Below are 121,896 nucleotides of genomic sequence, written 5' to 3' on the forward strand. Positions count from 1 at the left end.
CCTCAGGTTTTTCGCGAATATCTCAAAAACGGCGACGCGACGCGTAGCGTCATTCAAGGTCATGGGTCACCAGGTAACGTCCAGTGAGTCAGTGACCTTCCCTCAGAAAAAAGAATTCGAAAGCTCGCCGTAGCTACACCGACTGGGCGATCACTTAAAAACTTTCAGTAATTGCTTAGGGTAACAGTATGTATAAAATGGATACCTCGGATTTCTATGTCTGTGACCTAAGGTCAGGTCAATTTTGCGACTGCTACATTAGGTATAAGTCAATGGGAGAAAATTGAAATGCACCTTTTTTGGACGAATTTCGTTCTACACCCTCTCAAACATCGGTTCATAGGTAAACATGACACACTGAATCGGAAAATTGCACCTGTGATTCCTGTGTGTGCCCCTGAGGTCATTTTAGGACATAAACGGTCTTCAGCAGTTCTTTGACTTTTGACAGAGACGTGCTAGAGCGGCGAAAACACCGTTGATCTGAGGTCAAATTTGAGGTCAATCATAGCGGTGCCCTCTGGGGGCTAAACCTTTGATCTGAGGTCAAATTTGAGGGCATGCTGGCGAAAGAGCGTTAAAAGAGCTATCGAATGCGCTTTTCCGCGGCGCTGTAGCTCTATTGGTTCCCGAGTTAGCCGTCGGTTGTTCCAAATCGTTGAAATCAACAAAATTTGACCTTTGATGAACCCTGGTGACCTGACCTTTGCCCTGACCTTAAAATGACCGAGTGTTTTCCTCCCTATTTTTGACGCTCTTTCGATTGTTGCTTACCGCGTGTCGCTACGTGGCCCAGGAGCCGAGTTGACGGAGGGGCGTGAAACGCCCCCCCCCCCCCAGCACTCGATGGAAAGTTCATGCCACCAAAACGGCGCGGGTTAATTGTTATGTTAGCTAGCTCCTGTTGTAAGCTGTGGAGTCGTAAACCTCATCTTGAAGGAACTGGGCCTAACATTTTCATAGCAAACGTCAAAAAATGTTAAATAGGTTGCGCAAAAAATAGCATCTCTTTTATGAAACATTTGCGAAACCTTCAACAGCCATCCCCAGACCCCATTAGTGCCGAGCTCCCAACGACGACCATAAAAGCGTCCCCATCCCGTCATAGGCGGCGGAACGGGGAGGGCACCGTGCCTCCTTTGATTTTGGCATTTCAACATTAGCCCTATGGGCGTTGCATGGAAATAATAGGACCAAAAGTCGGCAGTGCCCCCCCCCCTTAATTGTAGGTGTTCCGCCGCTACTGCATCCCGTCAACGTGGGTTTATCATAAGGATGCTAAGATTTAATTTCCCATCCGAAGCTGCAATGATGGAAAGCAAATTTACATTTTACATGTGAAACAAGCTGACACAACTAGATATTTCCTCTCTCGATCCCTCTCACTGATTTACCCATTGCCCTCTTTCTCATTTTACCCTCTCTGGTTTTCCTTTTCAGTTTTTTTTTTTCTCTCTCTCTCGCTCTCTCTCTCGCTCTCGCTCTCGCTCTCTCTCTCTCTCTCTCTCTCTTGCTCTCTCTCTCTCTCTCTCTCTCTCTCTTTCTCTCTCTCTCGCTCTCTCTTGCTCTCTCTCTCGCTCTCTCTCTCTCTCTCTCTCTCTCTCTTGCTCTCTCCCTCTCTCGCTCTATCTCCCTCTCTCTCTCGCTCTTTCTTTCTCTCTCTCTCTCTCTCTCTCTCTCTTTCTCTTTCTCTTTCTCTTTCTCTCTCTCTTTCTCTCTCTCCCTCTCTCTCCTCTCTCTCTTTCTCCCTCTCTCTCTCTCTCTCTCTCTCTCTCTCTCTCTCTCTCTCTCTCTCTCTCTCTCTTTCCTCACAATATTCTCGACTGTCACAGCGTTGTAGAGTTTGTTTCCAGACAGGTCCCGGCGCTCCCCACTCCGCAGGCCTCAGCCCACACGGCCCAACCGCTCAAACACCCTCCGGCGGATGACCTCTGACCTCGGCGACCTGACCCCAGCCGACCGATCGCGTCCCTCTCCACGCCTCCGCCCCGCTTCCCCCACTACAGCTGCGTAGTAATTGTAGCGTGTGCAAAGGTCACGTGACCTTATTTACTTCTGCGGCTTGTTCGGCTGACAAGAGATGGCACTAGTGGTCTGTGGATCAGAGGCGGGGCTAGGTTCTACGACTTCTTGGGGCACACTTTACGGCAGAAAAGAGGTTTTTTGGCTCCCCATCCCAAAATGCTTCGAATATACAAAAACAAGTTAGATATTCGAAAATCGGAGGACCAAACGGTTCGTTTGACGTATCTCGCGCGACTGAGAATTGATCGGTCTTCAAACTTCTGAACAAAAACGAGGTGATTAGTAGCAAGTGCTGGTGACTGTACCTATTTGAAGTGAATACAACTAAACCCATGTTCCCCCCCCCCCCACCGCCTGGAAGGTTAAAATGCTGCTTAAGCGGCTGAAGTAAACGGCGTTAAAAATACTTTTTCCTTCGCACTGTTACATTTTCATATTGAATCGTCATCGCTTTACGAGTCATCAACAGATGTTTATCGCGTTATCACTATCGAAGTCGCAATTCTCCTAGTTATAGGATCCTAGTTTCAATCCAATCCTAGCCTATAGGAGTCATTGTTATCGAATGCCGGTTAAAGATGTCAACTGTCCATCATTGGTTCGAAATCGCCCCAGTAATTACCGAGTTACTGAAATGGGAACAAATTTGGCACCTCTTCTTTTTGTATTTTGCACGTGGATTGGGGGTCACTCACACGGGCGTAGGAACGTCATGAAAAGTGGGTGGGCCACCCTGTCAAGGGGCCTCCTTTTCCAGGGGCCTCCTATTTTCAGGGGCCTCCAACTTTTGCCTCGTCCTGCTGGCTGTTTTCAAGTATGACCTCCAAATCTAGCTTCTGAGATCGGGCAGATGTACCCAGGGGCGTAACCGCTTAAGCGAACAGTGTGGAAAGTCCGCACCATTTTTAAAACTTATTCCCCCTCCGATTTTTTTTTTTTTTAGAATCGTTTTGCCGCAAACGGCGCATGACCCCTGAAAACCCTTACACAAATGTCTTTCTCGTTTCCAAGGTGCCCCCATTAGCTTCGTAGGCGCCCTCTTTGGCATATAAGCGCCCTATGTATAGTCATTAGAGACATCCCTATATGTCCCACAGTCGCCCCGTTGTCGCATACAATGTGCGCTTATCATAGGCGTCTCTCTTTTATGGACACTTGAAGGCCATGCCGGCGCCCCTGTTTCTTATGAATGCACCCCCATGGCATTGTTCAATTGCAATTTGCACTCTATTGCATGTGGACGCCCATATATGCAGGTCTCAGAGGCGCCCCTCTTTCGCATTGAGGCGCCCCTATGGGCTTCATAGGCGCCCCTCTATTGCACGTAGGTGCCCTACTGTCTCAGAACCGCTCCCTTTGGCATGCAGACGCCCATCTTTCGTACGGAGGAGCCGCTGTGGTTCTTAGAGACGGCATGGTGCTCCCAGACGCAGATGGGGCTCTCGGAGTCGACAGTGTGGGACCTTCAGTCACTGATGGGTGCCCGCCAGATGTGGACCCTCGGAGACGCCGGTATGGGGCCCTCAGAGATGCCGGTATGTGGCCCTTAGAGACACCGGTGTGGAACCCTCAGATAGAACCCCCTGTGAAGCCCTTACAATTGCTGGTGTGGAGCTATGAATGCGCTGGCTTAACTCCCTCAGAGGCCGGTACATGGACATTGAGCTCAGTGAGAGCTTGTGTGGTGCCTTCAGTGGCCTTGTGGAGCCGTTAGACATCAACATGGTGCTCTCAGGAGCCGGTGAGTCCTCAGAGTCACCGGTGTGGGGCCTTCAGAGCTCCGAGATACTGGTGTGGGGCCCTCAGAGGTGTCGGTGTGGGTCCTTCAGATGTACCTATAGAGCCTTGAGATGCACAGGTGTGGTGGCCCACAGAGGCGGCGGTGTGGGGCCCCCAGAGCCACCGATATAGGGCCCTAAAAGACACTAGTATGACCCTCAAAGTCGCCGCTGTGTGGCGCTCATAAACACTGATGTGGAGCCATCACAGGCGGGTGGAGCCGTTAGAGGCCGGAAAGGGCCCTTAGATGCCTACAAGGAGCCTTCAGAAGCCGGCGTGGCACCCTTATGGGGATAAGCGTGTCTACTTAGGAGCCTTTGAGGTGCTCTCATGAGCTCTGTGGGGCCCTACCGAGCCGAAATATGGCCACGGCCAGTTGCCGCCGCATGGCTCTTCGGACTATCATTCTCAGGGGCCTCATCTGCCTAGTTTGAATAGAAGGGCCTCTCAGACCATCAGTCTCATGGGCCTCCTCTGGCTAGTATAAATAGAAGGGCCTGTTAGACCATCAATCCTAGGGGCCTCCTCTGGTTAGTATAAATAGAAGAGCCTCTCAGACCATTAATCTCAGGGGGCTTCTGTGGACAGTATAAATAAAAGGGCCTCTCAGACCATCAGTCTCGGGGGCCTCCCTAGAAAAGTGTAAATGTGGATAGAGGCCCCCCCCTAAGATTCATTAGGAGTGGACCTCTCTGACTATCAGTCTCAGGGGCCTCTTGTGGCCAGTATGAATATAAGAGCCTCTCAGACCATCGGTCTCAGGGGCCTCTTCTGACTAGTGTGGATAGAGGGCCCTCCCAGACCACCGGTTTCAGGGGCCTCCAGTGGCCAGTTATATGAACAGAAGAGCCTCACAGCCATCAGCCTCGGGGGCCTCTTCTGACTGGTGTGAATATGAGGGCCTCTCAGACCATCAGTCTCAGGGGCCTCCTCTGCCTGCCTAGTGTGAATATAAGGACTTCCCAGGCCATCAGTCTCAGGGGACTCTTCTGACTGGTGCCGGAATGAGGGACCTCCCAGACCGAAAGTTTTGGGGGTCTCCTGTGGCCAGTATGAATAGAAGGGCCTCTCAGTCCATCAGTCTCATGGGCCTCTTCTGCCTGGTGTGATTATAAGGGCCTCTCAGGTCATCAGTCTCAGGGGCCTCCTCTGACTACAGTGTAGATGGATAGGCCTCCCAGACCATCAGTCTCAGGGGCCTCTTCTGACTATTGAGGATAGATGGGCCTCCTCTGACTAGTGAGGGTAGGGGGCCTCGGCTAGACCGCCAGTGTCAGGGGCCTATTCTGACTAGTGTGGATGGAGGGGGCTCCCAGACCACCAGTCTCAGACCTCTGACTAGTGTGGATAGAGGGGCCTCCCAGACCGCCAGTGTCAGGGGCCTCCCCAGACCAGTGTGGATATTGGGGCCTCCTCAGATCCACTAGGGCCTCTCAGGCCATCAGTCTCAGGGGCTTCGACTGACAAGTATGAACAGAGGGCCTCCTTGGATCCATCACGGCCCCTTGGAGTCCGTGCGTGGGGATTCGTGGAACTTATTTTTACCGAGTCTGTTTATTCTGGAAGGTGACGACGTCCTCTCAAATCGAGACGAGGGGCCTCGAGTAAAAAGTGGGTGGGCCAAAACACATGGTTGGCCCCCCCACCTCGAAAAGTGGGTGGGCACTTGCCCACCTGGCCCCCCCTGTTCCTACGCCTATGGTCACTCACATAGATCAAGGGTATCCGACCTTTGGTAGAAGGGATGCAGCTACCCTATAAAAATTACCGCAAGGCAATCGCTCAAGCCGCTGCTGAGATATGGGCCTCTCAAAATCATTACTTTTGCAAAACTGCTTGAACACCCTTGACTTCTTACGTGGCACGTGCCACGACGGCCACTGAGATGCATCAAAAGTAGTCAATTACGGGGAAGAAGGGATGGGGCTACCAAGCAAAAAAGACCGCAGGCCAATCGGTTCAGCGGTTGCTGAGATATAAGCATAGGCGCGGGAGCCGGGGGGCAGTGGGGGCAGCTTGCCCCCCCCCCCTCCCCCAACTCTGGGGCCGTGGGGGCGGTGCCCCCACAGCTTTGAGACGGAATACCAAACTTTTTTTGCAAATGTTTTTGTTGTTGAAAAAGCCGAGGGGTGAAAAATAAGTGGCCTAAAACCGGTGAGAAAAACTAGATTTGGGGGTACCCTAGGTTGACCACTATTATGGTGTGCCCCCCCCCCCCCCCAGTCGGAAAGTAGTTCCCGTGCCCCTGAATATAAGCCTCTCAAAAGCGTTACAGGCCGGGCCGGGCGGGGCCGCTCATACTGTGATTTTCCCGTTATATTCAAAAGACTTCGCTTCGCTCGCTGCGCTCGCTCGCTCGTAACAACACTATTCTATACGATTATTTACTTTACGAACGTAACGTTACGATCTTTTGTCGAACGATCTTAACAACATACGATCTTTATCTTACGATCATTTTCCTACGATCTTTTTTTTTTGTACGATCCATTGCTTTACGATCTTTTGCTTACGATCCTTGGTCGTACGATCTTTTGCGACATACGATATTTATCTTACGATCATTTTCCTATGATCTTTTTCATACGATCAATTGCTTTACGATCTTTTGCTTACGATCTTTTTGTCGTACGATCTTTTACAGCATACGATCTTTATCTTACGATCATTTTCGTACGATCTTTTGCATACGATCAATTGCTTTACGATCTTTTGCTTACGATCTTTTTACCGTACGATCTTTTACAACATACGATCTTTATCTTACGATCATTTTCGTACGATCTTTTTCCATACGATCTTTTGTCTTACGATCTTCTGTCACGTAATCGGCGGCGCAGACCAGAGACGCTGGGTCGAATAGGCTAGACATTACCTATACATAGAGAATGAAGGCGGCCTGACACCTGCGCCACTTTTGGCCACGATTTTTTCGTGGTAAATCATGCCATTCTCGGACACCAATTGGGAGGCTCCCTCAGTTCATTCAGCTGTAGATAAATAATCTTACAAAGCTTCTAATAGACTGTTCAAGAGGTGAACAACGTGGTGTGAAACCTATTTGACGAATCGATTTATTTGCAAACGGTTTCCGTAGCTTCAGAAACGGGTTCTGAAGTCTTGAAGTCTTTTTAAGGATTTTCCCGAAGACTTCGAATCGTTCATTCTCCATTCAAATTAATAAACAAATAAATACGTGAATCCCTTTATTGAGTTTAGATGTCCAGCTTAGAAAACAAGTGAAAACATTTGAACGTTCAAGCTACATTATACTCTGCACTCCTATATCCGCTGTTGGGTCTGGGAACGGCGATCAGTAATGATAAAATGCTATGGTGTGCGGTGTAAAATAGCTGTGACTTGGAGCGGATAAAAAATGCTGCAACATCCAACGGTGGTGATTACACGATGGCGTAATTTGTACCTACCGTTGCACAGTACTCTGACAGAGAGAGTGACGCATAGTTCAAACACTGCAGGGTGGTGTGTACACGGGGAAATGTCCTCATCCGCAGCAGCTGAACACGGCCTTTCCCGACAGTACCCGGTGTGTCGCGATAGGCCGCTGAAGTGGTCCTGGCACTTGACCCTTCACCGACTGCACCCCCGACATCCCCTGCAGACCCACACCCTGGAATCATCCTCAGGGAGGACGGAATGCGATGATCAAATCCGGGGAAGAATGAAAATGTTTCTGAAGCGACCATGGCCGTCGCAATTCACGGTCATTTTGGTAATTGAGCCCGTATCTTAGGAGGTCCCTTCAACCATTTGACTATTCTCGATGCATTGGCCACCGCCTCACGTGCCACGTGCAAAATGAAAAGGTGTGTAGGTTGTTTCCATTGCAAGAAGTAGACAATTACTGGACCAATCCAATGCCCAATGGCACTAAAACTTGACATGGCAGTAAACTCTTACCAGACAGCCGCCCCGAGGGTATTGACGTATTTAGGTGGACGCTGCCGGGGAATCATTTATTACGCTCTGTGATGAATACCAGCGTTGGGCCTCGATTCGTGACGTTATCGTCAATGTTTCAGCCCCAGTTCTGGAAGAACACCGTGTTCGTCGGCACTCTGACACTCACCAGAGGTGAGGTGTGTGTCACGTGTACACAGTACACTGTACAGCTCAGCATGTGACGATCGTTGTACAGTCTGTCTTAAAAGTACCGCGCAAAGTGACGATGTATCCATCAAGCCTGACCGTGGAAGGGCCTGCTATAATTTGAAAGTCACCCAACCAATTGACCAGGGGAATGGACGAGGATGTCAGTTGCTGCGGTGACTCAAATTTAGGAGGTTCTTCCTCGGTCAGGCTTGATGGATCCACCGTTACTTTGCGCGGTACTTTTAAGACAGACTGTACTTGTGCCAGACAAAGATTGATATAAAAGACCGTACATTGCCAAGGTTCCAGTGAATCAGATAAGATCAGTATACCCGGAATGCCACCGTCTGTCTTGTTCTATTATTGACAGCCTGACGCGGCAAGTGGCTGTAGCTGATCGATGGACAAAACAAGCATAACGTTTGCTTGGACTTACTAGTGCTTATCTATAAAAGATAACTAATCTCAAGATGTTATTGTGCAAAATATAACTATTTCTTCAATAGATGAGTGCTAGTACCTTAAGTTCGTTTTCCAAAAGTCGTTTGGCTCCAAGTATTTTTTTTTTGCTTCGTTTTAGCCAACGAAAAAGGCAAAAGCTAAGTGTGAAAAAAGCAAACGTCGACTAATCTTAACATGTGAATTATGTAAATAGAGTGAATAACCTTATGCTCATGTTATATGTTGCAAATTGATATAATTAAAATTGATTTAATGATATCAATTTAATTATATCAATTTGCAGCATATAACATGAGCATAAGGTTATTCACTCTATTTACATTATTAATCATGCTCAGAAATACCATAGCTTACCTCCAACATGTGAATTATAACCGATTAGTTCCATGCCAGAGTTTTGGAACTATGTTATAGATATAATCAGCATAACGCCTTTTGGGGTGAGTAACGGAGCGAGGGAGAGGGTGAGCCTTGCACGTGCAAAATTTCGGGGGGGGGTATCTCTAACTAGCTTGTGCACGGCACCCTACTAACCGGTCTCTAGCGATGTGCCAACTTTTAGCACAATCGGCCCAGCCGTTCTCGAGACCTGGAAGCGGCACCCTGCACGTGCGCACGTGCAAAATGGGTCCCTACTGACTTGTGCACGGCACCCTATGTACTAACTCGTCCCTAACCGTGTACCAAATTTGAGCGCAATCGGTCCAGCCGTTCTCGAGATCTGGAATCGACCCCTGCACGTGCGCACGTATATACATACACAGCAGCACCCCATCTCTGGCACATGGATATGCATTGCCTAGTGGGGGCCTACCTACTTGCCAACTTTCAGCGCAGCCCAGTAGTTACCGAGATATTGCAACTATTACAATACTGACACCTCTTCGTTTTGCACTTGTCACGTGCATAAGGAGTCACCCACATGCATTGGGAATAGTCCGTCCGTTGTGTTCGTCGGCTTGCCGCCGGAGGCGATGTCGGCCGTGGGGAATAGTCCAATACTTGGAAGAAGAAATGAAGCTACCGTACACAAATTACCGCATGTAAATCGGTCAAGTGGTTGCGGAGATATAAGCTTCGCAAAAACATGAACACGGCCGGCCGGCCGGCCGCTCATACTCAGAAATTTCCGTTAACTTACGAAAGACTACGCTCGCTTCACTCGCTCCGTAATAAATCTGGCGCCAAACCTAAAAAAAAAGAACTGTAGTATCGGTGTTTTTAAACAGCTCGAGATGCCCAGCGCCTACCAGTCAGCCTCCTACCTTCATCTAGAATCCAGCGTCCCACATAATCACTGCATCCGATAAAAACGCCCAAACGATTTGTACATTTATTTATTGACATCCTGCGACGGGACTCGGTATCAGCATGACGTTCTTCTGATGCATGCACAAGGCACGAACAGTTAGCCACATTCACAGTGGTAGGCATGTCATTTCACGATCCCTAAGTCACGAGTCACGTTCTTCATAACTCCATAATCTCTTGTACCTCCCCATAATCCCTCACAGTCCCATTCACAGCTTACACGTTGCAGCAACTGACTCAACTGATACCTGGAGGAGTGGCGTTACCTGTTGCCATGATAGGCATATTCAAGTGCATACTGCTTTGCCAAATAAAAAATACACATTTAAAAGCACTTATTTATCACGATTACAGCCAGGAGAGTGCGTATTGCAAAGTTACAAATAATACCCTGTATTCGATTTCCTAGCACAACCTCGTTACGGTCTCCACCGTTCTCGCCCTGTCCAAGAGGTGTTTCTCGTGTGCTTGTTCTTGGGGCGCTGCTTCTGCCGGTGGCGGCTGGGCGGAGGGTGGGTGCCGCTCGGACCGTTCGCGGCCGTTTGGGGAGCGGCACGGGGAAGTACCCTGTGCGTCACTGAGCCTCTCGCTCCGACCTCCGCCGGCGTGGGAGGTCTCCCGGCGCGACTGCTCACCGCCGGGGACCGCTCCTCGCACCGACCCTCGTCAGCAAACCGCACCCGCCGCCCCTGCCTGGGCCGGTGTCGGGTGATGGCTCGCCACCAGGGCGGGTCGCTGTCCTCCAGATCGGTGATTTTCATCTCAGCGGAGTCCATTTCCACACCGGAGTCGATGCAGACTGTATTGCCCGAGTCGGTTCTCGGCAGCGGCGCGCTCTGACCTGTTCCGCCAGCCTCGTGTCCCGGTCGTGAGCTCGTCTCCCCGTGCCCTTCCGCCAGGTCCACGTCACACAGGTCGAACAGCAGCTCAGGCTGGTCAGTACCGCCGCGGAGCCCAACCAGCCGGCGCAGGCCGTCCAGCGGACCGCGGCGGCGCCGGGCGGCCGGTCTCCTCAGCTGCAGACCGGCCTCTGTGGCGAACAGGACCGGGGTGCGGCTGCTGGTGGAGCGCACCTGCCCGGGCCGGGAGCCGCGCGCGGTGCGCTCGGCCGGGGCCGACTGCAGCAGGGAGCGACCGCGGCCGGCCCGCCAGCGCAGCAGCAGCAGCTCGACCCGCAGTCGGAGCGGGCCCGGGCTGAGCAGCGCCACCGCCGGACACAGCAGCAGGAACGAGTACCGCAGCCACATCAGCACGGGCTCGCGCAGACTGGCGACGGGCACCACCGGCAGGCCGTCAGCCGGCTGGTCGGCGGCGCTGGCCGCGGTGGGCGCCACGGTCAGCAGCTCGCTGTTGTCCAGCACGGCCAGCTCGTAGTCAGACTCGCCCTCCCACTGCAGTTTGACCGTGGTGTCGGCGGCGGCTGTGGTGTTGCTGCGCCCCATCGCCGCCTCCAGGTGCACCATCACCGTGTACGGCATGCAGAGCAGCAGGTAGAGCGCAGTCAGCACCAGCACGGTGACCGTGGGCTGCTGTTCGGCCTGCAGCCGCGGCGCCGCGAACAGCTGCCAGGTGTCGGCCGGGCCGCCGCGGCGCCGCAGTCGCAGCAGGTGACGCCTCTCGCGGCGCAGCACCGCCGCCACCAGCAGGACACAGACCAGCGCTCCGACACAGGGCACCAGGTGACCCACGACCAGGCTGACCACTGCGTACGCCGCGGTGGGCTGGTCAATGCCGGCGGCGCCGCAGCCGCAGCGGCCCTCTCTAGGCAGTGTCAGCGGACTGCCGGCCAGCAGGCAGACGCTCAGCGCGCAGGGAGCCGCCCAGCTGACGGTCAGCGCGGCCAGCAGCCAGCGGCGCGCCGTGCTGCGCTGGGCGGCCGGCCGGCGGGCGCGCAGCAGCAGCGCACGCTCCGCGCACAGCAGCAGCACAGAGCAGCTCCCCACCGCCATCACCGAGTCACTCACAAACGCGTCTACCCGACAGGCTGCTGTCCCCATCAGCCAGCTCTCTTGTGCCATGAAAACCGCGCCCAGCGGGACTCGAACCGCTGCCTCTAAGGTGTGTGCGGCGGCGAACGGCAGCAGCAGCACGGGCAGTGGCCGGCGTCGCAGCTGGCGACTCCCGAGCACCGTGAGCAGCAGCAGCAGGTTCAGGGCCGTGCCGAGCACGCTCAGCACGCCCAGGAACGCGCTGGTGACGTACTGGGTGCTGGGACAGCGCACCAGCTCGGAGCGCAGGGTGACGGTGCCGTTAACCTGGTGCAGGTACACCACCGTACCGCCACAGCTGTGCATGGCCGGTCAGCAAAGTTCACGGAGGGAAGTTCGAGGAATGCTGCTGCTGATACGACGCGGCGGATGTCCGGTTCTCTCGAGAAATGTTACAGTATTCTAATATGACATGCTGGATAATATAGGTGATATCGTTGAGCATTTGTGTCATATAAACACATGATATGCTAAAACAGCACGCCTTTCTTTATTTTATCATTCTTTAACACTGCAAAACTGTAGTGCTCGTGATACCATAATTTCTGTCTCACTTATATGCCGTGTTCATGAGACGAAGCCTGAATGAGACAGATTTCGACGACTGTTGGCACACATTCCGCATTCGGTATCGCACCGTTCGAAGACGAGGCTCAAAGACAGAGAATGTCCCGGTGACTGTGACCCGGTCAGACTCGTGTGTCGTTTCTCAGAGATAGTGATCCGGCCGCAGGCTGTGACAGCTCTCACGGAGGCGGGCGCCGCCGGGAATCCCCCGTTTTGTGCAACAACACCGTCCGCCCGATACGGAGAGGTTGGGTCCGCGCCCGGCGCAGCTGTCGAGACTCGAGAGGTCTACAGAGGCACGTTCTGATTCACCACACCAAAACTACGCACCGACTTCACTAGCCTGTCTTGCCAACAAAGCTGCTGAGCCGTTATTGAATTTCAGTTTCACGGCGTCAGAGTGCCAATCTTCCTCCTCTTAGGCTTCATTGATCACACCGTAACCTTGTTACTTCTTGCTGCTCACGCTGCCGGCGCCCGTCGTTAGACACACCAGCTCACAACGAGCTGCGGTGATTCCCTCGCGGACGGTGACGGGGTTGCAACTGTGGGACCGGGGTGGACCCTACCGGCGCCGCAGGTGGTCGGCGGACCGGCGCAGACCGAACGGGTCCCGGGGGAGCCACCCCAGCCGGCGACGGGCATCGATCGGCCGCGTGCGTCCGAGGTCATAACACCGTCATAAAATGTCACACGACCCCGGCGCAATGGGTGGATCACCGATGGCGCTGGTTGGGAGCTCGGTCTATAGGTCTGCCGTTTGTTGTGTCGTAAGGAGACGGGGACCGGGACGACAGCCCTGTGGAACCTATAGCACCTGCTGGTCGTCCATGGGTCCAGGTGCCGTTTAGAGCTAACAATGCAGCTGCATAGGAAGTGGCTTCATTTGAAGTCTGAAAATGTGACGTCAAACACAAACTGTAGTGTAAACCGTGTGTTTTGTCTAACACGTGCCAAATTAACTTTCCCGCTGAAGTGCAACCAAAAAGACAGCAACAATGAATGTTCAATAGATAAATGGATACCATTTGCCAATGTGTGAATGGGTGGTCGATGGAAGTCAATGGATGCCGCATAGCGAATTGAACAAACTGCGGTAGGTGCATGGAAGTGTCTGGAGTATCAGCCATCGATCGCCGGAATGGAGCTCGGAGTTCGGACGACCAACGAGGTCCGATGCTATACCATTATACCAATGTTTCATGTTTCGGACGACTGCATTTGTACCGCAAACAGCGTCATCCTTAACCCGGCGGCCGCTGGGCCTCCGCGCCACCCGCCGGCCGCTGGGGGGGGGGGGGCATAAAGTTGCCCCCCCTTACTTCTGCGACGATATCGTCGCAACGCGAAGAGATAGAGAAGCGAAACTTTGCACACATCTTCCTGAATACCTAGCCGAGGTTGTGTCCAAATTTGGTGTCGATCCCATTTGAAATGACGTCACAGTGACGTCATAAGTGAAATTATAGATTTGCGACTCTCATATTCCTCACGATACATCACATATATGGGACCGAATATAAAGGGCCGATTATTGGTCAGAAACTAGATGGAAGTGTAGTAAGATGTTTTAGGATGACAGCAGGTGCTGTCTAGTTCATTTACAGTCGAGTTTCATGCTCAGCGTCATCAGAAACGGTCCATATCGTAAAACGACAAAACTTTATGACGTCACTGTGACGTCATCTTAGGTGCTACAACCACCAAACTTTCCTCAAACATTGCCTAGGTATTCATTTGAAGCTATGCCAAGTTTCACGTTCGTAGCTCATCAGTTTTCGGAGATATTTCAAAAAACGTAAAGGGGGGGGCAACTTTACGCCCCCCCCCCAGCGGCTCGTGGGTTAAATCTCTGCATTCGTCCTTACAAAAAAAGAAATTAATTATTGACGAAACTCTCGTCTGCAGGGGCTAAGGTGGCATCGCACATTTCTAGGGTCAAAATTTATATACAAATAAATATCTACGAAAAGATTTTACTACTGGAATGGGATGCTATAAAGTGATGGCCGTCATGCAGAAATAGGTGCCTACCACTATGTAGATTACCCTCTTCGTTAAAGGGAGATAATGAGCTTTCTTTTTTCTTAAATAAAAATTACTCGACATCTATACTATTTCTACTGTAGTTTCTATAAAATATGAAAATTTCCTAGCACATTTTCGTATGTGAAAAGGTATTTATTTTTGCAAAAAAGAAAACACCCACCGAAATGCGTTGTCCTTCTCTATAAAAAAGTCGCAGTATATGGCGCTTTTGTTTCAAACAGCGACGCTTGGGTTTTTGTTTATGTTATACGTGCATATAGTTTATGTTATCGCCTTGTCGTTGCTTGGTTGTAAGGATTCTAATTTGAATTAGAGTTAATTCGGTTTAGAATTAATTAGATTCTAATTCGGGGGTACATAGTGCCTAGAGAAATGACACTGTTTACATTATTTTGCGCCACAAATGAACGGCATGCGCCAGAAACGCAGCCAAATCTTGCGATTGCGACTACGAAATTCATTATTTTGGCGTCAGAGCCTGAAGCGAAAAATACAAGCATATTTATTTCAAAAAGACTTCAGGTTTGTCGAACGGTGTTATGATAATTTTGATAACAGTACTGCATAAGTTTTTCAGTGATGCCGCAAAAGTGTTGTATCTATCTTCTTTTACTGTGCAGTCGGCGGGACCGATTCAAAATTGAGTCGTTGCTACTAAAATAGCAGCATATGGCGTCAGATGATGAACAGGAAAAATAGTTGCGTAAATTTAGACATAAACCACCCCCAAACCATGAATGTCTTTTGAAGGCACTATAGACGACCATTAACTAACTAGATGTGATGAAGATCAAATGTAAGGAATACGCTCATTTTACAAAATTACATGCAAGTACCAAAAAGTGATGTAAGTACTTATTCAACGGTCATTTTCAGCGCTCCCCGCTACACTGACAACCAAAACGATTCTCTATTCCCTTTGATCATGGTGTGTCATGCTCCTATAACTCTGCCGTTATCCTGGCGGAATGCCCTTAAGATACTCAAATGATTCCTCAAATGATTCCTTTTAAGCATATCAGGGGTTTTGGTCTAAAACAACACCCTGATCATTTTCTTCGAACATACCCAAACTATACCCTCATTCTTTAAATACCTCCCTTGAATTCTTCTAATATACCCTAGTGTACAGTCTCTGCCGCTACTGTCAGATACCGTACCTGTGCCGCTCGGCGCCTCCGGCGGTGACCGGTCGGCGGGCCGGGACTGGCCGGCCGGGCGGGCGAGGAGGACGGGCAGTCGCTCCCTGGACGTGTTGCTGACCACTAACCCGCGCCCCGCTGGGCTATTCAGCCATACGCGCCCTGCTGGGGATAGAACCTTAACCCTCGTTTTGGATGTGTTACGATATATCAAGGGAAATCGGACGAGGGAGCTGAGAGTAATGAGACAGTTTCTGAGCAAGTTCTACGACGAATATACCTAGGGCATTATTATTTTCCCTTCTGGGTTTATGTGGGGTCTAATGCAAGAATACATTGAGATCAGTGATGGAGATCACAGAATAATACGGGAGTGTTACGTGGGATAATGCGAGTATAGTTTGCAAAATATTCCCCTTATACGCTTAGAAGGAATACTAGAGGTTTCGATGTAAGGGTATTTTGGTAGGTTAAAAGGAGTGTACTGTGGGTATCGCAGGGAATAGAACAGGAATCATATTCCTTTCCTCTTCGGTACTTACTAGGGTATATTAGAAGAATTCAAGGGAGCTATTTAACCCTCGCATGTGTAGGGGGGGGGGGTCGGATGGACCCCCCCCCCATGGTTTTTCGCGAATAACTCGCGTAAAAAGCGGCCGATCGCGACGAAACTTTCAGTACCCTCGCATTGATCAATTTTACACCTACCCTGAAAATTTCATGACCCTGACCCAAATGACCTTTGACCTGTGACCTCTTTTCAGAGACCATGTTTGGCCGGAATCGCGATTCGGCGTACGTCGGCTCGCATTAGCCGTGCGTTTGCAAGCTTTTCGTGGTTTCAACCGTTCAAACATGTGATTTGCTGTTGCTCCCATGCATTAGGGTGGGTGTCAAGGTCACCTGAAGGTCAGGTCAGGTCATTGACCTTTGGTGACCTCGGGTGACCTCGGTTCACTTTTTCGAGTTTTACATGTTTCTAGGCTAGTTTTTGGAGCTGAATTCGAATTTAGCAACCATTTGAACATTTACGAAGTAGTTTTGGTGCCTTCGTAACATGTTACGAAGCTGTCAGAGGCGGTTGACACGTACTACGAATACCCGTCACGACGCCTAATGGTTGACCTGACCTGACCTGACCCGACCTGGTCTAAATGCTTAAATACATCATCTCTGATCAAAACTAACACGATATTCGTGATCAGCACCCCGAAAAACCCCTTAGCAGCCACACTTTACGACTTTCTAATAGGTCCCGATTTTCCCGACTTTGGGTCATTGACCTGACCTGGAAGGTCAACCAATGACCTAGGACCTTAAAATTGGGTATCATCGGCTTCCTCTCGTCACGGGCAACACGCTCGTTTTTTCCGCGAAGCTCTAGCTCGATCAGGGGCCAAACGGCAAGGGGGGGGTCCAACCGACCCCCCCCCCTACACATTAGAAGCTGGAAAACGCCGCACACATGCGAGGGTTAAAGAACAAGGGTATAGTTTGGGTATATTCGAAGAAATGATCAGGGTGTTGTCTTAGACCAAAACCCCTAATATGCTCAAAAGGAATCAAAAAGGTTCTCAGTGTAGGGTATATTTGAAGAATTTCAGAGTGATATTCAAAGAAAGTGTATTTGGGGTATATTCGGAGAAATGATCAGGGTGTTGTTTTAGACCAATTCCCCTAATATGCTTAAAAGGAATCAAAACAGCTCTCAGTGTAACGTGACTTCAAGTTGAGATATTTGCGGCAAGGTACCGAATTGAGCAAAATGGTTTTAATTTACATTATAACTTGTTGTGTTTTGTCAGAAAATGGTCCTAACTCAGATTTTGTGGAAAAAGGTCATTATCTCCCTTTAACCCGCGCACCGACGGGGGGGGCGGATATCCGCCCCCCCTGAGGTTTTTCGCGAATAGCGGGAAAACCGCGGCGCGTAGCGCCGCGAAATTTGGTATGACTATTCCCTTATCAATTTTACACATGGTGTGCAAGTTTGAACCTCCTACCTTTCAAGGTCAGGTCACCAGGTCACTTTGAATGACCCAACCTCAAGTCACTTTTTTGCAACTTTGTCACCGTGCCAGAGCTACAGTAGATGTCGGAGGCCTTTGAAAGTCGCAGGATGTTATTAGGTCATTAGTAGCTACAATTTGTATATCTCGGAATTTTGATATCGGTGACCTAAGGTCAGGTCAATTTCGCGACCTCCCCATTATAAGTCAATGGGGGAAAAATCAACTCCCTGTTTTTACCACTAAAACGGGTCGGAATGGCCCCATATACCATACATGACTTCATATACGATCAACCTTCACTACCTTGAGGTCTGTTTTGCTGTTGGGCAGCTGTGAGGTCATGTGACGTCATCAAAGGTCACCAAAGGTTTTTGGCCAATAACTCCGTACAGGAACAAGATACAGACGCGTGGATGGTCTCATTGTGTTCAGCTCGTCAAGACGCATCGAATGATATACATGATGACCTCGAGGTCACGTGACCTGAGGTCAACCTTTGACCTTGACCTTTCGAGGTCAACATATATATCATTCGATGCGGATTGACGAGAGGATCACGATGATGCCCTTAGTTTGTTCCTATCTTGACTAATTCGAAAGTTATTCGAGAAAAACTCTCCATATTTAGCGCCGCCATTTTGACTTTTTCGACCCCTGTGACGTCATCTTTGACCTGACCTGAAAATGACCTTTGTAAAAATTGTAGATCTTGACCGTGCGTATCCGATGCCGTTTACCGCTTGTCGCTATCTTGCTTCGTTCTCGAGATCTCAGGGGGGGCGGTCATCCGCCCCCCCCCCCCGTCGGTACTAAGTTGGCGCAGACCCCCGTCGGTGCGCGGGCGTTGCGGATAGAAATAGTTAGGACCATTTTTATCCTAACGTAAACTTATAGCAGAAGCGTATCCTAAAATTTGTGCAAAAGAATACACATTCATATCATATTTATTTTATGACAAAAAAAAAGACAACAACTGTTATCTGAGTCTCCGAGACCTAAGCGATTTGTCATAGCAAAGGGTATGAAGAATGCAAAAGCGAGACACTTCCTTAGCTTCAATTAACAGAGAACATCATTCAAAGCACAGTAATACCTATAAAAATAACACTCAAACCAAGTAGGTATGTAGGTGAGTAGTGTTCATTATTCAATGGCCTGAAGTGCAGTACGTTTTGGGTGTCATTAAGCCGGTCATAGTACACTGAGAAAAAAAATTATTCCCCAGGGGTGTTTTACGGGTGTCAGACACCATTGGAGGTGTCATCGAACACCCAGATTGGTGTTGAAAAATGCTGTTTAGTAGAGCACTTCACGGATAGGCTTTTTAGGATCCGGCCCGGCCCATATCCGGCAAGTCATATCCAGATCCGCCTATTATCCGCCTTTCTTTGAATATCAGAATCCGGCCCACCCATGGCCCGTATTGCAGCCAAACTTCCAAAAAATATCCGTAATAATCCGTTTCACCAATAACTGGTTTCACCCAAAACTGGACTAACAAATTCAATCTAAGGGACCAGACAGCCATACAAGTCTTATGACAAGTGAGTGTCATAAAATGATGCCTATTACTTTAATCAAACCTCTGCTGCCGCTTAACACATTAGGTTAATTTTTAACTTCAATGTTGAATGTTAAAATTTTGATCCGTTTTGATCCGGGTTCAACCTTCAATTCCCAAATCCGGCCCGCCCATATCCGTTCTTTTTTAACAAATTTAGAATCCAATCCTATCCGGTCCGCGGATTTATCCGTGGATAACGGATTTATCCGGCCCATGAAGTGCTCTACTGTTTAGGGAATCATTAAGGTGTACAACACCACGACGACACCCTTTCAAGTGTTCGTTCGCATGCGAGTGTTTAGATATACCTTAATGGGATTCAGCATGACACCTTAATAGGTGTCCGACACCCACACCCATCCGGGTATCAAACACTCTAAGGCAGTGGTCGGCAGGTCATTCGGGGACGTGCCCCCTTTTTGGGCGCCAGGCAGGGCCATTACCCCCACCTACCAGACCCCATGGCTGACACAACCAGGTTTACTGAAATTCCATACCGTCCTGGAACTCTTTGGGTGTTTGTGCATTTCCAATGCATCAAATTTAAAACATGACACTTCCTCCACAAAACATTTAATACCTATATCCCAGTAGCGGCGGAACACCTTCAATTAAGGGGGGGGGGGGGCACTGCCGACTTTTGGTCCCATTCTTTCCATGCAACGCCCATAGGGCTAATGTTAAAATGCAAAAATCAAAGGGTGCAGATCATTGCAGGGAGCCCATCATTTTTTTTTTACCAGCCTGGAAAACATCATGACCTGAGACCAGTTATACCAACAGAAAAATAACCGCCTGCCGGAATTTTTGCCTCAAGACCGCTTCACATACGGAGCGTAAACGCGATGGGCTCGTAAGCGGATAGGGCTTTACCGTTTACGCTCCATATGTGAAACGATCTTTAGGCAAAAATTCCGGCAGGCGACTATTTTTCTGTTGGTAAAACTGGCCTCTGGACCCATAGTGACCGTTGGCTTATGAGCTTTTTCTGGAGATCATCTTGAGCCATACCATCTCACTTCAGGAAGTTATAGCGGGTCCCGATTTTCTCGACACTTGTCATTGCCCTCTTGAATGAGACGGAATGACCAAGGACCTTAAAAATGGGCAGCAGCGGCTTCCTATTGTCACGGGTAGCACTCTCGTCTTTTTTATGCACAGCTCCATATCAGAGTCCGAGAGGCCGCGGGGGTCCGATCGACTCCTTCCCCTTACGTTAGCGGCTGTTGAAACGCCAACAGACGGGCGACGGTTAAAAGTTGCAGCTGCTTTTGTACGACTGTACGGAGGGGTGAGATGGTGAGGCGAGCAGGTACGTGAAAATTGGTATCTAATCAATGTGTGCTGTGCCTTTGGCCTGGGCTAATCTTTGAACCCTGGGATGCAATAGTCACGATGGCTCCATCACTGGAGCTACAAACTCTAAAAAGATAGGCTTTCTCAGAATCCCTCATTACCCCCACCGAAAGGGCTCCATTACCCCCAAAGGGGGCATGCCCCACCATTTGCCGACCCCTGCTCTAAGGTATCAAACACCCTAAAAGGTGTCAAAAATGTTCTTTTAAAAGCATCTGACACCCTTATGATGCCTTCACAGGTGTTGCCATTTATTGAATTTAAGCGGAATGTTAAAAGTGTCCGACACTGCTAGAGGTGTCACATTGACACTTGCAAAAGGATCTGACACCAAAAACAACGTGAAAAAAATGAGGAACAATATTCCCATGGGGTGTCTCACGGGTGTCGGACATCATTGCAGTGTCATATATAACGCCCAGATTGGTGTCAAAAATGTTGTTTTGGGAATCATGGAGGTGTACAACACCACGATGACAACCTTCAAGTGCAACGCGCTTTTAAACACACCATAATGGGATTCAGAAAGACACATTAATGGGTATCCTACACCAACATCCATTCGGGTGTCAAACACCCTAAACCATCAACACTTCAAAAGGTGTAAAAAATGTTCTCTAAAAGGGATCTGATACCCTTGTGATACCTTCACGTGTGTTGTCATTTGTTGAGGAACATTCCAGCATGAGTCATGAAATGTTTGAAAGCTGTCGTATATTCGAACCTAAATCATTACATAAATTGTTCTGACGTCACTTGTGTTAGGAACCAAGGGATGCGGTGTCTAACGGATTTTCAGTGACTCGGACTCCCGCTCTGTCTTCCAAAATGGACTCCTATTCCGGCCAGAACTGCCAACTCCATCAGACTCCGACTCTGACTCCGTAGCACTGCTAGAAACCACAGCAGGTCCAGTGGTTTGAATCATTACCCAATCAGCAAGCTGCATTGTGTGACGTCATTTGTGTACAGGGCCTCGTTTCATAAAACTCTGCCGTAACTTACACCTTTCCGTAATTCACACCCTTTCAAACTACGGAGCGCAAATAAATCCGTTTCACAAAGCCACAACTGGAATTGTTTACACCTCCGTAACTAAGCACATTTGCGTAGTTACCGTAATTTATCAAGCGTCCTACAAATTACAATTTCATGTCAACACTTATTTTTTTACGAGAATTTATAAAACAATTATGTTGAATTTAAATCTTAAAAATTATGTATAAAAAAAACAAAATTGATATTGATGACCATCCTTTATTAAAACAATATATTAAAAACAGCAGAAGGCCAGCTAAGCAGAAGTGCCTAACTACGAAAGTGGCGCGGCGCGGCGAATAAACAAAATTCCGATAGTGGCCACAAAAAGCTACTGGTACAGAAGATTTGCAGTTTCTTTTTCTCATTTTGGCTGTTCTTTCTTCCTCACTGGGCTCAACATTATAAAATATATTAAAAATTAGCTTCGAATCTTCACATTAATTCAAAATCACGCAACATTTTTGTGCGTAGTTTACACCACTGATATCAAGAGCTTGATAAAATAGTTGGCGGTAATTACGTCGTTTTATGAAACCCAAATGGCATCAATTGGTCCGGAATCGAGCATTTGCCGTAAATGAAGCTCCGTACTTGCGATGGCGTGAATTACTCCGGTCTCCGGCTTTATGAAACCGAATTGGCATCAAATACGCCAAATCTGGCATAATTGTCGGAACGCCGTAAATAATTCCTTTTATGAAACGAGGCCCTGGTCACGGCGTCAACCATGCGAAGATCAAAAAGCGCCACCTTGCAGGAAAGCCGTTAGATTTCAGTTGGCGGCGGCGTGACCACGTGTTGCGTGTGGGGTGTGAGTGATGGAGGGCTTTTTTGAATTTATGTGGATATAGTGGCGCCGAACGTTGTTCGCAGTGTACTTCTTCAAGTGATTGTGCGTTAATGATAATGTTTAGCTTTTATTTGTAGCTTGCTCCTTGTTTATTCAAATGACGAGGCTGAGGCGGGCGGTACTCGGTGAAATTTGAAGTCTGGAGACGTGAGGATGACAACACAGCATTGCACCATGGAAACGAAAGCAAGTGAACTGCGGAATAACATCTGGTTGGAGATAATCGACGGTTAATTATCATTGCTGAAATGCGAGCAACTTCTCACTGTGAATGGACCCGATGTGTTTCGGTGAGTTTTCATTTGATTTCTCCGTAAATATAGAGCCCATATTTTTTGTACTTTATATAGTTTGTTGCTGTATACAAGATAGGAATGCCATCTTGCGATATGTATGCGATATGCCTGTTTGAACCAATAAATGTAAGGATGTGTCGACACCTTTTTTGGCATCCAATGGACACTCTCGTAACACCTTTAAGGGTGTGTACCAAACTGCACCTCGCTGGGGTGTCAGACGGGTGTCACTTTTGACACCAATACAGGTGTCATTGGGAATCAAACACCGGGTGTCTGACACCCTTTTGGGTGTGCACCCAAAAGGGTGTCAGACACCTAAAAGGGTGTCAGACACCCGGTGTTTCATTCCCAATGACACCTGTATTGGTGTCAAAAGTGACACCCGTCTGACACCCCAGCGAGGTGCAGTTTGGTACACACCCTTAAAGGTGTTCCAGGGGAATAATTTTTTTTCTCAGTGTAGCCTTTTTCACGACGGGCTTTCCGGCGAGTGCACCTGATTTGACCAAATCTGCACCTAATCTCTTTTACAGCAAATATCTTTGTTTTATAAATTTATTTCAGTGTTTTAATCGATGACGCTCTCTGATAAAATGACAAAGCATGCATATAAGCAGTAAGTGCAATTCCAGCTGATAGCTTAAGAGACGCACTGAACCTGATTTGACCAAGTCTGCACCTGATCTGCACCAGATGTGCACCAAATGTGTACCAGATGGCCGTCGTGAAAACGGCTAATAGGTAGCCCGTATGCAATGACGGGCTGGGCCAGGCTAGTATATACCTTCCCTGCCAACCCTTATCTCAGACCATGGAATGACACACTTCGATTGCGAACAGCCAGCCGCGTATTCGCCTGCGGTCGCGAGCATGAGATGCAGAAACACACTGAAAGAAATCGGGGAACCCCATTTCTTACAATCTGACACCCCATACTCCAAAATACTCCTAAATTAGGCTCCATTTTCATGATTTTAGGATGTCATGGGTGTTGTGACACCCGAAACGGGAGCCCCATTACCTTTTGACGCCCCAAAAATGTAGGTACATGACGCCCTTGGGAGAGGTTCGGCTAGCGAACTCCCCAAAAATTGCAGGCCAAAAAATTGGAGTGTCGCTGAGACACCCCCGTTGAAACCCCTCTGGGGTGTCATTATCCTGGAGTGACACCCCGTGTTGCATTCCACCAACACAGGTGCTGCCATCTGCCCCGGGCGCCGTCTCCGCGCTGTGATCGGCTATATTTCTTTCGGGACGCGTAAACTGCGAATGTTTTTTAGCCTCACCGAAGGTGTTGAAGACGCCCTTTCTCGCAGCATCATTCGTGTTCATTAACGTGCTTTGTGTGCGCCGTATCGAAGGATAATATCGGTAGGCCGAAGGTAGAGCTTCAAATCCTGCCGATAGATGGCGCAAACTAAAGTTGGTAAAATCGGGACCTGTTTTTCACGAATGGCTGGTGCATGTTTGGAGCTAAGGCAAAAGCGTGCATAGCGTAGAGTGGCCTACTATATCACGATGATATCTAGACTGATAACCGTGTCATACGTTGGTTGTGCACACTACAGGGCGCCGCAAGGCCGCGAACGGAAAGAGTAACTCCTCACCCGGTTATAAATATACTCTGAGATTCTCATTCCGAGACACCTCACAGGCTAAGGTGATCGTTAGTTCGCACAGCGACTGGCATTTCACGGGTTTGTTTTCAGCTTCTCCTACGCGCACCCCTACCCCTCACTCCCAAGTTTCTTCCAACAGTCTCAATCCCCGCCCATCTTCTGCCTACCACCACACCCAGTTAGCCCCACTATGGGGAAGCGGCGCCGTCAGTGCCCGCTATCCGACTCCTTATCCGATTCCGACTCTGACTCCCCTCTGAATCCGACTCCTCCTGCCATGGACACCGACTCCCGCCCGACCGTCAACCCTCCCTCCTCTACCCACCCTTCGACTGATCCACCCGGTACCGACCCTCGCTCGTCCACTGACCACGCCCTGACCGCTGACCTGACCTCTGACCCCGCCCGGCACTCTGACCCTCGCTCGTCTACCGACCTCGCCCGGAGCCATGACCCTCGCCCGTCCACCGACCACTCCCGGAGCTCTGACCCGCGCACGAACTTGGCCAACGCACCTGCCTGTGCTTCTGTCGATCGCTCTCCACTCGAACCGTACTTGTCTCTCGATGGCTCTTATCTGGTAGTGAAGGCTAGCGATAGTGATTTCTCTTTCCGGAAGATCAACGTTTTCTGGCCTCAGAAGCAGATCGCTGCTATCTGTGGACAGTACGGTCCCGATATCGAAGCCCCAGCTAATGGTACACTGATCATCAAAACACACAACCGAAGAGATACCAAGGCGCTCCTGAAGACGACGGTTTTCTGTGGAAAGCAGGTGACGGTATCTCTCCACCAGGCTCGAAACTCCTCCAAAGGCACGATCTTCGCCCCAGAGCTCCGCCACATGTCCGAGGATGAAATCCTCTCCGAACTTCGATGCGAAGGAGTGACGCACATCCGTCGACTGACCACTTTCCGAGATGGTCAGAGGAAAGACACCAGCCTGCTCGTCCTCACATTCGAGACCACCACTCTGCCGGAAAAAATCTCGATCGGATGGCTCAAAAAAGACGTACGAGTTTTCATCCCTAACCCACTCCGCTGCTTCAAGTGTCAGAGATTTGGTCACGGTAGCTCCACATGTCGACAGGCTGCCCGCTGTCAGAAGTGTGGCGAAGCCCCCCACGAGGACACGGCATGCTCCAAACCCGTCACATGCCTCAGCTGTGGTAGCCCCGATCACTCGGTCTCGTCCTCCCAGTGCCCCACGTGGAAGAAGGAAAAGCGCATCTGTGAGATGAAAGCGAAGTCTGGATGCTCCTACCCAGACGCTCGCCGTCGCGTGGAGGCCGAGACGGCCACCCCGACCCCTGGTAGGACTTATGCTAAGGCCGCCAGTACCGAGACAGCTTCATGCAGTACCCAGACTGACCCGATCGCAGCACTACCCCCTCTCCAGCTGCTCAAACCTCTGAGCACATCCACCTCCGCATCCACAAACACGAACGACGTGACTGAGACTGTATTTGGAGACCCGATGCCTTCCTCCCCTCCCGACTCACAGCTTGAGGTCTCGCCGGTAATCGCCCCGCAGGCCAAGCCCTCTGCCGGAGCTGGTCGCTCCACTGCAAGCTGGACGCGAGTTCAGCGGTCAAAAGGACCCCGCCCTCAGCCTCCATCAGAGGATGGACGAGCACCAAACCCTCGCATGTCACGACCTCCGACTAGAGTATCTATGGGACACAACCGTGCGGCAAGTTGGGCCTCGCCCCGTCGTAGCACGCTACCAAACAACACCCTCTCAAAAAAACAACTATAAGTTCCATACTCCAGTGGAACTGCCGAGGCCTAGTTTCTAACTGGGCCGAAAGCAAGATGTTTTTCCTACTAGTAGCCCCGATTGTTATAGCTCTGCAAGAAACCTGGCTTCTTCCAACAGACCCCTACAACTTTTCTTTGTTCAATTACTCTCTGTACCGCTATGACGAGACAGATGGCGAGAGACGCCATGGCGGTACTGCACTCTACATCAATAATGATTTTGTTCATCAGCAAATAACTCTCAACACACAGCTACAAGCAGTCGCCTGTACTGTTCGTTTGAACGGTCGCAATATAGATATTTGTTCTATTTATATTCCTCCGAACACAGACAACCATACATTAGAAAGGCATCTTAATAATATTATAGCAGTTTCAACATCCATTTCTCTTGCTCGGGGACTTCAATGCCCACAATCCTATGTGGGGTCGAAACATTCGAGTTTCCGATGAGCGCGGCGAAATAGTCGAACGTTTTCTCGATACCAATCAGCTCGTTCTCCTTAACAAAGGAGACAATACTCATTTTTCATTAGCACACAATAGTGAATCAGCCATTGATCTTTCCATATGTTCTCCTCAAGTTGCTACGTTTTTCGACTGGTCAGTAGATGGTGATATTTATCATAGCGATCATTATCCGATCAAACTTCACACAACATTCCAGTCGGATAATGATGCTATTTCTGCTTTCATTCCACGATGGAACCTTAAAAAGGCAGACTGGACGAAGTTCGCGGAATTTTGTCACATCGACCACCAAGAATTCCATTCTCCAGATCAAGCAATTGCTTTTCTTACAGACACGATCATTTCCGCGGCAAATAATTCAATTCCATCCACGACGCAATCGCCAAGATGTAAAAGGGTTCCATGGTGGTCTGTAGAAGTGGCTAGAGCAATAGCCAAAAGGAAAAGAGCCTTCCGAAGATACTTACGTCACCGTGATAGAGCTAGCTTAATCTTACGGAACCAAGAAAGAGCAAGTTGTCGAAGGATTATCAGAGAAGCAAAGAAAACATCATGGAGATGCTTTCTTTCACAACTGAACCATCAAACACCTCTCAGTAAAGTTTGGTCACTCGTTCGTTCGTTATCTGGCAAGCGGTCTTTTTCCAGTCTTCCAGCACTTCAAGTTAATAACATCGCAGTAACACAGCCAAAAGAGATCGTAAATACCATTGCAAAGACATTTGCTCACTGTAGTTCTACCGAAAACTACAGAGATGGTTTTGTTGAGTTTGGTGAACGAACATATCATTTATTGCCGGATAACTTTACTTCAAACAACACAGAAATATACAACGATTTATTTTCTTTATTCGAACTACGAGAAGCAATCTCTTCCACTGGCAATACATCTGTAGGACCCGATAGACTACATTATGAATTTTTCCGACACTTACCAGACAGCACTTTACATCTTATATTGCTAGCCTTCAACGATCTGTGGACTAGGCATATTTTTCCAAATGCCTGGCGAGAAGCTACAATTATTCCGTTACAAAAACCTGGTAAAGATAAAAAAGACCCTAAAAGTTACCGTCCGATAGCATTAACTAGTTGTTTCGGAAAGATATTTGAGCGAATGGTCGGTAAGAGGCTCACATGGTATTTAGAAGAACACAATCTTCTATCTACTTTCCAAAGTGGTTTCCGTAAAAATCATTCCACAAACGACCACATCATTAGACTTGAAACTGACATCAGAAAAGGATTCAAACACAAACGTCACACCACTGCAGTCTTCTTAGATATTTCTCGAGCATATGATATGGTATTTAGACCGGCCTTGGTTTTTAAGTTACATAGCATGGGTCTTCGAGGACATCTGGCGCATTATTTATATGGTTTTCTATCAGGCGTCCGTCATTTCCAAGTCCGTTTTCGATCTTTATACTCAAATACATTCAGACTAGAAAACGGTTTGCCACAGGGTAGTTGTTTATCTCCAATTTTATTCAACGTCATGATTAATGATATCTTTGATATAGTTCCTCAGGGCATTAGTTATTCTTTGTTAGCTGACGATTGCGCAATTTGGTGCTCGGACTCCGATTCGGAGCACTCCATTCCACGGTTGCAGACGGCTCTTGATTCCATCGATGATTGGTCCAAGAAGAATGGTTTCATTTTTTCACCAGTAAAATCCGCCGTTATAACTTTCACAAAAAACACTCGCATGCGTAATGCCGGAGACCTCAAACTCGCTGGTAATGTCATTCCTCGCCTTAAAGGGACCCTCCCACCTTAACATTAGATTTGAGTTGAGATAGCCAAAATGGGGTCCCTGGCTCACAATTACCGGTTTTTGCACTCACAACATCGAGAAATGCCTTAAATCGGAAATATTGAATTTCAAAATTGCAGCATTTTGATTCAGAGGGGCTAATGCTTAGGAATACCCCTCTGAATGTGTGACGTCAGCGCAAATATCTAACGATTTTTAAATGTTTGACTAAAACGTTTTGTAGCACGCGGTGGTATATGCTATTTGCGCGCAACATCTGCCGCAAACGCCGCACTTCTAAAATAAAGTCGCTAGAAACAGCGGAGATCCCAAAAAAGTAAACAAAAGTAAAAGTCTAATATCTTGAAAACCGGTGAATATTTTTCGGTGAAATTTGGTAGATATTCGTTTTCGCTCTTTCTGAACCGAGCGACATCACTTTCATACCAATTCATAAACTTTTTTGAAGGTGGGAGGGTCCCTTTAACTCGTTTAAATTTCTTGGCGTAGTTCTTGACGCCAGACTTAGCATGAAAAGGCACGTACAACACATCAAAATAAAATGTATGAGACGCATGAACCTATTTAGATGCATCGCTGGCACCGAATTCGGGGCAGATAGGAAAACCCTGCTTCGCTTATATAAATCGCTGGTTTTGCCCATCATCGAATATGGAAGCATTATCTATGCAGGGGCAAGTGATAACATTCTGAAAAGTCTAGATACAATTCAAAACGCATTCATCCGCATCGCCATAGGAGCCATGAAGACTTCGCCCATTCCATCCCTTCAGGTCGAAGCGGTCATACCTCCTCTTCGACTCCGCAGAATGGAGCAATCTTTGCGATACATAGCAAAAGTCTCTTATCACCCCAACCACAACACTTATGCATCTCTTCGCATCTTACCTTCAATACATCATAACTACTTGGGTCCAGCCGAAAAACGATCTGGTCTAACAATAGCTTCAAGAGCAAAAAAATTCTCTGGAGAATTAAACTTAAATCAGCCAGAGATCCATCCATTGCCGAAGCTCAATGTATCACCATGGCGCAGAAGTCATTGGGATGTTCTCTTTCTTTTCGAGACTTCAAAAAAAGACATGTTGGTAACGGCCATACAACAACGATTCCATGAAATACGCGATCAATACCATGACTTCCATTTTCTTTACACCGACGGCTCGAAAGAAGGTAATCACACATCGAATGCTGTTTTTTACAACAGCGACAATCAAATAATCTCGCAAACTCGATTACCAAATGGAACCAGTATATTTATTGCCGAGCAACATGCAGTGTTGATGGCACTGAAAATTGCACAGCAGAAAGAATGGCAGAAAGTAATGATATGTACTGACTGCCGCTCGGTTATCCAATCTCTTCGTTGCACATATCCATCATCGCCGTTGCATATACACATATATAATATTCATCACACATTATCAACACAAGGTGTGCAAATCAAATACATTTGGATTCCTGGTCACAGCGGTATATACGGTAACACGCAAGCTGACAAATATGCGAAAAATGCCCTCGCTCTTGCTCACATAACAAACATTCCCATTGAATACCAATGCATTAAATCATCTTTAAGACAAAAAACTCTCGCATTATGGAACAAACAATGGTCTGAAACAACACGAGCAACACAACTTCGTCGCATTAAATTAGATGTAAATGAGTGGCAGTCTTCAAACAGGCAAAGTAGGCAGGAGGAAAAGGTCCTGGCACGTATGCGCCTAGGACATACACTTTTAACCCGCGCCGTGCTGGTGGCCTGAACTTTCCGCCGAGTGCTGGGGGGGGGGGGGGGCGTTTTCACGCCCCCCCCGTCTAACTGAGCTCCTGGGCCACGTAGCGACACGCGGTAAGCGGCAATCGAAAGAGCGTCAAAAATAAGGACGAAAACACTCCGGTCATTTTTTGGGTCAGGTCAAAGGTCAGGTCACCAGAGGTCACCAAAGGTAAAATGTTGACTATTTCAACATTTTGGAAACTGCCAACGGCTATCTCGGGAACCGATAGAGCTACAGCGCCGCGGAAAAGCGCATTCGATAGCCCTTTTACAGACCTTTCTGAGTAATGTTCTCAGATTTGACCTCAGGTCAACGGTTTAGCCTCCAGAGGGCAAAAACTCCAAAAATAGCCGTTTTTACGAAAAACGTTTTTTCGTCAATAACTTTTGACTCATAAGCGCCATGACATTACTTTTGCCAGCATCGTGTTCCTCTCGTCGAGACGCGTCGAATGAACTATTTGTTGACCTTGAAAGGTCATTTTGAAAATTTGACCTCAGGTCAAGGTCATGACCTGACCGAAAAGGGTCATGTTGCATATCAGTCGATCCGTATCGTCGAGCTGAACACATCTGACGTGTTTTCACCGCTCTAGCACGTCTCTATCAAAAGTTATAGCCAAAAAACTGCTGGCGACCGTTCATGACCTGAGATGACCTCAGGGGCACACAGAGGGGTCACAGGTGCATTTTTCCTATTCAGTGTGTCATGTTTACCTATGAACCGATGTTTGAGAGCGTTTTGAACGATATTCGTCCAAAAGAGGCGCATTTCAATTTTCTCCCATTGACTTATAATGGAGAGGTCGCAAAATTGACCTGACCTTAGGTCACAGATATCAAAAATCCGAGATATACATTTTATACATACTGTTACTCATATCAATCGCTGAAAGTTTCAAAGTGATCGTTCAGTCGGTGTTGCTATAGCGAGCCTTTGAACTTTTTCTGAGGTAAGGTCACTTGACGTGACCTGGTGACCTGACCTTGAACGGCCTAGGTCTGAAATTTTCACAACATGTGCGGAAATGATGTAGGAACACGTGTACCAAAAACGGCGGCGCTGCGCGCCGCCGTTTTTGAGATATTCGCGAAAAACCTGAGGGGGGGCGTAAAAACGCCCCCCCCAGCACGGCGCGGGTTAACACACAAGTATATATACACGCGGGATGATCGACCAGTATGCAACACATGTCACACTTCTATCACGGTCCAACATATCATCATCGAATGTCCAAATTACCAAAGAGAACGACAACGACTAATCGATAGCTGTAACACCGATGGCCTTCCATTCACTTTGGCAACAATACTCGGAGACGCAGATCGCACTGTTCATGATCTTCTTTTCTCTTTCCTTCGAGATGTAGGCTTATTCGAGAAGTTGTAATTAACAAGTTATACATTGCTTATGTAAAACAGACTAGAAATTAGGGCATGCAATGGTCTCTTCGGCCGAAATGCCCCAAATCCAAACAAATGAAAAAATGAAAATCCGAGACACCTATCCGTGCTTCTATCCTCAGGATACTGAAATCCTTCTCCTCCACGCCGCAACCCCCTCCGGGCTGGACAGGCAACTTTATCTCATGCGGGCTGCTCCCTTGGAGCGGCACCGCTGCTCCTAAGGGAGCGCACCCCGTAGCCGGGTGCAGTGAGTGCCTTGGGGCTGGGTGGCCTGTCCTCTGGACGGGTTCAGCCCCGGCGACTCACTAGGGTGCCTGCCCAGACCAATGTCTCCCCCTAATTCCTATCATCCTTCCGGCTCTGCAATGGTCTTGTCGACCGAAAGGGCCTAACCCAACAAAACAAACAAACAATTCCGAGACACCGTTCCGTGTTTCTATCCTCAAGATACTGAAATCCTTCTCCCCAACACCGCAACCCCCCTCCGGGCTGGACAGGCAACTTTATCTCATGCGGGCTGCTCCCTTGGAGCGGCACCGCTGCTCCCGAGGGAGCTGCACCCCGTAGCCGGGTGCAGAGAGTGCTTGGGGGGCTGGTCGGCCTGTCCATTTGGACGGGCTCAGCCCCGGCGACTCTTTAGGGTGCCTGCCCAGACCAATGTCTCCCCCTAATTCCTATCATCCTTCCGGCTCTGCAATGGTCTTGTCGACCGAAAGGGCCTAACCCAACAAAACAAACAAACAAAACATTCCGAGAGACAACAATTTCTCATCTAGAATTTTGGATAAGTAAGGGGGAGTAGAGCTGCTCTGCTACATGAAGACTGGTAATTACCCGCGTGGAGGTCAGGAAAAACGTGGTTATATCAGGAAAACAGGGGAGTTGAACCGTTGTCTTTTACATCCTGAAATGTGTGTTTGATACCCCGTCGGGTGCTTAGGGACCAAAAAGGGGTTCTCGGCTGATATTTGAGGGGTGTCACCTGGAGTCTAACGGAACCCCATGTGGGCCGGCGCTGACCCCCCTTTAGCGGCTGCGACTCCCCACTATGCGTCGAAACCCTCCTGGGGTGTACGCCAAACACCCCATTTATAATAGCTCAGCGACTCCCCTCAAAACACCCTACTCGGGTGTTATTTTTGACATGACCGTCAATACCCCGTACAGGGTGTCATTTTTTTCTTTCAGTGCAAGAGGCGAAGCTAAAGAGGCATACCTACCACAATTGGCGAAAAATGTTGTGTCGTATGCTGCATGAAATTATGGAAAGTTTGAAAGGAGTGAAATTCTAAAAATGCTAGGTATGTAAATTTGTATGCACACAGGCAACACATGATTCATGAAATAAGCCCGCGCCCTGGTGGGGGGGGGGGGTATTTTTTGCCCCCGCCCTCAAGACTTTTCGATATATCTCCAGAACCGCTGCATCGATCGTCACCAAACTTTCAGTACCCTCCCGGGCATCAAATTTACACATTGTGACCAAACATTATTCCAAAGGCTATGATAGGTTGGCCGCAAATGACGTCAGAGTAACGTCATGTTCTGTCGTTTTCGACCCAAAAAAGTTTTCGCGGGAAGAGCTGTCAGGCCTACAGCTTTGAAGATACAGAAAAAAACATTTAAGACATAAAAGGTCTAGAATTACCAGGGCTACAAAACTGCTACCTCGGAATTGTGAACTTTTTGAATTGTGACCCCCAAAAATAAAACAAGAAATTGAATGTAATTGCCAAAAATCCGAAATGTTTTTGGATTTTTTAAAAAAGGAATATATGTGATAGCCCTTACCGACGTCTATTCACATACCGGATTTCAGAAAGATAACTCTTTTTTTGGCAAAGTTATTGCGAAAAAAAATGTTCGAAATTGATGACGTCAAATTTTCAAGCTCATTTTTTAGAAATTCTAGATTATGTAACGCAAAACAAAGATCACCACTAGACTCGCCCTGACGAGCTGCATCGAATCAATGCCCATTTTATGCAAATATATCAACTTTGAAATTTGATCTTTTTTACCTGACATTGACCTGACCTCCACCAGGAAGTAACCTAAACCGTTCCTGATGGTCTTATAACCAACACCATTGAGTTTGAAATGAAAAAATGGCTTGAAAACATGTATCACACAGCCCTAGTAAAATTGGGTTCATGTGCTGACCCTTGGTGACCTGACCTGTGACCTGACCTGGTACTGTCAGTGACCTCTAATAGCAACATATGTACCTACTAGGCAACTGACGCCCTATCGCTGATTTTCGATAAAATACGTTTTACTCGCGATGTTATAGCGCATTCCCTAGAAGACCCGTGACCGGCAAAACATTTTATCTTTGACCTGACCTGTGACGTCATCGGTGATCCCGAGGTCAATAAAATCGGATTTACTGCGACAAATTTGACAGGGCTTTCGAACGCCGTTTGAATTTTGTGGATCCGTCCAGTAGTTTCGGAGGATACGAGGGGGAATAGCCCCCCCCCCCCACACACACACACCAGGGCCTCGTTTCATAAAAGGAATTACTTACGGCGTTCCGTCAATTATGCCAGATTTGGCGTATTTGATGCCAATTCGGTTTCATAAAGCCGGAGACCGGAGTAATTCACGCCATCGAAATTACGGAGCTTCATTTACGGCAAATGCTCGAATCCGGACCAATTGATGCCATTTGGGTTTCATAAAACGACGTAACTAACGCCAAATATTTTATCAAGTTCTTGATATCAGTGGTGTAAACTACGCACAAAAATGTTGCGTGAATTTGAATCAATGTGAAGATTCGAAGCTAATTTTTAATATATTTTATAATGTTGAGCCCGGTGAGGAAGAAAGAACAGCCAAAATGAGAAAAAGAAGCTGCAAATCTTCTGTACCAGTCGCTTTTTGTGGCAGCTATCAGAATTTTGTTTATACGCCGCGCCGCGCCACTTTCGTAGTAAGGCACTTCTGCTTAGCTGGCTTTCTGCTGTTTTCAATATATTGATTTAATAAAGGATGGTCATCAATATCATTTTTGTTTTTTTCATAAATAATTTTTAAGATTAAAATTCAACATAATTGTTTTATAATTTCTCGTAAAAAATAAGTGTTGACACGAAATTGTAATTTGTAGGACGCATGATAAATTACGGGAACTACGCAAAATGTGCTTAGTTACGGAGGTGTAAACAATTCCAGTTGTGGCTTTGTGAAACCGCTTCATTTGCGCTCCGTAGTTTAAAAGGGTGTGAATTACGGAAAGGTGTAAGTTACGGCAGAGTTTTATGAAACGAGGCCCAGGTTGCGTTATAAACAGACCCCACCAGGGCCGGCGCGGGTTACAAGGCATGATTCATTTGATATAGGTACGTGATCTTTCGTATTCCATTCGTGTGCATATTAACGATTCATATTCATGAAAACAATTGAGAAAATGTGTATAAGCACTATAATATGAGTCCTTTGTAGTGTTTATGAATGTTTTGATGGCGCCAATCACACAGGCATTTACGATATCGTATGCGGTGTTTGATGATGCGTGGAAAACCGCATAATGCGACACTCGTAGTGGGCAGTATGTCCCGTAATATGTACAATGTACACCACTCTCTGGCCACAACAGGTGACCTCTGGGGAGACCCGAACATCACATGACCCATAGGGGAGTGAGGAATCCACCACCTGGCCATACATGTAGCCTCGATTCAACAGAAACTGACACACCTTCCTGCAGACTTGTGCCGGGACCAAAAATCAAGATCCAGGATCCTCAAGGTCCAACGGCAAATTCAATTTTTAGAATCCAAGGTTTCCAAGGTCCAACGGCAAGTTCAATTTCTAGAATCCAAGGTTTCCAAGGTCCCACGGCAAATTCAATTTCTAGAATCAAGGTTTCCAAGGTCCCACGGCAAATTCAATTTCTAGAATCCAAGGTTTCCAAGGTCCCACGGCAAATTCAATTTCTAGAATCCAAGGTTTCCAAGGTCCCATAGCAAGTATACTTTGCAGGGTCCACAGTCCCCAAGGTCCCACGACAAGAATGCATTGCAGGATCAACACTCCCCAAGGTCCCACGACAAGAATGCATTGCAGGATCCACAGTCCCTAGGGTCCCACGACAAGTGTGAATTTCAGGATCCACAGTCCCCAAGGTCCCATGACAAGTACACACTTCAGAGTTCAGGGTCCACAGTCCTCAAGGTCCCACGGCAAGAATACATCTCAGGATCCAAAGTATTCAGGGTCCCACAACAAGAACTTAAACAAACTAACATTCTGATGAGCAGACTTACTTCTAAATATTCTGCCAATGGATGCCCAGCAACATTTAAAGGGGCAGAACCTATGCAAACCTGTGGACTGTGGTGGTTTTATCGTTAACCAACATAGGTAGGGGGAGCTTCAACACAAGTTAACAATGAATCATAATATCAATCTCTCCTTCTTTAACCTGACAAATTCGTAAAAAATATAGGTAGGTAATAGGTACCTTGCAATTTGTATTGTCATGTCCCTTTCAATTCATTCTTACCTTATCAGTAGGAATGTAGGATAGCACCTTACAGTTATTGAAGAGAGACATTCAAGTATTCTTTCAGGCAATATAAAAAAGCCAGAAATAAAACCTACAGGCTTCATAGAAATGGAAAAGTTGAATTGGATGGGTATATGCTTTCGATTTTCTGCACGTTCAGTTACATAATACCTAGGATAAAAAGTAAAATATGTTCTAAGTCTTGTTTGCGCGTGCGCTCACAGAAAAACTGATCGACTAAGCCAATAGAATTAGAGTATCAGCGAGCGCAAACCTTACTTACTGTTCATTCACATTAGATTGAAGGCTCTGAACAAAATTCCATCTGACAATTTTTTCGTCAGCCGGTTATTCGTCGGCAGATTTTCGTCTGACTTTTTCGTCTTGCATTTTTTCGTCTGTTCGAATTAATTTGGTGAATTTTTCGTCTGAGTATTTTTCTGTCCGGCATTTTTTCGTCTGGACGAGGCGGAAAATGTCCTTATGAAAATAATGCGCGGCGATAATGCACAGATGAACAAATGCATAGACGAAAGTCTGCGGACGAATATCTGCAGACGAAAAATTGTCAGACGAAAACCTGCTAAACGAAAAAGTTGAACTGTCGTGGAATGATTGCTTATATTTTGCTCATTGCTTGCTCAATGGTGATTTGATGAATTGCAAAACAAATAAGTTTGACACTTACTTGGTCAGTGGGTAGCTTCCAAATAGCTTCAAGCCCGGCATATCACAACCCAGAAAATATGTGAGGTGAGATTAGAAAAGAACTTTCCAAACCACCACTGCACCGTGGGGACTTATGCCATCCTAGCACGACATAAGTGGCAAATACGAGCATTTTGATATCCACTTTTTGGTCATCCATTTCACGTAGAATTGCCCAGCGCATCCATACCCGACAAAAAATCCTTTCAAAAACGATTGCTTACACCTCAAAACACCTCTCAAAGTGTAGCATTGCGCTGACCAGCATCCTGCTTCCCGGATATAGCGAAAAAGCACATGACAATGAAACGCCCGCTCACTCGTTTCCCTGAACAGCAGCTTAAAGTTGCGATATGTTTTCATTATCTCTTTTTAATGAGAAAGATGATGGAATACACGAAAATTTCCAAAAATCAACCAAAGGTATCATTTTCGAGGGAAATGCTAAAATTTAAAAATGTTATAATGCATTTGATTCCGGGAGTTGAATCAGCAAACTGTTACCCTACAAAGTTTGATACGCGGTGGTACGCGTGGAAACACATATCAAAATGTTCTCCAATAATTTCTGCACCGGGAGCAACTCTCATTTTTTGCCGAAATTTGCCTAAATCAGTCACTATGAGGCGTCAAAGCAGACGGTGACGCGTGGTTTCTTACGCCCCGCCGGGCCACGCCGCGGCGGGTTACCCGACCGCGGCACACCGCCTGGGGGGTTTCCGGTCATTAGGGGTTGGGAGGAGGGAGGGAGGGGGTGATACCATTACCATGTTGACCTTGCTATTTTCCATCGACAAATATTGTTTTTGGATAAAACAACAACGCTGTTGCAACGCTGCGTCTACATTACTGGCTCCCAGTCAATGTTCACCTTATGAAGCTTCAGTTATAGAGCTTTGATATAGGCAAATCGAAAACTGATATAACTTCGTCAAGTGGGGGTGTAGGTTTTGGGGGTGGTGATCACGAATTTCATGTTAGTTTTGATCAATGATGATCTTTTTCATGCAAGGTCGGGTCAGGCTAGGCCCGACGATTAGGTGCCCTGCCGCCTATCCATAGTAGGCAGGTGTCAATCACTACTAATGGCTTCGTAACAGGTTACGAAAGCACCAAAACTTCTTATTAAAGGTTTTAACGGGTGTTAAATTCGAAATTATCTCCAAGCACTCATCTCGAAAAATGCTTACTCGGAAAGGTTAACTAAGGTCATCTAAGCTAAATGACCTCGACCTAACCTTCACATGACCTTAAAAATGCCAGGAACAAACAGCATTTAATATTTGGAGCGTTAGCAACCACAACAAGCGCCGATAATGTGCGCTCACATGCGCCAAATCGATAGCAGCCTAGCCTGGTCGGGAGAAACAGGTCATATATCAAAACTTATGAAAGTCAAGGTCATGAACTTTTCAAGTTCATGTATGAAATTGACCGACATCTATACATCTCAAGAACGGCTGGGCCGATTTCGCTCAAATTTTGTACACTGTTGGGGACAATTTAGAAAAGTGGCTGGCATAAGTCATCTGGAGTCTCAGTTAGCGCGTGCGCACGTGCAGCGGGCCGCTTTTATATCTCAAGAACGGCTGGGCCGATTGCGCTCAAATTTGGTACGTTACTTTAATCAAGTATGAGAAGGGTAACTATGTGTAGGTTATTAGTAAGGTAGGGGGTAGGTAAAGGTAGGGTAGGGTGGGTTTGAGTTCGATAAAGGCAAACCACGAGAAAGGCTCCAACAACCCGCAACCAGCACCAGCATACCATGCCGTTCAAACAAATATCCAACTCCGACAAAATCAGACAAATAAAAATCATAAGATCCCACACCCAAACAATTGCCCCGTCAAATGCATCTATCAAAACGCACAGTTATAGCGCAAAATATGCCATCTAGTCTATATTATGAATTATAAGTTGTCTGTGCGTGCGTAATCCGTCATGACTTATGTGTCTTATTGCGCCTGAAAGGCGCCGCGTATCGGCGTGAAATTTGGCATGCCGAATCTGTGGGCGTGGGCGGCCTTTGTATCAAAATTTGGGCGTGATCGGGCCAGGGGTGCGCCGTCGGCACGTGCAAAAGGGCGCTCTCATAGGGATAGCATGGTGTCGGCGAGAGCGGCGGTCGGCCGAAAATCGGGCCGGCATGGCTCGCTTTCCGGCTTGATATCTCGGCAATGGGTGGACGCAGTGAAAAGCGGTTGCCACCAATGGATAGCGGAGAGATGGGCCTAGCGTATTGATATGGTTTCATAGTGTAGCACGCGCCACGTGCAAGACAGCATCCCCGGTTGTGAAAAAATGACCGATTTCGTGCATTGTGACGGGAAAATCGATGCCGCTGGAAAACGGCTTGACGGAATGAAATCGGTGTGGTGCCATTTTGCAGGCAAATGTACGTGTAATCAGAGGATAGCAGATAAAAAGCGATGATCCGTACCATTTCCTTAATAATGAAACATTAATTGGAAAATTTATTTCGCGCGGAGCGCGATGTCCTTTACAACATCAAAGCGTATTGAAAACGCTGACCAATGGCTATGAAACCTACATATTCGGAAAGACCATTCTTTTCTGACCAATATCCACCCAAAATATTATCGAAAAGTCAATAAACTTTTGTGAAAATGACTCAAACATACGACCGTGTTTTGTTAACGTTACGGGTATTTTTCGGCGAAATCGAATCGGTGGCTTCGGCAGGCAGGCCATTCAACTTTTGACAATAGCTAGCAAGGCATGGGCTGCAATGCACCGCCCGCAAAGGGGAATTCCAAACACTGAAAATAAGCGCCTACCAGTAAACAGCACATTATTGTACTAGGAATAACTCAGCTACTACTGGGCCGATTGCGCTGAAACTTGGACTGTGGGTGGAGGGGGCACTCACCTGGCGATGCATGGTCGTTTGTCACAGGTAGAGTGGATCGACTGCACGTGCGCACGTGAGGGGTCCGCTTCTACATCTCAAGAACGGCTGGGCCGATTTCGCTCAAATTTTGTTCACTGTTGGGGACAATTTAGAAAGGTGGCTGGCACAAGTCATCTGGAGTCTCAGCTAGCGCGTGCGCACGTGCAGTGGGCCAGTTGTATATCTCAAGAACGGCTTGGCCGATTGCGCTCAAATTTGGTACGTCACTTTAATCGAGTATGAGAAGGGTAACTATGTGTTATCAGTAAGGTAGGGTATGGGTAGGTTAGGGTAGGGTAGGGTGGGTTTGAGTTCGATAAAGGCAAACCATGAGAAAGGCTCTAACAGCCCGCAACCAGCACCAGCATACCATGCCGTTCAAACAAATATCCGACTCCGACAAAATAAGACAAATAAAAATCATAAGTTCCCACACCCAAACTAATGCCCCCTCAAACGCATCTATCAAAACGTACAGTTATAGCGCAAAACATGCCATCTAGTAAAGCTTGTAAAAGTAGCGTAGGGTGCGATATGAATTAAGTCGTGCTAGGATGGACAAAGTCCCCACAGTGCACTGTCCACTGTTTCAGTTTGACAGTTTCATAATCCATAACATTGATAATGTAAAAAGCTACCAGGTCTCTTGTTCCAGTTCTGCCTCACAACCATGGCAATGATTTTGCTCTATATATGTCTACACAGTCTGGTTCGTTTTCTCTTCGTGTAGCTATCTAGCCCCTTGCAGCTGGTCGCTCAACCATAGATATTTATTGAAGTGCTTACAGACAAAACCTAGTGCAGGGTCCTTAGTGGCCCATGTGCAACATAAACCTCATGGTCCAGCTTCAGGATTCTTGAGGTCCCTCAACAAAATGGTGGTGTAGGTCCAGACCGTTCTCCTAAGATCCCATGACAAATAATAAAACTGGTACTGAAGGTCTGCATTCTGCAGGGTCTTGCAGCATACCAAAATTTTGAGGTCCTAACCCCTGGGTTTCCATGGTTTAACGGCATATGTAATGTTGAGGTCCTGGGTTTCTAAGGTCTCATGTCACATGAAATGTTGATGTCCTGGGATTCCAAGGTCTCACGGCATATGCAAATGTTGAGGTCCTGGGATTCCAAGGTCTCGCGACATATGCAAATGTTGAGGTCCTGGGATTCCAAGGTCTCGCGGCATATGGATGTTTTAAGGTCCTGGGATTCCAAGGTCTCGCGGCATATGGATGTTTTAAGGTCCTGGGTTTCCAAGGTCTCGCGACAAAAATGACAGTGCAAGGTCCAGAATCCATCAAGGTCCCAGACCTTGGACTCTGCGAACCCTGGATCTCGGATCTTTTTGGGACCTTGGCACAAGTCTGCCTTCCTGGTGGCGCAACGCTCACAAATCTCACAATCTCATTGACGCCACAAGGCCGCTACAGCAAAAGTCGTGACGCAATAGCAGTGCAAATGCCTCATATAGCTGGCAGACAGCCGACGGATAACGCCTCGTGTTGTAGCGCACTGTTGTGAGTTGTTACTTCCGCACGTCACTCTAGAATAGATTAGTTACCCCTAAAATTGGGCTGACTGATGTAATTGCTTCCACCATAAAGTGGAGACTGTAAAGCATGTAATAGTCTCAGTGCGCGTTCTGAGTCAGCCCACCATAGTCCCACACAAGACCCTATATACCCACACAAGGTCCCACATCCGCGGGACAGGTCCCCGTTACGACTCAAAATCTAGCCACCCTGGATTCCCCTCAGACAGCACAGTCACACGTCACAGGACCGCTTGTGCTAGTCCGAGCTCGTACGGCCGGAAACACCACCTCAGAGTACCTATCGCAGACATAGCGCCACCTGCGTACAGTGGCGCGAAAAACATGTGGACAGTCGCCAATGCCACATGTAGACTCCACAGCTTTAAACGCCGCCTCTTGACAAAAGCGCAGCATGTGCTGCCAACATTGTATCCCCCTCACAGGGCTCATATGCTCGTTGCGAGCATAGAACAGGCTACTATGCTGCCAGCACAGCCGGCGCCTGCTGCGGAGACTGATCATGTTGACGATCCACTGCAGAACCTAGCTCTCCTGGTTGAACAGCATCCTCTCCGAGCACAGCCTGCTTGTCGACGACCTCCTCCTTCAGATCCTTTGTCATGTTAGCTTCAACTTCACTCCGTCTCTTCGAACCATCCACGTCCGCCGTATTCGATCGATCGCTTTGATGGACGGCGATACCGTCTACTTCATGCTTTTCGCCAGCCTCTCTAAGTTCCTGTCTCTCCGCATTATCTACATTCTCATCTCTGTTTGGCTGGATCGCGGGGCCCACCTCCCGCTTGCTCAGCCGGACAGTATCGCTCAGACCGTTGTCGTTCAGCTGGGCGCCGTCCGGCGAGTCCGCAGTCCCGTCCTTTGTCTGGTCCTCGGTGACATCCAGTCCGAACCTGGCCAGCTCCCGGAGCATGGGCAGCGGCCGCGCCGGCCACTCGGAGCGCTTCTTCACCGCCTCGCCCTCCCGGCGCAGCGCCTCGATGCGCCGCATCCACGGGTAGAGCTTCTGCTCGACCCACTCGGCCACCGTGAACCGGTCCATGACGCCGGACAGCGCGTCGCGCACGTCGATGGCGGCGCGCGACAGGTGGTAGTCGGCGCTGTAGAGCGGCTCCAGTACCTCGTCCACCCGGAACGGGTTGGTGTAGTTGCGCGCCACGCTGTACTCGGTGAGCCAGCCTTTCTTGCGGACGTCCTCGATGGCCGAGCGGGCCTGCATCTCGATGCCGGGCATACGGCCGGTGAACTCATAGAACATGTGTCCAGGGAAGTCGCACTGCGAGAAAGCGTAGAACCCGTACTGGTCGGAGCTCGGCGTGATGAACGTGCCCTGCGAGTGACAGCTGAGCGCGTCATACAGCACCCGGCGCAGCGAGCTGTTGAAGAAGCCGTGTGACGCTGTAGCCAGGTTGAGCGCCAGAGAGGGCACAGAGGCGGGTAGTAGCTCACATAGCACGGCCATGTGGTCGTAGCGTTGCCAGCCGGTCAGCACCAGGCCGCCGAAGCCGTCGCGGAATCGGGGCGTCTCCCGCCGGATGACGCGCAGCCAGTTGAGCGTGTTGTCCAGGTGACGCTGCAGCGGCGGCACCGTCAGCGTCTCGCCGAACGCGCCCTTGTACGCGCTGGCCGCCCAGGCGCGCGGGAACACCTCGGCGAACGTGCTGTAGATCTGCGGGTCGGCGAAACGGTCCACGTCCTCGGCGTACACCCAGACCATCGGATCTACCAGCTCGCCGATACCGGAGCGGCGCAGCGTCTCCACCGGGATGTGACGCATCATGTCGTCCCAGATGAGCGCCTTGGCGCCGTGCCGGTCTCGCACGTAGCGCGCCACGGTGGCTACGTGCTCCAGGTAGAGGTCGTCTCTGAGCCGCCGCTGGCAGAGCTCGCAGAGACCCATGTGGTACACCTCGTCGCAGCCGATGTGCAGCAGCGGTGCGCCAGCGTGCATCTTCATCACCTGGTCGACGATCTGCTCCACGAGGCGGAGGGACTCGTTACGGGAGGGGCAAAGCGCCGCCGGCTGGGCGGGTAGCTCGCGCAGGTGCGCGAACTGGCGCAGCTTCAGGAACGGCTCCAGGTGTCCGAACGTCTGCACCAGCGGGATCACGTCCAGGTCATGGCGACGTGCCTCTGACAGCAGTCGGCGCACATCAGCGCGACTGTAGTGGTTTCGGGCGGCGGCCGCGCGCAGCGGTCCCCAGAACGGAAACATATCCTCCCACTCGATCAGCAGACCGGTGGCGCCGAGACGTCGCATCATCGGGAGCAGGCTGACCAGGTAGTCGACCGTAGGCGGTGCGCCCTTCAGGTCCAGGTGGATGATGCGCTGGGCGGGCACCATGGCCGGGTCGGGCCCGACCGCTGCCGGCGCCGCGCTGGGCCCGGGCGGGTCAGGCAGCGCCGCTCGGCCCGGCTGCCGCAGCGCGGCGGCCCTCGGCGACCTCTCATCGCCCATCGCTGGCGACGGGTCCACCCAGGCGGGGCGGCGGCCGTGCCGCACCGTGTCCGGCGACGTCTGCAGCACCATCAGCTGCAGCAGCAGGCAGAGCAGCGCCACCGTCACCACGGCCGTCCGCCAGCGCCACAGCATGCCGGGCAGGTGCTGCCGGGGAGAGGGACAGACAGTCAGAGCGGCGCTGGGAATATGGCACGGAACAGCACGGGACACTGCAGGACCGGGGACGGAATGCGACATTCACGCTACTGCTGATTTGACTCAATTCGCAGTGCTTTATCCGATTTCTTCTTCTTAGCCCTCGGAAAATAAATTGTTACACATGCCTATCAACCTACAAAACATTGGACCCATTATTCACATTTTAACGCGCAAGCGTTATTTTCAATGCACTTGTTTGACGGTTAACAGTGTATGTTCTGCAAGGCTTTATCGAGCAAAATTCTCTTCCGGTAAATGGTGACTGACTCATGACTGGCGTATACCAGTGTGCTTTGGAGCTGCGCACCCTATGCCCGGTCGCAATGCACCGTCTCCCGATAGTGATAGCGGCCCCAGTGGAGCCACACATTGACGTCACTACCGCTGGTGCTGAACGCCAGGCGGCGGACGGAACTGGAACGGCGAGTGGACACCCGCTGCCAGCCGGTGACAACGCCCACACGGCAACGCGATACAAACCAATTTGCCAGGCTGACCAAAACGTAGCGGACGTGCGCAGCTGATAATTAGCAGACTGCATAGCATCCGTGTCACTAGATTTCACTACGCCATTGTTAAGGAATCAACAATACAAATTAATTTTCTGGCAAACATTGTTGCCGAAAACTCTTGTCCCTAAAAAAAAATCCGATATAAACGGATATGCTTTAACCCTCGCCCTGGCAGGGGGAGGGGGTCGGCTTTAACCCTCGCCTTGGCAGGGGGAGGGGTCGACGCGACCCCCCCCCCTCTCCCCCACCCGAGGTTTTTTTGCGATGGGCGCCGAACCATTAGTCCAATCGTGCTGAAATTTTCAAGAGCCTATGGAGCATCCTTTGCGCAACTTTTGATTAAAAAAATGTTCGGTTCATGCCAGGTCACCGAGCTATGACGTCATAACAGGTAGTCCGACCGTTTTTTGACAAAATCGTATGTACATTCCGCGTAACTGGACGTGATCTCATCGACAAGAACGAACTATTTTGTGTGTTTATATCACATTTTGACAGGACATGAACCTTTCTATTGCATATTGACTTTTCTAAGGTCAACTAAGGTCAGTGATCTCGCATGTTCACATGAAGACTTTTGTGATATGCGGTGTGTTTGGTGGGATTTCTTGAGGTCCTGAATACGAATCTGTGGTTCAATTTTCACCTAAACGCATTCAAAACTGTTCCTTAACCTTTGCAAGGTCAACTCAGGTCAAGGGCCGTCCTCGCCAGTGGCGTGTGTGACCTCCCGTGTTCCCGGGAACTACGTCACGCCAGTAATGACTGAAAGGCGGTCAACTATATATAATTTTGTTCCTAATTCGTTGAGAAACATGGTCGTGAAAGTTTCATCTTGCTATCTTTCATGATTGGCCAGTATTGGTTAAGTAACTTGGAAAATTATAGCTTTTCCCCGAAATTTGACCTTTGACCTACCATAACTGGGTCAAATATAGACCTAGGGTTAAACAATTTAGCATCAATTGCGAGTACTCGCTGCCAGCAATCGACTGGTCTTTGTTGCAAAGCGCTACGACGCTTAGTTTTCAAGGCCATGGGGTCGCATCGACCCCCCCCCCTGCCAGGCCGCGTAATGGAAAATGCCTTGCCACGCCACTTGCCAGGGCGAGGTTTAAATCATAAATGCGAGTAAATGAGTGAAGTCACGACCTTATAATACATGTAACGATCATGAATAATAAAGGGTTTTAAAGTAATGCTGTATTAAAAACCGACATTTTGGTATTTCCAGAACATTTATATTGGACGCAGAGAATTTCTGGGAAGGTCTAATAACTTGCACAATTCCTATGTAAAGATCACTATAGTTCGTTTTTTTTTCAAAAGGACGCTGGCTCCAAGTATGTTTTTCGAGCAAGCACGTGTTTTAGCCGCCAAAACGAGCAAAAACTGAACCTGAGAAAATCGAACGTCGACTAATTTTAACATGTGATTTCTTCCCGATAATTTCCATATGTGCGTTTTGGAACCAGATATCGGAACAGTGGTGACGTCATGCTGTCGAGCATGTATTGCAATGTAACGCATAACTATCATGGACGGAACCGCTTATTCGATTATGCTCGGCAACAGTGAAAAACTAAGCTTCACCCAAATTCGTTGACACTTGTCCCATTGCACGGACATTTGGGTGCCTGCTGCCACAAGTGACGTCATCATAATATGTTCATTTTTAAGAAACAATTTCCAGCTACTTACCGTGCACAATTTGAAATCGATTATTTTTTCGGTAAGAAATTCTTGGCGAGACACTGAAGCTGCCAAAACTCACGTGAGAGCTTCGATATTGCACTTTGAGCCAGCGTCCTTTTGAAAAAAAAAAAACGAACTATAATAACACACTTGCCAGAAACGATTTTATTAGAATGATGCCCCGCGTCATTATTGTACCATCTTAGAATAAATTTTTGGTAGTATGCATTCAGCTTTAAGCATTCAGCATTCAGCTTTATTTACATCCTTCCCAAGCTATGCTGTGCAGTCCTTCTCCGCGGCATTAACTGCAGCGACTTTTGACTTTCGGGAAACTATAATTTGGCATACGCAAATGACATTTTATCCCTTATCAGAAGCAACCACATGGACGTAAAGCCATGCGTCATCATGAGGAACGGGGTCGAAGACATTTAATTACAATTTACACACATAAGGGAGGAAGTGCTGAAAAGGATCTGGGATCATGTCATTTCTCTGCAAACAGCCTTGTCGCCATATTCTCCAACCGCAGTATTTCTGTGCCTATTAAGCGCCTCCAAAGATACAGATTGAGAAGACAGACATGCTGAGGTGAACGTAACAGTCAGATTAGCAAAGGTTCGTCTTGATCTGAGAAATAACCTCCTGATTGATGAAATCAAGTATCGACGGATATTTGTAAAATGCAGAACACAATATGGGTAGGTAGGTAATTTATGATAGTCGTGATAAAGGCGAGGTCAGTTGTGTTGCTACTAGGTTTGCTCAATTGCCATCAAAAGCGATTTATATTCCAATCATCTTACCGGTATCCATTGTTTCTTTTCCAAAGGATGAAGGTAAACAACAAAAGAATATTTCACTTTCACAAAATCGTCAGCCATATTACGGAGCCGAATTCCGAAATGACTTTATGTCACTGAGGTAGGTACACTGAAAATGCTGTGCTAGAACCTTTTGGAAAAAGGTTCAGCTTTAGTCCACTTAGACCAGTTTTTAGTTTCCAATTATGCTCGCTAGCAGTCTTGCTTTTTTAGAAGAATTGCTATGGGTTTGAAAAAATATTTCGAGTTTTATAAAAAAACCTTTAACAACCTACACAATTGATAGTGCACATGCGAGTTTATCGATATTCCTGGAACGATTGATCTCAAACCAATTTTAAACCAATGACGTCATTTTTAAACCGACAAAAAGTCTTTCTTTAAGTCTCTTTTTTGCATCATTGAAAAGAGTTTAAACAAAAGCCAGTAGAACTGCTGAGAGCTGGGTTTGGGGTTTATCATCAACAGGAAAACTTGTAATAGGCCTAGCAATAAACTTTGAGGGGGTTTTATTTTCGCGCGCAAAGTTCGGCGTCATCTCTTCACAGAAGCGTTGTGTCGCCATATTGTGGTGGGATATTCTGCCGAGTGCCGGTACTGCGCTGCGGTGAATGGAAAAAGGTAAGTTGAAGTAGTTTTACTGCATGTGCAGTGTGCTATTTTGGGGTGATGTTCAGTAAGGATATAGGTATTGGACATGTGTGGTTTCAATGTTTAAAAGAAAAACGCTGCTTTTGTGGATATGCTAATAACCCCGCAACCACTGCAAATTTGGTTTACAGCGCGATTTGATGTTACAAATATGAAATGGAATGAACTTGATGAGGAAATTAATTGGGGTATACCTAATGCTTTCTTGTTCCTTTTTCTGTACTTCTGAGGCCAGTTTTACCAGCAGAAAAATAGCAGCCTGCCAGAATATTTTGCCTAAAGACCGTTAAGCTGCCTTTAGGCAAAAAATTCTGGCAGGCGGCTATTTTTCTGTTGGTAAAACTAGCCTCTGTAGCAAAAAACTCAGTTTGTAAATAGCAGTTCAGTTACTGTAGCAATTTCATTAACTCTAGCAAAATACCTCAGTTTGTGGCATTCAAATCTAGGTGAAATCAGTAGGCGGAACTATGGTCATGAGTACCCAAATATAGGAACGTTCCCATTTTTGGGAACGGAGTTCCCAAATATGGGAACGGGCGTTCCCATTTATGAGAACGGAAGGCAATTTTTCGGCCGTTCGCCCACTAAAACTCAAAAGTGCATCACGTCTCAAAAAAGTGCACGCTGATTTAAGTATCTACTAAATCTCCATAAAGTTATCTTTAATCTGACCGTGGAACAAGGAAATTGACCGTGGAATGATATTTTTAATGATTTTTTAAAAATGACAGAATGGTGGAAATATGGGTTATACGACATTTAACATGCAAGTTTAAGGAAAATGAAGCATTTTTTACATTTTGAGGTCAAGTATAATAATTTTCGCCTGGTTATGAAGTTTCATTCTAGCGACACCAGATGATGACATATGCAAGCGAACACGCGGACAGTCCCGAGGTAATATTGTTGACATTTGGTGTCGGGGCGATCGACCGCGTGGAACGTCAGTGATTTTACCGAACTACTGTTGTAAACTCAGTTTCAGTGGTTTAAAATCATTCAGCTGTATTTTATCAGCCCTGAAAGACATATTTTATTTGGATGCTAGCTGTTTAGCGTTGTTTTATAAGCAGTGTCATGAGCGTGGTTTTTGTCTTCGGCGTTTCTAAGCATGATCGGTTGGGGGAATTTCTCTGATATAGGTCGCTCTGTGTGGCTTATTTATAATTTTTATGCTGATTTCGATCATACGTCGTGCCCATCCTACCAGGCCTTTTGCCACTTACACTCATTAAGAAAGGAAAAAACTAGATTTTCATTGGGACTAGGTGTTTTGAGGGTGTAACATATTCAGCGTTCCCATTTTTGGATACTTCTTGTGCTCGTCAACTCTCGGTGATTAGCAGACAGGTGCTTGACATGTCTCCACCCTCGGCGCGGACGGTGGATATAGGTATGGAAGACCTTGTTGAACATCGCTGAGCGTTGTGGATTACGTAATCCTGCAGAGGGGGGCGTGCCCGCTGCGAGATCGACGGGAATAAAAGCGCAGAAGACCGGGCGAAACATGCAACGGTCTTGCCGGAAAGGTCATCTGATGATTGTTGCGTTAACAATAATTTGCGGCGTTGGACGTGATGCTTGTTAATGAAAAGAGCCCCTGAAAGGCGTCGGTGAAATCGTTCCCAATTTTGGGTACGCCGTTCCCATAATAAGGAACGCTTGCAGCGCCAGTGTACGACAGCGTTCCCAAATTTGGGCTCGCGGCCCGGGTGATGGACTGCTTTAGAAATAGGGGAACGATTTGAAACTACGATGGGCCTTACAATATCAAACTCTTTCCCAACAATATTGAGACAACTATCAGGCGGTTCACGATCGTTTTATATTTTTTGGACGTCATTTAACAGTTCTTTTTCTTGTTTTAAATAATGCCTACATGGCGTTCCCATATTTGGGTTTATCGTTCCCAAACATGGGAACGAAAATGCGTTCCCGAAAATGGGTACGCTTGACCATAGTTCCGCCTACTGAAATATTGCCAAATTTCAGAAACTGTTTTTTATAGCATGTGTCCAAATGTTGCAAAATGTATATAAACTCCAGCCTGGAAAACATCCATACATTACGCCAGATGCAATGAGACCCTCATGCACTGAAATTTGGCGCATGTAGGTACGCGATTTTGAGCTGAAATCTTTGCATGATTTGTTTCTAAGCTCTGGTACCTAGGTACTTGTGTCAAAATTAAGCCACTTTAACATCTGGCCTCCATGCACCAAATAATTCAGCAGCCACCATGCGTTGAATTCGGCGCACATGAAGTTACTCGGGACATGCACTGAAATTTCTGGTGCAATCTCACCACCATGCAGTACGCCGGACATATTCAGCATAGCTTGTATTTTCCCAGTGTGGTATTAACTGCGGTAAAACTAAGGCAGCTATCCAGGAAAATCATGAAAATACGACAACCATTGAAGAATCATGCCAACAGCATCAGTGGCTTGGGTGGACAACTTTTTACTTCTTTAGTTGTGGTTTGGAACAATGCTACTAGATGGGGAAACATTATACTTGTCATAGTTGTATCCAAAGGTGTTTTAGCCACAAACTGAGTTTTTTTTGCTTGATTGATTCGATTATCTCAATCCAGAATATGAAATGCAGCGCTATGGTAACAGTGAGTTCTGCTACGAAAATATGGCAAATGCCAAAATTTGAGTAATTTGCTACCAAATCAGCATTTTTTCCTACAGCATAAATGTAAGCCAAATTTATTAGGGGTCTGCACGAAATCCAGTGTGAGGAACAATACCATGGCAGTTATAGGTAAACATCCCAGTCAACAATGCCCGAATGGGCCCCAATTGGGCTGTGGGTGAAAGTGCAATGTGACCTAGCATTTGCAATGTGGTTCACCAGAAAATATCAAAACCCAAATACTACTTACAAAATATAACGGTATAGCCATGTCTCAATAGCATCTTTTCTCAGTAAATAATATAACAAAACAATCTAACCTGACCTTACCTACCCACAACCTACTACCTACCATCAATCAACCTACAACCTAACCTAACCTAAACTAACCTAACCTACATACAATGATGCTGGGTGGTGATAATTGTTATTTATAAAAATATTGGAGATAAATAATGCACAGATTAGCTTTTATCCATTACACACATACTAAGAAAAAGGTCTTCTATCAAATCATGTCTATATTGTATAATTCAACTGATTTTTGTTGTAGTCACATTCCCTACTCTGACCAGTCTGTGCATGGGTAAGCCCGCTTTGCACTGTTTGGGCTAAGCATGTGCAAATTGTCAAAGGCCAATTGTACCCGACACCAGCCCAGAGATCCTTGGCGTCAATGAACATTATTGGTAGGACTCTAATAATAATTTCCACAGCTACAGATTGATTGTTACCATGCAGCCCCCTGTACATGATGCTTATGTTTCTAAATAATTGGTGCCCTATCCAGGCCTACAGAAAATGACACCCTGGACCAGGGTTATCGCATCATTGCAACATATATTACAAATAATGTTGTATTAAGTAGACATGTGCATGGATCCAGGAAAATGGATGAGATCCGATCCCATGGATCTAGAACTGGGATAGGATCCCATGGATCTAGATCTGGGATCCACTTATATCATAGACTAAACACTTCAATTTTGTCGAGAGATATATACTGGGATCACAAGATCTGACCCATCAATGTTGTCGAGAGATCCACTTGGATCATAGGTTTAACTACCCAATGTTGTCGAGAGATCTACTGGAATAATCTTTCCAATTTCCCGCACAAGAAGCCGCCAGACTGGAAAAATACACGTTATGCCGAATATGTCCGGCACAGTCTCGGGATTACGCCGAAAATTTCAGCACGCGTCCGGCGTAACTTTGCATGCGCCGAATTCAAGGCATGGCGGCAGTCGCCGAATTTTTCGGCGCAGGGCGGCTGCATAATTTTTGGCGAATGGCGTTCACCTAATTTAGTCGGCACGCTGGTCAATCCAGCAGCAGGTTCGCCCTGTGTGCGGCCCTGGAGAGGGTTCGGGACGAGACGTCTCCGCCCCGGTCGTCGTCAGTCGTGTGCTCGAACTGGCGAGCCGCCCTGAGTCTATTCAACGGAGGAGCGGCCGCACAGCTGAGGCCTCCACCCTCGGGGCGGAAATTGATATGGAAAACCTTATTTTGAACATCGCCGAGCGTCGTAAAGTAATAGGTACTGCAGTGGGCTCCTGCCCACTGCGGTATCGGGGTGAATGAGAGCGCGGACGAACTGGTGAAACAAGCGGCCGCCCCGCCCTCAAACGCCCGCTCGTTGACTAGGGCGGTTCATTGTGCGGCCTAGCATCCATGGCGCGACAACTGGTCCGAGTCGCTATTCAAGCCACTCGGGAGCACGCCGCCGCTCCCTATCCCGGAGAGGACGAAGAGGACGCCGTTTCGGTACATCAGGTGAGGGCGGGGCCGGGGCCACTGGGGCCGCTCGCTCCAAGTACCTGCACCGGATCGGCCGTCTCTCCTCCGAGACGTGCCAGCAGTGCCCGGACAAGCGATTCCCATTGTCCTGCTGCGCTCTGCGCCGCGTGTTCCGAGAAGAGGCTTATGTGCCGGGGCACGTGCTGCTCCGCTGCCCGGCCCTCGCTGACGCCCGCCAGCCTCGAATACACCGTTCCGCCGATTTTTGTGGCCCCGGAACTTCCTTGTGGCCCCGGAACTTCCGGCCCCGACCTTGTTTCACGGCACGACACTACATTGCGCTAAGCGTATTGTGGTATTGGGTTTCCGTGGAAATAGTAAAAAAAAAAACTTATTCGGACGCTCAAAAATGGGAGAACATCGAGTGCCTCGGAACGCTTTGTCTGGCTAATATAGCCTTGGTCGGTAGATGTGCACATGTGCTTTATATAAAAGTGGCTTAATTTTGACGCAAATAAGGACCCAACACCCAAGCACCCCTTTTGTATGCCACTTTATCTTTACAACGCCTTCTCTCCTTTTCAGGAAAAATTGGAAGTTTCCAATGTGATTTTTGTCCGAAACAGTTTCGAACGTTCCGCCTCTATGCCCTTCACATACGTGACCACAAACATGACGCCAATGAGTGTTTTGTACTGACTTGCAAGACTTGTCCAAAAAAGTATACAAGTTGGCGATATTGGAGACAGCACGTTACACGCTGTGGTCCGGGGTTCAGTCGGATTCCGAAAGATATCGAACGGCCGGCTGCGTCTGCCGCTCAGGCAGAAGTCAGTTCTGTTGAGACCGGCGCATCGGGTGATTTCCTTGCATCAAGTGCATCTCCACTTGAAGTTGAGCATAAATACGTAGCCGATTTGACTAAATGCGAAGAAGATGTGTCGTCTTTTTTGTCCCATCTGAGGTGTAATCGAAACTTGACTGAAGCTGGTTGCATTGAAGTAGCGAATTTTGTAAATAGTTTCTGTTTGGAATCGGTTAGGCAGTCCCAAGAATATCCTGGTAAATTATCTGAAGCCCTTCCTGCTGCAAAAGCATCAAGCTCATGGACCATTCATAAGCTTCATCAAATTTTTCTTTCTACGTCGGTGAAATCAAGAACTATTCATCTGGGAGTGACATCTGAAGGCGTGAAACAAAGTTTTCAATACGTGCCGCTGTTGGAACAGCTATCCGAGCTGCTGAAGCACGATGAGCTGAAAAGTGCCTGCTTAAAAGAGAGATTAAGTGACCTTGCCGACGCCGAACGAGTTTTTGCAGACTTCAAAACAGGCGAGAACCACCGACGTGAAGACGGGCTTTCTCTTATCATTTACTATGATGACTTCAATGTGGTCAATCCCGTAGGGAACAAGGTGAAGCAAAATAAGCTGGGAGCATTCTACTTCGCTGTTGGGAATACGCCATTCCGATCCAGAAAGCGACACATATTTTTATTGGCCCTGTTCAAAACATCCTATTTGAAAGGACAACACGGACCTCGCATCATCAGTACTATCGTAGAAGATTTGAAGCGTTTGGAAGATACAGGCATTTCTGTGCAAGATGGACCAAGGCCGGTGCTGGTGAAGGGATTCCTTTCTCTTTTCGTGGGGGACAATCTTGCCGTACATTCCATAGGCGGCTTCTTCGAGTCATTCAGCAGAGGGAAAAAAGTGTCTCGGTACTGTAACTGTTCATCAGATGACATACAGATCAACCTGAGCGCCACCTCATGCAGGCTGCAAACAGTTGAGGAATACGACGCAAGAGTTGAGGAACTACAACTCAGGAACTTTGATCGAGAACTTTGCAAAGAGTATGGCATCAAAGCTACATGTGGATTTAACGCTCTCAGACACTTCCATATAATTGAGTGCACCCCTCCTGATCTCGCACACGACCTTTACGAAGGAGTGGTTCCTCTGGTCATTGGCAAGGTTTTAGGGGAGCTGATAAAGCTAAAAATAGTTTCGTTGTCTGAGATCAACACCAACATCACCCACTTCCCCTACTCAAGAAACGACGCCCATAACAAACCGCAACCTGTGTCTCTGAACTGCGGCAAAGTCAGGTGCACCCAGACCGCGAAAGAAGCCTTCAATCTCCTGCGACTCCTACCGCTTATCATCGGCTATAAAGTACCCAGAGATCTTCCGGTGTGGAGCATTCTTCTGTCGTTCGTCGCGATCGTCCGATCCTTTGCGGCTCCCAAAGTCAACGAGAGAGATTTGGGAAGCATCCAGGCAGCAGTTGAGTCTTGGCTGGCTTCATTTCTCCATCACTTCCAAGGCATTCGAGTGACTCCAAAACTGCATTATATTCTGCATTACACTAATCAAATAAAAAAGCATGGTGCATTGAGCCGAATTACCACTCTCCGCTTCGAAGGCAAGCATCAGGCTCTAAAAAAAAGTTTGGCTACCTCAAAAAACTACAAGAATGTGTGCAAAACGATAGCCGAAAAACATCAACAGTGGATGGCAGAGAAACTGCGTTCTAAAGACTTCTTCTCATGGAAAGACACGTTCAGTCCCTCACGGATTCATGAGCATGGTGACGGTGTCGCGGGGTCAACAAAGGTAGTCATACGAGGGACCGCATATAGAAGTGGAGACGTTGTAGCAGTGACTGAAAATGAGGATGTCCAATTTGGTGCTATCGTGTATGTACAGCGAGCACATGACGACTACTCATTTGTCTGCAAGCGTCTTCAAGTACTTGACTTTGACAACCATGTAGGGGCTTTCTATGTGACCAAGACCGAGGATGAAGTTGTCATAAAACACGGGGAGCTCGCAGATTACCACCCCCTTCATCTCTACGGGGGTCGATACGTTGTAGAGCATCATACGCTGGCGCCCCGAGCTACCTATGAATCTGCCTGCCGGAATCAAAATCAAGGTATGTTCATGTTGACCAGATCCCGCCCCTTGATAGCTTATCCCTGATAACCCATGATAATCAATCTGAATGTTGGCAACATTAAATCATAATGTTCAAGGCGGTGTTCCAAGGCATCGATGCCATTGCATGTCTGAATCCATTGAGGTACTCCGTGACTCTTGGGAGGCGTTACAATTATTTACCCTGTATTGGGAGTAGAGATGAAAATTTTCCCAAAAGGTCAGAACTTTCTACCGTCACCCCCCCCCCCCCCCGAAATTTTGCTGATCGCAATACTGTCAAATACCGGCATGGCACCGGCATGCTCGTCAACGTTTTTTTTTTCTTTGTACCTGAAAAAAAATCCGGAATTAAGTGAGTCATAGCCAGGGAGCTGCTGCCTGTTAGATAGCTGTTGTTGACCTTGACAGAGAACATGAATTGAGGAGTCAAAAACAGTATCGCCATCGTCTGATCCATGTCACGCATACTCTTACTATTAGTAAAATTACAGCCCGCACGAGCGAGTCCTTGATCACAAAGTATACACTCCAGCAATTTTCGGTATTGCATAATACTAATTCCGAACTCTGAAGATAGCTGCATGACAAAACAAATAATTACAACCAGGGCTGCGGCGTCGATGGATTTTCGGCGACTCCGACTCCGAGTTCCGACTCCGACTCCGGCTTTCAAAAACCAGCTCCGACTCCGACTCCGGGCAGAATTGTCGACTCCGACCGACTCCAACTACCGACTCCGACTCCGCAGACCTAGCAGGGCTGCGGAGTCGAAGATTTTCGGTGACTCCGACTCCGACTCCGGCTCGGGTTTCTAAAATCGACTCTGATTCCGACTCCGACTCCGGTCACAACTGTCGACTCCGACCGACTCCGACTCCGACTCCGACTCCGCAGCCCTGATTACAACCATCACCGTGTCGGAACCACAATGTTTTGAACACTCGCTCCGCTTTTGGGAACAGTGCAAAAAAACCGGAGATGTGCAGCTTCACCTTCCTCAACGCACTAGCGGATGCAGGGCGAATGGGCGACGTCGATGCGCACTGAAACCTAGCAAACAAACACCTCGCAAACACAAACAAAGTATGCGGAGAAACTGATACTTTTCTGAAGTAGTATTTTGCATAAGCGGCTCCTGGGTTGGACGTAATATCCAAAATGTATTGTCACTTTCTGGATAAGAGTCATTGTCTTGTTCATATTGCGATTTTCCCTTCCAAATCATTACTAATTATTATGTCGTTTCAGATGACTGAGACAAGACCAAGCCTGGCGTATGTGGTGCAATGGACAGAGCACGACGCCGTGGTGCACCGCTGCGTCAGAGTGCGGCTCAAGACGGAGATACTCGTAGCAGCCATCAACGCTTTCTCAATCAGGGAGGGAACGTTCGCGTTGGAACTGCACTATCCTGATTTCGACGTTTTCGTCCGCGTCGATGATTTCGAGGATCTACCGGATAGCGGCCGTCTGCGGCTCGTCAAGCTCCCGGGGTCAGACGACACCATAAGTACTGTAAGCACAGCCGACACTGTTCCGATCCTCGGTCTGGATATCTCTGGCTTGGACAAGAAGGATGCGGCCACATCGGAGCTCACTTCAGTGGCACCTCCTTCCGCGTAAGTATCTTCTCACTGGGCCGGTATCAAAGTGATGAATACCAGTAAAACACCTTTTGGGCGAAGAACGAGCGAGCGAAAGAGTGAGACCTGCACTTGCGGAAGGGTGAGAGGGCACTTCCTGGCTTGATTTTATCAAATCAACGTTTATACCAATAGAACAAACATAACAACGCACACTTTTCCAACCTATACACATATATCTTTATAGTTTAAAACCTTCAATTTACCTAATCCAGCCTGTCCCCCCTTCCCAAACAAAATAGATAACAGTGCACCGACTTGCATGCCTAATTTCAAGGTCTCACTTGACAGTCACTGAACAGTCAACAGTCAACTACAATTTTGTAATCATCCTTACAATCATCATCGCAGCCATCAATCATATTAGCTTCAACAACAATGACTGTGTTTTTCTCTAATTTGAGATATGCACTTACCTTCTGTTGTCTGCAAGAAGTTGCCAATGCCACCATACTGATAAAATAAAACTCATCCCTCTCATTGTTCCAGTGCTGTCCTACTCAGTGGTGGAGGAGACGGGCCGGAGGCGGATGACTCAGAGAGAGACAAGAACGACGAAGGCAATTCAACAGAGGTCATCGACTGCCCAAGCACATCGTCGAACGAACGGGACACTGCTGACCGACATTCGTAAGTCATCAATAGGTTTTTATGCGTTGAATTGAAGGGATCTGTCCTCATTGGCAAATATTATTTCGGTTAAAGTATAGTATTTCTGAGTGGGATGCAAATTGTGTGGCAATTCACGTGAGACAGGCTTATGCTCGACTCAATTGATACCTACGTTACTTAACAGTTCCCGCCGCAGGCGGTTGCCGTACAGAAAAAGCCCAGGCAGTGCCGGATTAACGAACTGCTCTGACATCGAGAGCTTAACACGAGACAGCAGCAGTACGCGTGTCTTGCCTTCGACTCAACATACACAACCTCCTGTATCATTTGTATTTCAAATATCAACTCGCTATGAATGGCCACAGCTTGTATGTCATTAGAGGGGCGATGTCAGATATAAGTTTATACCCCGTTATTACTGAGCATAGGCGGCGGAACGGGGAGTGGGGACACCGTGTCCACCGTGTCCCCCTTGAACGTGAAAGTTCAACATTATCCCTATGGCCGTTGCATAGAAAGAGTGAGGCTTAAAGTAGATGATTCCCCCCCCCCCTCCCTTCCTCGTGCATAGCCGTTCCGCCACTGATGTTACTGAGTAAGAGGTTCAACAGCAACTAGACGCAGACGACGAAACCAATATCACCATCGAATTATTTGGTGCATAGCACATGCGTTAGACTGACATGACACAAATGTGACTCTTCTTTTCGTGACATTTTGGGACGGGTTAAGGTAAACATAGACACTCCCTTGAAACACAGTCCGAAACGTGAATAGCCTTTAACATTGTATAACATCAACAACGCTAATAGAATCACGATTTCGTTTATTTCAGCCGTTCTCGCCAGGCTCCCATCTGGACGCGCGTTAAGGCGCGCCTCTCCACTGCCTGTCAAGTGGCCCTTCAACAGGATGACGCCCTGTCCGAGAAACACTGGTCGGACCTGATGCAGGCGCTGTATGACGAAGCCACCAAAACTTCGTTGTAAGTCATGGGGATACCACTTTATTTCCATCTTCCGGCTTTGCACTCTAATGTATCCGGCCGCGGCATGGCTCCCTCTCAATATGCGGTTAGCCGGTGCGATCACTGATTGTCCTCTCGTGACCCGACTCATCCGACTACGCCTGCACTGGTGGGTTTAAAGTTGATGTGAAAAATCGATATCTGCGGTTTTACCTCGGTTTTTACAGACGGCTCGAAAACAGAACATGGTGTCGGCTGCGCTTTTGTGACTGGTCATGATACACGCACATTCTCTTTGCCATCTTCTGCCTCTGTTTTTTCTTCCGAGCTCGTTGCAATTGAGAAGGCTTTGTGTTTTATCGAGGTGTCTGACAGCTCCTGCTATCTGATCTTGTCAGACTTCCTTAGCAGCCTCTTGAAAACATAACATGACATAAGCATATGAAAAGAAAACATAACATGAGCATATGTTTTCTTTCCATTCACTTCATATTTTGCCATCAGGTTTGGTATGTAAGAATTATGGTTTGTGGTAGGACCCGGTTGGACCCGTCAAAAACATCCAGAACCCGGTCTGGGCCCATATGGGTCCAGACCGTGTCTATGGGTCGGGCCCTCGGGTCCACATTTTGCCACCTCTAATGTATTATGCCCATTAGATATCGCCCGTCGCTGCGCAGGTTTATAGATACATGTGCAATGTGCATATTTTACAGTGTACACCCTCCTTCAAGCACCGTGATAGTTACCAGTATAACGCCTTTTGGGGCGACTAACGGAGCGAGCGAGAGGGTGGGCCTCGCACGTGCGAACTTGCGAGGGGCTACCTCCAACTGACTTGTGCACGGCACCCTACTAACCGGTCTCTAGCGAAGTGCCAAATTTGAGCACAATCGGCCCAGCCGTTCTCGAGATCTGAAAGCGGCACCCTGCACGTGCGCACGTGCAAAATGGGTCCCAACTGGCTTGTGCACGGCACCCTACTAACTGCTCCGTAACCGTGTACCAAATTTGAGCGCAATCGGTCCAGCCGTTCTCGAGATCTGGAATCGACCCCTGCACGTGCGCACGTGCAGCAGCACCCCAACTCTGGCACATGAATATGCATTGCCTAGTGGGTGCCTACCTACATGCCAACTTTCAGCGCAATCGGCCCAGTAGTTACCGAGATATTGCAACTATTACAAAAGTGACACCTCTTCGTTTTGCACGTGGCACGTGCACAAGGGGTCACCCACATACATCGGGAATAGTCCAATACTTGGTAGAAGGAATGAAGCTACCCTATAAAAATTACCGCATGTAAATCGGTCAAGTGGTTGCTGAGATATAAGCGTCGTAGAATCGTGACCACGGCCGGCCGGCCGGCCGGCCGCTCATACTCAGAAATTTCCGTTATTCTACGTAAGACTCCGCTCGCTTCGCTCGCTCCGTAAACACCGCCTGAAGGGCTTGAGCCGATCAGGGCCATTGCTGCAACCGCCCCTCTCGCGCGATGGTCCTTGTCGGCTGATAAGGCGGTCTGACTTACCATGACGTCTGAAAGAGGGGGTGTACCGTGTACTGTACATGTGTCACACTATATTTTTATGTCCCATATTTTTGTAGAATCGAGACAAGTTCGTTCATATTCATTATATCATGCTTTTGTGTCCCACCTTCATCCCCCTCTGATACTATCTGGCATCCTATCCTGTCCTATTTCCAGCTATCCGGGCCGGAACCAGTACCTAGGGTGGGCGACCGATCTGGTGGAGACGTCTGGGAAAGCCGTTTGGAAAAAGAAAACAATGAGGGAGACCATCGTAAGTGTTACGAAGGTCAAATATGTTGTTTGACCAAATGTTTGACCACCGTAAGGTCAAATATGTTGTTATATGCTTGCATTATGCATCGAAAACATCATCGTATCATCAGAAATGTTAGTGAGATATACAACTGACATTCCTATCTTAAAACGAAATATCCAGTGAAATTGTAGCTAAGGCAACTGACTCAGCAGTTGCTTTGTGACACGACGTTTGTGCTCGCTTGTTCGTCACCCCTAAAAGACGTTATATTTATTTCCTAGGTTGCAGATGTCAGCTATGATATATACTCTCCTCTCCATCCGCCTCCCCCCCCCCCCCCCCCCCCCGAGTTCATGATCAACCCGCACCGTCGGCGATGCGAGAGTTTATTGTGTGTGTGTGTGTGTGTGTGTGTGTGTGCATGCGCGTGTGTGTGTGTTTTAATGATTCATCTGTTGTTAGGAGTGCATACGGGCAAAAATCCGAGCTAAGTTCAAGAATACTCGGTTTGCCTCCTCCGACGCCCAGTTGACCGAAGAGAGAACATCGAAGCACATCAAACTGTCTACAGCTTCAAAGGATCACCAAGCTGCTGCCGGCCTTCCAGCGTATGATCCGGGGCTGGACAGCCCATCTGAAGCGCAGCTACAGGACATGTATCTCCTGAAAAATCAGTTCGAGACGCTGTCAGAAGACAGAAAGAAAGAACTGAAAGAGTCGACGTTCGCAGTGCGAAGGTGGTATTTACTGAAGACCAGAGAGCCGCTCGAGCGGCTGAAGGACCGCTTCCCCTGGTTGTTCAGCGAAGAGGAGGTAAGGAAACTATGTGTGTTATGCTGACAGAAAGGTTGGGTTGAAACAGAAGGGTTTGATGCCGAACTGCCAACTTCATTGTTTGACCTCGTTTGACCTGACCTGGCTTGACCGTGGCCCAAAGGGTAAAATGACCATCATCAGTGACTTGGAGTTAGAAAATAACCCACAAGACATGTTTCTTGCCCCAGTTCCATTATTTACCTTTGAGACTTTTCGTATCCTGACCCTGACTATGACCTGCTATAGCAAATTCACTATGGAAGAGCTTCAGTAGCAGCGAGAGTGAACACCTGAAATTGTGACCTTTGACCTGACCTGTGACCTTCCAAGACTAATTTTAAGTGCGATTTAGATGCGTCTCGTTGAGACATTTCGATTGCCGTCTCGTTCGGCGCACTACGCCATTCGTTCTCGAGATCGTATGGGGGGGGGGCGGCCCGACTCCAGCAGGGCGTGATGCAGGAAGTACCACAACAGGGCGTGGGCTAATGATTCCCGCATATCAATTTCTTGGAAAGTTGATGCTCGATATTCTCTTATAACCTTGATACTGACCTCGGTTAGATTATATTTGTTGGAGCCTGGAGGTTATGGCAGCCTGGCTAACGTTAACTTTCCGCCTCGCTACGTTGTGCGATTTTCAATATGGGGGAGGCTTACCCATCAATCCCTTCTATCAGTTTATGCTAGCATGCCTCTCCGTTGTAATGTGTTGAAAGCAGGCTGGTTAAAATACATGATAAATGTGTTTCAGGTATGGGAGGAGTTTGACAGAGTTACATGCGAGTCCAAGAGGACTGATGCCCTGCTGGTGGTGGACAAGGTGTTTAGGGGCCTCCAGGAGAGGTTTTTCACACGATCAGGTGAGGGACAGCTGTTACATGAAGCTTCGCGCCTGGTTGGCGGGAGGCGAAGCCCCCACCAGTGGCGGATCCAGGGAGGGGGCCACTGGGGCGGAAGCCTTCTGCTTATGAGAAGGCGCCCTCGGGCGGTATCGTTCCAAGATTTTGTGCAGTAGCGGAGCGCATCCTCTATCCCCGCTCAATAATTTTTGTGGCCAAGAAAGTTGCAACATGCTGCTCTCCTTGTCGCAAAATGCCTTCCCCCCCAAAAAAAGACATAATGTGCCGCCCTCGGACCGCAGTTTGCCGTCCTCCAGCTCGCAGCCCCTGGCATATCAACATCCAGGATCCGCCCCTGCCCCCAACCGACTGAGAAGGGTGGAAAGGAGGGCGGAAGGTATCCCCCCCTCTTGCAGGCCCGGGCCGGGGTTAGGGTAGCATCATTTTTTTTTTTTTATCACATCCGATCAGTTACCTGGAATTGAAAAAAGAAAATCTTGATGCATGTTAGACTATGGTCCTTCATGTACATAAGTTTGAAAATGCAACGAGATCATCTATTATTCTGTGACACTTGACGAGTGAACCCCAAATGTTAATTTTATCTCAATTTAATAATATTCCGCAAGTCTGAGGTTCTGCAAGTCCGTTGAATTGTCAATAAAACTTGTTTTTGGCGTCGAAGTCTCCAAGCCGCCGTAGCTCGGAAACTAGAACGGCTAGAAACCGCGAGTCCTATAGGTATCTAAAAAAAAAAAACGATGAATATTTTCTGTTCAAACATTATAGATATTTATTTTTGATCTTTATAAACCACGATACATCACTTTTATGCCAATTTCAACTTTTTGAAGGTAGGAGGGTCCCTTTAAGTGTCACAAAAGCACAGATGAATCGATTGCACTTTCAAACTTTGTTTACCCTTTCGTGTACACATAACACTTTTTACTACAAACATTTAGAAATCAAATAACAATGTATATGTGTCTTACATGGGTATACGTAAGGCACACACTCACCAGCCGCCATGGGACATTTTGCCCCCTCCACCACTTCGTTTGTTGCGATGTCTCAGCATCGCACTTTAAAATTATCTGCGCCTGACACTTTTTTTTTTATTCAATACTTATCCCAGACCTAGTTCTAACCGTCATATTAAAGGGACCCTCCCACCTTCAAAAAAGTTTATGAATTGGCATGAAAGTGATGTCGCTCGGTTCAGAAAGAGCGAAAACGAATATCTACCAAATTTCACCGAAAAATATTCACCGGTTTTCAAGATATTAGACTTTAACTTTTGTTTACTTTTTGAGATCTCCGCTGTTCCTAGCGGCTTTATTTGGAAGCAATAGTTTGGCAGCTGAAAGTGCGGCACTTGTTGCGCGCAAAGCAGCATATACCACCGCGTGCTAAAAAACGTTTTAGTCAAACATTTAAAAATCGTTAGATATCTGCGCTGACGTCACACATTCAGAGGGGTATTCCTATGCATTAGCCCCTCTGAATCAAAATGCTGCAATTTTGAAATTCAATATTTCCGATTTAAGGCATTTCTCGATGTTGTGAGTGCCGAAACCGGTAATTGTGAGCCAGGGACCCCATTTTGGCTATCTCAACTCAAATTTAATGTTAAGGTGGGAGGGTCCCTTTAACACATCACATCCTTTGTAGCTCGTTCATTCTCGTGCATTCTCAGTCTTGTTTGTATTGTTAGTGTTGTCCCCATTATTCCGTTCACACGTCTTGTCTTTTTTATAAGTAACCCGAAGCTTTGTTTTTCAGATGAAGAGACGAAAGCAGCGTTTTTCGACATCGCCAAGATTCCAGGCTGTGCCGAAGCATTGAAAGTTGGCGAGCCTGCAGTGATCGGGACCGCCATCGTCGTCGCCGGTACAAAGATTGAATGTACCACCATACAGAGGAGCCTAGTCCTGTGGGCGGTGGTGCATACCGTCCTCTGCCAGGCGGAGCTGAGGGGCGATCGCGCGACACTTCTCGGACTGCTGCAGCGCCTCCTGCTGGGGGTGACTGAGCGGGCTAGCCGTTCGGTGCTGAAGAAGGTGGATAGCCTTAGGGCTTATTTGGACCTGTAGTGCCGGTCGGCGCTCCGCTGTGACCGAGGTCGCGCGCATTGGACAGGCGCGCCGCGTGCTGTCAGTTTAAGGCGCGTAGCTGGTTCGAGTTTTTTCCGGTCGGCCTATCCCGGGAGCGCCCGTAAATGCACTGAAAACAAGTTGAAAGAACGTAATGCAAAAGCATCTTAAAATATTCCACACTTAGGTTTTTTGGGTATTAGGGTAAACTGGCTTAGAGGCGAAGCAGAACGTCTGGTTCATGAAGAACACACACAGTGTTTCACATAGACCGAAGACACGTGCTGCTTCTTCGCGTGCAGTCTTAGCGGCCCCAGGGGGCTTCAGCTCGACCAACACCGGTTCTTCTTCGTTCTCCCTAGTCACGTGATATTACGTCACACAAAGCGCGCGAAAGATAAACCCTTTGAAGGTTTTGCACGAACTAGCATCGGGTTTAAGAAGAAGGGGCTGTGGTTTAATCAGTGTAATGGCTTTCATCAAGACCACGCCCGCGGTACCACGTTCTAGCGTCCACCGGAAGCGATCGCCATTTTTCGATCGCGTTTGGATCACGCTGTGCAGTGACGAGCGGCTGGTGCAAGATTGGGTGAATGGCAAGTAATCGAATATTAAAGAACTGAAATAAGGTTAATTTTTGGCTTGTCAAGTGTTGTGTATTATTTATATTACTTGTGATTGACAATGATAAAGCAATATCACAACGCTCTTCAAATGCATGGATGAATGCATAGGATGAAGAAAATTCATGCAAGACCAATCAATGCAGTAAGTATTTATATGTTGTATAAATGTCCCATAGCTTAAATTATGCATGTGGTATTTAGACAAATCTTCCAAATGAAGATAAATCAGGAATAGAATCAGCTTGCCATTTTGGGGTCAACTGATTAAGGTATAAATTTGGCTGATTTTAATAAACACATGTTCTTGCTCATTAGTGCAATATTTTATCTAGCTGCACTTTATATGTTAAGTGCATTATTTTATTTTTGGAGTAGGCTCATGGTCTCTGAAGTCAATCTAAGTTTCTTTACTCTCTGCCTGTTGAATAACGCATCCGCCCGACACTTCATTCTAGGGGACGAGGCCATCTCCGCTCTGATTGAGGCCCTGGAGTCTGAGGAGAGCGTCCTGGCGCGCGGAGACGTCGGCATCGTCGAAAACGCTGGCTTGAAGCTGGTGGTGGAAGGAGAAACTGTATGTGATTTGGGAGAATGCGATATCGCCACCGGCTGCTGACATGGGCGATAGCGCATACTGTGTTTGGGAAAACATCCACTTGCTAAAGCTAAAATGTGTTCATATTTGTACAGAAAGCAACCCTGAGCGTGCAGGAATCAACCTGAATAATTAAACATGCCCGAAACCCTCTGGAGTTCTTTGGCTTAGATGTGTAAGGCAAGTGACACGGCCGAGGCCGAGGGGAAAGCGTTCTTGCAGGCTGATTGCGGGCTGATTGCGGGCTGATCGCAGGCTGAGTGCGGGCTGGTTGCGGGCTGATCGCATGGAGCTGGTTGCGGGCTGATCGCATGGGCTGGTTGCGGGCTGGTTGTTCCTGACTGGAGACTTGCAGGCTGATTGCTCAGAGTAAAGAGGAAGGTAATACATTTTAAGTTGTATCAAATACTGTGTTTGCGCAGCAGATGTGACGGCGCAGGTCGATAGCCATGCATGGGATCGGTTCAAAAGACGAATGAACGGGGATTTTACGGTATTGCAATAGAACTGAAAGGGTTCTACAACCGATATTCAGAACACAGGGTGGTTTCCCTATAAACCTCAGGGACTTCTTCACAGACCCTTTGGGGTTCTTATCTAGGTGCTAGGAACGCTCTTATTATAAACCCTAAACCTCATAAGAGTCTTTGGAAGAATCGTGTGGATTCTTTTCATGAGAATGCAAAGCCGTCTACGTGAAGAACCATGGGGGTTCTGAAAAACGGTGGCATAATATTTTACCCCACAGGGGTCTAAATACCCCTGCACGTTCTTAACGTTCTTCCAAAGTGTTTTCAGTGTGTAAGTCGGTGGGAGCAGGGGCGGACCCAGTCTCAGCGGGCGGGGGGGGTCTGTCCGCCGCGCCGAGTCTTGTTCGCGTTGTTTGTGTTGTGTTGTGTCGGCGCTCCGCTGTGACGGAGGTCGCGCGCATTGGACAGGCGCGCCGCGTGCTGTCAGTTTAAGCCACGTAGCTGGTTCGAGTTTTTTTCCCCGGTCGGCCCATCCCGGAAGCGCCCGTAAATGTAAGTCGGTGGGAGCAGGGGCGGACCCAGTCTCAGCGGGCGGCGGGGTCTGTCCGCCGCGCCGAGTCTTGTTCGCGTTGTTTGTGTTGTGTTGTGTCGGCGCTCCGCTGTGACCGAGGTCGCGCGCATTGGACAGGCGCGCCGCGTGCTGTCAGTTTAAGCCACGTAGCTGGTTCGAGTTTTTTTCCCCGGTCGGCCCATCCCGGAAGCGCCCGTAAATGTAAGTCGGTGGGAGCAGGGGCGGACCCAGTCTCAGCGGGCGGGGGGGTCTGTCCGCCGCGCCGAGTCTTGTTCGCGTTGTTTGTGTTGTGTTGTGTCGGCGCTCCGCTGTGACCGAGGTCGCGCGCATTGGACAGGCGCGCCGCGTGCTGTCAGTTTAAGCCACGTAGCTGGTTCGAGTTTTTTTCCCCGGTCGGCCCATCCCGGAAGCGCCCGTAAATGTAAGTCGGTGGGAGCAGGGGCGGACCCAGTCTCAGCGGGCGGGGGGGTCTGTCCGCCGCGCCGAGCCTTGTTCGCGTTGTTTGTGTTGTGTTGTGTCGGCGCTCCGCTGTGACCGAGGTCGCGCGCATTGGACAGGCGCGCCGCGTGCTGTCAGTTTAAGCCACGTAGCTGGTTCGAGTTTTTTTCCGGTCGGCCCATCCCGGAAGCGCCCGTAAATGTAAGTCGGTGGGAGCAGGGGCGGACCCAGTCTCAGCGGGCTGCGGGGTCTGTCCGCCGCGCCGAGTCTTGTTCGCGTTGTTTGTGTTGTGTTGTGTCGGCGCTCCGCTGTGACGGAGGTCGCGCGCATTGGACAGGAGCGCCGCGTGCTGTCAGTTTAAGCCACGTAGCTGGCTCGTTTTTTTTTCCGGTCGGCCCATCCCGGAAGCGCCCGTAAATGTAAGACGGTGGGAGCAGGGGCGGACCCAGTCTCAGCGGGCTGCGGGGTCTGTCCGCCTCGCCGAGTCTTGTTCGCGTTGTTTGTGTGTTTTGTTTGTTTGGGTTAACCAAATAAATTTTGGAAACCTGTAACGCGTTTATTAATATACCCGGCGGAGGTTTACGGTGTAGACTGAAACGAGGGTTAATCGCGCTGGTAACGGTTTTAAGGAAAACCTTTTTTGGGTTTTTAGAGATTCGTGACTGGGTTACATGGGTTTAGCTGCAAACCTTTTATGTTATGGTGAAGACCTTTTTTTGGTCTTGTTTATGGGGTTTAAATGGTTTAAGATTAGTCTTGCTTATGGTTTACCTAAGGGGTTTTGTCAGAAACTCTTGAAAGGGACTGAAAAAGTGTTGTCATATTTGAATAGGGAAAATCAAACCGGGGCGGGGTTTAATATGGGGTTTTTAGACCAGCAAAGGGATTCAATCATTTTCAGTGATGTTCTTAATGACGTTAGGAGGATGAGTAGGTATATTTTAGACGGCATTGTGGATAAACGAATAGCTGCCTCCGACCCGCATGACCTTATCCTAGAGCCACTTTTTTATTAATGATATTGTTAACACCGAAAACCTTCCCAATCTGCGTATTTATATTACTGAAAACTAGGCTCCTGAAAGGGCTCCCACAAAGCTTTAGGCATGGATGCCATAAAACTCCGGCTGGGCTTGGGCTGGGCTGACCTTGGGCTGACCAAGGCCGGCTGACAGCAGAATTCTCAATTCAAATTCGCATATCATATTTGCCGTTTGAAAACACGTGCATTTCCTATTTTGCCACTCTGTATTGTCTCAAGGTGTGTGGAATGAATATCTCACAAAAATGTTTCACTCAGTTGGCTTGTCCTCACCATCATTTGTCTACATCCATCCCCGACAGAGAAAACCAGCGCATGAGTTTCGAGACTAACGGGGAGGTCAACTGAATAAATATTGTCCTTGCTATCCCTTTGGAACCCAGGGCGTATTTTAAGGGATTTTCACTGGGTCGGCAATCACAATTAGGGGCGGCATTTTGCACTCATAGGGGCGGCACTTGGCATCTGAGGGGGCGGCATACCTACTGATATTTAATGACCAAAAAAGACACGTTCGTCGGTTCTTTTATAACTCTTCCTAAGTAATGATTTCAGATTCAACCTAAGCTCAGCGGTATTACGTTTATTTTTCCGGGATATAGTATTTCTCTCATCATAATGCGATAAATGAACTATAATTTGACCTAACAAAAAGTAATTTTAAAATTTTACCCGAGGTAAACATGTTACATACCAGTCGATTCGTATCGTCAAGCTTAAAATATTCACGGCGTTTTATGGCTCTATCAGCTATCTAGAACAGTGGTCGGCAGGTCGCACGAGTGTGCCCACTTTATGGGCGCTGGACGGGGCCATTACCCCCACTTGTCATACCCCATTGCTTACACAGCAAGGGTCGCTGATATTCGGCCATATCCTTTGACGCCTCTATTTTTCTGCATATAGATAAAATGCAACACAATTAACTCTCTTTTTTATGGAGAGGGAGAGCGTGTGGAGTAAGGATTAACTCATACATTTTTTATTTATTAGTTACTCGCGTAATGAACAGCGTATTGCAACGATACGTTCATCCCTCCCCCCCCCCCCCCAGGTTAATGAATGTTATACCTACCTACTCAAACATTTTCGTGACCCCAGTGACATTGTCATTGAGTTTTTGAACTTTGAATGACCTTCACTCGGTAACTTTCTCTCCGGCTCGGCCGGCGGACAAAACGCAAGCGAAGACAATGCGGGGAGTCCGGTGCTCTACCAACTATCGCGGAGGCGCGGAAGGAGAGACGACTGAGCGGGCCGAGACTTGTATTGCAACTGTGGTTCTGATTCTGATTCGCCAGTGCCTGTGCGTTATATGCAGGGTGGTTGCACAATGAAGGACCGGTCCGCCGACCCGCCGGGTCGGTGGACGGTGCCGACACGTGGGGAAAGTGACGGCTATTTCTATGTAACAAAGCTTGAACGTGTACTCTCTTTATCATGATATGGAAGAAGGGAATCGGTCCCACATTATCTTCCCTCCCCCAGGGAAGCGTAGGGAACCGAAGCGATCATAACAAAGAGAGGAAACGTTTAGCTGACGGAGAAAGAAATTTCCATATGAGCGTATCACAAAATGGTATGAACAGATAAGTAAGTTTCGTGACAATTACACCTACTACCGGGCGATCCCTCCGCACTCTTGGCGGGGACCGTCCCTGGGCATCTCCATGGCCCTCGGCATCTCTGGCCGAATATCAATACAATATAATTTCAGTGAATTGACCACGATTAACGTATTTGAATGTTCATACCGACTTCAGAATATGCTCTTTTTATGCTTATAAGTGTCAAAGTGACACTGCAAAATGCAGGTAAAAATTAAGCGCATTTGCAATTTCTCCGTAAATTTTGGGGTGAGCAACCACAATGAAGCACAACAAACGACAGAACACTGACGAAAACGGATAATGAAACAGTACGGTTTTTAAAACACATCGAAGTTAAAACAAATTTCACAGCACAATTTCACTGTCACTTTTTGACGAAAATACAGCAAAAGTTCATAATGGGTGAATTTTCTTGATTTCGGTGCCAATTTCTCTTGAATTTAGCGTTGAAGTTTTTGTTTTATCTTCTCTCCTCCGAGCTTGAGTCTTTCAGCGAGGTGGTGTCCATCACTCGATGATGCTGAGGAGGACGGCGCGGGCTGATGAGCCGTGCGCTGTCGGCGGGCTCCGTAGTAGTCCAGGGTAGCTGATGACCTTGCCGCAGGGCAGATAGTCTTGCTGGGCAGAGCTACTCACTGGAGACGGTGCTGCTGGACGATGACGAGTCCAGGATGATCAGCTCCCTAGTCGATGACGCGACGTAGGGGCGATACACTGTCACGGAGCACGGACTAACCAGTCTGCGATGTCAGTGCAGATGTAGAGGCTGGGGTCCGTGGTGAGGGGCACAAGTCCCCTCGACCGCCGCTGCCACCATTGTCGCGGAGGCGCGGATGGAGAGACGACTGAGCGGGCCGAGACTTGTATTGCAACTCTGGTTCTGATTCTGATTCTGATTCGCCAGTGCCTGTGCGTTATATGCAGGGTGGTTGCACAATGAAGGACCGGTCCGCCGACCCGCCGGGTCGGTGGACGGTGCCGACACGTGGGGAAAGTGACGGCTATTTCTATGTAACAAAGCTTGAACGTGTACTCTCTTTATCATGATATGGAAGAAGGGAATCGGTCCCACACAACTGAGCCACGGAACAGGCAAATGCTCACCATAGATATACCGACTGAACGATCCCTTTATAACTTCAGCGATTGATAAGACAAACAGTGTGTAACTGTATATATAACCCTCGCCGGCACAGGCCATTTTGAGTCCTTCGACGGCACAAGGTTGGTTGGTACGACCCCCCCCCCCTCGTTTGGCCCCTGATGGAGCTAGAGCTTCGCAGAAAAAAAACGAGCGTGTTGCCCGTCACGAGAGGAAGCCAATGATACCCAATTTCAAGGTCCTAGGTCATCGGTTGACCTTCCAGGTCAGGTCAATGACCCAAAAATCGGGAATATCGGGACCTGTTTGAAAGTCGTAAATTGTGGCTGCTAAGGGGTTTTCCGTGGTGCTGATCACAAATATCGTGTTAGTTTTGATCACAGATGATGTCGTTAAGCGTTTAGACCAGGTCGGGTCAGGTCAGGTCAGGTCAGGTCAGGTCAGGTCAACCGGTAGGGGTCGTACCGGGTATTCGTAGTACCTGTCATCCGCCTCTGACAGCTTCGTAACATGTTACGAAGGCACCAAAACTACTTCGGAAATATTTAAATGGTTGCTAAATTCGAATTCAGCTCCAAAAACTAGCCTAGAAACATGTAAAACTCGAAAAAGTGAACCGAGGTCACCAAAGGTCAATGACCTGACCTGACCTTCAGGTGACCTTGACACCCACCCTAATGCATGGGAGCAACATCAAATCACATGTTTGAACGTTTGAAACCACGAAAAGCTTGCAAACGCGCGGTTAATGCGAGCCGACATACGCCGAATCTTGATTTCGGCCAAACATGGTCACGGAAAAGAGGTCACAGGTGAAAGGTCATTGAAGTCAGGGTCATCAATTTGCAGGGTAGGTGTAAAATTGATCAATTCGAGGGTACTGAAAGTTTCGTTGCGATCGGCCGCTTTTTACGCGAGTTATTCGCGATAAACCTTAGGGGGGTTGCATCAACCGGCGAGGGTTAAATGTAAGTCTCGAAATTGCGATGTCTCTGACCAAATGTAAGGACAATTTTGCGACCCTTCCATTAGGTAAAAGGAAATGGGATGAAATCAGGGCATGTGCCTCTTTTTATAGGTAGACAAATGTCAAAATTAACGAATTTAAACATCAGAAAACAATTAAAAATGACACACTTAATCGGAAAATTGCCACCCACGACCCCTCGTTATGTCCTTGAGGTCATGTCAGGTCATGGTAGGCCTCCAGCAGTTTTTCCAATAACTTCTGATAGAGACATGCGACATGCCTGAGCGATGAAAACACCTTACATAGATGATTTCAGTTTGACGATACAAATCGACTGATATGCAACATGACCTTTACCAGCCAGGTCATGACCTGGACCTGAGCTCAAATTTCCCAAATGACGTTTGAATGTCAAATTATAGTTCATTCGACGCATCTCGACGAGAGGAGCACAGTACTGAAAAAAACAATGTCATAACTTTCGTGAGTCAATAATTATTACAGTAAAGGTTCTTCATTAAAACAGCTCAGTAGAGGGGCGCAGGGGGTCCACTGTCCCCTCCAACCCTCCCCGGCCCGGCACGGGTTAAACAAGTTGTGCTCTGTAGGTTAAGCCGTTGATGTTAGGTCAAGTCTGAAGACTTCATAGGAACGTTGAAGAGCTATCGAATGCGCTTTTTCGCGGTGCTGTAGTTCTATTCTTCCCCGAGTTATGCGCCAGTTTGTCAATAAATGTTGAAACAGACAACATTTCACCCACATTTCACCTTTGATGACCTCTGGTCACCTGATATTTGACATTTGACTTGCCCTAACCAAAGCACGGTTAACCAACTAACCCAAGCAGTTTTTGACACTCTTTCGAATACCGCTTACCGCGTGTCGCTACGTGGCCTAAGTAGCCAAGTTATAGGGGTCGGGAGGGGGGTTTAAACAAACTCAGCCCGGCGCCGGTTAAGGGAAGGCACTATCATTTTGGGGGCGCTGCAGATATGCTAAGGGACGACAGCATCATTTTGTTTTTTGAGGCGCGCCACCAAATTTTTTTTAGGGCCACCGACACTGTGAGGAGCGCAGTTATGTCTTTGAGCGTTGCGGGGTGGCACCATTACATTGAAGGGCGCCATGTGAGCAGTGATGTGGGGCAAAATGACAATGAGGAGCGCCTCCGATGCTTAAAAAGAAGAAAGAGACGCCAACATTACTCGGGGGGGGGGGGGGCAACATCACTTTTATTTTGAGGACGCCACCCACATTGTAAGGGGCGGCACTGTAACTTTAAGGACCGCCATGGATACTTTAAGGGGCGGCTCCATCATATGGAGGGGTGCTACAGATCGTTAATGGGCGGCAATAGGTATGATATTTAGGGACTCCGATACTTCGAAGGGCGCCACCGTTTGTTTGAGGGTGACATCATCACTTTGAGGGCCACCACCGATACTGTTCGGGGCGCCACCGACACTATAAGGGGCGCCACCGACACTGCCAGGAGCACTTTGACCGGCGTTACTATCACATATGGGCGCCGTGAGCACATTGGGGGGGGGGCGGCACCATGACGTGGAGGGGCGTTACGGAAGGTTTGAGGGGCGGCAACATGACATTGAGGAGCGCCTCCGACACTTCGAGGGACACCAGCATTTCTTTGAGAGGCGGCACCTTGACTTTTGAGGAGACACCACCGACACTGTAAGGGGCGGCACCATCACTTTGAGGGGCGCCACGGATGGTTTGAGAAGCGGCACCATTATGTATATGGAGGGGCGCTACAGAAAGTTAGAGGGCGGCAACATTGTATTGATGAGTTCCTCCAAAACTTTGAAGGGCGCCACTGACACTGTAAGGGGCGGCACCAGCACTTTTAGGGGCGGCAGCATCATTTTGAGGGGTGCCACCGACTCGTTGACAGGAGACACCATCACATTTAGGGGCGCCACTGGCACTTTGAGGGAGGCACCATCACATTGAGGGGCGCCACCGATACTGAAAGGGGCGGCGTCATCTTCTTGAGGGGCGGCATTATCTGCTTGAGGGGCAGCTCCATCACAATGAGGGGCTATGTGGATACCTAGAGGGGCGGCACCATTATATTGGTGGGTTCCTCTGACACTTCGAAGGGCGTCACTGACACTATAAGGGGCGGCACTAACACTTTAAGGGGCGGCAGCATCATTTTGAGGGGCGCCACCAACTCGTTGGCGGGCAGCACCATCACATTCAGGGGCGGCATCATCTGCTTGAGGGCGGCTCCATCACAATGAGGGGCTATGTGGATATCTAGAGGGGCGGCACCATTATATTAGTGGGTTCCTCCGACACTTCGAAGGGCGTCACTGACACTATAAGGGGCGGCGCCAACACTTTAAGGGGCGGCAGCATCATTTTGAGGGGCGCCATCGACTCGTTGGCGGGCAGCACCATCACATTCAGGGGCGCCACCGGCCCTTTGAGGGCGGCACCATCACATTGAGGGGCGCCACCGATACTGAAAGGGGCGGCATCATCTTCTTGAGGGGCGGTATCATCACATTGAGGGGCTCCACAGATGCTTAGAAGGGCGGCACCATTACATTGAGTGGGACTACTAACAGATTTAGGGGCGGCACTGTCACATTGAGTTGTGGGATCATCACTTTCTATAGACGGCTGCTTCACTTTAAGAGGCGGCATTATCATTTCGGAGGGCAGCAGCCTCACTATGAATGACGGCACCTAGCCTGCATGTGCGTGCTGCATCCTAGAGGGGGCGGCAACTGGGTCGGCAAACGGCTGTCACTGGGTCGGCATTCTCCGTGACTGGGTCGGCAATTGCCGACCCAGTTAACATGTTAAAATACGCCCTGTTGGAACCGCAAAGCCGGCATTTCTGCTTTGACGCAACAGCTCGCTTCCCCAGCCATGAATATCAACTCAGCAATTCGTGTAAGGTAAACTAGGCTTACAGGTAAAATAACTCACTGATACGTTTTGATCTAACCACCGCCCTTGCATATGCTTGACTTGTATGATGATTGCTAACTTATATGCAATTAGTCTGTTGTCAGCTGGTGAGTGTAAGAAACTCCACAAAACGTTTACGGGTACCCATTGCAGTGAAACAAAAAATGTATACCAACTGATGTGGACACTGCACCAGCGGAGCCATAACAAATTTGTATATTCAATGCCGGGGCAGTAGAACTCTGTATACAAAATTATTTTCCGGGGCAGAGTAAAAGAAATGAGGCTTTCCGATTTTCTGTCAAAAGGATGCACGGCTGCGAAGATATACCTAAGCATCTCAAAAGCGTTACAGGTCAGAACGGGCCGTTCAGATTACAAAGAAAGTACGTGATAGACTACATGCTCAGCGCCTCACATTTGCTCGTAAAAACGTGTTTGCCTAGGATATGAAATGCAAAAAAGAATTGAATCACAGGTAGCGTTAAACAAAAAACGAAGCAAAAAGGCATTAGGTGGTGTCAAACATAAACATTACCAGTGTTCCATTTAATTGTTATTTTCCTCGATTTACCATGCGCTGGACTAAGCGCGCTCCGACATGGAGGTGCTCCATCACCCTATTTGCGTGTCCGCTCACCTGAATGCATGTCGTAATCGACATGGTGGCAGCCAGCGTGTGCTCAGGCGTTGACGGCCGGTGAAAAGAGAACCTGCAACGGAGTAAATATTGACGGGTCAGACTCCATATCGCCGCTGCTCAGGCTGTTGACGGAACGGAGCATAAGCGAAATCGCCTGAATGCTGGTGTATAACTTTTGAATGCTAATGTGATTCCGGCCCGCGAATAATTCTTATAGACGGGAGATTTTTGGTGTGCGCTGGTTGAAAGCGTGTTTTGCTGGAGAAGAAGAAGCAGCAGCTAAATGAATTTAGGGATGATTCAGGGTTCAGAGCTTTATTATTTGTTTTCCTTCTATGGATTTAAATGATATGGGCTGCGCTGGCAAAACTATGGTTATCGAGTATGCTTTCCATTTTCATCGTGTTTTTTTTTTTTTAGCATATGCAAGACCATTGCCATGGCTAATCTGAAAAACAGCTTTTCGCACAACTGCCAGTTGTCACACAGGAGAAAATATCGGGATACAAAATAGACAAGTGTGATTTGTGAGCGATCAACTATCGCTAGAAAAAAAAATGGAACGCTTCTCAACAGCAATCATAAAGATTGTTTGCCTGGTGAATGCCACGAAATGCGAACACCTCTAGCTACATGTTTAAATACAGAAAATGCGAGCATGCCTATGCAATTTTCATTGAGCAGTGCGTCCCACGCCGTGTGTGATTGTTTGCGTAGCAGATGACGTTCGATGCCCGTTCTCCAGGGGCTGCAGTCTATAACAGTGGCGGCGGAATAGGGGGTGCAGGGGGTGCAGCTGCACCCCCATCGAAAACATGGGGGTGCAAACATATCTTTTTGCACCCCCAAAATCCGTACAAGGGGCCCGTCACACCATCCAATACATTTTCTCCTGAAAACCAGTAATCGGGAAACGAACACTGATGTGGAATCATCCGGGATGTCCAATTATGGTCAGGAGCGCCCCATGCTAGTCTTTGGGGCCCCCACACCGGCCAGAAGTGTCCCGAGCCGCGTTTGGTGCTCCATGCGGCATCTGAGGGCCCCCACGACGGCCTCAGAGGGCCCTTTTATGACTATCTCTGAGGGCTCCCACGACGACCTCTGTCCCCTGGGGCCCTACAACGGCCACTAAGGGCCCACATGACGACCGCTGAGGGTGCCACAGAGACTCCAGGGCCCCAAGGAGACTCCAGGAACCACGCTGGCCTCTGAGGGTCCCTATGACGGCCTCTGAGGGCCCTTACGATGATCTCTGAGGGCTCTCACGACCTCTGTCCCCTGGGGCCCTATAACGACCACCAAGGGCCCTCATGATGACCGCTGAGGGTCCCACAGGACTCAAGGGGCCCGCTGGCCTCTGAGGGCCTCTACGACGGTCTCTGAAGGCCCTCGTGACGGCCCTAGACTCAACTCAAGTCTGAGGGCCCATTTGGCTTCAGACAGCCCAGCGATGGCCTCTGAGGGCCCCAACACAACCAGGCTGCAGGGGCTATGCTGGCATCTGAGGGCTCTAACGATGGCCTCTAGCGGTCTTACCAAGGCCTCTGAGAGCCCTACAAAGATATCTAAGGGCCCATGAGGACCCTCACTATGGCCAAGGACCCTCATGACGACCTCTGATGATCCTCTCAAAGGCTTCTAAGGGCCCTCCCAACAACTTCTGAGGACTCCAGGACGGTCCCTGAGGGGCTGAGGGCCCTGACGACGACCTCTCTGGACCCTCACGATGGTCTCTAAGACCCAACGCAAGCTCCAAAGGCCCACGCTGGCGTCTGAGGGCCCCACGACGGCCTCTGAGGGCCTCGACGCAGGCAGGCTCCAGGGGCCATGCTGACCTCTGAGGGCCCTCTTGACGGCTTCTAGGGCCTAACGAAGGCTTCAAGGGCCAACGCTGGCCTCTGAAGAACCCTACGACGGCCTCGGAGGTTCTCAACTTAACTATGCTGACCTCTGAGGGTCTGCTAAGACACATGCTGGCCTTTGAGGGCCCCGCAGAGTTCAGATTCAGAGGACCCAACGACCTTTGTGGACCTTACGAAATACGAAGATTTCGAGAGCTCACGCAGGCTCCTGGAGTTCCATGCACTGATTCTCAGGCCCCATGTCGACTTGTTGAGGCACACGTTATCTGCTCTTGGTGCCCCGTCGCCGGCCTCTGAGAGTCTCAAATGTCGGAACTTATGGGGCCATAGGCCCTACACTGGCTTTTATGGCCCCTACATCGACTCTTGGGACTCATGAACCATGAAATGTGGGTCTAAGCGGCTTCTAAGAATCCCCATGCTGGTTCTAGTAACCGCCAGCCGAATATTTGGGCTCACACGCGAGCTCCTGGGACCCCGTGCATATCCCAGGGGTCTACCTGCCTCTAAGACCCCACACATACCTTTGGGGCTCAAACGCTTGCCCCTGAAGGCCCCACTGAGACCTCTTTCCTCTATTCAGTACTCCATACCGGCTCTTTAGGCTAAACATCGGCTCCTGTATTTATTTATTTATTTATTTATTTATTTATTTATTTATTTATTTATTTATTTATTTATTTATTTATTTGACAGCATCGGCACTCGTCCACAAGGGCCTGTGGCCTCCATCCCGGCTTTGGAGGGCTTCCATACAGGCTTTTTGGGGTCAGATGCCGGTTTCTGAGAGCCCTCAAAAGACTTTCGAGCCTATACTGCCTTCTGAAACCTTTCAGCAACTTTCAAGGGACCGACCCTGATCGGAGGGCTCATTCAGTCTGGGGAGTCATGTAGGTCTCTGGAGGAGTCTCTATGTGGTCGGTTTCCAAGGGGCTTCTAAACACGGTCTTCTTGGAACGGTCTCGTAGGGCCCTCAATGGTCCACTGCCACTGCGGATCTAGAAAAGTGGTTTGAGACGCTGCGGGTGGTGGCTAGACTAAAAGATTAGCCGATAAAACACTAGCTGCATTTGATTCTTTATGCTTTCATTATTTGAGATAGGTAGGTACACTGCAATTTCAAACCTTTTACAGAATCTGTGTGTAAGGGGGTAGTTTTCTGAAATCTTCGTTTTTCATAAATCAATAATAATCACTCAAAAAAAAAATGAAGGGGGCCCAAAACTTCCAGAGGGCCCCTTGAGAAAACTTTGCACCCCCATCCAAAATTACCTTCCGCCGCCACTGGTCTATAATAGCGTCCCTGCAGTCTAAGCTAGCCGGCATTAAAGTAACGTAAAACGAAAGATCTGGCTAATTGCCAGCTAGTAACTTGCCCCTGCCCCGACTAGGGCTGTAGCCCGTCGGGAGCAAATTCAAAAAAAAAATCTAAGCTGTGTCTTAGCTCTCTTATGTCTTGGCTGGACTTATTCATGCTCGTCATAACGGCCTACAGACGGTTTATCGCTCGTTTTTCTCAGCATTAGCTAAGGGAATGTATTCCGGTCACTGTCCCCATAGCTTATCCTCAATACACATGGAGATGTACCCATCAGCAATGACATGTAGATGTAACAATAAACGTGTTTACCAGAGCTTGTCATCGGTCTTAGTTAGTTTGCTGTCGAAGCAATGTGTTTAGATAATGGCCTGTAGGAAATGTGAATCTGCATCTACATGTGAAAAAGTAAAAATGAATACTTCGGAGAAAACCGAATAAATATGATTAAAAGACAACAAACGATGTGCATTTCATGAAAATTGTGCAATTGAAAAAACTACATAGTTGGGATCAGTAAAACGCCTTTTTGGGCGACTAACGAGCGAGCGAGAGAGCCCTGTACGTCCGGAAGGGCGAGAAGGTTCTTCTAACGTGCTTATGCACGGCACCCTAATAACCGGTTGGTAACATTGTGCCAAATTTGGGTGAAATTGGCCCAGCAGTTTCCGAGATCTGGAAGCGACATCCGCTGCACGTGCGCACGTGCAAACTGAGTTATAACTGACTTTTGCACGGCACCCTACTAACCGGTCCCCAACTTCATACCAAATCTGAGCACAATTGGTCCAGCCGCTCTAGAGATCTGGAATTGCCCCTGCACGTGCGCACGTGATGCAGTAGCACCCTAACCCTAACGCATGGGAACGCATTGACTGGTTGGTGCAGGGGCGTCGCCGACGGGGGTCGCGGGGGTCGCGAAGTATGCTTTTTTTAGCTATCATGTCAGTGAAGTTGGCGTCAGCAACATCAACAAATACAACGTCAGATTCAGAATCGCTTCAAGAGCTCCCTAGTCCCTATTGCTTATGTGTCAATAAGCTTTGGGCGTGGAACATCAGCGTGACAATATTAAAAAAAAACTATTCTAGTTCCTTTTTATCTCTCAAATGAGTTAGCGCGCCAAAACTGACCCAAGCGATCGTCTGGTTGTCAAAATAATGGTTGCAGTCGATTTGTCGGATGACGTATCAGTAACTACGAGGTACCTAGCTAGCCTCAGCCCTGACTACCCTCGGACCTGCCTGCATAGGGGAAATGGGGTCAGATGGTGGACCCCTCTCGGGCTTTTCTCGGGTCTATGGCTTGTGTACCACAGAGTCCAAACAGCTAAACGGACGGATTTTGCCGAAACATTTGTTCTGTAACAACCTATGATTCAGTGAATGTGTATGATATTCATTATTCATGTTATCACCATCGTGTTTGTTTCGTCGAAACACGTCGCATGGCTTACAATTTGAACTTAAAAACTTAACTAGAACACTTGACATCAGGTAAAGGTCATGTCCTGAAAAAGGTCATGTCCTGACCGGAAAAGAACCTGCTGCATATGAATCGATCTGTGCTGCTGAGCTGAACAGACCCCAGGTGCTGTCATCGCTCTACAGAGTCTCCATCAAAAGTTGTTGTCGAAAATGTGTTAGAGACCTTTGATGACCTAATGACTGAACATTCGAGTCACCACTGGTCATTAGCTGCACCTTGTCTCTAAAATGAGCAAGGTGCCATGGCTAGAAAAGTATCAAGCGCTTTTAGCATATTCGTTCAAAGCAGAGGGCATTCGTGCTTTTTCCCATATCTTACTATATCATGATTGGTGAGGTCACATATTTGACCTGACTTCACTTCTCAGATTTAAATCCCAGATTCATGAAGTCCATGGGCGCGGGAACTACTTTCAGACTGGGGGGGGCACACCATAATAGAGTTCAACCTAGGGTACCCCCAAATCTAGTTTTCTCACCGGTTTTAGGCCACTTATTTTTCATCCCTTGGCTTTTTCAACAAAAAAAGAAAACATTTGCAAAAAAAGTGCGGTATTCCGTCTCAAAGTTGTGGGGGCACCGCCCCCACGGCCCCCGAGTTGGGGGGGCAAGCTGCCCCCACTGCCCCCCGGTTCCCGCGCCTATGTCATGAACTGTTGGCACTTATAATCCCATTCATTACACCAATTTCAGACTTATAGGAGATTATCTATAGGAATGACAAGATTGCAGTTTTTGGAGGCATTAAAACTGAACTTGACATGACATTGTGACCTGACCTCAGATGACCTGTGCTTGATTTTTATGCACGATGCAAAAGTGATGTACAATAAGATATACCGCTGCTTTTGTGGTGCTGCGCGCCGAGGTTTCTTTTCTCAACACACGAAAAAACCGGGAGTGTGGCTAAAAAACCCCTACCCATCAAGACGAAGACCGGAAACCCGACCCCTCCCCCCACTCAAAAATCCGTGGCGACTCCCCTGGCTGGGTGCCTACTTGCATGTCCAAGTCTCAGCGAAATCGGCCCAGTGATTACTGAGTTATTATAATGAGAACAAACTTGGCACCTTTTTTTGCATTTTGCACGTGCAGTGGAGGTGACCCACATACATATATAGTATCTGATGTTTGGTAGAATGGATATAACCACCCTGCAAAGATTGCCGCATGTCAATTGCCCAAGCGGATGCTGAGATGTAGGCCACTCAAATCGCCACTTCTGCAAAATAGCTTGAACATCCCTGACTTATGACGCGCCACGTGCCACGACGGTATTCTAGATGCACTAAGAAAAGTAAATTACGGGGTAGAATGGATGGGGCTACCCGACAAAAAAGACCTCTTGTCAGTCGGCCTAGCGCGCTGGGCGATTACCGCTGCCACGCGGACACCGCTGCAGCGGTTACAGGCCGGGCCGGGCCGCTCATACCTACTGAGATTTTTCCGTTATATTGAAAAGTCTCGCTACGCGCTTCGCGCTCGCTCGTAATTACCGTCATTCAAAAGTTGCTTCGACTATTTTACTCGAAGCAACGTTCTATGCCAATTTCTCATGCCATAACTATTCCGCACAGCAACAAACGTCGCAATTTACAGAAGGTAACTCGCCGTTTGACGTGCATTCCCCTCAGCGAACAGCTTATGATCATTGACATTGATTCGACCAAAGACATTAGAGAGGTATAGCTGTATTACAAATTGTCGATTGGTCTGACACGCCGGCGATCACGCGTCGATCTGGCACAGGAAGTACAAGCCGTAGAAGTAGTAGTAGAAGCCGTCGGCGCAGTCGGCCGTACACCACTCGCCGTGCGAGTCGCAGTTCATGAAGGCGCAGCGCTCGCCTTCGCCGGCCGGCTGGTCGCTGCGCCAGAACTCCCAGTCGAACGGCGAGCCGTCGCTCCACGTCCAGCCGGCCGTGGTGCTGGCCCGGTGCAGACCCAGCCATGTGCCGTTCCCCTCAGTCAGATCGGCCAGGAAGGCGTGCGCCTGCAGGTCGTGCACAGAGACGGACTTGGAGCCGGGCTGGACCAGGCCGCAGTCGCTGCTCACAGAGCGCCACTCGAGTTGGAAGTCGGAGAGCCAGTAGCACGAGTTGCCGTACTGCGCCCAGTCACTGGTGGGACAGGCAGCGGCGGCGAGAGAGGTGGCGACTGCGAGAAGCACGGCCTCCTTGATGAGCGTCGTACCCATGTCGGAGCTCAGCGGAGCCAGCGATACTGTAGAACCGGACCTTTACGCGGACACCCAGCTCTGCTCGGCGGCCGCTCTGGTCTGCGCCACCCCCGACAGCGCTCGGTCGGATGGCGCGACCGTCGCACCTGTGCTCGCTGTCTCTGGGAGACCGGCAGCTGGCCGTTACTGGCCCCCATGGGAGAGGGACTGATGACACTGCTGGCCTCATGGGAGAGGCGACAGCAGGCCCGCGGGCGGAGGTCAGGGAAGAGTGGCCGTCGGGACCTGTAGACAGCTCCCGGGTGACGGTTGGGAACTTTGGCAGAACAAGTAATGTGACAGAGGTGTGACAGAGGTGACTGTTCAGGTGATGTAATTGAGACACGATGATAATAGCGAATGGTTGATCATGGTAATGCATACGAGCCAGCTCAAAGAGCCAGACTTTCCAGCCCGAAAGCGTAGACTATCCCGGTGAACACAAATTGCTAAAGTTGTTTCTTCCGTCCTCAGTTCGGTGATCAGTACGGGGACAAAAGGTATGCTGTGCTGTGCGTCGGAACATTTTGAAATGCGACGGCATTATATAAGGGAGTACGTACTGTGCATTGCTTCCAGGACGGGGATATTCAATATCCATGAGTGACGGCGATGCACGCCTGGCCGGACGTCGGCCGGAGCTTGGCTTGGCGTAGGGTTCAGTTAGGCGCATGCGGCTCTTCGACAGTGCACGGAGAAAAATATCAATGACGGACAGTAACCTCCGATAGTGCTCCGTTAGTCAGTGGAATCTGTCAGACAGCGTTGTTAGAGCAGTAATCGGTTCGACGACCGGCGTCAGTTGATATCGAGGTGACGCCGATAACCGCCAGTTCCTGTCGCCGACAGCCGTCACCTACCATAACCAGTGGCGATGGCCGTCGTCTGACCTATATGTAGAACTGCCGATTGCCGGCGACTTGGTGTGCCACACGGCCGTGTTTGGTGAACTGCCCCTCCCCGTTACCACCCGACACCCTCCCTCCCACCCCCGCCCGGTGGATCAATAGCGCCACGACCGGGCGACGCCGCGCCGCCGGCCTGGAGGCGGCCGCGGCTGGCTCCTCCTCAGTCTCGGACCGCGGGCCGGCGGTCAGCGGGGGTCCGACAGCAGACCACCGCCCCGGGCCGGTCATCGGAGCCCGCAGAGCGCCAGCAGGTGATGACACTCCACTGCAAATATAGCGGACCATGGCGAAATGACATTCTGAACAACTCCTGACACACCGACCGTCTCTCGACAGTAATTGCATTTCGTGCGGACCCTTGACTTCCATTGCAGACTTCGCTGAAAACCCTGCACTTCGTGTTCTCAGTTGTCAGTGTCTGGAAATTGATCAGCGCCTGTAGTGCAGGAGCTAGAGGACCCGCGCCCGCTAACACCCCTCATCGCGCTATCAGCTGACCTGTCAACATGATGTCAGCTGACCTGTCACCGTGACATCAGCTGACCAGTCACCGCGCTGACGGCTAACCGGTCACCGCGCTGTCAGGTGACCTGACACCGCGCTGTCAGCTGACCTGTGATCTGTCAACATGCTGTCAGCTGACAGATCACCTCTCTGTCAGCTGCACTGTAAAAAAAACTTACAAGCCCCTCGTAGAGGAATTCTCAGCGCAAAAATAACATTGCAGGAGCGTGTAAATTTGGCTAATTTTAGGCTAGTTGCCGAGTAACAAGCTTGTTCGACAAGGCTGTGCCTCGTATGCATACGACCACCGTGCTCCACCTAGTTTGACAACACGCACGTAAATAGCGTGGGTAGTGCGTCTACTAGGTGTCATGATAGCCCCTGCCTGGTAAGGTAACTAGCCACTGCCTACTAATCCATACCCAGTAATTGTACTAGCCCCCAAGGCTGGTAGTGGTACTAGCTCAAGGCCAGTAGTGGCACTAGTTAACTAGTACCACTACTGGCCTTCGGGGTCGAGGCACCATGGTCGACGGAATTCCGTCGACGGAATTCCGTCGACCAGTGCCCCCGACTCTCGACCGCCACCCGCAAGTAAACAGACTGAGTAGCGCTGCAGCACATTTATTCGGGCACGAGAACGAGGACGAGAACAATAACAACGCCAGGACAATAACTATAACTTTAACAACAACAACAACAACAACAACAACAACAACAACAACAACAACTAACTGAATAATTTGCAATCAGGTTTCTTAAATAACCACCATCAAACATTTGTGATTTTTCATTAGCTCTGCACCGGCGGCAGTCGCGGGGTGAAGGTAGGCCAGGACATATGTAGGTACATGGCCCCATTCTTTACCAGAGAAGTCTATAATGGGTGAAAAAAAAACAAATATCAACATTATTATTATCATAAGGCATACCAATCTGGAAAATGATTAAATTAAAGTTGAAGAAAGTGATATATTCCTGCCACAAGCTAGCTGAAGTCAAAAAACATATAGCTATTCTGACTTGGATAGACGATAACGGCGCACTTCTGCCAACGACGGGCAACATTATGCGATACTATACATCTTCTAAGAAGCTCAACAGCATAATAACTTTTGTTTACAAATGGACAACCTTTTTGTTGAGCACACAGCAAATGATACAAGATGCCTCACCTTCAATCAAGCCAAAGAGCAGTTGGGCAGACACACACAGTAATGGCGACGCAACACAAAATGGACGCCGGCTCCCGGATGCGGGGGGGGGACTCCTTCTGAAAGCAGCCACAGACTCCTAGGTTGTAACATGCGACGAGGATAGCTATGAGGCACATCCTCATAGCCATCCGAACCCGCTAACCACGCAAGCTTACCAGCACGTTTACCAGCTGCAGGCGTTCGTGACAACAAGCGGGGTTGCACGCAAGGTTATCCGTTTAGTAGGTGCCAGCCGGGGCCTCGTCAGCTGAGCTAATAGCGAAATGACCTAATTGAGGGACACGCCAAAAACTGGCCGAGAACAAGCCAACGGCGGGTAACACTGTGAGGCTGTGCGTAGTTCATTAACACTGCGCAAAATTAGGTTCCTGAACATGCTCTCGCTCGTAGGCATTTGTTCCACAAAGGGCATTGTTAACGTGCATGGCTCTGACTACTAATGTCCATATATGTTGTAACGAGGTGCAGTGCAAGGGAGGCACTCGTAAAAAATGCCTAATTTCAAAATTAGCTAGTGAATTTTTTTTTTTTTACAGTGTGACCTGTCAACATGACATGCGCGGTGACAGGTCAGCTGACCTGTCAGCTGGCCTGTCACCTACTTACCGCACCGCGTGTGCTCAGGCCAGACCGAACAGCTCTGCCAGCCTGCAGACCAAGGCAGAAGGGTGGTTCGGGTGGTCCGGGTGACCCAGACGATACTCGACTCAGACTCAAGTTCCAGAGAAGGATTAAGTATTTTCGATGACTGCTGGAAGTACTGCAAGTATTGCTTCTTTTTCGCTAGAAAGAATGAACCTACAACGGGGCGGGACCGCGAGCCGGGACGACTGGGACGTTTGTTTATACCGTCCAAACCGGCGAACTCAGTTAACCTTGCTCGGGCTCGGTTGAAACTGCTATGAACCATCCGGGTCTGTTTATCGAAATGTTGGCAATGTTTGGTTGGATCGTTTAGCTTTGATTTTGAAAACGTTAAATTGAACTTAATTCGTCTGACGGCTGACACCTACCATTTTTTAACCTACGATTTTATACAGGTGATCAAATTTGTGATGACTTCCTTGTGTCACAGCTGCCTATTGCCCCTCTCCCTTGACTACCGTTTAGGCTTAGTAACGTCATTTCTAAAAAGCCATTAGTCATGAGTACAACGCTCTTTCTGGGCTTCATTAAAAGCATCTGCCTGCACTACACTGTAAAAAATATTGACGAGCTATGTGTCAAAACAAGGGTCTCGAAACAGTCACCAGGTTGTCAATGCTTCCGGTACCTACCACTTGACTAGTTACCGCTTAGTCAGCTTACAGGCTGAGAACTATCCAGATCGTTATGACCCGGTATTGTAATGATACCCTAGGTGTACCTTTGTTTTGAAGTGCTGAATTAACTATCAAGGTTGTTTGACGTTTGTTTTCGCCTCAATCCGAAACGAGGAAGACCCTCATCAAATTATTAGGTGAAAGCCAGCCTCAGGATGATCAAAATACTAGGGGTAGTTTTGTCATAGTAATCTGTGAAGGTTGAGGAACAAGCCGTAGCAATGCACTCGTCACTAAACCAGCCTGAGATTATTCGCCAGGTAGCGGCTGCGTTTCCCTACTTGCTGAATCATGTTAGCAGCTTTCCATTTCCAGACACTTTTTACGGCAAATAAATTGTTGGGTTATAAGGAAGGTGAATGACAATTTTATTTCTATAAGTCAATACATTTGTATTTCCGATTGCCCGAAAACTTTTTTTTAATCGTTTGCGGTAGGTTTTTATTGTTCGCAATAAAGTTGCGCACCTGTGAATCCTTCACTTAATGCGTTCCCGGCTTCCCGGCGCCAGCTGTTGCGCTGTGCCGTGCCGCGTTCGGTCGGGGGTGCGCGAGTCTGTGCAGTGCGAGTGTTTATCACTGGGCAAACCTGTATCGTTTCCATTTGTGCAGTGTCTAGTTATGAAGAATTGCTTGCCGATATATGACCTGCAGTGATCGACGTTCTGATTCAATAACTTGCCATAAGCCATTATTCTCAACCAAATCGCGCAGAGACGTTTGCAAAGTTGTCGGGGGGGGGGGGGAACAAGAGCGATTTTAAATGAATTGCTCTCCATGCAGTGCAATAGGACTTAGGTTTAATTTTTCGAAAGTTGTGGAGCCGCCCCCGGTGTCCGGCCTGGCCAACTCTCTCAAGAACCGACAGCTAACGGAACACTGAAGTTTCACTACGACGATTTCCGCCAAAGTTATGAAGAAAGGGCAAGTGCAAGAAGTACAAAACTTCTCTTGGTAATCAAAACTTAGGTTTGGCAAATTCCAAACCCTAAGTCACTACAACTGTGGATATAAATAAGCTGGTTATTGACGGCCAAGCTCTGGCCAATCTGAGGTTCAGACCTATCATCAAGTTCATGAGGCAGCTGCGGTTGGGCGGCTCACGGGCTCCACTGCATAGGCTCAGACAGGTACTCTACAAAATGTCTTCTGTGTTCTTAGGTTCAGATCTATCGATAGGTATGTGCATGCTTCTGATTCGATTGATAACTGTAAACGGGCGCTGGAAGTGAAAGATTCGCTTGATATGCGAAAGGTGCATTGCAAGAAAGCACATTATTTCAGAAATACACTTTCATTTTATCTTGAGCGTTTTTGGAATGGGCCGGATGAATTCGTCATCAAACTGGTAAGGGATTTCGTTTGAAGACCACCGATATTTAATAATATGATGGTCTTCAAACGAATTCGCTGGCAAATTCGATGACTGGATTGGGCGGCGTACACTGTAAAAAATATTGACTAGCCCCTCGTCAAATGATTCTCAACGCTAAATGTCGGGGGTACAGACTAGTTTTGCATCCTACTTTTGACACACGCTGCGAGCCCCTGGCTTGTTTTGTGTTCGTCAGATGACAGTTACCAGGTGTCGGTTAGTTTTTACCACGTCCCAAAAATAGCTGGAGCGTTTCTGCCTTGTTTTGGAAGCAGGTCCTCGTTAATGCTGTGTATGATAACAAAGTACCTAGTAACAATAATAACGAAAAACAATGTCAAAACGAGGGCGGCTTGTTTAGTGACGATGCTCAAAAGAAGCATCGTCTTGTTCCTACTTAATGAATGAAGCTCAAACTAGGTCAAAACTAACGTATTGCTCAACCCATAGTCAGATGACCAGCAGATCCTACACTGAAAAAAATATTGACTAACTACGACCTAATAAACGAAGTCATGTCAAGGGAAAACTTTGCGTTCCAAAATATTTGTCATTTAACCAACCCACAACCAGCGAGCACTCAGTAACCAAGCGACAACAAAGCGTATACTAGTGCTAGGCATTACAGGAACCAAAGGGAAACAACTGGAAAACAATAGAATAACCAATGCTTAGCATACACTTCGCAATGCCACCAAAGGTACAACTAACAGTTGCGCATTCTCCAACTAACCCACTATCATGTCTGTGCAAGGTTTATACTTATGATGTACAATATCTGTACCAAGTCAATACAGCGAGCTTACCAACCCAAATACCAGGTATTCACTAGCCTGGTACTAACCCCCTTCCCTCACCCCCCCCCCCCCCCTCCCACCCACTTCACATAGGTACGATATTCCGTTGCGCCTCTCGACCAAAGCTTAAAAAAAGATAGTTTGATTTCCAGATCATTTATTTAAAAAAAAAAACGCTAAATAACATTTCCGGGCGTAATTTTTCCATGAACTCATTACACACGAATGACAGGAAATATTATCACACCAGTTTTCCACATCATGCCTTCCATGTTACGCGGTCTGGCTCTATGCCAGAAGAAAGAAATGCGGTCTCTGGACTAGCTGCAAACAACGCCACTCCGGCGGCTACCCGTACTTTGCCGGGCCGCCGGCACCGGCGCCACCCTTCAGGGCCACGCTCACGGCGAGAAACAGCATGTGCTTCATGACTTCACCATGGAAGCGCTGCCTGACTCTGTCTTTGGGCGCCTCGTCTTCGACGCCCAAGACATGATACGACAGATAGCGCCAGGTGGACCGAGAGCCCGTGGGGTATTTGAGAGAGCAGACGAAGAGGGCCGCGGCCCATACGAGGAGAGTGTCCCTCGCTGTCACTTCCGCCACCTCTAGGCTCTACTCCATCGATGAAGACAGTGCCGCCGGCCACCACAGCACCAGGACCCTCGCCATCGTTGAGGAATATATCCAGGGCGTCGCCCAGTGTCCAGGCGATGGGCTTCGGGACGTTATCTGAAAAGAGGCATGCATTAAACATGTTTAGGGAAAACTGCAAATGGAAAGGGCACGTGGGACGGCCGGGGCGGGCATGGAAGGCACGGGACGGGGAGCGGTGGAGTGCCCCACGTCCAGACACGTAGCCAGGACTTTGCTCAGGATTTTGACAGAAGAAAGATGGCCACGCAGTCTCGTATATGCAGTAGCGGCGGAATACCTTCAATTAAGGGGGGGGGGCATTGCCGATTTTGGCCCATTCTTTCCATGCAACGCCCATAGGGCTATAGCCCTATGGGCGTTGCATGGAAAGAAATGGAAAGTTGCATTTTAACATTATAATGTTAAAATGCCAAAATCAAAGGGGGCACGGTACCCCGGTGCCCTCCCCGTTCCCCCGCCTATGCATATATGCAAATTCATGTATGATGTAGCAAATGTGACATGACATTGGGGAAACATGTAGATTGTAGGGACTACTGTCACAAATTCAAGAACACAGACAGGACAGTTAAATCACAACTAAATAAAAGAAAGAGAAGAGAGAGAAAAAGAGAGAGATAGGGAGAGAGAGAGAGAGAGAGAGAGAGAGAGAGAGAGAGAGAGAGAGAGAGAGAGAGAGAGAGAGAGAGAGAGAGACAGAGAGAGACAGAGAGAGAGACAGAGAGAAAGAGAGAGAGACAGAGAGAGACAGAGAGAGAGACGAGAGAGAGAGAGAGAGAGAGAGAGAGAGAGAGAGAGAGAGAGAGAGAGAGAGAGAGAGAGAGAGAGAGAGAGAGAGAGACGGATACAAGGACGGTGATGAAGACAAAGACGCTGGTGGAGATGGAGATGGAGACGGAGATAGAGAAGGGAGACAAAGAGGAGTAAACGAGAAAGGGGGACGCTGGTTGCTGAAAGGGGGCGGAGGATGAGACGAAGCTAAGGGGAGGCATGGCGATCTTATCACCGAATTTTGCTGCGATGTGATTCGGGCCTCGGCGACAAAGTCGTGGCTGAATCCGGCAGTGTATCGGGGCCTCAAAGACAGGTCACTTCAGATTACGCATGATGGACGGGCAATGAATGCGAACGTACCTTGATAGTTGTTCTCCCACCGGTCTCGCAGCCTCGGATATCCGTGTAAATCTTATAAATTGCCAAACGCCAGCCTGCTCACCAACCCACGTGCACCTCGCACGGCGACCGCGAAGCGAAAGGACAAAAAACGACGATGGCGGATATTGCGCACGCGCACGTCGGCGGGGAATTCAATTCCAGAACTGACGGGAGACGCTAGTCGCGCGGCCGCCGTATGACGAAGGTAGCTGCCAGAACTGCACGTGCAATGAGGTCATAATGAATGCTTGAATAATGCTGCTTTACTAAGTCATTAGCAAGTATCCGAAAACAAACTCGGCACTATTGCACTACAAGATGGACGAAATCTAGAAGCAAAGTAAAAACTAACTACGATCTTCTCATGCACTGGCTGTGACTTAGGCTTGTATACGTTCTGCGCTTGTCTTGATTTTGGCAAAGCCAAAGCAAGGAAAACCTTTGTGAACTTTTTTTTCAGTGTCGTCAAATGATTCTCAACGCTAAATGTCGGGGGTACAGACTAGTTTTGCATCCTACTTTTGACACACGCTGCGAGCCCCTGGCTTGTTTTGTGTTCGTCAGATGACAGTTACCAGGTGTCGGTTAGTTTTTACCACGTCCCAAAAATAGCTGGAGCGTTTCTGCCTTGTTTTGGAAGCAGGTCCTCGTTAATGCTGTGTATGATAACAAAGTACCTAGTAACAATAATAACGAAAAACAATGTCAAAACGAGGGCGGCTTGTTTAGTGACGATGCTCAAAAGAAGCATCGTCTTGTTCCTACTTAACGAATGAAGCTCAAACTAGGTCAAAACTAACGTATTGCTCAACCCATAGTCAGATGACCAGCAGATCCTACGCCGCCCAATCCAGTCATCGAATTTGCCAGCGAATTCGTTTGAAGACCATCATATTATTAAATATCGGTGGTCTTCAAACGAAATCCCTTACCAGTTTGATGACGAATTCATCCGGCCCATTCCAAAAACGCTCAAGATAAAATGAAAGTGTATTTCTGAAATAATATGCTTTCTTGCAATGCACCTTTCGTATATCAAGCGAATCTTTCACTTCCAGCGCCCGTTTACAGTTATCAATCGAATCAGAAGCATGCACATACCTATCGATAGATCTGAACCTAAGAACACAGACGACATTTTGTAGAGTACCTGTCTGAGCCTAATATGCAGTGGAGCCCGTGAGCCGCCCAACCGCAGCTGCCTCATGAACTTGATGATAGGTCTGAACCTCAGATTGGCCAGAGCTTGGCCGTCAATAACCAGCTTATTTATATCCACAGTTGTAGTGACTTAGGGTTTGGAATTTGCCAAACCTAAGTTTTGATTACCAAGAGAAGTTTTGTACTTCTTGCACTTGCCCTTTCTTCATAACTTTGGCGGAAATCGTCGTAGTGAAACTTCAGTGTTCCGTTAGCTGTCGGTTCTTGAGAGAGTTGGCCAGGCCGGACACCGGGGGCGGCTCCACAACTTTCGAAAAATTAAACCTAAGTCCTATTGCACTGCATGGAGAGCAATTCATTTAAAATCGCTCTTGTTTCGCCCCCCCCCCCCCTCGACAACTTTGCAAACGTCTCTGCGCGATTTCGTTGAGAATAATGGCTTATGGCAAGTTATTGAATCAGAACGTCGATCACTGCAGGTCATATATCGGCAAGCAATTCTTCATAACTAGACACTGCACAAATGGAAACGATACAGGTTTGCCCAGTGATAAACACTCGCACTGCACAGACTCGCGCACCCCCGACCGAACGCGGCACGGCACAGCGCAACAGCTGGCGCCGGGAAGCCGGGAACGCATTAAGTGAAGGATTCACAGGTGCGCAACTTTATTGCGAACAATAAAAACCTACCGCAAACGATTTAAAAAAAAGTTTTAGGGCAATCGGAAATACAAATGTATTGACTTATAGAAATAAAATTGTCATTCACCTTCCAAATAACCCAACAATTTATTTGCCGTAAAAAGTGTCTGGAAATGGAAAGTTGCTAACATGATTCAGCAAGTAGGGAAACGCAGCCGCTACCTGGCGAATAATCTCAGGCTGGTTTAGTGACGAGTGCATTGCTACGGCTTGTTCCTCAACCTTCACAGATTACTATGACAAAACTACCCCTAGTATTTTGATCATCCTGAGGCTGGCTTTCACCTAATAATTTGATGAGGGTCTTCCTCGTTTCGGATTGAGGCGAAAACAAACGTCAAACAACCTTGATAGTTAATTCAGCACTTCAAAACAAAGGTACACCTAGGGTATCATTACAATACCGGATCATAACGATCTGGATAGTTCTCAGCCTGTAAGCTAACTAAGCGGTAACTAGTCAAGTGGTAGGTACCGGAAGCATTGACAACCTGGTGACTGTTTCGAGACCCTTGTTTTGACACATAGCTCGTCAATATTTTTTACAGTGTAGTGAGCAGTGCCGCATCCGTCCGGTCTATGACCCCGGACCGGAGAGAGCCGGGCACGCTGTCCGGGTTATGGACTGAAAGGAGGCCCTATGCTGGAGCGCCGTGAAAACGCCCGCTATGGACAGTGCTTTATGGACTGATGTGTAAGGTGCTGTTTACTGGACGGAGGGGAGAGCTGACTGACTGTCGGGGCCAATAGACAGACAGGGACGATGAACTGATGATGGACTGGACGACGGACGGGGATGAGTGTTGGGAGGACAGGATGGGGTGTAATTACTGAACGGAAGGAAGGGTGAGTTGGGAGGACTGTATAAGACGCACAGGGTATAGGTAAGACTGTCATTTGCTGTCATTTGCGACACAATAAACAAGACTAGTTCGATAAACAAGACTAGTTTATTGTTCACCAAAAGCAACGCAAATTTACTTCCATGTTTGACGATTAATTGCAGATATGCCGCTACGTACAGGCATTGTTAAGCTTCCAAGGTATGTACATGTTTCTATAAAGACGCCCATATCAATGTACGTACATGCTAAAATGTATTAGCTTTCATTTAAAAAAGTGATTTTATTGCGATGAGTTGTTGCTGATTGGGGAAAATAATAGATGACAAAACACCGGAAACAGTGATCTTTTGCAATGGGTCACTTTTTAGCTAGGCAGCTTTGCTTGCACTATGCACAAGTATTGTTTGTCTTTGAAACGGCACGGCCCATCCAACCGTATTCTCCGCAGGACACCTTACTGACTTTAATACGTTTCTGCTTACCTAAATAATAGAATAGTATCTACTATCTACCACAGAAAACAGGACGTTACATGCATTATCTACGCAAGCGGAACTCATACTTAAGCGACAACCAAAGTGGAGCGTTTTACCAAACCCGTAATGTTTGCAAGGGTCTTGCAAAAGCTCATTCATGCGGCATGCTGGAATGCAACATTCCAGTGCTTTACATATTATTTTGTTTAATAGCCAAGAGACAAGGCATTTACAAAATACTTCATAGCGCATGATGAAATAATAATACACCTTTTTGCATTTGAAATCAACCATTCGCCATAACTGTTTGAGGAGCCATTTCGACAATCGGCATTGAGCACAACTATTCCGGCGTGGTGTGCTTCATTTCAGCCATTCAGCAAAACAGATTGAACACTGAAATGAGCGATCTGCAAAACAGTTTAACAGTTCGCCAGACTTCGGCATAGAGGGAGCCAGCTCGGCATATGATGAATACTTTCGACCATTGACGATTTGTTTTGCCTAATGTTGAACCATTCGTTCAATGTCGAGTTGTAGAGGAAGATCGCCGAATAGTTTTGCCCAATGGCGATTCTTTGTGACCAACCGCCCATTTGTACCGCCACCTATATGGCGAATGTGTACAAATGTTTTGCCCAATGGTCAAAAGCTAACGCAAAAAGGTGTAGTAACTATAGTCTGACAAAACTATAAATTTGGGTCACCGAAGCAATTGACATCCTCGTCCATTCCCTAGGTCAATTGGTCGCTGACTTTCAAATTAAAGCATGCCCTTTCTCGGTCAGGCTGAATGGATCCACCGTCACTTTGCGCGGTACTTTTAAGACAGACTGTACTACATAGACGAAGGGAGGGGTACCTAGTACCTACTGGAAGGAAGAAGAGTGTGAACCAGACGGACGTTACATTGGACGGGTGGGACATATATCAGATATCTGGGGAGGGCGTAACGGACGGGAAATGTTCACTGTACAATGTACGGCCCTCCAGCAAAAGAGTGGTTGGTTAGCCTATGTGCTTTTGGTGAAATAACTTTAAATGACAGAGACACTCCTGTAAAATGACTCAATAGAATTGAGAGGAGGGTTCGTGCACACATTTCGGCAGTGGTTTTCAACAGCCATTAGACGTATTCATCAATGCAGATCGAGTATTGTGATGTTGGCAACCAACCACTTAATACCTGGAGGGCCGTACACACATACGGTTGTACACTTCATCGGGCGGCCTGCCGTTCATATCAGTGTGTACTGGTGCTGTCCGTCGCAAAAACAAAACGCGATGTTTTATTCCAAACTGTACATTGAATAGCATCTAAACGTTATTACGGTCGAAATTGCTCAGTTAGAAAATGACGCGTAGTTAATTTGATTAAAAATCGTCCAAATTAGTTTCCTTAAACCTACATGCTTTAAATGATTTTTGTATTTTAAAGTTTGCACGATGTGCTTCAAATTTTGTCGTGCTATTTCAGCTACAGCATCCTTTTGCTGGCTCCCTCATGGCTCTACCATTGTGTGCTTTATTGTGTCTATAAATGCCGCACATTGAACCAGTTCACCGGGCTGGAGCCTCGACATTTCAATTTTCACCAGTGCAGGGGGAGGACCGGAAGCTCGCTCATTGCTGACGTGCGATCTCATCGTTTCCACAGAGTGACTGACCGTGCGACACCCGCCCGCGGCCCCGCCCGCCCGGCCGTCCCACATGCCCTCTGAACCGCGCCATACAGCGTGCCGGCGCCCCATTCGACACAGCGCATGAGGGTCTGTTTTCAGTGCAATGCGCCAGTGTGCATCCGACAGGCGCGCCTACCCGTCAGCGACTCAGCGTGCACCAGACAGGCTTTGCTGTTTCTTCGTTTTATTCCACGGGGGTCGGGGATGCATCAGCACTTCATTGTACGATAAACAAACACATAAGCGTAGGAACCATGGGTGCAAGGGTGCAGCTGCACCCACAATATTTCTCCAGTGGGTGCAGACAATGTATTCTGCACCCACAATAATCTGAACCAAAAACCCCTTTTCTCATCAACACTACTTTCCATGCAGCACGGCAAATTCAGGATATGTTGCCCACTATCCATCTTTCGAAGCATTTGCTTTTGTGATAGTCTTCAAAACTTACATTTGTGCTGAAGAAAAAAAAGGAAATGGAGCATGTGATTGAACACATACCGAGCCGATGACCCACTGTCAAAATTTTTAGCCCGATATCTTCGAAAATGGCTAAGTCGGCCGCTTTTACTTTTTGCGGTTATCAATATTGACAATTTTAACCCTCGCATGTGTGCGGCGTTTTCCAGCTTCTAATGTGTAGGGGGAGGGGGGGGGGGCTGATCGAGCTAGAGGTTCGCGGAAAAAACGAGGGTGTTGCCCGCGACGAGAGAAAGCCGATGATACCCAATTTTAAGGTCCTATGTCATTGGTTGACCTTCCAGGTCAGGTCAATGACCCAAAAGTCGGGAAAATCGGGACCTGCTAGAACTGCGTAAAGTGAAGCTGTATCGTTTTTTTCGGGGTGCTGATCACGAATTTCTTGTTAGTTTTGATCACAGATGATTTCTTCATGCATTTAGGCCAGATCGGGTCAAGTCAGGTCAACCATTAGGCGTCTTACCGGCTATCCATAGTAGGTGTCAACTACCACTGCCGGCGTCGTAGCATGTTACGAAGGCACCAGGGCATATTTTAAGGCACTTACTGCGTCCCATTCTGGGACGCAGCCCCCTCGCCTTGGGACGTAGCCCCTGCTGATTTGACCCACTGCGTCCCTGCCCTGTGCCCTGTCCGGTTCCCTAAACTGTGCCCTGCTGTGTGCCCTGACCTGTACCCTTCCCTCTAAAATGTCCTGTGCCATGCCCTGTAACCTGTCGTGCCCTACTTTCTGCCCTCCTCAGTGCCCTACTCTGTTCCTTGCCCTGTGCCCTTAGTCGTAGCACGTGCCCTCTGCTCAACTTTGGGACGCAGTAAAAATTTGTTAAAATATGCCCTGGAAGGCACTAAACTACTTCGTTAACGTTCAAATGGATGCTAAATTCGAAATCAGCCCGAAAAAAACTACCCTAGAAACATGTAATACTCGAAAAAGTGAACCGAGGTCATCAAAGGTCAGTGACCTGACCTGACCTTCAGGTGACCTTCACACCCACCGTGATGCATGGGAGGAACATCATTTCACATGTTTGGACGTCTACAATCACAAAAAGACTGGAAACGCGCGGATAATGTGAGCTGACATAGGCCAAATCGCGATTCCGGCCGAACATGGTCTCGAGAATCAGGTCACAAGTCAAAGGTCTTTTGGGTCAGGGTCATGAAATTTTCAGAGTAGGTGTAAAACTAATCAAATCGAGGTTGCTTAAATTTTCGTCGCGATCGGCCGCTTTTTGCGCGAGTTATTTGCGAAAAACCATGGGGGCTCATCCTAGCCACCCACACATGCGAGGGAATTAATGCTTCCAAATGCACTTATCGGTCGGTACCTTTTCGACATGGTATACACTAGAGGTGGTAAAAGATGAAAATTTTGGGAACTAGACTCGAACCAGACCCGCGGCTGGACATTTCTGGAACCAGTCGGAACCAGTCTTAGTTGGAAACGGAACCAGTTGGACCCGTTTCCCAAAAGTCAATTAATACAAACTACTTGTAGGAATCATAGTTGCATCATGCAGAACAGCCTATTTCCCACTGGGAATACTCATGAGCTACTGTGTGCAAAGAAACATTCACTTCATATTTTGTAATAATGTGTAGTGTGCAAGATGTATAGTTTATGGTAGGACCCGGTTGGGCCCGTCAGAAAATTTCCAGGAACCGGTCTGGACCCGGGCCCAGACTGGTTCTTTGGACCGGGTCCTCGGGTCCACATTTTGCCACCACACCCCTTCAAAGCTCGTAACGAGCCTTCGCTCGGGTGTCGCTCCCTACCCCCCCCCCCCCCGCTTCACCGGCCATGGCTGGATTTCGGCACCCATGCACCCACAATGTTCCAGCCGTTCCTACGCCCATGAACAAACAGAAAAAACAACGCTCGAAATCGAAAACAATATGTATAAAAAAATGCAACACAATTCTTTGCTTTGCTGGGAGCAAACTATTTCGGCCTGAAAAGGCATTGCGGAGCTATGGGATAATTGGATGCATGGATTGGTTGTCGACATTCAGCTCGTTTCCATGGATCCGGAGGCCGGAGCAAGTGGATAAGGTAATCCAGTGTAATCAGACGCTATATGAAAATTAAAGATAATGGATGAAAACCTGCGGCTGATATAGAGGATTTCGGACAAAATTATACGCTTTAAATTTCGCAATCTGGACAACGAGTGCCTGAATGGAAGCGTGGTCATTGGACTGTGCGGATGTCAAACAGTGCACTGCAGCGCAGCGGCACAGAGACCGTCACCGGCGGAACGGAAATATCCCCGGCCTGAAAAGAGCGTAGAGTAACGAAAACCTTTAACCTATAGTAACTGTAACTGCCCTCACCACCCACCGGGCTGCCTGGCTGTCTGGTCCTAAAAGGGAAGTGGGATAGGGGATGCGGATGGGTTTGTCATGAGGATGGTGAAGACGGATGTAGCAACAAACATCAAAGACACCACATGACAATGCACAGAGCGTCACGTACCAGTTCCGGTGTTGACCTGCGGTCAGCACTCAGCGCTGACCAGTCAGCGGTGACCCAGGTCTCGCCTGCTGACGGCGCCGACACCTCCTGGCCGGCCGTCCGCCCCCCGGTGCCGACCACACTCAGTGCAGCCCACCGACTGGCTCCAGGCGCACTGAAAAAAGTTTTTACCATCAATTTACTAAGTTACTAGCTTTGGTAAATTTTACCATCAGCCTACCATCATATTACTACCAGCCTACTATGGTGCTGAATACTATCCTGCCTTGACATGTTGATATTACCATGGTTACGTTTATCAGGGGTGGTTTTGTACCCCAGTTTACAAGGTGGTAACCACCTGAGGCTAGTAGATACCCTCGTAAGCTAATATTCCCTACCATAGTAAAATCAACCTTTCCACGGGCGGATCCAGCAGGTGAATTCGGCGATCAAGTCTCCTCCTTTCCATAGAGGTGTTTGCCAATTTTTGATATGTTGGAAGGAGCGTCATCCAAGGACTAGCTGAGACCCTGAGCAATTAATAGTTTTATGGACGAAAGGCCAGAAATTTCTTGCAACAGTTCCCTGGGTGTGCTTCTGCTGCTATGGTAAGGTATACCATGGCAACACCATGACAACACTACACCCTTACTAACAATCCACGTGCGTCTGACTCTGCTGCAGCGGCGCCGCCATGTCAGTTCCGGCCGCGCGCCGGCGTTGTGAAGGTGCTCCGTGGTTTTAAATATTTGAACGGTGATTGTGTGGGTGGTTAGCGTAGCTGACGGTGGAGGATACTCGGAAATAACAAGTAAGTCGTTGTATCTTCAGCATAATAATACTTATCTCACGAGTGCCATTTCCAGCAAAGATCGCAGCCTTTGTTTCGGTTCATGTTGTTGAATTTCCTTGAGACCCTGTTGGACCGGGTAGGGGGAGGGTGGTGGGGTGGGTATCATTGCGGGCATTTCCCAGCGTCGGAAATCAACGTGTTTTTTTATTTGTTAACCCACGCCTCACTGGGGTATGTGCTCTAACGCGCCCCACAGCACGTTACAGCACGTTACAGTGGGGGGGGGGGGGGGGGGGGGCTCCTAACTCCGAAACTACTGGGCCGATTGTCAAAATTCAAACGGCCCCTGGTAGCCCTGGAAATATTGTTGAGCGAAGCCTAATGTCATTGACCTCGAGGTCATCGATGACGTCACAGGTCAGGTCAAAGTAAAAATATCAGCGTCTTGGCACTCTGGGCGCCGGCCAACAAATCAGATCAGGCTCATTTTTTGTTTGCACACTCGTGAATATATGCGTAACATAACCTGAGGGTACCGAACTTGTACTTCGAATTTTTCAGGTCAAGGCCATCTCATCCCAGGTCACGAAAGCTTTATATCGTGCATCGGTGACGTGAGACATGTTTTATGGTTCATGTAGGCCATATATATCGAAATCAGTGTTGTATGTGTCAGTTTAGGCCATTTTAGCTGAATATAGCTGAGGTCAGGTCAGGTCACTTTAGGTCAAAAATGGTCAAATTTTGAAGTTGACATTTTTCAACAAAAAAGGTGTTTGTCAGATGAAGTTCACATATATTCAACGCATATGTGTTCAAACACATATAGACCCCGTTTCCATGGGCATCACTGATCCGGATCAGCAAACTTAAATCGTATTATATTTCTCGAACTCTTCGTTACATGATATAATTCCAAGTGGATTAGGCTTATATAATCAGTTAATCCCTTATTTTCATTTTCATATATTGTCTAACTATACTGGATTAGCTAATCCATTTTTACTGATCCGGATCAGTGATGCCCATGGAAACGTGGTCATATTCTGCTTTTTTTCATTCAGAAACGTATATGTAAAAAAATAAAAAATACAATTTCTGAGTTTTTATATTTATAATTTTCAAAATATTCAACATTTCGAAAGTCCGAAATCAGTTTGGTAGCCCTGTAGAGTCCACCCATGCAAAAAAAAGGATCTAGCTTAACCCTCAAGGCGGTGGGGGGGGGGGGGGCATTTTTTGCATCCATCTTTAGTTTTTTTTTCGATATATCTCCAGAACCGCTGCGCCGATCTTCACCAAACTTTCAGTACCCTTTTGCACATTGTGACCAAATTTTTTTTTTCCAAAGGCTATGATAAGTTGGCCGCTACGTCGGAGTGACGTCATTTCTGCCATTGTCGACCAAAAAAAAAGCTTCGCGGGAAGAGCTGTCAGGTCTATAAATTTGATTATGCATAAAAATGTTCAAGACATGAAATGTGTAGAATTACCAGGGCTACTATACTGTTCTCTCGATTTTGTTTTTGAAGTTGACCCCAAAAATAAAAAGAAATAGATATAATAGCCAAAAAATCCCAAAAGTTTTTCGATTTTCGAAACAAACGGAATATATGTAATAGCCACTATGGACTTCTATTCACATTCCAAGTATTAGATCGATAACTCCTTTTTGCCAAGTTATAACAAAAAAAAACTGTTCAAAATTAATGACGTCAAATTTTCAAACTCGATTTTGGCAATTCTAGACCACAAAGCGCAAAACAAAGACCACCATTAGACTCGCCGTGACGAGTGGCATCGAATCAATACCAATTTTATGCGAAACTATCAACTTTGACCTGAAATTTGACCTTTTTGACCTGACATTGACCTGACCTCCACCAGAAAGTGACCAAAAAAACCGTCCCTGATGGTCTTATAACCAACACCATTGAGGCGAATATGAAAAATTGGCCATAAAACATGCATCGCACAACCCTACTTAGTAAAGATAGGTTCATGTGCTGACCCTTGGTGATCGGACCTGGTATTATCAGTGACCTCCAATAGCAACATATGCTCGTATAATAGGCAACTCACGCCCTATCGCTGATTTTTGACAAAATGCCCTTTACTCGATGTTGCAGCGCATTCCTTAAAAGACCCGTGAACGGTGAAACATTTTATCTTTGACTTGGCCTGTGATGTCATCGGTGACCCCGAGGTCAATGAAATTGAAGTTCCCTCGACAAATTTAACAAGGCTATCGAACGCCATTTAAATTTTACCGATCCGTCATAGTAGCTTCGGAGATTCGGGGGGGGGGGTCAAAAATCCCCCCCCCCCTCCCACCGCGCGGAAGGTAGCCGGGAGGCCCACCGCTTGCCGGGTTAAAACTCAGATCTTGAGAGCGATTACCGTTGTTCAATGCTTTGCATCAAAATCGGCCGAACATGATGTCACTCTGGCGTCATTTCCGGCCGATCTATAGTAGCTACGAAAATTTTATTAGTGCACAAGGTGTCAAATAAATTGATGCAGCCGAAGGTCCTAAAAGCTTTGTTTTGATACGTCCAGCGGTTTTAAAGATATTGCGTAAACACGAGAGGGGCTATGAATAGCCCTCCCCACAGTAGGGTGGGGGTTAACCCTCGCCCGTATTGGTGTTTTTCAGCCACGAACGTTTAAGGGGGGGTCCGTTGAACCCCCTCCTTGCCGTTTCGCCCCTGATTGAGCTAGAGCTTCGCGGAAAAAACGAGCGTGCTGCCCGTGACGAGAGAAAGCCGATGGTACCCAATTTTATCCTAGGTCGTCGGTCCTAGGTCATCGGTTGACCTTCCAGGTCAGGTCAATGACCCAAAAGTGGGGAAAACTGGGACCTGTTAGAACGTCGTAAAACGTGGCTGCTATTGGGTTTTTTAGGGAACTGATCACGAATATCATGTTAGCTATGATCATAGATGATGTCTTCATGCATTTAGGCCAGGTCGGGTCAGGTCAGGTCAGGTCAACCAGTAAGGGTTTTGCCGGGTATTCGTAGTAGGTGCACTAGGTGGCAACCGCCTCTGACAGCTTCGTAACATGTTACGAAGGCACCAAAACTACTTCGTAAATGTTCATATATGGTTGTTAAATTCGAAATCAGCTAAAAAAACTAGCCTAGAAAGATGCTGATAAAACTCGAAAAAGTAAACCGAGGTCATCAAAGGTCAATGAACTGACCTGACCTTCTGGTGACCTTGACATCCACCCTAATGCATGGGAGCAGCATCATATCCCATGTTTGAACGCTTGAAACCACGAAAGGACTGCAAACGCGCGGCAAATGCGAGCCGACATACGCCGAATCGCGATTCCGGCCAAACATGGTCTCGAAAAGTAGGTCACAGGTCAAAGGTCATTAGTCAGGGCCATTACATTTTTTAGGGTAGGTGTAAAATTGATTATAACTCGAGGGTACTGAAAGCTTCGTTGCGGTCGGCCGCTTTTTACGCGAGGTATTCGCGAAAAACCGAGGGGGAGTCCGTTCGACCCCCCCCCCCTATACGGGGGAGGGTTAACAAGCCAAAACGTTGCTAATTTTTATTTTGATCTGACCTGTGACGTCAACGGTGATCTCGAGGTCAATAAAATTAGGTTTTGCTCGACAGTTTTTCCAGGGCTATCAGACGCCGTTTCAGTTTTGACAATCGGCCCAGTAGTTTCGGAGTTGGAGCGGGGGGGGGGGGGGGGTTCTATAAATAGCCCCCGCCTCCCCCAGTGGAGTGCGTTACAGAACATACCCCAGTGGGGCGCTGGTTAAGAGTAGAATTTTTGAATTATTGCCAACACTCAACACTGCACCTCATGGCAATTAATTCATTATAGGGCATTTTACCTGAACCAGCCTCTGGCCTAATGTCCCAAATTTGCTAAATTCCTCACCCTACAAATCCCCTGTTCTATTAGATGCTGCCATTTTTTTAAAATAACTTATCTTAAATCCTTGTTTCATCAAACTGGGAGCTAGGTCACGGGACACTGCGAGTCAAGGTGGGAGGGGTAGGAGATAGAGTGTCACTGCAGCACACACAATCAATCTTTCCATTGGTTTATCTTATATCAATGCCTGCTCTTTTCCAGAGCTGGCTTTCGAAGTTCGAACCTTCGGTATATGGCTACCAATGCCCTTGGAGAAGGTGTTGCGTGATAAATCGCTGGAAGGGCGACATTCAACGATTGTGTGAAAAGAGACCGATTGCATTGTGATGATAAAGTGAACTGTAATAATTGTTGTTCATGCGCGTTGTTTGGTTATGTGCAGACGTAACTTTGTTTGTGGCCAAATGCTTTTTATGTGTGAAATATTTCATGTAGGTTACTAGGTAGATGCTTTGGAAAAGTGAAGAGCTGCTTTGTCGACTGCTAGGTAGATACTGTCATGCATGCTGTTGTGCATCAGTAAGTGGCTGTCGTAATGATAAACAAATTTGGCATGGATAGGCTAAAGCACAGCATATGAAGCATGCTGGTTGATGACTAGTAAGATCCTGTTAACCGACTGGTAATATCACAATAAATGTCACATAGTAAACTATTGTTTTACGATGGTTGGCCAGCAAAGCAAAGCTGGTATCCAGATGACAAAAGGATGGTTTTACCATGATAAGTCATTAGTAAGCATTACCAGGGAGTAGCTAACGATAGTAAAGTCCTAGTTTCGTGCTAGTATCACGTGGGTTTTTGGGCATGGTATGACGACATATAGTTACCGTGTTAATACCATGGTAATTTTTACTGGCATTGGTATTCACATGGTTTTACATTCATATTAGGCCTAGTATTTGGGTCGTAAGTTAGTTTACCATAGGTAAGAGGCTGTTCAAAATATGACCACCACTCGAAAACTAACTAGGGTGGTATTTTTCTTAGTAGGCGGTACCAGGATAATACTAGCGTTAGTAGAGCTTTGGTTTCTTATTAGTTATGCTTTAGTTTCAAGGTAGTATGATGAAAAAATATTACCGTACTAAGACCATGGTATTTTGATGAGCATTGGTAGTTGCATAGTATTCCTTTGATATTGGGCCTAGTATTTGGATCGTAAACTGGTTTACCATAAGTAAAAGGCTGTTCAAAATATGACCACCACCCAAAAACTAACTAGGGTGGTATTTTTTTCTTTCAGTGCGGTGGCACAGCTCCCCCCTCCCCTCCCCGTGTCGACAGCCCCACCCCGCCCCGCGCCGCGCCGTCCAGCCAGCCCCGCTCCCTATCGCCCCGCGCCGACTGACGCTGCTAGCGACACCTGCTCTGATGTGACCAGGGAACAGGGTATGTAGATGTCAGTGCTATAGCTGCCATAGTAAGGTGAGCAACTGAGCAGCAATCAATAAGGGGTACAGCATTGATCGAACGCCACACTTGCAGATATCCCATAACTCAGGAAACACCGGATTGATCGAGACATACATACATATCGACACAATATCACGCCATGCCATTCGAATCACAGCAGGCAATGTCATAATCCCTTTTAAATATGGTAACTGCACACAGAGGGGTCACGAGTGCAATTTTCGATTCGATGTGGCACGTTTACCTATATAACCTGCTGTTTGCAGGGGTGCGGGAACTACTTTCAGACTGGAGGGCACACCATAATAGAGATCAGCCTGGGGTACCCGGACCCCAAATCTAGTTTTCTCACCGGGCCTAGGCCACTTAGTTTTCATGTCATGACTTTTTCAACAAAAAAGAAAACATTTCCATAAAAAGTGCGGTATTCCGTCTCAAAGTTGTGGGGGCACCGCCCCCACGGCCCCAGAGTTGGGGCACTGCCCCCCGGTTCCCGCACCTATATAAGCTTCAGAAGCAGTACATACCCATGGAATCAGACACTTCCTAGAGTATTATGACTCTGATTTGGGGTGTATTTTATACCACAAGTCGTCAAATGATTCCCGGAATCATACACCGTGTGGGATCAAAATACACCCTCAAGATCCGATTACTCCCTGAAGTGACACCTAAAAGGGGTGTTTTTTGAAGCGTACCAAAAACGCGCAGTTTCCAGGAGTCAGATTACACCAGGAATCAGACACTTCAGACACTTCCTAGAGTATTATGACTCTGATTTGGGGTGTATTTTATACCACATGTCGTCAAATGATTCCCGGAATCATACACCGTGTGGGATCAAAATACACCCTCAAGATCCGATTACTCCCTGAAGTGACACCTAAAAGGGGTGTTTTTTGAAGCGTACCAAAAACGCGCAGTTTCCAGGAGTCAGATTACACCCGGAATCAGACACTTCAGACACTTCCTAGAGTATTATGACTCTGATTTGGGGTGTATTTTTATTCCATAAGGCGTATGATTCCGGGAATCATTTGACGACGTACGGTGTAAAAATACACCCTCAACCAGTGTCATAATACCCTAGAAAGTGTCTGATTCCGGGTGTAATCGGACTCCAGAAAACTGCGCGTTTTTGGTACGCTTCAAAAAACACCCCTTTTAGGTGTCATTATTTTTTTCAGTGTATGGCTGTTTGAGAGTGTTCCGTGTTTAGAACGACATTCATCCAAAAGAGGCGCATTTCAATTTCCTCCCATTAACTTATAATGAAGAGGTCACAAAATTGACCTGATCTTAGGCCACAGGTATTAAAATTGCGAGATATACGCTTTATACATATTGTTACTCTTATCAATCGCTGAAAGCATCAAAGCGATCCTTCAGTCGGTGTAGCTACAGCGAACATTGGAACGTTTTTTAGGTAAGGTCACTTGACATGACCTAATGACCTGACCTTGAACGACCCGGGTCTGAAAATTTTACAATATGTGCGGTTAATATGTATGAACAGGTGTGCCGTTTCTTCGTTTTTTTAAAGATATTCGCGAAGAACCTGAGGGGGCTGAACTCCCCCCTGCTTCGTAAGGGGGTTCGTGAAGCATAGAATGACTAAAAGGGTGACGGTCGGATAGCGTTGTCGCAGCGAGCCGTCTGATTCTCCGGAACACTTTCACTATATAATATTTATCAAGCAATGCTGGAATGTGGCCGTGTCAGAGCTCGTATTTTGCTGTCGCTTTAGTTCGAATATGAGACCCTCTATCTCAGTTAGTGCGATGGGTCGTGTAAGGAAGGAGACTGGACACGGTCGGGTCACATGCAGGTCGGCTGATTTATTTATTTAGTCGTGTCAGCGCTCAACTAAAACTGTGGGTCGGGTCAGAGCTCACCTGATAAGCTCGCGTCACAGTTCAGCTGACACTCTGTGTCACCGAGCTTGGCTTATGCAGTCGGTGGGCCAGCTGACACTCCGTGTCAACTGACCTGACACCGCGTGTCACAGCTCCGTTGACACCGCCGTCACGGTCAGGTGACAGGGTCGGTGAGTCATTTCGCGGTCGGCCGCGGCGGCCAGCCAATGATCACCTGCGGGTGTGCACTGTACACTGTGCACTGTGCAGTACTTTATCATTATTTCATATCGGCATGGGCGGGTGCATTGGGTATTATCAGTTACCAGGCTCCCCACACTTCTGGGCTATAAGGGGTTTTGTGTGCCGTGTGGTACGATAGGCGGCCCCCATTAGTAGCGTTATAAATACCATGGCTGTCACAGCCTCAACCACTGTTCCCTGCAAAAATAATTAGCTAAAGCCAAATAATTTTATTCTGTGCACCTGTTGTAGTGCACAGTTTTTTTACGCACCTCGCCGCAGGCCATGAGTCATGATAGTGCACAGTTTTCTGTGCACCTAAAGTGCACAGACATAGAACCATTTGGCTTTTGCCATTTTTGTTTGCAGGGAACAGTTGAAGCTGTGACAGCCATGGCAAAGTGCTAACTGATGGGGGGCCGTCCATCGTACCACACACAGCCCCTAGCCCAGTAGAGTGCGGGGAGCCTGCTGACGGACTTATTTTTTTGAACGATTCTTCTAAAAATTGGAGTGTAAAAAGGTGGAGTGAGGAGGTATTCAAATTTTAATGACGTCACGGGGCACCAAACAAAATTCTACACCTCACAAGGGATCTAAAATAGGACTATTCGATTTCTGGTGAAAACTGCATCAGATCAACACCTTTTTGGGTCTTCACAATTACCTTCAAATTTTGTCCTCACTTGAATTGACCTTGACCTGACCTCGGCCTAAAAGTCATCAAAATATGATCCATCTCCATATCACTAATTGAGTATGCCCTATGAATAATATTACCCATAAGACGTCGCACATATCCTTTTTATAGTTCGTCTTTGTTGACCTGACCTTGACGTTTGCATGACATGAGGTCAAGTCGGTCACGTGACCTCACCATAAATTATAAGTCAATGGGGAATTATAGAAACTGTTATTTTGGCGTCGGGAATGAGCTAAAGCTATCTCAAGCGACGGAATCGTGAATTCATGCACTCCTTGCAAGGTACACGACGATTCAATTTTACATTATTGACCTTGCATTTCGTCGTTTATGACTTCACTGAGATCATATAAGCTTTTCGTCAATACCTTCCGATCTAATTGAGCTGGCGAGTCGAGAAAGCCACCAATGAACTCGGCAAGACCTGCCAAATCGGATGCTATGCGATATGACTTCCTTCGACCAGCTACGTAACCTAAGGTGCTCTGACTTGACCTTGACCTGAGTTCAATACCTTAGGTTGACCTCACCCGAACAAATAGTATACCATTCGACGCGTCCGGGCTAGAAAGCACGATGATGCCAAAATTGCTGCTCTGCAACCTTTTTCGGTTAGCTACCAAAAATAAACTCGTGCCCTGGGCCACTTGACCTGAACCCAGAGGTCACCGGTTGACCTGAGAACATAAAATCGGGTAGCAACCGCTGCGTCTCATAACGGTGAGTACATTCATTTTTCCGCGATGCTCTAGCTCCATTAGTGGCGAAACGGCGAGGCGGTCGTATGTACATACCTCCCCCCTCCCCTTCCCCTCGGCTGGGCCGGTGTATGTAGAAAACCAATAGGACCGGCGAGGATTAACACTAAGCCGACATTACGTTTATTTTACCGACATCGTGTTCGGTGTTTCTCTCGTCGAGACGCGTCGAATGTGCTGTAATTCGACTGTAATATGAATCAACATTCAACAGTACCTAAATAAAAAATACATTTAAATATATGACATAACTAGGCCCTGGCAGGAAGTTCCTCGGTTGGTCCAGCAAATAGATCCGTATTTCAGAACGTTTTTTCAGACACGTTTTACGCGGCATTAAAAAAAAAAACGAATAAATAAGCGCAAAACTGATAAGTTATTTCCAGCAATCGGCGGCTGCAGTAGGTAAGTTTATTATTTCACACCTGACCTCAGCGCATTTTAGCTTCCTCACGACTCCATGGCATGCACGTTTCTGTTCTCACCGTTGCAGCACGAGCGCATTCCGGCTGCCGTCCTCCCTGGGTGCGGTGCCTCCCCAGTCCACTAACCTAACGGGAGACCGGCGCGGCGGGACGGCGACCCCGCGGCCGAGTGCGCCGCGCACGCCCTCGACGGCCGCCGCGCGGCTCAGTTTGGGCCGCGAGAGTACGGGGAGTGGTCGGGACGCGTCCGGTGGGAATCCTCGGGTCGCGGATGGTGTGCTGAGAGCTGCAGAGAGGCGTTAACCTAGTGCCAGTGATGTTTGCGCTGAGGGTGACCGTCTGAAGGCAGCGGAGTTCCGTGCTGTGCCATCTCCACACTGTCCCCATATCGTGTGAGTAGCGGCTGTTTGCCAGTCATCTGTCCACCGCGCCGGCCGGACGCCGCGCCGGTCCGTTGGGGTAGGTCGGCTCCCGACGCCACTGTGTTTGCTGTCATTATTTTCGGCGTTCCTAAGTCATCGCACCTGCACGTGGCGTCATTGAGAAGTGCTGACTCGCCACTCGGGCGGCACCGTCTCCGTTGCGGCGCTACACGGGCCAGACGGGCGCTTGCAGCAGCGTGGCTGCACGCGCGGCGAAATTATGAGAAACTTGCGCAGACGTAGTAGACGATGTGAAATGTGCACAACCCGATGAAAGTGCATGGGAATTTGTACAATGTTTGGCGAAGTGAAAGTTGCCATCAGACACGAACGTTAAATGTCAGCTAAACGTGTGACCATTGCCAAAGTCATTTCCCGTCTCGGTGCATTTACGTGTTCGTGAGGCCCTTCAAACCGAGTTCTCGCAGGCTTTACGCCCGACATGACTGCGGGCTGAGTGATATGATATTCAATTTCATATCTTAGATGGTGTTGCCAATGTGTGTGAAGCATTACCGACCGGTTGTACGACCAGACCAGACCGATTTCTATGTTACCTAGTGTCATGAAAATTTTCGAGCGATTGGTGCAGTGCCAGGTTACTGAGTACTTCGAGGAGCATGAGCTATTTATTCACAGACGCACAGCATGGCTATCGGCGCGGTCGTTCGACGGAAAGGGCGTTAGCGGTAATCACCGACAGTGTAATACAAGGCAATGGACAGTGGAGAGATATCCATTCTCGTGCTACTCGACCTGTCAAAATGTTTCAATATGTAAGAAAAACTTCACCTGTACAACATAGACACTGCATGGCCCAGGCACTATCTCCAAGGTCATTCTCAGCAGGTTAGAGCTCGCTGCGCTGACGGGTCTGTCATTCTCTCAAAGTCTCTGCCAATAGAATCGGGAGTGTTCCAGGGGGGATCTCTCAGCTGTCTGCTGTTCTCCATTTCGCAAACGATATGTGTCTCCACGTCCCTGATGTCACGATCGTACAGTTTGCCGATGACACTCAGATCTTAGTATGTGGTAGAAAAGCTGACTTAGCTGGCTTAACCCGCGCCCCGTTGGGCTCTGCCGAGCAACGCGCCCCGTTGGGGGGGGGGGCATTTTGGCCCCCCCCCCCTAAGATCTCGAGAACCACGCAACCTAGCGACAAGCGGCAAACGGTGTTGGATAGCCCTATCAGGGAACTACCTTGTGACCCAATTTTATTGACCTAGGTCAAACCGATGACGTCACAGGTCAGGTCAAAGGTCCAATTTTCACCGTTTACAGGCATTTCAAGAAATGCGTTGTACAATCGAGTAAAATGCATTTCATTGAAAATCATCGATGGGGAAATGTTCTTCAAACACATATTTTGCTATTTGAGGTCACTGATACCAGGTCAGGTCACAGAGGTCAGGTCACGGGGGGGTCACAATATGAAAGTGTCGTGTGATACATGTTTTATGGTCCATTTTACATGACGAATGCGATTATGTGGGTCAGGCAGCCTTTGGGGCCAGCTTAGGTCACGTTTTGGTCAAGGTCAGGTCAAGGTCAGGTCAAGGTCAGGTCAAGGTCAGGTCAAGGTCAGGTCAAATTAGGTCAAATTGCAAAGTTAATATTTTTGCATAAAATGGGTATCGAATCGATGCAGCTCGTCACGGGGAGTTCAATGGTGGTCTTTGTTTTGCCGTAAGTGGTCTAGAATCGCTAAAAATTGAGTTCAAAAATTTGACGTCATCATTTTTGAAGTTTTTTTCGCTATAACTTGGCCAAAAAACAAGATATCGATCTGAAATTTGGTATGTATATAGAAGAGCGCAGGGACTATCACATATATTCCAGTTTTTCGAAATTCGGAAAAATTTTGGATTTTTTTAGTTTTTCTAAAAAAAATCAATTTTTTGATTTTTTTGGGGTCAAAAACCCAAAATTTTGAAAATCCAAGATAGCAGTTTTGTAGCGCCGCTTTTTGTCTACTAGACCATATAAAGAACTTTGAAATTGCTTGATAACTGTAGATTTGGTGAGCGTTTCAAGATAGCATGTTTTTTTGCTCATTTTTGCTCGAACATGACCTCAGTTTGACCTCAATAACTCCTGACCTAAGGTGACCTAAGACTTGAAATTTGGTGTGAAGGTGTCAAATTGATGCCCGGGAAGGTACTGAAAATTTGGCGGCGCTGCGCGCCGCCGTTTTCTTGCTATTCGGGAAAAACCACAGGGGGGGCCAAAATGGCCCCCCCACGGGGCGAGGGTTAATAATCCTGAGAATGGAGCGGCTCTGACGAGAATGTTTGCTTGGTTTTGTTCAAACAACATGAAAGTGAACGCGTCAAAGACTCAAATGATTGTACTCGTAACACGTCAGATGCTGAAAGGACTGCCTTCTGTTAGCATTCGCTTCGCCGGTGCAACTGTTCACGAGCTCGAATCTGTCAAAAATATCGGCCTCGTTATGGACAGACATCTGACGTATCATGGCCATGTCAATTGTCAGCCATGTCGTGTCAAAGTGCACGGGATCGATATTGGCGCTCAACCACACGAAGCACGTGTTACCGCCGTCCACGCTGATACCGATCGTGTCCTCTCTCGTATTGGCTGCACTGCGCTACTGCATATCTATTGAATGCTTTGAAAACGCGAAAGACCACGGACGTGACACCCGCGCAACGCACAGAGACTGCGACTACCGCGGATACATATACTAAGCCAGGCGGGGCGAAGGCAGCTGCACCTGTATAGTGGCGTTCGAACACCAGCGGCAAATTGCGCTGACGTCACGCAGTCTAAGGGGGCATATGCATTAGCCCCTTAGAATCCAAAAACTGCAGACTTCAAAATTAAATATTTCCGAATTAAAGCATTTGGCACAACGTGCCAGTTCCAAACTGGTACCTAAGTGCAAACCAGGGACTCAAATTTGGCTATGTCAACTAAAAACTAATGTTCAGGTGGGAATGGGATGGTCACTTTAACTAGATTCAAGTGTAGACCTTCAAATAAAAATAGATTGTGATTGTACATATATCGTACCGGAACCGACCCGTTTTTCTGCCGTTCATCTGTTTGCACTTAACCCGCGCACCGACGGGGGTCTGCGCCAACTTCGCACCGACGGGGGGGGGCTGAGATCTCGAGAACGAAGCAAGATAGCGACAAGCGGTAAACGGCATCGGATACGCACGGCCAAGATCTACAATTTTTACCAAGGTCATTTTCAGGTCAGGTCAAAGATGACGTCACAGGGGTCGAAAAAGTCAAAATGGCGGCGCTAGATATGGAGAGAGTTTTTCTCGAATAGCTTTCGAATTAGTCAAGATAGGAACAAACTAAGGGCATCATCGTGATCCTCTCGTCAATCCGCATCGATTGATATATATGTTGACCTCGAAAGGTCAAGGTCAAAGGTTGACTTCAGGTCACGTGACCTCGAGGTCATCATGTATATCATTCGATGCGTCTTGACGAGCTGAACACAATGAGACCATCCACGCGTCTCTATCTTGTTCCTGTACGGAGTTATTGGCCAAAAACCTTTGGTGACCTTTGATGACGTCACATGACCTCACAGCTGCCCAACAGCAAAACAGACCTCAAGGTAGTGAAGGTTGATCGTATATGAAGTCATGTATGGTATGGGCCATTCCGACCCGTTTTAGTGGTAAAAACAGGGAGTTCATTTTTCCCCCATTGACTTATAATGGGGAGGTCGCGAAATTGACCTGACCTTAGGTCACCGATATCAAAATTCCGAGATATACAAATTGTAGCTACTAATGACCTAATAATATCCTGCGACTTTCAAAGGCCTCCGACATCTACTGTAGCTCTGGCACGGTGACAAAGTTGCAAAAAAGTGACTTGAGATTGGGTCATTCAAAGTGACCTGGTGACCTGACCTTAAAAGGTAGGAGGTTCAAACTTGCACACCATGTGTAAAATTGATGAGGTTATAGTCATACCAAATTTCGCGGCGCTACGCGCCGCGGTTTTCCCGCTATTCGCGAAAAACCTCAGGGGGGGGCCGATATCCGCCCCCCCCCGTCGGTGCGAGGGTTAACCATCTCTCTTTACGGACTTTTTTTGGACGAGCCTCTTAGGAAATTGGTGAGATAGTCACTGCGTTTCCATGACACGTCTAAATCGATTTAGCGAAATTTCACGTGCGTTTTTCTCGGAAACTATTTACCTTATGCAAAAAATGAGCGTAGGTATATGGTTTTAGCTAGCACCTAATCCTATATTTACATTTTTACATTATGCCTAAATGCTATGATGGAGCAAATCCATTTTTCAAAATCGGCTTAACTTGTGCCATGGAAACGTAGCCAATATCTCATGGGTCAGTGGAGAATAGGCCGGCCACTCACTGTGATGCTGCAGACGGCACAGGCAGAGTTTCCCGGGGCCGGACTGATTGTTGGTGGTCATTGGGCGCCATGGCCGCAGGCAGACCTGGTGTGTTCACTGTGTAGTCGCTCTCCTAGCCCGCGCCCTGGTGGGGGGGGCTATTTTTTGCCCCCCTCCAGACTTTTCGATATATCTCCAGAACCACTGCGCCGATCGTCACCAAACTTTCAGTACCCTCCCGGACATCAATTTTCCACATTGTGACAAAAAAATTTTTTCCAAAGGCTATGATAGGTTGGCCGGAAATGACGTCAGAGTGACGTCATGTTCTGCCGTTTTCGACCCAAAAAAGGGTTTCGCGGGAAGAGCTGTCAGGCCTATAGCTTTGCAAATACAGAAAAATGATGCAGACATAAAAGCTGTAGAATGGACAGGGCTACAAAACTGTCATCTCGGATTTTTGAAATTTTTGGATTTTGACCCCCAAAAATCAAAAAATAGCTTTTTTGAATATAATAGCCAAAAAATCCAAAAAGTTTTTTGAATTTCGAAAAACCGGAATATATGTGATAGTCCTTACCGCCTTCTATCTACATACCAAATTTGAGATCGATACCTCTTTTTTTGGCGAAGTTATAGTGAAAAAACTGTTCAAAATTGATGATGTCAAATTTTCAAACTCGATTTTCAGCAATTCTAGACCTCGTAGCGCAAAACAAAGACCACCATTAGACTCCCCGTGACGAGCTGCATCGAATCAATACCCATTTTATGCAAAAATATCAACTTTGAAATTTGACCTTTTTTGACCTGACCTTGACCTGACCTCCACCAGAAAGTGACCTAAACCGTACCTGATGGTCTTATAACCAACACCATTGAGTTGGAAATGAAAAACTGGCCATAAAACATGCATCGCATAACCTTAGTAAAGTTGGGTTCATGTGGTGACCCTTGGTGACCTTTGGTGACCTGACCTGTGACCTGACCTGGTATGACCAGTGACCTCTAACAGCAACATATCTACTAGGCAACTGACGCCCTATCGCTGATTCCCGACAAAATGCGTTTTCCTCGGTGTTATAGCGCATTCCCTAGAAGACCCGTGAACGGTGAAACATTTCATCTTTGACCTGACCTGTGACGTCATCGGTGACCCCGAGGTCAATAAAATTTGGTTTCCCTTGACAAATTTGACAGGCCTTTCGAACGCCGTTTGAATTTTTCGGATCCGTCCAGTAGTTTCGGAGATACGAGGGGGGGGCAAAAAATAGCCCCCCCCCCCCACCAGGTCGCGTTATAAACAGACCCCACCAGGGCGCGGGCTAGCCTCGCCTCGTACCGGCCGCGAGTCGCGACCACGCTATCCTGAATGGAACTTTGATCGATCTGTGAGCTCTTAGCTAATGAAGCAGTCGTATGATCTGAGTCTCTTTTTCTCACGGAACACAGATTTAGCCCACTTCAGTTCCAATGCGATTGAATTTAGAAACACCATAGTTTCATGATGAGTAAAACAATGGTAAAATGACCTGAAATAAAATAAAATGCTTTTAAGCTTATAAAATACATAATTGAAGAAAAGTCCAAACATAAAATACAATGAATTTTAACCCATTTACGCCCTTCGTTGCGTTTTCGCAACGCAAGCAAGCGTCGACGTGATCGAAGCTTGAAAGGTGTGTAAAAGAGACTAACCGATGAGACAAGTTTCAGCGTGTGTAGCATGGTTGTGCGCATGATACTACGCAGTTACAAGTCTGTGCGGCCGGTAAGTTACTGCCTAGAGCTCCCAGAGGGAAGTCGAAGGTTTTGTGAGTGATGACGTCACGAAAACCAAGATAAGTAGGCTAAGTGCTTAATAATATCGTAATGAAAATTGTGTAAACATATTCTGCAGAGTCCCTACAATAGCGTAGATATGCATTTTGTTAAGAAACAATGCTACAAAAAAGGTTTGTGACTATTTTCAAATATGACTACGGTCGCGTTGCGGGAACGCAACGAAGGGCACATCGGAAAGACAGCGGTGTTGCGAAAACGCAACGATGGGCACATTGGCAGGGTAGCGGAAGTATGAATATCAACAGTAGACTTCACTCGTGATACGCTGTGAGTTCTCTCTTTCTCTACCCCATCTTCCTCCCTCTCCTCCTCGTTCCCCAACTCTCTCCCCCCCTCTCTCTCTCTCTTTCTCTCTCTCTTTCTTTCTCTCTCTCATTTTGTAGCCATGAGGCTGTAGCGGCGGAACATCTTCAATTAAGGGGGGGGAGCACTGCTGACTTTTGGTCTCATTCTTTCCATTTCCATTTCCATGCAACGCCTATCGGGATAATGTTAAAATGGCAAAATCAAGGGGGGCACGGTGCCCTGGTGCCCCCTCCCCCCGCTCCGCCGCCTATGCCATGAGGGACGTAGGTATGTTTAGTGCAAGGTGCGTTCGCACGTAAAATGTTGCGACACATTTCATATTTGCTGGCTCAAACAGCCACAAACACTCCTTTCTTTTTCTCTCGCAGATTTTCGGCCTCGGGCTGTTCGTTCACTAAGCAATGTGTTCCCATGCATCTGAAAATCGCATGGTAGGAAAAGGACCCATGCATCAAACGGTCGGCGATGCTAACGGAGCTGAGAGATAATTAGGTCCTTTGGAAATTGGATCTACTATGTACATTGTGCATAAATAATGAATAACGGGGATGTATTCTGGTATCAGGCGACAGATAGGCATCGCCATTCTCTGGATAGAATCTGCTGACTACCAGCATTTACGTTAGAAAAGATAACTGAGGGTCGGCAAATAGTGGGATAGGCCCCCTCTGAGGGTAGCTGAGCCCTTCGGCAGGGGTAATGAGGGCGGACCCATGGGAAAATAATAATTTTTAGGATTCATAACTCGCATAGATTCATAAGCTGCTTGATGTGGAGTATACGCCTGTTTTCTTACTTTGATAGGCTTTTTATCTAATCAGACCATTTTTAGAGCTAGCAGGATTATTGGAATTAGGGGAGACATTTGTCTGACCGGACACGGTCAATCGTAGACTGGAGACTGAGCCCAGCCAGTGGGCAGCCGCCACCCATGACCCACCCCCTTCCCCCCTCCCAAGCACTCACTGCACCCGGCTACAGGCGCGCTCCTATGTGAGCTGCCCGATTCAGATTGCGATATACGTTGCCGGTCCAGCCCGGAACAGGGGGATGAGGCGTGGAGGAGGATTCAACTATCCTGAAGATGGAAAGGACGGATTGACGTCGAATCACCATTCTGTCCTGGCATTGTCTCGAGAAAGAGGTTACACGTGAAGGTCGCTGAGAGTGGGGCCATGAAAATTTTGGATTAGGTGTAAACATGATAAACTGGGAGTCGATTTGTTGTGATGCGCTACGCCTTACGCGGGTAATTTGTTAGAGCCGGATCGGTCCTTTTTTCTTTTTGCTGAGAGTGGGTACGACTAACCTGCAATGGAATTTAACTTTACTCCTAGGAGGGTGGTTAAAAATGATTGCGGATATACGCGCATACGAGAGGCACTGGTTTACTCCCAATCCTCCGTTTAATTGTATTCAGTGTGCACTGTGCAGGGTCTGATAGGTGGAGGTAATGGATCTGTCTAGCTTCCAAAAAGAAAGCATCACCCTGGATACGTGTCGACCACAACTTTAAATGAACAGCAATGGACAATGTAAATGGTTGATAATGACCGTGTTGCCATCTCCCCGTTCGCGAATCATGAAGTTATGCTTCCTCACTGAGGCTCTTAGACGGGTTATAGAGCATGACGGATGTGGGTTCCGCATTTTCAAGCAATAGTTGTCAACAGTTGATTGATGTTTTGTCAAAACATATTAGCATATACGGCAGTTCAGTGTACTTTATGTCCGTCTGGTGTGCCCATCGTTGCGTTTTCGCAACGCTGATGGCGCCCGGTGTGCCCTTCGTTGCGATTTCGCAACGCATGTTTTTTACGTTTTTCTCGAGAAACTTTTGCTGCAGGCAAAAATTATTTTCGATTCCATACAAGGCCCTGGTAGGAGCATAACATATTTTGATTTCGTCGATTTTCATGATGGTCAATATTCCTGGGCATAAATGGGTTAACATTCCTTCTCAATGATGGTGATATGCCACATTCCTCCGCCAATCCCTATGGTATGCGTTTCAGTACTGCATAAGTACGTTCTTTAAAAAGTATATGGGTGTGACTAGGTTTCGAGCGGGTGGCCCCGCGCCAACCACCAAGTGCCGGTAGAGCGGTGGAGTTCGCGGCCCAGCCACCGCGTCGCGGTGCCTTTTCCGACGAGCCATGGCCCGACAGCTCCACCCGGGCGACGGTGCCGCCCGCGCGACCCGTTACCCGGGGTCACGGTAGAAGTGCGTGACGACACGGTCCGAGTCCAGCCGCCGTCCTGGCGGCCGTGCTTTTTGTGACGGCCGTCGGCCGCTAGACACACGGACCAGACCGACTGAGAAGCGTCCACCCGCGGCCAGGTTACCGTTACTCACGGCCGATACAGGCCAACGGTGTACGGCGGGGAGGAGAGGCTCTCCGCGTGAATGGCGGCGCTCGTGCCGGTCGGATAGCGGCCGGCCGGCCAACCGGCGCTTCGTGAGCGCCGTCTCAGCGGCCCGCAGGACGCGCCGAGTTGGCAGATGTAGAGAGGACATCAGACATGGCTGGTGTGCCGAGTTCAAGTTTTCACTGTTCAGTCGGTTTCTAAGGCTGCTCATATCCTCTCATATTCGCCGCGGTGCATTATCTCACACCCGGGTGAGGGTCTCAGCCAACTTCGCCATGGCGGGGGATGGGACAACACCAAACAAGGTTATCTCGGAAACTCAAAAAGCTACACAGGTGTAGAAAAAGCAGCAAGATCTTTTAGCTCGCTGTAAGATCTTTTAGAAGTATGAAAGGTCGTTTTTCAAGCAGGTCATCGCTGAGGTCACTGGAGGTAGCCAGGTGTAAAAATAGGTAAGAAGTTTCCCGTTTTGTATCTCGGGAACGAATAGTGCTAAATCGCCGCGGAAAAGCGCATTTAATGTCTCTTTTAAGGCTCTTTCTGAATAGTGCTCTCAACTTTGATCTTGTGTCAACGATTTAGCCGCCAGAGTGCAAAAACTCAAGAGTTAACGCTTTTGCGGTAAACGTTTTTTTTTTTGCAATAGTTAACTTATGACACCGATGTTGTATTACGTTGCTTTTACCGGCATCGAAAGAACAATACGTTACCGCGTCGAGTGAACACAATACATTAGCACCAGTATAACGCCTTTTGGGGCGACTAACGGAGCGAGCGAGAGGGTGAGCCTTGCACGTGCAAAATTTCGAGGGGGTACCTCCAGCTGACTTGTGCACGGCACCCTACTAACCGGTCTCTAGCGATGTGCCAAATTTGAGCACAATCGGCCCAGCCGTTCTCGAGATCTGGAAACGACCCCTGCACGTGCGCACGTGCAGCAGCACCCCAACTCTGGCACATGGATATGCAGTTCTTAGTGGGTGCCTACCTACATGCCAACTTTCAGCGCAATCGGCCAAGTAGTTACCGAGATATTGCAACAATTACAAAACTGACACCTCTTCGTTTTGCACGTGGCACGTGCATAAGGGGTCACCCACATGCATCGGGAATAGTCCAATACTTGGCAGAAGGAATGAAGCTACCATACAAAAATTAGGTACTGCGTGTAAATCAGTCAAGTGGTTGCTGAGATATAAGCCTCGCAAAAGCGTCCGCACGGCCGGCCGGCCGGCCGGCCGCTCATACTCAGAAATTTCCATTATCTAAGGAAAGACTCCGCTCGCTTCGCTCGCTCCGTAATGAAAAAGTCAACTTCAAAATTTGACCTCTGGTCAATGTCGCGGAAAAAGTCATGTTGCATATCAGTCGATTATCATTGAGCTGAGCGCATCTATAAAATGATTCTCTCGCTGTAGCATGTCTGTACCTAAAGTTATTGTAAGAAAAAAAAACTGCTGGAGTTTGCAAGACCCGAGATGACATCAAGGGTATAAAGAGATGTGCCATTTTCCGGTTCAGTGAGTCCATCCTGATGTCTGACATTCACTCAGTTCAACTCATCCTAACAATATCCGGGTTATATATCCCGATTTTGGCGGATGATGCGCCTTATATTTATTAATTATCATACTCTGGTGCTGTTGCCACGAGCTGACCTCAACATCCCTGAACTGCAGTTACTTTGGTTTTTGACAGCCCGTTCTTTGGGTTACAGGTCGGCGATGTACCCGGCCCAGCCTCTCCGTCGGAAGACTCTGGTCTGGCTGGTGGCGGGTCTGACCTGCCTGGGGCTGTTTGCCGCCTACAACACGATGGTCAGGCGGCAGGAGCTGGCGATGCCCAGATACCCGGTAGCTTTATCGCCGGAGCGCGAGTCCACCGGCTCCGCGGGAGCCGCCGACAATACAACGCCGACAGACTCTGTGGGTCCCACCAGTCATGTAGACCCCACTAGCTTATCAGGCCCCTCCGGTCCCATCGGCCCCGCGGGGGTTCCCGAGCTGTCCGTCGGTCCGGGTCCGAAGGATGAGCCCAAGAGTGATGTGAACGATGCTCATGCACCGACGAAGACCGGCGACGAGCCTCCCCAGGTCTCGGACGGGTTTCGAGAGTTCAGAATTGAGGACAACCCGGCGTACCGTTCTACGATGAAGCCGGGAGAGCTGACCAGCGCTGGTGACACAGCAGCCACCATTCACACTAAGGTGGCCGAGCTACTGACTCAGGGCGCCTCTCATCTCATCAGCAGGATAATGTCCGACCGCCAGGAGGTTCGTAGTGTACCACCTCAAACTCAGACGGGGGAAGGATTAAAACGGACTGATGCGTCACCGGGACAGATGACACTTAGTGATAGCGTGACGCGTCAGCAGCAGCAGCAGCAGCAGCAGCAGCAGCAGCAGCAGCAGCAACAGCAGCAGCAGCAACAGCAACAGCAGCAACAGCAACAGCAGCAGCAGCAGCAGCAGCAGCAGCAGCAGCAGCAGCAGCAGCAGGAGGAGGCAGAGCCGGTGCGGTTCACACCGCCGCACCAGGTCCTCGTCCACCTGGACCTGAAGGGCGCGCCGCCGTCGGTGCCGTTCCTCCGCGAGGTGATCGCTCTGGCCGCCGGCCTCGGTGCCACCGGCCTGCTGATCGAGTGGGAGGACAAGTTCCCGTACTGGGGCGAGCTGGCGCCCGTGACCGCCGGGAACGCCTACACCATGGACCAGGTACACAACATCCTGGTGGCAGCGGCAGCGCACAATCTGACCGTGATGCCGCTGGTGCAGACGTTCGGCCACCTCGAGTACGTGCTGAAGCTGCCGCAGTTCGCCGGGATGCGCGAGGACCCCGACTCGCCCCAGGCGCTCTGTCCGTCACGGAACGAGAGCAACCGCCTGGTGAGGACACTGCTGGACCAGGTGATGACGGCACACCCGGGCGCCGAGCGGGTCCACATCGGCTCCGACGAGGTGTTCGTCCTGGGCAAGTGTGAGCTCTGCCGGCGGAGGAGGAAGGATGACCTGTTGCTGGGTCACATCGCCCTCACGGCCAACTACGTACGCCAGCGATATAACGCCACCGCCGTGCTTTGGGAGGACATGCTGCGGAACGCTGCCTCTAGCCGGCTGCGCCAGTACGGCCTCGACCAGGGTCTGGTCGAGCCGATGCTCTGGTGGTACACACCCAACGTGCGCAAGTACGTGGCGCCAAGGGTATGGCGTCACGCCGAGCGCGTCTACCCGCACGTGTGGGGTGCCGGCGCGTACAAGGGCGGCTTCGGCTCGGCGCTTTTCTCGCCGCCGATCGACCGGCACGTGCAGAACAACCTGGACTGGACGGAGCTGCTGGCGGAGGAGGACGGCCGGCTGGCCGGCGGCGTGCGCGGCCTGGTGCTCACCGGCTGGAGCCGCTACGACCACTTCGCCACGCTGCCCGAGCTGCTGGCCGCCGCCGTGCCCAGCCTGGCCTTCAGTCTGGCGGCCGTGCAGCGTGGTGCCTTGGACGAGACGGCAGCTGAAACGGCGCAGCGGGCACTGGGCTGCATGGCGCCCGTGCCTCTGCGGCAGCTCACCTGGCCGTACCTGTACAACGAGATGGCCCGGTGCCGCTTCCCCGGTCAGGGAGTCTACCTGCTGATGCAGCGTTACAACCAGACGGCAGTGCACGTCCGCGACCTCCTGGCCGAGTTCGAAACGGGACAGGACTCCTCGTGGCTGGGACGCTACAACGAGCGGCACAACTTCACCAGCGTGCTGAAGGTGCGGGAGGTGTTCCCCAAGGTGTTCCGGATGCGGCAGCTCACCGCCCGACTGTTGCGACCGCTGTACCACGAGCTGAGCAGAATCTACGACCGTGACATAGTGCTCGAGTGGCTGGAGCACCGGGTGCTGCCACTGCTGGAGGACTTGGACCAGCTGCTCGAACGTCTGGAGACCATGAGTGCCAGGCGCGAGTTCCCCGCCAGACCGCTGCGGGGCTATCCGGAGCACTTTCTCCGGTACATGGACGAGTTTGTGACCGGCTGGCGCTCTAAGCGCTGAGACAGGCGAGCTGAGTGCGCGGAAGGGCAGCGGAAAGACTCGGACGCGGGCCTGACCTGCCGGAGCGTGCGAGAGCCGCCAGCAGTGCTGTGATATACTTTTGTTCATCGCAAGCTGCAACTTGCCAATAACTGTTTTGACGTGCGAGTTTCACATCACAGGGTTTTCTTTGTGTTCACAATGTCAACAGGTTTTAAGTGCACCACTTTTGTGGGAGAGGTTTAGTTGATTATGTGTGATGTTAGTTGACGACATTACCGGAGAATATGCTTCGGTCAGACACTCGTTCGTGGGTGGATAGGCATTGGTAGGTCTAATGACGTGTGCGGGGTTTGGATTATGAATACGAGTGGAAATGCAAGTCGTAAAACTGTCGCACGTCTTGTTACTGCATAAAACAACATGAGCTGGAACTTGGAAGCCAGAATCAAACTCTGTCAGTGTCAGGCTTTATACCCTTTCCAAGCTTTATCAGCACCGCAATAGACGTCTCATGACCACTTCGGTCATAAATATTTACACATAGACCCGTCCGTTCAGCTATAGGCCGCCGTATACTGAATGCTGGCAGGTGCCATTTGCATGCATGGCCGCATACGGCTGTACATAAACGCCGTGCACCGGTGGCGTGGCCTGTCACCTCGCATGGCGTCAAACCCTAGCGCGCACGACCCGCGTCACGGCCCGCCGCCGTGCCGCCAGGGGACGACGAGCGGAGTTTTGGTTGGCAGCGCAGGGCCGAGATGCCGCAATGGCACAGGTACAGTTGTGTACGGGGAGGTACCACAGCGCCAGGCCGGGCCGGTACCACAGCACAGGGTCAGGGAGGGAGCCAGAAGCCTCCTGTGCAGGGACCGCGGCGCCGGGCCGGGGGCACCACAGGCAGGGAGCCAGAGGCCCCCTCCGCAGGGCGGTTCAGTCGTGAAGGGAGGACGTCTGTGTGAGCCCACAGCGCGCCCGTATAACCGGTTTGACTCGCTCTAAGTCTGAACCGCCTTTGTCCGCGCTGACGTCTGTGCACCGGCCACCGCATGTTGCGCGACCGATGACCCGCGCAGAGCGAACAGGTCAGGAAGCTCAAAACCGGGCGGCACGCCGTAGCCGGAACTCGTGGGAAACGGATTAACCCTATTAGTGGCAGGCTCCTGGCTACCCCATATTAGTGGCAGGGGGGGGCTGTTTACGACCCCCCCTTGATATCTCGAGATCTAACCGGCCGATTTTCAAAATTCAAACGGCATTCGATTTGGCTCAACGAGATCTACATTTCTAAAAAAAAATTAAAAAATGTCAATAGGGGGGTAGAGGGGGGTAAAAACGGGCAAATTGCAGATACATTTTA

At 48.4% G+C, this 121,896-nt stretch overlaps 4 protein-coding genes across 9 annotated transcripts; 2 read left to right on the top strand and 2 right to left on the bottom strand.

The window, feature by feature from the left end:
* Positions 1-34,680: 34,680 nt before the first annotated feature.
* LOC122382830 (hexosaminidase D-like) lies at positions 34,681-97,270 on the bottom strand. Of its 3 annotated transcripts, none has more exons than XM_043368666.1 (4): positions 97,155-97,270; positions 74,506-74,578; positions 40,877-43,665; positions 34,681-35,081 (listed from the first exon to the last, which is right to left on the bottom strand). In XM_043368666.1, the coding sequence occupies exons 2-3, from the start codon at positions 74,527-74,529 to the stop codon at positions 41,521-41,523; spliced, it is 2,169 nt and encodes a 722-aa protein (XP_043224601.1). In that variant the 5' UTR covers positions 74,530-74,578; positions 97,155-97,270; the 3' UTR covers positions 34,681-35,081; positions 40,877-41,520. The 3 variants fall into 3 exon arrangements, with proteins under 3 accessions (XP_043224601.1, XP_043224600.1, XP_043224599.1); XM_043368665.1 differs by lacking the exon at positions 97,155-97,270 and adding an exon at positions 84,631-84,671; XM_043368664.1 differs by lacking the exons at positions 74,506-74,578; positions 97,155-97,270 and adding an exon at positions 46,736-46,851.
* LOC122382829 lies at positions 47,210-63,706 on the top strand. Of its 4 annotated transcripts, none has more exons than XM_043368663.1 (8): positions 47,219-47,374; positions 55,984-56,354; positions 56,868-57,008; positions 57,826-57,975; positions 59,666-59,762; positions 60,210-60,560; positions 61,318-61,426; positions 63,188-63,706. In XM_043368663.1, the coding sequence occupies exons 2-8, from the start codon at positions 55,984-55,986 to the stop codon at positions 63,496-63,498; spliced, it is 1,530 nt and encodes a 509-aa protein (XP_043224598.1). In that variant the 5' UTR covers positions 47,219-47,374; the 3' UTR covers positions 63,499-63,706. The 4 variants fall into 4 exon arrangements, with proteins under 4 accessions (XP_043224595.1, XP_043224598.1, XP_043224597.1 ...); XM_043368662.1 differs by lacking the exon at positions 47,219-47,374 and adding an exon at positions 54,597-54,730; XM_043368661.1 differs by lacking the exon at positions 47,219-47,374 and having other exon boundaries at positions 55,681-56,354.
* On the bottom strand, positions 80,907-81,374 carry LOC122382861 (lectin BRA-3-like). The gene has a single exon (XM_043368724.1). The coding sequence runs from the start codon at positions 81,372-81,374 to the stop codon at positions 80,907-80,909; it is 468 nt and encodes a 155-aa protein (XP_043224659.1).
* Positions 97,271-107,438: 10,168 nt separating the features above from the next.
* LOC122382831 (hexosaminidase D-like) lies at positions 107,439-120,929 on the top strand. The gene is made up of 2 exons (XM_043368667.1): positions 107,439-107,625; positions 118,244-120,929. Exon 2 carries the CDS (start codon positions 118,251-118,253, stop codon positions 120,552-120,554), a length of 2,304 nt encoding a protein of 767 aa, XP_043224602.1. The 5' UTR covers positions 107,439-107,625; positions 118,244-118,250; the 3' UTR covers positions 120,555-120,929.
* The last annotated feature ends 967 nt before the right edge of the window (positions 120,930-121,896 follow it).

Source organism: Amphibalanus amphitrite, unplaced genomic scaffold (genome assembly GCF_019059575.1).
Source record: "Amphibalanus amphitrite isolate SeventyFive unplaced genomic scaffold, NRLGWU_Aamphi_draft 000148F_arrow, whole genome shotgun sequence".
Taxonomy (NCBI): domain Eukaryota; kingdom Metazoa; phylum Arthropoda; class Thecostraca; order Balanomorpha; family Balanidae; genus Amphibalanus; species Amphibalanus amphitrite.

Coding starts and splice junctions, on each gene's coding strand:
- LOC122382830 (XM_043368664.1), bottom strand. CDS start 46,813: ATGGCTGACGATTTTGTGAAAGTGAAATATTCTTTTGTTGTTTACCTT. Junction 43,666..46,735: donor AAAAGAAACAATGGATACCG/GTAAGATGATTG, acceptor TCTCCCCGGCAG/CACCTGCCCGGCATGCTGTG.
- LOC122382831 (XM_043368667.1), top strand. CDS start 118,251: ATGTACCCGGCCCAGCCTCTCCGTCGGAAGACTCTGGTCTGGCTGGTG.
- LOC122382861 (XM_043368724.1), bottom strand. CDS start 81,374: ATGGGTACGACGCTCATCAAGGAGGCCGTGCTTCTCGCAGTCGCCACC.